This window comes from Pelmatolapia mariae, linkage group LG7, assembly GCF_036321145.2.
Source record: "Pelmatolapia mariae isolate MD_Pm_ZW linkage group LG7, Pm_UMD_F_2, whole genome shotgun sequence".
Classification (NCBI taxonomy): Eukaryota; Metazoa; Chordata; class Actinopteri; order Cichliformes; family Cichlidae; genus Pelmatolapia; species Pelmatolapia mariae.
The window spans coordinates 25,506,807-25,613,821 of NC_086233.1; the positions used below are offsets into that span (position 1 = coordinate 25,506,807).

The 107,015-nt window shown below is 42.1% G+C and overlaps 4 protein-coding genes across 7 annotated transcripts; all 4 read left to right on the plus strand.

The window, feature by feature from the left end:
• Window positions 1–22,710: 22,710 nt before the first annotated feature.
• LOC134632090 (sodium/glucose cotransporter 1-like) lies at window positions 22,711–38,231 on the plus strand. Its single transcript, XM_063480681.1, has 15 exons — window positions 22,711–22,857; window positions 23,621–23,692; window positions 25,861–25,965; window positions 26,139–26,198; window positions 26,299–26,403; window positions 26,498–26,603; window positions 27,077–27,157; window positions 27,250–27,458; window positions 32,329–32,464; window positions 32,599–32,706; window positions 32,790–32,940; window positions 33,016–33,184; window positions 34,010–34,225; window positions 37,808–37,913; window positions 38,023–38,231. Exons 1-15 carry the CDS (start codon window positions 22,711–22,713, stop codon window positions 38,229–38,231), a joined length of 1,980 nt encoding a protein of 659 aa, XP_063336751.1.
• Window positions 38,232–47,302: 9,071 nt separating this feature from the next.
• LOC134632091 (sodium/glucose cotransporter 1-like) lies at window positions 47,303–68,136 on the plus strand. 2 transcript variants are annotated; one of them, XM_063480683.1, is made up of 15 exons: window positions 47,303–47,449; window positions 48,138–48,209; window positions 50,144–50,248; window positions 50,435–50,494; window positions 50,587–50,691; window positions 50,785–50,890; window positions 51,359–51,439; window positions 51,532–51,740; window positions 63,376–63,511; window positions 63,629–63,736; window positions 63,819–63,969; window positions 64,054–64,222; window positions 65,292–65,507; window positions 67,713–67,818; window positions 67,928–68,136. In XM_063480683.1, exons 1-15 carry the CDS (start codon window positions 47,303–47,305, stop codon window positions 68,134–68,136), a joined length of 1,980 nt encoding a protein of 659 aa, XP_063336753.1. The 2 variants fall into 2 exon arrangements, with proteins under 2 accessions (XP_063336753.1, XP_063336754.1); XM_063480684.1 differs by having other exon boundaries at window positions 47,366–47,449; window positions 67,713–67,838; window positions 67,936–68,136.
• A 2,141-nt stretch (window positions 68,137–70,277) lies between these two features.
• Window positions 70,278–78,921, plus strand: LOC134632092 (sodium/glucose cotransporter 1-like). Of its 2 annotated transcripts, none has more exons than XM_063480685.1 (15): window positions 70,278–70,424; window positions 71,287–71,358; window positions 71,638–71,742; window positions 71,915–71,974; window positions 72,118–72,222; window positions 72,312–72,417; window positions 72,866–72,946; window positions 73,028–73,236; window positions 75,584–75,719; window positions 75,853–75,960; window positions 76,050–76,200; window positions 76,284–76,452; window positions 77,166–77,381; window positions 78,505–78,630; window positions 78,712–78,921. In XM_063480685.1, exons 1-15 carry the CDS (start codon window positions 70,278–70,280, stop codon window positions 78,919–78,921), a joined length of 2,001 nt encoding a protein of 666 aa, XP_063336755.1. The 2 variants fall into 2 exon arrangements, with proteins under 2 accessions (XP_063336755.1, XP_063336756.1); XM_063480686.1 differs by having other exon boundaries at window positions 78,505–78,610; window positions 78,710–78,921.
• Window positions 78,922–84,050: 5,129 nt separating this feature from the next.
• Window positions 84,051–92,603, plus strand: rnf208 (ring finger protein 208). Of its 2 annotated transcripts, none has more exons than XM_063478655.1 (2): window positions 84,051–84,851; window positions 90,437–92,603. In XM_063478655.1, exon 2 carries the CDS (start codon window positions 91,464–91,466, stop codon window positions 92,238–92,240), a length of 777 nt encoding a protein of 258 aa, XP_063334725.1. In that variant the 5' UTR covers window positions 84,051–84,851; window positions 90,437–91,463; the 3' UTR covers window positions 92,241–92,603. The 2 variants fall into 2 exon arrangements, with proteins under 2 accessions (XP_063334725.1, XP_065327622.1); XM_065471550.1 differs by having other exon boundaries at window positions 84,051–84,847.
• Window positions 92,604–107,015: the final 14,412 nt, after the last annotated feature.

Below are 107,015 nucleotides of genomic sequence, written 5' to 3' on the forward strand. Positions count from 1 at the left end.
TCTTAACTTTGGCAACATTTGATTTTTGTGTTTCATGCCATCGTTGACCACAAGTTTGGTGATTTTTATTCCATTTTCAAAGTGATGTGTCTCTGTTTACAATCCTTGTGTTGTGCTAAATCAGCTATTGCCTAATTGAGCCAGCAGTCTCTGATGTATATAATAAAGAAACCTATGGAGCAACAAAGTTTATTTGGTTTTTTTTTTGTACACCTATCTTGGCTTTAAAATACAAATATACCTGAGATACCCAATAACAGTCATTAGTTACTTCTTTTCCCTATTCGCGCTTTGCTCCTCTCAGATGGTTAATGCATATCACTCTTCAATTAGTTTCGTTTTTGCATGCTGCAGTCTGATGTTGGATCTCATGATGACAAAGAAATGTTTGCTTATCATAACAGGAAATTGTCATGCTCTGTGCTGACCACTGGGTTGTGCAGCGTTCCATCTGTACCATGTAATTTTTGCTGATAGTCTTTAAGTGTACCACATGCACCTGTTTCCTGTCATTCTGTATTTGTAGTGGTTGTACAAATGTACCTAACACAGTGCCCCTTCGACCATGGTACATGTCGGCTCGCCGGCTTGTGCCATTCAAATAGTGTGTTATAGAAGTCAGTGTTGCCGTTGTCACGTTGTATGTGAAAGGCCCTCATCTTGTTGAATTCAGTTGGGCAAATCCAAAAATAGCTGTGAAGATTAGACCAGGTCAGCTGATCATAGCCTGTATGCAAAGAAAAATATAACAAGTAATTATGTGACTACTTTAATTAAATATTTTCCTCACACTGCACCGGTACACCCGATCTTAGGTTGGGTTCCCCCAAATCCCACTTTAACTACTGACCCCTTTTTGCCTTAAAAAGATTTTTATCAGATCATAAATATGAGTAAAAATCATTGAGCAATGTATGTGTTTTAACAAAAATTAAACATTTTTAGTTTGACAAATTTCCTTAATATAGTCATTCTAAAATTGAGGCATGAACCCAATAAAATATGGAATAACAAGTTTGCTTGTTTGTTTGTTTTTTACAGGGAAAATAAACAAATTATAGTTTGGTGCTATTTTGCAGATATTTATTCCACTGAAATTCAGCTTGTTCCTTTGTTGTTGTTAATGATTGATTAAAAAAAAAAAACTGTGGTGTGTGGGGCGTGAACCTTTTCCAGTTTCTCAAGTTTGAGAAGCAATGCTCTAATGGGTTCTCCTTTGCTCGCTCCTCGTGGAGCTGGCAGTAAAAGAATACTATAACCTTGGACATAGATCTCACCATAATGATGACAGATAAAGTGCCAAGCAGAAATTTACTGGTTGGAAGGAGTACAGAAGCACTCGAACAAGTAAGTGTGGGACGTATGTTAGTGCAAGAAATCATGTGCAGGCTACACTGTGTGTCTTCAGGAGGTGGTAAGCAGAAGAGTCTAAAAAGAGTAAAGTATTTGCCGCAGCAACACTTTTAGGCACAACTAATACAAGCTTTTTGAGCCAATTCATATTAAAAAATTACCTTTTTTTCTTAAATGTTACAGTTTCTCATTTACAACATTTGATTGCAATAAAATACAGTTTCTGTTTTTATCTCCATTTTATTTTTTAAATTCAGTTGAAAACATCATCCTTGAATAAAGTAATCACTGGTTTAAGCTTCAACTTAAACTGTTTATATATTTGTTGGTTATTGTTCAGTTCCTTAGGAGTTAGTTCATTTGCGTTATAATTACAGAGGATTATAATTAGCACATTTAAAGTTTCTGAAGATGCCAACAACCACTGCTAATTTGCCTGTGTATATAAAAAGCATAGCTACATTAAATCCCCACTGGTTCTTTAAGGAAATGTGTGTCGTTCTGCTGAGTAAACATTTGCTTTCTATATGGCTGTATTTATTGCTTTAAAAACAATAAAACCTCTGCTGAACAAATGGCAAATACAATAATGACTTTATTGTGCTGATGTCATAAAAGATTTTGATGAATCATACAACAGTGCAATGCAGGAGGCCACACCTACATCGCTATCAATTACAACACCATTTGAAAAAGTTTCAAGCATCACAGGTGGGAACAGAGCCTTGAACACTAATCTATGGTTTGTCAATCTGGTGGCAGTTCCTCATCTGTACGAGCTTAGAGCCATCTGATTTAGAAAATTGTTACTGTAGAGACACTTTTTTTTTTTTTTTTTTTTTTTTTAACCTGTCCCGTTTGGTTCTTTTGCCATCAGAATTATTGTCTAAAGGCGAAGAAAGATGCCCAACGGATTTACTTTACCAAATGGACCATCCCAGCCTTGCCGTAATGGTCCATTTGATTCAACTTTTTATTGTTTATTTTATTTTCACTTGCTGAATACGGGACAGACTTGACTGGAGGAGAGAATGTGGAGAAAGAAAGAGGGAAAGAAAAAAACCTGAGAAGAGGGACGGGGAAAAAGGGCAAAAAACAAAAACCAACAGAATAAGCAGACAAAAAATACATATATCGATCACCTGGATCACCTGTTGAGAAAGAAAAAAGAAAGCAAGCAGAAGAAAACGAGAGTAATAAACAAGATCACAATGATATATGAGAATATGACAGTAAATACTAAATATTAAACATTATTGTGCAGCACGTGAGATCGACAGCGCACAGTGTGCTTTGAGGTAGGAGCCAAAAAGGGTGTAATTTGTGTGTGTGATCACCCGTGTGTACACCTGTGAGCATGAACGCGCTTGTTTTTAAAAGGTTCCTTCATGTAATGATCTGCTAGAGGGTGTGGGGGGCCACTGCCCCGACCTCCAGGGCATGAAGCAGGTATGGAGGAGATCAAGACTCCAGACATCCAGAGGCCCCCAGAACACAAGAGACCAAGGAAGACCAACAGAGGGGCAGCCGCGCCACTATCCCAGAAAGAGCTGAGGAGAGTCCCAGATGAGGGGTCACTCAGCAGCCGCGGAGCAGAAGCCAGGGGGGGTTGCAGTGACGTGCCCGTGAGCTCCGCCGGCAGCCAGCTGTGCCTGAGTGGCCGAGCCCCGGGCCGTGAGGCCGAGGGCACCCCATCCCCAAAGTGGCCCGAGCGAGCCCCAGGCTCCAGGCCCCAATAAGCAGCCGCCAAGGAGTGAGCCGGTGGGTACCTGGGCGCCCACCCCCGGAGACAGAGAACCACCAACGCACCGATGTCTGAGGCCGTCCGCCACCGGCAGGGGAAGTGGTGGGGGGAGATGGGCCTCCAAACCTTGGAGGGCCTGAGATGTCCTCAGAGAGGTGGCGTCTGATACCCAACCTGACATATAGACACAGACAAACAGGCACACACAGATACAAACATCTATTCCCACCCTCATGCTCTCATATACAATTGCTCAACACTCACCCAACGTGGAGACAGACATAGAGAGACGCTGTACACACAATCACACTCCCCAAGCGTACTCTAAGCCCCGAGTCTAGGTACCCTTGCCCCTGGAGGGGGAAACTGCACCCAGACTCAGGTGGTGTAACCCTTTTCCCTGCGGTGGGGAGAAGCAGACCGCCCCGACTCCGCAGCAGCAGGGAGGCCCCATACACCAGACCCCAGTCGGACGGCCAACTCCTCCTCCTAGCCCCCCTGCTCCAGCAGGCCGCAGAGAACGGGGGTGTAGGAAGACTCCAAACCTCCCTCCACCCGCTCATATGTACTGTTGATGTACGTGTGTTCTAAGGTGCATTTAAAACCCAGGAGGGCATGGAGCCACCTGCCAGAGCAGCAGGTAAGCATATAGCCCCTCCTGCTAGCCCTCAATGTCTACATGTATTTAAAATTGAGAGGTGGGCAACGACGCCAGGGGTGAGGTGTACACCCTGATGGTAGTTTGGAATCCGTGTAGCGTGCCCACCTCCAAGATCCTATATGTATGTGTAATGAGAGTGTGAGTAATGTGAATGTCTAAGTTGTGGGATAAAATTGAGGCAGAGGCAGCCAGAAGGGGACAGAGGGGGGGGATGTCTCCTCTGCACCCTGGTGACACACCCCTACCCCAAGGCCCTGCATGTGTGGGTGATTGTGGTGGAGCGGGAAGAGGGAGGCCGCTGGAGATGGGGAGGGAAGGAAGGGAGGGGCAAGTGACCCCTCCCTGGGGCCAGCTCCCCCGCTGACCCCAGTAGGCACCCCCATGCTGTGCAACCCGCCAGGGAAAGGGGGCCCAGGCCCATCCGGACCGGGGCCCAGTGCAGCAGCGCCCCCCGGCCCCACAGAGCCCGGGACAATTCACCCGACCCCACCACAGAGAAAACTGCACCCACCCCATCATCCACTCATCTTCCAGACTACACAAGACAATAGACGCCCAGGCTGAGATCTTCCTCCACCACTCCTGTATCTCCCCCTCCTGCAGAGAGAGTTCCTGAAGAGAGGAAAGCTCCTGCAAGATGTGACAACCTCCCCCACCAGTTGAAGAGCCCCCCAGGTGGCTCGATGCACCGGCGGCACCCCGCGCCAGGGCCGGGCCCCCATACACCCACCCGCCCACAACCTCGGCAACACACCAACCAGGACCTGTAGAGACACCTATTGCCTGCTGACAGTACTAGCTTCTTTATTTAGCTCACTATAGTTGTTTTAATGCAGATTTACAATATACATTCATCCATTTACTTTGCAATGGAGAATGAACATTTTTTTTAAAAAAGGAAAATAATATATATATATAAAAAAGTAAAAGCTGTGATTTATTGATGTACAGAATTCAATTTGAGGTATTTGGTGGTTAAGGCCCAGCACAGCAGAATGGAATCCCAGCGGTGATAAGGATCAGGGCATTACCCTCTAGACACTGGTGGTGGAGATGGAGATGAAGGCTTGAACTGGGTTGCACAAAGGTGACTGCAAGGAAGAATGACAGATGAGCAGTGAGATTTAAAGTATGGAGTGAAGGCTGATTGGCCTGAAGAAGGCAAGCAGAAAGCTGATTGGGCTAGACCTGTGGTGTCACAATCAGCTTGAGAGTGTGGGAAAGTGGAAATGATGTAAAGCTTAGATTAGCCAGAAGCATAAGCTTCATGTAAAACTGAGGTTATTGTAATCACCTCTAAACATTGACTTAATACTTATGTTGGTATGACATATACGTATGTATGTACAAATATGTAGGACTGCTTTCTTGCATTTGCCCAATATAAAATTAGAAAAATCCTATATTAGAGTGATGCTAAAAACTCTCCTCACCCCCAGCTGATCCAGGCAGATGGCTGCCCCTTCCTGAACCTGGTTTTGCCACCGGTTTCTTGCTGTTAAAAGAGGGTTTTTCTTACCACTGTCATCAAGTGCTTGCTTAGAGGGCTGGCCATTTGCCAACAAATGATTGTTGGTGTTTTCTCTGTATTATTGTAAGGTCTTTACTTTATAATATAAATCTCACATTTAATGGACTTGAATTACTTCTTGTATGTTTGTGTGTTTCAGGCTCTTATTGTGGTCGTAATTCTGGATCTTTGTGCCCATCTACATTAAAGCTGGGGTAAACAGAACACTAAGGCTGCACATTGACCTGAAAAGTCCTCAAATCTATTAATTTCCACTACCCAAATGACATAAATGACTACTGTGTCTGACAACACTTTGAGTAATGACAAAAATCTCATGCTTTGTGGATGTATTTAAATTGTCACCATGCCTGAATACTTCAGAAGAGGCTTGGAGGACAGTGCATTCGCATTTATCTCTCTGTTCTGTCCCTTGTCTTGTATATCTTCACCAGAATTTCAGTAAGTCCCTCCAAAAGTAGCAGAAAATATTTATAATATACATGTTTTTGATGGTCCTAAATGAAATCCTACACTTTTTTTCTCCCAATTCAGGCAGATATTTTCTCTGGTGCAACTTTTATCCAACAGGCCCTTGGGCCTTGGTATTTCACTTCTAGCAGTTACTGCATAGTTATACTATCAGAGGTTTGTCCACAGGAAAAATGTCCTTCTTTTTTCTATGGAACTCACAGATATTTTCCTAGAAAACTACAGTGTCATAGTACAATAACAAGTGTTATCGTACTTGAGAAGACTATGCCCAGTCATGGTACGATAATACTTGTTATCGTACCATGACTGGGCATAAAGTCTTCACAAGGCCATGTGTCTACACATGGAGATTTAGACACACACACACACACACACACACACACACACACACACACACACACACACACACACACACACACACACACACACACACAATCTCTGTCTTTCTTCACTGCTGGTTTAAATGTGCTGAGTTGTTGTAGTCAATTGACGTGGACTATGATAACCATTAATTGGCCTTATGTTGCTTTTTAGTAACAACACATCCACAATTGAAAAATTTTACAGAATGAGTAGTTACATAATTACAATATGTGTGTTTCCAATAAATAAATAATATATTTTATCCAAGGTGGACTGGCAGCAGTGATCTACACAGACACTTTACAGACCATTATCATGGTTATTGGATCATTCACTTTCATGGGCTTTGGTAATATTTTACTTACAATTTATTTGTTGGACAGTTTATTTGTTACTGCTCTACAGTTTTTGGTTTAAAGTCAAAATTACAAGACTAAACACACAGAAAAATGAAAAAACTCAACTGATGCAGAGTGGGAATGGATATCTGAAGATTTTCTTACAGAGCTGCAAAATTAACAAGGACTTCTTTGCCAAGTTTCATGAGGAACATTCAATAGCAGCTTTCTGACTTCACACAAAATTACAAAAAACAGTAAGCTATTTTCTGATGGGAAGTTTATCAAAGATTGCTGATGGGCTGTGATCTGCTAGTAGGCCCATAGAAAAAAAGAACGGGCAAGAGCACTGAATCATAGACAGTTTGTCGGACTTTGAAGCACGTGAAACTGAACATGGCGACATAGGCTACCACACAGCTGACAGGTGGCTAAGTCTGCGTAAAGTGCTAAAAAGAGTATGGGAGCAGAAACTCAAGCATTATGTGAGGAGAAAGGCAATGGTATTTCAGATCTCTCAGATGACAAATGCAAGGCAGATCTTCTGGGTTTTTTTTTTTTTTTATTAGTTTGTGCACTAACAAATGAACTAAATAGCAAACTACAAGACCGGAATCTAATATGTGAATTGCACACCCTGTGATGACGTTTATGAGAATGTTGCAATTTATTTCAAACCAGTTGGAGAGCAGCATTCGTACTCACATGTCAACAGTGAAAGAAATTGTACCATCGGTTGATCGCCTCAGCTGGTACTCATCCATGTTTGGAGCCTTGCATGTTAACTTTTTAAGGTGATTTGAAGACTTCAGATTAGTTAAGGGTGAAATGTACATGATGGAAGATGGCGCCAGTGTGTTCGGCAGGCCGTCTCCACTGCTCTCTGCTGCTTCTTACCTTTCTGCTAATATGCTATTCAGGTGGCTCTGTATTGCTAACCTATGACCGGCTTACTCTTCTAAGTCTCCGGCCACCCTATACTTACGGGTCATACTTCCATGGATCGGACCTGTGGTGGAATTTAGGAGATACCACTCTGCCGCGGACGGATCACCTCTCAGGAATGTACCGCCGATCTCCGCTTCCTTCGCACAGGAGACGCTACAGGAAAAGGGGTAAACGGAGTGGTGTCCGTGTCTGCATTAAGGCTTACCTAAAGGCACGGTATGTGGCTGGCTTCGACGTTGATGTGGATGCTCTCCGCCTTCCCCCGACTTTCTGGGAGCACAGCATCGATGGATTCGCCATGCTGAGTTGCAGGCCCGCCCTGCCGCCCCAGTGGTTTACTCGCCGGCTCGATGTTGGATTAAGCCTCCTAAAGGCGGTGTGTGCTATGGCAACCTATGCCGCCCGAGACGTGCTTCCAACTGCGACTCGACGTCTTCGACTCGGATGGCGCTATTAAATGTTAGGTCGCTGACGAATAAGACTTTTATTGTGAGCTACAGGACTGGATTTACTATTCATGACGGAAACTTGGATTCGTCCCGGTGAGTCTTTCCCTTTCTCAGAGCTCCTTCCTCTGAATTGTGCCTTTTTTAGCTCACCAAGACCTTCGGGCAGGGGTGGAGGACTGGCAGTGGTCTTTAGGAATAAATTCCGAGTACGGCACCTGCCTTCCCCTATGTTCCCTAGCTTTGAAGCTCAGCTACTGGAACTTGCTGGTCCCCCTTTGACTCTCTATGTTGTGATTTACTGTCCCCCGAAATATAATAAGACTTTCATTAACGACTTTGGTGACTTTTTAGCATCTCTTTACCTAAATTATGATCGTGTTCTTATCACTGGCGATTTTAACATTCACATTTGTTGTAAAGATGATGTGTTTGCCAAGGATTTTCTAGCCTTAGTTGACTCTTTTAATCTTATCCAGTGGGTTAATGCACCTACCCACCTTAAAGGACATACCCTTGATTTGATTTTTTCTTATGGACTGGACATTTGTATCAGGGACATCAGCAACATTGGAATCTCTGATTTCCCAGTCATCTTTGATGCTGAGTTATGCAAACTGGACCAGAACTTTGAGGGTCCTCGACATCTTGTGTGCATAATCAATCCTGGGACTGTGGCTGGATTTTCGGCTGCTTTCTCTAAATCTGTTCTCCCTGACTTTGATCGTTCTACACCCTCTTCAGTTGATGATTTTGCTAACTCCTTTCTCTCTACCTGCTCCTCTTTACTGGACGTTGTGGCCCCTATGAAAGTAAAACGGCCTAGAAGCTGCTCTTAGCCGTGGCTAAATGATTCTTTATGCCAGGGGTGTCCAAACTTTTTTCACTGAGGGCCACATACATAAAAATATAGGAGGGCTGGGCCACTTACTAGAAATTAGGTATATAACCTTAACTTTAGTGTATTAAAGTTAGAAAAATCACTTAAAAGTGGTCGAATATGTTATATTGTTGAATATAATTAAAGACAAACCTGCCTTCATCACAGCTTTCCATAAATGGATCTTTATTGATTTATTCAGAAAAAGCTTTGGTAGCTCATTCTCAGAACAGCAGCCTCAGATTTCTTCTTAGACAGAAGATTTACAGCACAGAGAAAAAAACAATAAAGGGGAAAATGGGACGGATAAATTTCAAGTTTGTTATTTAAGTTATTAGGCTTAGCAACACACCTATTAACGTTCGTTTGAAACCGTTATCAACATTAACAGACTGAACTGGACTTAATAACAGGAGTGCATATAATTTTAGTAAATTATTCTGGTGAGTATCAGCTGCGCTGGGTATGTAAATCAGGCCATCCAGCTGCGGTGCTGATCGTACGCCACTCGTGCCAAAAATCCGGACAAATGTCACTTGATCAAGGAGCAAATCTGCATGAGATGAGATCAGTTGACTTTGCATGTGCGTGCGCTGTGCACAGCGGTGTGTACTCTGTGTGTTAACAAGAAAAACGCATATAAGAAAGTGGTGCGCAAAAGCAGGGTAGTGACAGAATTGATGCGCATTATTGATATTTGAAGCATGTGTACCTGCACATTAAAACACGGGTACTGTGGAATATATTTTTTACTCACCTAAAGTGCTCGTGCTCTCGTCCACTCCCCGCAAAAAAATAGCAGCTGTGCGGTGTCTGTGGCATCGGTGCTCTCATCGCATGCGATGGAGTAAAAATCAAAAGCACAGCTTTATCAGACAGTTGCAGTTTAATGTTGGCTGGCAAGTCTTCAATGCGTCGCACAACTGTATTTCTGGACATGCTGACGTTGTTGAAGTCCTGCACTTTTTCCGGGTACATTATTTTGGTGACTTTAACGAGGCCGTGTTTTATGAGGTCTCCATCTGAAAAAGGCTTGCCATGTCTTGCGATGAGTTGGGCGACCTCATAGCTGGCTATTGGAGCCTTTTCCTGGACCTTTTGAGCACGAAAAAAATACTGTTGCTGACCCCGCAGGAGAGCTACCTTTTGCTTTAATTTCTGCTCTCGCTCAGCACCAGTGTAGGATGTATAGGCCTGATGTTTGGTTTCATAATGACGTCGTGCATTATACTCTTTCATAACTGCCACAGTTTCAGTGCAGATCAAACAGACACACTTCCCCTTGAATTCTTTGAAGAAATATTCACTCTCCCACCGTGTCTGAAATTTTCTGCATTCACTTTCTACCTTTCGCTTCTTTGGTTCTGCCATGTTTAGTAACTTGGGGTAACTTTCTTCTGTGATTGTCCTTTTTGGTGAAGCAACTGCCTTGATCAACAGTAGCTCCCCCTGGTGTTAAAACTAAGAAGTGCAATACACTCAAGCAGAAGTTGAAGTGCGGGCCATATTCTATTCTATTTATAAAATTACTTGCGGGCCAATTAAGAATGTACTGCGGGCCGCAGTTGGCCCGCGGGCCAGAGTTTGGACACCCCTGCTTTACGCGCTTTACAACGCGTTTGCCGCCAAGCTGAAAGACGGTGGAAAAAAGATAGGATCCAGGTGTCTTTTGATATCCTTCGCAGGACCCGCCTGGAATTTCAGAAATCTGCTAAGTTGGCTAAAGCGGCTATTCTGTCAGGTGTCATTGCGGATAATAGTCACAACCCACGTATTTTATTTAAGACTTTTAACTCATTGATCAATCCTTGTCCTGAAATGCCTAGATTGGCTTCCTTAGCCCTTTGTGAACAATTTTTAACTCATTTTACAGGCAGAATCTTATCTCTAAGGGTGTGTTCACACCGAACGCGATAGACGCGAGCAAAAACGCCCCAAACGCCCCTAATTTGACGCGTGCACATTCGCACCTCAACGCGTGTCCAAGAAAAATCCATCGCGCGTCAAAATATGCAATTTTGAGGCGCGTGAACCGGAAATGTGGGAGAAATGTGGGAGGAAGTTTTATTATGCCACGCTTTTTCTCCGTCTGCCCGCCACTTTCGTGCGCCTGTTTCCCTCGTGGTGCAGGTCTCCGAATGAGGGTCATAGTTATGAGTGTTCTTGTGCTGTTTTTTCTATTGGACGTGATGGTTATCAAAACCAAACATGATAAGTTTAGCAACCGCAGGAGACACGACACGGAGGAGATTTGTCAATCAGGCTGCAGAATGCAATGCGCATTGTTGAAAGCTGTACGGTGCAATAAAAAAAATCAGCGAAAAGGCGAGGCAGTGACGGATGAACAGCGGGACCACTGTATACTGTTTATTAATAAACAAAACATATTCCTATATGACAACACGCATAAATTAACTGCCTACATTAATTCATTGTAAACACACCTTCTGACTGACACTCCCCTGCTGTCTCTCCGGGCTGTCCCTGGTCCTCGGGGGGGAAGTTCTCCACGGTCCGCACCATATTGCCGCTAGTCTCCCGCGGGGTGAGGAAGGGGTCCAGAAACCCCATGACTGCGAAGAACTTCCATCTCTTCCCTGATCCTGCTGCAGACCCACTCCTCTTCTCCTTCTCTGTCCTCTTCTCCTTATTATGTGTCCCTGAGGCTCTTCCACTTTCTCCTGCAGATGTCCTCTGAAAAAACACATTATCTTGTTAGTGGAAAGGTATTTGTACATCAGTGGGAAAATAGCGGGACAGTACGCGTCAGTCAGAGCCACGTCACCAGGCTCCTGATTGGTTGTCGCGGCGCGATTTGACGCTGGAGTTCAGATTTTCCAACTCGAGCGGTTGGCGCGATACGCGCGTATGCACAAAATGCAACACAAAATCTGACACGCGTGGTTTTCTTCGCGTGTCATCGCGCTTTTCCATTGACTTTACATGTAAACCTGACGCTCTGGCCGCCTCTATCGCGTTCGGTGTGAACACACCGTAAGAGTCTCACACCCCCCTGTGATGAGTCAGGCCCCAGCATTACGATGCTCTACTAACCTCAATCAGTTTGATCCAGTTTCGCTCCCTACTCTTAAGGGTATAATTGATCACCTAAAAAACTCAAACGCTGCTCATGACATCCTTCCATCTCGCATTGTTAAAGATGGGTTTAACATTATCGGGCCCCGTATTTTATCATTAATTAACCTGTCACTGTTATCGGGTTGTGTTCCGGCTACTTTTAAACACGCTGTAGTGCAACCTATACTCAAAAAGAGCTCCCTTGATCAGAATGACCTCGCTAATTTTAGACCCATTTCCAAACTCCCGTTTCTGTCTAAAATCCTAGAGAAGATTGTTCATTCCCAACTTCAAACTTATTTGGATGCAAATAATATCGGGGAAAAATTTCAGTCGGGGAAAAACTGAAACTGCATTACTGAGAGTCTTTAATGATCTTCTCTCAATTGCTGACTCAGGGCACCCTGTGGTGTTAATTTTGCTTGATTTGTCCTCTGCTTTTGATTTGGTGGACCATAATGTCCTTTTAATGAGGCTTGAGCATCTGGTGGGCATCACAGGCAGTGCCCTTAGCTGGTTTAAATCCTATCTCTCAGAAAGGTCAGTTTCTGTCACCATGGGTACCTATGCCTCCTCCATTGCCCCTGTTACCTCTGGTGTCCCCCAGGGGTCTGTGCTGGGTCCCATGCTGTTCTCTTTATACTTGTTACCCTTGGGCCGAATCTTTGATAAATACAATATTTCTTTTCACTTTTATGCGGATGACATTCAAATCTAATTTGAACTAGCTGAGGATGTCACGTCATCGTTGCAACACTTCTCCGATTGTATGAATGAAGTTAAAATCTGGCTACTGAGCAATTCCCTCATTCTAAATGATAAGAAGACTGAAATTGTAATCTTTGATACTCCCTTCTCTCGGCTGAACTAATTGGTATTTTTGGGCCCTTTGCTGACTCCCTTTCTGACACTGTGAGGAACCTGGGTGTTGTCTTGGACAGTTCCTTCAAGTTGGACAAACATGTGTCCTCTGTAGTTAAATCGAGTTTCAATCAATTACGTCTAATCTCTAAGGCCAAGCCCTACATACCACGTAAGGACCTGGAGAAACTTATCCATGCCTTTGCTACATCAAGATTAGATTACTGTAATTCCCTTTATACTGGTCTCCATTCTGCCCTTGTTCACAAACTGCAGCTCGTTCAAAATGCAGCTGCACGTCTCTTAACGGGAACTGGCAGGTTTGAGTCTATTACTCCAGTTCTTTCCGACCTGCACTGGCTCCCTATTAAATTTCCTATTGATTTTAAAATCTTATTGCTCACTTTTAAAATCATAAATATCACCGCGCCCAGCTATCTTACGGATCTCCTCAGCCTTTATACCCCTGGGAGAGTGCTTAGATCAGCAGGCCAAATGCTCCTGGTGCGACCTAGATCTCGGCTCAAGACCAGAGGTGACCGCGCATTCGCCGCTGTCGCACCCAAACCTCTGGAATAACCTACCTCTAGCTATTCGGGCGTCTGATTCAATTCAATCTTTTAAATCTCGATTAAAAACTTATTTGTTTAGCCTTGCTTTCCCCGCCTCCTAGAGCCCGCATTTTTAGTGTACTGTAACTTATCTTTTTCGCTTTATTAATGTTTATAATGTTTTAACCTTCAGCCTTTCGGGTTGTGCCTACTATGCCTGGTGTATTATTGGTTAGTTATGTCACCCGCCTGTTAGTATTTTATTTGTATTTTGTGTTTTGTATTTGTATTTATTATTCCTCTTAACTCGTTCTGTGAAGCACTTTGGCATACCTGTGGTTTTTTAAATGTGCTATATAAATAAAATTGTATTGTATTGTATTGTATTGTGTCTCCCTCCACTTGCACTTTATATACTACATCCACTGATGTTCAGCTTGAACTCACTGACCTGCAGTCTGATTCACTGCTGGCAAAGCATTTCAAGTCAGTATGCTGACAAAGTGTAAAATATTTTATCCCACACATTCATGTTTTTACACACTGGAATGTTCATAGATTAAATAAAGGATGTGTGTTAGTTACACATACTGGTAAAAGCTTTTGTGACCATTTTTCCAAAAGTTGTATTTCATCAAATACAACATTGTATAATATTAATATGTTTGTTATGTATCTATTAATATATGCATTCATTAGCCATTTAGGAACTGTATCTAATTCCTGTTTGCCCTTTTTATTTTTTTTTATTTTCAGGTGGCCTTATAGGGCCTCATAATTGGGGGTGTATTGGCTTGAGCAGAATGATTACCGAGTTTATTTATGGGACAGATAGCTCTCCTGCCCCAAGTAATATATACAGTATCTCACAAAAGTGAGTACACCCCCAAATTTGTGTAAATATTTTGTTATATCACTTCATGTGACAACATTGAAGATATGAAACTTTGATACAATGTAAAGTGTCAGGGGCTGGGTCTGTCACCCAGTGTTTTCAGTTTGTTTTGAGTTCTTACGTTATTTTTGGAGATCATGTTGAGTTCATAGGATTATTATTTGTTTGCCTTGAGTTTAGTTTAGCATGGTTGTCTGTGTTTGTCTGTGTTAGTCGCATGTATGTGTTGTCTGCGTGTTTCATTTTGTCAAGCCAGTGTTGTCATGTCTATGTCTCTCCATTTTTCCTGTTTTATTTTGAAAGTCTTGTGTTTCTTTGTTCAGTGTGTTTAGTTTTACCCTTCTCCTGTGATGTCATTAGTTTCATTTGTGTCAGCTGTTTCCTTGTGTGTTTCCACTTCCCCTGATCACCTCCTGTGTGTATTTAAGTCCTCTCACTTCCTTTGTTTGGTGTCAGTTTGTCTGTTTTCCTACCCTCCACTTCAGGTTTTCATGATTCTGCTCAGGTTGTGTTCATGTTCTTCACATTTTCTCGCACATTTCTGGGCAGAATCATGTTCATGTCTGTTTTTCATTGTTACCTCAGTCTCGTCACAGTTTTCAGGGTTATTTAGTTTTCCCATTTTAGGTTTTTCAGTTTAGTTGTCGCTCCTGTTCCACCTTTGCTTGAGTTTGTGTTTATTTTTACCAGCCATAATAAACAGCTCGCTTTTGTTTAAAACTTCAGTTCCTCTCTCTAGTCTCTGCTTTTGGGTCAGTTTCACAAACTCACCGGCGTGCCCCGCTGTGGCAGTCTGTGTACAGCTTGTACAACAGTGTAAATTTGCTGTCCCCTCTAAATAACTCAACACACAGCTAGAGGTGGGAATCACCATACACCCCACGATACGATATTATCACAATACTTAAGTCACGATACGATATTATTGCGATTTTTTTTAATATATTGTTACGAACTTGTATTTTCATGTGTTTGTTCTGGGCAGGTAATATCTGTTTATGTTAATTCAGCTGTGCCAGGGCTCGGCTCCGATTGGTGCGTGGATACACCGGCCCGACGCGACTGGTTCCAGCTGGAGGACCCGCCCATTAAAAGGAGGCTGGAGCGCTACGGCTTGAGAGGGCCTCGCGTCTCTCCTCATTACCCAGCAGCGTAACTGTGGCAGCCGTTGGCTGCAGTGTGGCTTGAAAGTGTTGGAAGTGGAGTGGGTAGGGGTGAGCTGCCGTTTCTTTTGATCACCCGTTTTTTCTCCTGTTTTGAATTAGTTAAGGAGGTTAGACTCTGTCTTTATTTTTGACTTTGTTTTGGTAAGGTCAGGGGTGCGGGATTTGTGTAGATTTGTTCTGTTTATTATTTTGGCCTTGGCTCACCCTGAAGTGTTGACACTCCCGTTTTGTTGTTCCTCTTTTATTTATCACTTTGTAAATAAATCACTATAACGAACGGATTTGTTTCCTGTGGCTGCTTGGGTCTTGGGGGGGAAGCGAGTGCCTCGCTCATGTTATGGCCTGGCCCTAGACGGGTCGTAACAATATTTTTGCGATATTCTGAGTATTGCAATACGATATTTTGTGAGTTATCACATATTTTTTCTACTGCAGATTTTGTCCATAAAGGTAAACTTTACCAATATTCATTTTATCTAATAATAAAGTCTCACACTCAGTCTTTCTCTCATGTCAGTCAGTTTTATTGCTGACAAACTGAACGGTTTGTATAACAGTCTAGTCCAACTTAACTGAACGTAACTATCTGGTACAATTATAGCTTAAAACAAAATATAATTTTACATTAAATAAAAAAGTTTTAAATTTAAATAAAATAAAACATTTCTTAAATTAAAATAAGTAAACTTTCCTGTTTGTTGCTGCCCTAAAAAGTTAAACACATTTGGACAGTGAAGCAATGTCAGCATTCTTGCTCAGAAAAAGGAGCTGATCAACATGCTCTGAAGTCAGAGTGCTCTGTTTTGCTGTGACGATGTCTCCAGCGGTTGAGAAGACTCTTTCAGCCGAGACACTAGTACCTGGGATACAAAGGTATCTTTTTGCCAGCGTGGCCAGGAAAGTATAGACTTCCTCATGGGATTTCCACCAGCTTAGTGGGTCTTCTGTGAGTGCCAGTGGCGTGACCACTGGTATCTTTTCACCTCCTCCTCAGCTGTGGCAGATAATGATTTTGGTGGGGCTCCAACATCACTATAAGTCTGACCAAGCAAGTCTGTTAACCCACAAGACTTCCTCATCTTGGCTGGTATGAGAGAGGGTCTGGGATTTTGTTCAGTCTCGTCAGGTTTCTCATGATGTTCATGGGCTTCTGGCTCACAGATGGGCTGCTGCCTCTTTTCTTCCTGTAGAAAACCCACACACATACAGAGAGAGGGAGAAAATAAATATTTTATATCTTTTAGTATGCAGTAATATGTTAGCAAATTATAATTAATGTATTTAATTGTTAAATAGAATATTACCAATATGACAAAAATATCACCGATCTACTAATATTGTAAGTAAGTTATTTAAATTATAACACCAGAATGTTTGCTTACCTGAAGGGTTATAGCCTCAGCAACCACTCTGGCATAGGTTTCCTGTCTTTCCTCCAGTGATAGGAACGGCAGGGTTTTAAAGCGTGGGTCGAGAGCTGATGCTGTGTAGAGGGTGTTCCTCTCGACTGTACTGGCATATCTCTTCTTAAGATCTTGACTGATACTTTGCTTGATGTTTCTGACCAGCGCTGTGTCACCAATGTTGTCTTGGGTGTCATGCAACAGCTGTGCTAGCAGCGGTGCTACGAGAGAGAGTAGGATTCTTTTCCTCAGACATCACAGTAGTCGCGACTTGCATTGACTTCAAGGCCCGGACAATTTCTTCAGTGTTCCCAATATCCGTCTCATTTAGAGTAAAGATATCTGTGCTACTCTTTCTGACTTCGGGAGACAGCAGCGCTGCACAAATCGCAGGTTGTTGTTCAAGGAAACGCTGGAGCATGTCATAAGCACTGTTCCATCTCGTGCAGACGTCGGTCTTGAGCTTGTGAGTCGGGAGCTGTAACATTTTCTGTTTTTGCTCCAGAGCGTGGTTTGCCACTGTGCTTCTATTGAAAAAACCAGTTATGTGCCGCACTCTCCCCAAGACCCTGGCTACTGCAGGCAGGTTTAAGGCTCGTTGTGATGCCAGATTGAGCGTATGGGCGAAACACTTCACATGCAGGTATCCCGCTAGCTGAGTAGCAATTGTCATATTAGAAGCATTGTCGGTGACAACCACCAGATTTTTGTCGGCAATCCCCCATTCCTGTGCTGCATTTTGCAGGAGATTTGCAATGTTAGCTCCGGTGTGACTTTCATGTAATGTTCGAGTTTGGAGAACGTAAGACAGCAGTCGCCAGTCCGCTGTGAGATAATGAGCTGTTATAGTCACATATGAATCCACAGCCCGCGAGGTCCATGCGTCGCAAGTTAATGCAACCCTTTCTGCTGTGCTCAAACTTTCCTCAACTTTACGCTTCACATCTATGTAGAGACTGGGTACGGCTGTGTCTGCGAAAAAACGTCGTGATGGTATCACATACCTGGGTTCCAGCGTCTTGATTATGTAAGAAAAGCCCTCGTTTTCCACAATGTTGTAAGGACGCAGGTCTTTGCAGATGAAGTACGTGATAGATTGTGTTATTTTCTTAGCTCGCTCTGAATTGGGAGATAGCTTTGCTAAGCTAAGAGTGTCCAGCGTTGGTTGATTTTTCAGTTGAGCTGATTTAGAGCTAGCTTTGCCGTCCGCGTTTAATGCTATTTTTGGATGGTGCCGTGTAAGATGGGCCCTCATGTTCGTAGTATTTCCAGAGTACTTTATTTTCATACGACACACCTTGCAAATCCCGTGTGTCATATCCATCTCATTTGTTCCATCCCTGTTAAAAAATCCAAAGTACGTCCAGACGTTTGATTTAAACGCAGCTGGCGCTTTCCTGATCTCTTTCTCTCCCTCCATCTTTGTTTGATCAATTTTCCCATGTGCTGACCTAACCTCTGCTGACCTCACTAGAGAAAAAGCTCAACCGCACCATCTGGTGGACTGGAAGTTTTTGGAACAAAATATCGATGTCTGCTGTCCCTGTATCGATACATTATTAGCAAACAAAATATCGCGATACTATGCAGTATCGATTTTTTTCCCCACCCCTACACACAGCCATTACTGCCTAAACCGCTGTCAACAAAAGTGAGTACACCCGTAAGTGAAAATGTCCAAATTGTGCCCAGTTAGCCATTTTCCGTCCCTGGTGTCATGTGACAAGTTAGTTTTACAAGGTCTCAGGTGTAAATGGGGAACAGGTGTGTTGAATTTGGTGTTATTGCTCTCACACACTCTCATACTGGTCACTGGAAGTTTAACATGGCACATCATGGCAATGAATTCTCTGAGGATCTGAAAAAAAGAATTGTTACTCTACATAAAGATGGCCTAGGCTATAAGAAGATTGCCCACACCCTGAAACTGAGTTGCAGCATGATGGTCAAGACCATACAGCAGTTTAACAGGACAGGTTCCACTCAGAACAAACCTCGCCATGATCGACCAAAGAAGTTGAGTGCACGTGCTCAGTGTCATATCCAGAAGTTGTCTTTTAAAAATAGATGTATGAGTGCTGCCAGCATTGCTGCAGAGCCTGGAGGTGTGGAGGGTCAGCCTGTCAGTGCTCAGACCGTACGCCACACACTGCATCACATGGCTGTCCTCCAAGAAGGACACCTCTTCTTAAGATAATGCACAAGAAAGCCTGTAAACAGTTTGCTGAAGACAAGCAGACTAAGGACATGGATTACCTGTGGTCTGATGAGACCAAGACAAACTTATTTGGTTCAGATGGTGTCAAATAACCAGGTGAGGTGTACAAAGAGTGTGTCTTGCCTATAGTCAAGCATGGTGGTGGGATGTCATTGTTTCGGGCTGCATGAGTGCTGCTGGCACTGAGGAGCTACAGTTAATTGCAGGAACCATAAAGCAGAGCATGATCCCCTACCTTCAGAAACTGGGCCACAGGACAGTATTCCAACATGAAAACAACCCTACACACACTTCCAAAAAGACCAGTGCCTTGCTAAATAAACTGAGGGTAAAGGTACTTAACTGGTCAAGCATGTCTCCAGACTTAGACCCTTTTCAGCATCTGTGGGGCATCCACAAATGGAAGTTGGAGAAGCGCAAGGTCTCTAACATCCACCAGCTCCATGATGTCATCATGGAGGAGTGGAAGAGGATTGTAGTGGCAACCTGTGAAGCTCTGGTGAACTCCAAGCCCAACAGAGGTAAGGCAGTGTTGGAAATAATGATTGTCATATAAAATATTGACACTTTGGGCACAGTTTGAACATTTCCACTTAGAGGTGTACTCACTTTTGTTGCCAGCGATTTAGACATTAAGGGTTGTATGTTGAAGTGACAAATAAAGTATGCTGAAAAGCATGAAACCATGGTCGGGTCTGTCGTACAGTGATGAATTAGAATGGATGGTAACGTTTTCAGACAATTTAACTGAAATTTTTGCTGTATAAGAGTATGTGTTTAAATGCTTTATTATTGCTCGTGTGTGTGTGGATGTGCTCTCCAGAGCCTCCGGCCAATGTGGAAGGTGCAGTCTCTGCAGAGTGTGCACACTCTGAATAAACTGGCTTGGGTGCAGAACAGTCCAAAAGGGAGGCCTCAGTCTTTGCAGGTGCCAAGAAGGGGTACTAAGCCACAGTTTGTGACATTTGTATTTACAGACAGCTTAGAACCCGCTGTGAAACACATGGCTTGGACTGTTCATGAATAGTAAACACAGTATTGGCCAGGTCCAAAAACAGACAGACAAACTGTGCTCACCTTACAGTAAGCACAGTTTGAAGAACACATTGCTGAAAAGCTGGCTCATGAACAAGGTACATGGATCTTTCCAATAACAGGCCTGAAACTAAATACTGCAGCCAGCTTTAGGTTTAGAAACATTAAATTATAACTCCCATTAACAGAAATGAATGTTATTTTCAGTTGTCTCAGACCCCAGAGAATCTTTAATTATGGCAGATTTGGCCATGCTACATGCAGTCCTGTTCCCATTGTTAAACACCTCTAAACACATAGCTACAGTTCTTTCAGGCACAGGGGTTATAATCACTGGATTTAAGTCTTTAGAAACAGAGTCAGTAGAACAATAATAGTCTCTTTTACTAGGCAACTTGGAAACAAAACCCTCCTAATCCAGCTCTGCTGGATTGGCGGTACATGGAACTGATATGGAATCTATAGTCAGTACTATTTTAGTCTCAGCTCTCTCGGTTCTCAAGAGAGCTGGTGGCAAGAAGCCGCCATTACTCATCCCCGCTGTTTGATCCGGCAGCGTGGTGCAGAGGAAGCCGCTGGGTAGCTGACTCCTCATTCCCAGCTCACATTCTGGCCAGAAGCATGGCCGGGGAGGCATAGTGCAAACATGGCGAGGACAGGCAAACCTGCTGCTGCGGCAGGGTGATGACTGGAAACCTGGAAGGCAGTAACGGGGAGGAGCCTCAGGGTGCCGACCTTAATCGCTGGGATGCCAAAAATACAAAACTAAACTGAACTGGAATACAGGAACCTAAACTAAACGCACGGAGAAACACATAACCATGAGAAAGATCGCAACGCAGGACAAAGGGAGACGCAGACATAAATGAGCACGAGGGAAAACGAGCGAACAAACCATGGGAGGGAACACAACTGAACATGATCTAACTAATCAGACAGGTGGAAACACTGTCACAATAAAACAGGAAACACTGAGACGTAGACTGACACGAGCTTGACAACAGGACATGGAACAGACATGAAAACTTAAAACAGACTGGGGAGACGAGATGGAAAAAAAGGAGAGAAACACTGGAACAGGTAAGGGAGACAAAACAGAGACACCTCTAAGACTGCAAGGGCAACAGAGAGGTAGAGAAAACACAAGACAGAGAGAGGGATGAGAGAGCGAGAGAGAGCGAGAGAGAGAGCGAGAGAGGGCGAGAGAGGGCGAGAGAGAGCTGATGGGCTGGGGAAACATGGATAAACATGCCAGACAGGGGAGACATGGAATGAACACAAGGAGGGGGAACATGACAACAGAAAAGGAAAACAAGACACAAGAGGTCCGTTCTTCGTACCTCGCTAGAACTCTTGATTGAGGGATTTCAGGAGTTTCGGAGTTTAATTAAAATGCAAGGGAACACTGCAAAGGCTGCAAAAGCAAGGAGAGAGGGCTGGCAGAAAGTTGCTGACAAATTAAACTCGTAAGTAATTTATTATATTATATTACATTATATCCTCTTTCACATTAGAGCCACAACAGGACCCACTAGAACATGGGAACAAGTAAAAGTGAAATATAAGAATATTCTACAGAATGGTAATATTTATCACTTATATTGCTTTTAGTCTCTTGAAAAGAGACCCTGAAATAACCTGTTTGTTTGTAAATAATACCCTCACGGGAAAATGGATATCTCTCTATGAGCACACTGTCGCGCTGAGCTAAAGGATCCTGTCTATCCTGCAATATACGCAGAATTCTGAAAACTCTCCTTATCAATCTTGCACCTTCCGCAATGGGTTGCTCGCGTACAAACGGACAGGACATGGCTGCGACAGACTTCCCAAATCCACCTTCGCTTTTAAAGCCGTGGTCTCTCATCTTGATTACACGAAGTAATTTACTATTACTACTCTAACATATGAATTACATCTGAAATAATCAAATACATGAAATAGAATGATTAATAGTACATTTCCCTTTTTTTAGGAAATGACCTGTATGTATCTGTATGACATCAATAAAAGAATCAAATACTGCATTATCTTTAGTTACATTGATAATATTTATTTATGGAAAAACAGTGGAGAAATATCGCTGTTGCTTTCATATAACTGAAGCGGACATACCTGAGTGGCCGCGATCTAATCCTGTTTACCTAAAGTAAGCCTGCTCCCAAGCAGGTTTACGCTTACGGATCTGTTGCTATGACAGCAAGTCCCAGATGAGCTTCGGAGAACCGAACGATCCAAGATCACGCAAAATCGTCAACAATCAAATCCAGCTAACTTACTTAGCGAGGTACGAAGAACGGACCTCTGGACACACATAAACAAAAAACACACAGAAGACAAAGACACAAGGGCAACCTAAATAGACAAGAAACTAAAACATAGAATAAACTCAAGATTACTAAATAAACCTGAATAAAGACCAACCAACTAGAATACAAAATTGACACCAAAACACAAGAACTCAAAAACACTGGGTCAGATAGCCCAGGATCATAACAGTTACACATTTTAACACATTTTTCAGGTCAACATTGTTGAATCAGCAATGTTCATATGTGCATCCACCTTCAGCCAACTGGAGTATGTGTTAATGTCTTAGACAAACCCACTCTTTGTTTTCCCTTCTTTTACATCTACACTATCTACGCCTCCTGCTTTCATCTCCCTCTCACATGCACACCAAAGGTTATAAAGGTAATCGCTTTCTGTAAACGCTTCAAACAGAGCCGACTCAAACAACACTGCTGTTGTCTGTCTCAGCCAAAATGTCTCAAGATTATTCTTATTTTGGATTCTCTTATATAAACAGAAATGCAGAAAATGACGCAAAAAACACCACGGCTCTTAATAATGCTGCAGATATCTCTGTTATTGTGGTGTACTTCCTGGTCGTCTTGGCAGTTGGAGTTTGGGTAAGTTTTGCAATCACTTTTTAAAACCAATTTCTCTGCAATTCCTCAAACATTTTATAAACTGTTTACAGCTAAGAAGATTTAGGATAGTTTGTATGTTAATGTGTCCTAATGTGTCTTACAAGCCTGATTCTAAAAAAGTCAGGACACTGTGTAAAATGTAAATGAAAGCTAAATGTAGTGATTTGAAAATCTCATAAATTCATATTTTATTTCTAGTGGAAATTTCAAATTAACCTGAAAAAACATGTACCATTTTAAAAAAAATCCTAATTATGAATTGGATGGAGGAATTTTGTCCCATTTTTGTCTAATAATATAGGACTCTAGCTGCTCAACACTCCTGGGTGTTCCTCATATTTTTGCCTAAATGATTTGAGTTGGTGAAAGGTCTGGATTAAGGCCAGGGCAGATCAGTCTTTTCTACTACGAAGATATCCTGTTGTGATAGATGCAATGAGCATTGTCTTGCTGGATTATACAATGCTCTCACTGAAAAAGATGTCATCTGGATGGGAGCATATGTTGCTCTAGAATCTGCACATACAACACCTTGCAGCATTAAAGGTTCCTTTACAGATGTGCAAGCTGCAACGGCATAGGCAGTAAGACACCCTCATACCGTCGAGTGACTGAGTGCTGTTAACAAGCCATGTTTTTCTTCTCCTCTTTAGTCTGGATGTCTTTGTTTCCTTCAGTGTAGTCTGTTACTGTTTTGCACATATTTAAGAATTTTCTAAAACATGCCTTTGTCCTGTTACAGTCTATGGTCCACACTAACAGATCCACTGTAGGTGGCTTCTTCCTTGCAGGGAGGAGTATGGTATGGTGGCCGGTGAGTATCTTTATATTTAGAATTAGATGCTTTACAGTATTCTTCCTGCATTTAGAGCCATTAACAATTTTTTATTGCTGTGTTCAAATGGAAAACAATGTGATGTAAGCTATCATAAAAGAAGCATTTTATGGCACAGTGGTGGTTATCATGGTCACGTCATAGCAAGAGTGTCCCCCAGGTTCAAATCCTAGCTGTGCCATTCTGTGTGAGTTTGCATGTTCTCCCTCTGCCTCCAGGTATCCAGCTTCCACCTGTAGTCTAAAGACATGCATTTAAGGTTAGCTGATCATTCTACATGGACCATGGATGTGAGATAGATAATGTGCTGTATGAATGTGTGGTCAAAATATTGCTACACATAAAGCATGTTGAATGCACAGGGTTTTTCCCAGGTGCCTGGTTTCATCTTATAATCCTAAAAAATGCATGTTAGGTTAATTAGTGATTGTGTTCTTATAGCTGGAATTTCTTATTATGATTTTGTTTTGTATGATTTGGCACCCTCTTGTGGCCACAATTGGTACTTGGAAGCTTGTTATGCCCAGCTAGTAGTGATGGGAAGTTCCTTTTCAGACCTTTTCAGAGACCTGGCTCTTGTGGCACGTCTCTCAAAGAAGAGCTGCCTCTTTTGGCTCCCAAATGGCTCTTCATTTATTATCATCTGTAGCCTCACATTTTAGCCTTACTTGGCAAATATGAATGCTTTGTGTGTTGACAAACCCTTTTGCATTGAGCGTTTTTATGAGAAACCTTGTAATTGCCTAATTTTGTGTATTTGTTCACACAAAAACAAAACACTGCAAACAAATCCACAGAACAGAAACAGAGCCAAACTCAATAGCCAAACAGTTTGTCCTCAGTGCACGTTGACATTCAGAAAAATCAAATGCCTCAACTCGGATGGGCTGATGCGGTTTCTCCACTTAGTTAGTGTCTGCTTCTTCTTTAAACTGCAGCCAGATGCTGCTTTGTTTATGGGTGTCAGTCATATTCACCGCTGTATATCATCTCACTGACTGACTGAGGGGTAGTGATGTGTGGAGCGGTCCTGAACTATCAATACTTCCATTGCCAGCGTTTCTTGTTGCAGGATCAATTCCCATATGAAAATATCAATATCTAATTTGATTACACTTTTCTAATTTTTAATTTTTTACATTTTTAATTTAAATATGACATACAGACAAAAGTAAACTCGACAATTAGCGGGACATTTGGCAATACCCTTTGGATAGGAACTACAATCGCCTTCCGCCTCTCATTCAAGTGTATGCTAAGGCTCCACAAGAGTGTGAGCCAGTGAGATACCCAAGGCACAAAACAGACCACAAAACACACAATCGTGACTTTGTTCACAGATTATAACTGTGTTTATGTTCAGCATATAAATTATGCTGTGTGCAATGTGTGTGGGAAGACAGTTAAATACTGTAGCAATGCAAAAAACCTTGTTAAAAAAAAGTGGGGATCTGGCTCTCACTCGATGGCTAGTTCGATACAAGTGCCCAGTAGAGGTGAAACCTTTGCCCATGAAGCCTGTTTTGAAGCCTGAGGAAGAGTGCTGGTATCTTCCATTGTTTGGAGTATACCATCTGCAAAAGCCTGGACAAATAAGGGTTGTTTTTGACTCAAGCGCCAAACACGAGGGGATGTCATTGAATGATGTCCTTTTGGTCCAGACTTGAACAACACTTTGGTTGGTGTGCTACTGCGGTTTCTAAAAGAGCCCATAGCAATAACTGCAGATGTGAAACAGATGTTCTACTGCTTTACTGTAAGGGAAGATCATCGAAACTACTCACACTTTCTCTGGTACTGAGACAATGACCTTGCAAAAGATGTGACAGAGTTCTGCATGACAGTGCATGTGTTTGGCAATAGCCCCTCGCCAACTGTGGTGATGGATGGGCTACGAAAAGTCTAGTTTTGAACAGAGATTAAGACTAGTAAAGTCCCATATAAATATGATTTATGAGGTTATATGAGATTAACAAATCATCATCATTACTTCTGAGTAATCAAATGTGTAAATCATTTACAATTTATACAATATACTGAGATGTGGGCTAGCATGAAAAGCATAACCAAGTTGATTCTTGATGAATTCTTAAGTCTCCTAAATGTACAAATGTACCTACTGACAGATTTAACTGTGCTCTCCACAGATCGGAGCATCGCTGTTTGCCAGCAATATTGGCAGTGTCCATTTCGTAGGAATTGCTGGTACTGGCGCAGCTGCAGGAATAGCCATTGGTGGATTTGAATGGAATGTGAGTAACTGTTCTTGAGCCACTCATCCATTATCACTTGTTATATAGAAGAATTTCTCGCCTCTGATTCTGTATCAGTTCATGTCAGCTCATAGTTTATTGATTTTTATGAGCGCTCCATCGTGTAGAGGAAAGAAGGATGAAAGTATTTCTTGCATATTTGTGTGTTTCAGTCTCTTTTTGCGATTGTTATCCTGGGATGGATTTTTGTGCCCATCTACATTAGAGCTGGGGTAAACAAAAGCCCTCATATATTTATTTATTTATTTATTTACCCTTTCTAAATAAGCAATGATTAATGAGTAAAATCTCATGTTTTGTGGATGTATTTAGATCATCACCATGCCTGAGTACTTGAAGAAGAGGTTTGGAGGACAGCGCATTCGCATTTATCTCTCTCTTCTCTCCCTTGTCTTGTATGTCTTCACCAAAATTTCAGTAAGTCCCCGAAAGAAAAGCAGAAACTATTGCTGTTGTACCTGTTTTGTATGGTACTAAATGAAATCCTACATTTTTTTTTCTCCCCATTCAGGCAGATATTTTGTCTGGTGCAATTTTTATCCAGCAGGCACTTGGGTTGAATATCTACCTCGCTGTTATTGCACTTCTAGCGATTACGGCACTGTACACTGTCACAGGTTTGTACACGGGAGAAAAATCATTTCCTATTTTACTGAACTTACAAACAGACATTTTCCTCATAAACTACCCAAGAAGTAATATCTACAGTTATATTATGACTGGGGGTAAAGTCTTCTCAAGGCCGTACGTGGAGATGTAGACACACGCCACACACACACACACACACACACACACACACACACACACACACACACACACACACACACAATCGCTCTCTTTCTTCATTGCTGGTTTATCTTTGCTGAGTTGCTGTGGTTGATTGCCATGGACTATGATAAGCCTGAATTGGCCTTCTGTTGCTGTTTTGTAACAACACATCCACAATTACAAGTTTTAAAGAATGAGTAGTTACATAATGACATGATGAGTTTATTGAAGAGGACTTTTTTATGTATATTAGTGCTGATAAAATCTCAAGTGATTAAGTGAAGATTTTCACAGACTGATAACATCATATATTTTATCCCAGGTGGACTGGCAGCAGTGATCTACACGGACACTTTACAAACCTTTATCATGCTTATTGGATCATTCATTCTGATGGGCTTTGGTAATATGAAATATTTTACATAGAAATTATTTGTTGGAAAGTTACAAAAATAAATAATAATGTTGATCTAACTTGCACATGATTTTCCTCAGCTTTTAATGAAGTGAAAGGATATGAAAACTTTGAGAAACTCTACATGCAAGCTGTCCCCTCAATCACGGGTAACATCAGTGCAAACTGCTATGAGCCTCGGCCAGACTCCTTCCATCTCTTCAGGGATCCACTTACAGGAGACATCCCATGGCCTGGTCTCGTGTTTGGACTCACTATTCAGGCTATCTGGTACTTTTGTACTGATCAGGTGAGTTAAGCAAATGAGCATTGGGCAGCTCAACTGCAGTTTTTAGCAACCAGTCTGTAGTCAAAAACCAAGACACATTCAACTGATTACCTCGGTGTGTTCATATATTCATGCTAGACTGAATTTAAATAAGGAGAGAACAATTGGAAGAAATTCAGTTAAGTTATGTAACCTAGAGGTGGTGGAGAAAATGCAGATAGAGTCTTGGATCCAGCTATGAGTAAACAGGGTGAAGCAGAGATGAGGAGGACCTGGGTTGCATGAATAGGAATCGTAAAGGCAGAATGACAGACAAGCACTGAGATTTAAAAGTATGCAGAGAGGAGAGTAGCAAGGAGAGGGCAGGGAAAAATGATTGGACTAGAACAAGGATGTCAGGACTGAGTCTGATGTGGGAAGTGGATGTAAAGAATAGACCGAATGCCCGGGAAACCAGGTAGATGAATGATTATAGATCTTCCTTATTAATCTTACGTGTAAAGTCATTTCAATAACAAAAGATTATTTGAAAGAACTGAACATAATTTACAAAGATACAGAATTCAATTAAGTTATTTGGCAATTAGGCTATTGATCAATGGTCATGACAATTTGCATATTAATGATCAAGAAACTAACCTCACAGCCCATTGTTCATTCAGTGGGCTAGTTTCTGTCATTGTGCCAATGTACTGTGTATAAGGTTGGGCTCTAGTGTGGTGGCAAAACAAAAACCTAGAAACTTGGCTTGATACAAAGTACACTACAAGGCTGAGAATCCTGCGTGGCAGCCTGAAGAACATTACAGAACATTTCATAAGCAGTGACTGGTGGTGTGGTACTTGCGGAGCGCACTAGAGTGAGAGAGAGAGAAAAGGTGTTGGTGGGTGCATAGTTTGGGGCAGAGGTTATAGTGACTACTGAAATGGAGTGTCGGAGTGGCTTACTTGGGCAGAAAGACGCTGAGGCTCAGAGGGGGAGGCAGAGGTCCAAGTGGGTGGCAGAGGAATGACCTGAGTTTTCTAGGCCCCTGTGTGGGATGGTGATGGCAGGAGGGCAGGCAGGTAGTGCGGTTGGTGGTACTCCCTGGAGTGTGGTTGAGAATCCTGAGGGGTTTTGTGTCCAGAATCCATAAAGGTGAACCTTAGTGGTGGTGTCGTGGTGTAGTGGGCTGGTAGAGCTAGGAGAGAGGATACCAAGGTAAGCATACAAGGACAGTGAAGCTGGCGATTAATACCCTCCATTAATTGGAGGAGGCACGGAGCCACACAGATCACACCCAGCTAGGGAAGGGTACCGGTATCCGGTGCCATTATGGCACCGGTTCTGACATATACGGTAGTAACCAGACCGAAAAGCAGCGCACATTTCGGTGCTTTATTTCAGTGCTTTTTTTTTCTTGAGATGTCATACACTTTGGATTCTAGCCAATCATTTTACCTTTACAAGGATAGTAGGCGGGCCCAGGTACGTACGTTCTTTTAGAGCAGAGCTACAGATTAAAAATGCCCAAGGCGACGCAGTCAAAAGTCTGGCTGTACTTCACAGCAAAAGATGCAAACTCAGCAGCCTGCAACAAGTGCTTTAAGCCCCACACCCCGGTACCGCGAGCAAAAAGGAGGAGATCACGTTTAATCGGTTATAACACGGGTGAGAAATATAAGTCCAGACATGTGTGGTATCCACAGAAACCTCTGAATCTCAGCTAAAATGTCATATAGACCATTTCTACAACCACCAAACACAACGAAAACAAGCCATGATTAAACGAGCAGTTATGGAAATGCGCACAAGTCCGCTAAACAAACAAGGCGAACCAGAAATTCTCCAGACTTCATGTAACCGGCTAAAGAAAAGTTGGTTATCTTCCAGAGCTATTACCAATTCCAAACACCAAGTTTCACCACACTCTGACCAAAATTCACTGAATGAGCCGCAAAAGAAGACCACAAAAACACACAGCAGCGCAAATGTGCTAAGACAGAAATTGGCTTACCGTCCAGATTTCCTCGTTATTTTCGCTGGTAGCCATGTGATTATCAGCAGTTACCTAGCCGTATCAGAGTCGTTTTCAGTCAACAACCTCCATTTTAGACCCACCTATAGACACGTGACTGGACAGACGTCACATGCAGTAAATTTGGGCCCACGTGGGTTTTGGCCTTGGAACGTCTGATTGGTTGAAGTAACGTGAACGTGGCATCGTTACTGTGACTCTATTGGCTCAAACAATTAAAAAGAGGTGTCAATCATGCAAATTGAACAAAAGAAACCAAAGTTACAGCCCCTTAGAATTTAAAGGGCCAGAGGCCAATTAAGCGCTCCATGGCAGAAAAGGCCCATTACCATGTAAATGTATGGATAACTCTTCAAAAACATATTTTTAAAAAAAGCATTTTTAGGCATGTTAATAAAATTAATGTCTGCTCTTAAATACCTAAAAAAAATCAACTGGCAAGGTGTCCAATTGTGTGCCAGAATTGGACATTTTTGTACAACGTCTGGATATTCATGTATTGACAGCGCTGTAATTTTTCACAGTTTCACTTTAAAAACATAAATCTTTGCACAGATGATGTTTATATGTTGTTACGGTTCTTATCATTTTGCAGAAAAAAAAAGAGACTGCTAAAAATAAAAACATGAGAGGTTTTTGGACGAAGTTTGTGTTCTCCATTCTTTAAGCACCGGTTCGAGCACCGTTTAAGCACCGGCACCGTTTCAAAAGTACCGATTTGGCACCGGTATCGGATAAAACCTAAACGATACCCATCCCTACACCCAGCTGCTCGCACCCTCGAGCTCTTCCTCTCCAAGTCTTGAACAATTTTGTCTCATTGGTTACCTCCTAATTCCAGAGTAGGCATTTGCTTCATAAAGTTAGGACATCAACAGTTTCCATACCAGTCTTTTTATCACAATAAATCCACATCAAAGAGATTAAAATGGATCCTCCCTCCAGTGTCATTTGATTAATTTAAAAGCGACCGTCCAGGCTAAAACTATTTCCCTTTAAAATGTTAACTTCTCTCACTGGAGTCTCCAATTTCAACGGGCTTCCCTGCTGCAACTGTGTCCTACAGATGTCGAGTGGAAAGCCGGTCTTGCCTTTGCTATTAATGTTCATGAATGAATGAACCTAATAGAAAACTACAAGGCCATCATCCCAGTGAACATTTTGATAGGAGGAAATATGCAGTAGGTCTCAAGCCAACTAAAGACCAGCATTCTTACTCAGATGCCATCAGTGAAAGAAACCATAGCATCAAGCGATCACCTCCACTGGTGTCACGGGGTGCCGAGGCAGGCCGTGTGATGATTAGTAATGGACCCAAGATGCAGACTGCTTAAGTGGAGGGTGAGCTTTATTAACCAATAGTGGAAAACAACACAACAGAAAGGGGGGCGAGGAAAATAACAGATAACACGCTAAACTGGGAAAACTAAAACTAACACAAAACCAGAACACGAACGAGGGTACCTTGCAGGGAGAAAGACCAGGAGCACAGAGGAAAATACACAGAATGATGGAGGGAACGAACACAGACAAACCAGCAACGACAAGGACACCAGACACGACTAAAATACACTCAGAGAACACAGGAAGATTACACACAGGTGGGGGACACAGCTGGGAGAGATTAACCTGACGAGACAAGGGAGGCAAACTGAAAACACTCACATAAGACGCAGACCTCCACAATAAAACAGGAAACATACGCACAAAGACACAGACTAGGAACGCGGACTTAGCACAGGAACAGATGGGCAGAACAGAATAACACTAAACAGGGGGAAGAACAGAACCAACATCACACTAATGGAAAACACAAAACGCTGGGTCAAAAGGACCCAGGATCATGACAACTGGTACTCTTCCATGTTAGGAGCCTTTGAGTTTTAAAGGTGATCTGAGGACTTAAAATCAGTTGAGAGTGAAATGGATCTCTTTTCACTTGCTGTGTAGATAATGCATCCAGTGACGTTCAGCTTCAACCCATTGAACTGCATTCTGATTCATTCACAGATTTCATCTTATAAGCTGACCAGGTGCAAGTTCCCAGCAGAAACATGCTTACTGTATGATTCAGGGTGAAAGGTCTTGTACCTGGGGAGCAGGTGTGTAGCCCAGAGAGAAAGATAAGCCATTCTCCTAAACTGATGAGCCAGTGCGTTGGACTCTGCAATGTGTATGACAGACTGTCAGATGTGGTTTATAGGGTGTGGCTGGTCAAAAAGAAAAGGGTGGTTGTGCTCCATCGTGACTGTCATGCACTCAGGGCTCCAGCACTAACTCTAGACTCTCAACCCAACTTGAGAGACCACTGAGGAATCTTCTAATCTGACTCAACGACAGTGTCACCTCCCCCAACATCTGAAAGATTTTGACACAGACATGTGGGTTGTTGGAGACAGCTAACCACCTAGGTGAGGGCTGTGTGGAGTGTGGGAGTGTCTAAATCTAATTTCCCATCATGCCTCTGGAACACTGTGTTTCATATTGAATTTAAGAAATTTATGTTTACTGTTATGGTTATGTAGCTGTTATAGTTTGTTCCATGCTGCAGGTCTGTTTAGACTTATACGTGTTCTTTATGATGGAAAAGAGATGTATATGTTATAAGTTATGCACAGTGATAGTAACCTGCTGGAAGCACAGTGTTAGTATGCTTTTTAAATGCAGAATAAAAGAGCACAGCCTTTGGAGTTGTAGGGTTTACAGCAGTATTTGAAGATTCAGTGCCTCCTTGTGAGTTTCTTGCTTTCTGATTTCTCAGCTTGCTGCAATATTGTGCAATTACAATACTTCACATTGAATCTGGGTATATAAGTAAATGTATTTTGTTGCTTACCACCACTGAATTGTATTACCATTGTTTCCTAATTGTAGGTGATTGTGCAGCGCTGCCTCTCTGCCAAGAGTCTCTCTCACGTGAAAGGAGGTTGTATCCTATGTGGTTACCTGAAGATACTGCCCATGTTTATCATGGTTTTCCCCGGGATGATTAGCAGGATCCTGTACACAGGTGAGTGTGGTGTGTGGTTTTAAGAGTTTGTTGTATGTAACTTATGTAGCAAGCTGATTGGTATATTTAAAGTTCTTGCAAAAAATGTTTAGTGATAAACAGACATACTGTGGATTTTCTTGCCTTTAATCTAGATGTGGTAGGATGTGTGGATCCAGATGAATGTGAAAAACACTGTGGGACCAGGGTGGGCTGCAGCAACATTGCTTATCCGAAACTAGTCGTCGAACTCATGCCTAAAGGTTGGTGACCTTTGTTTTATTAACTTTAAATAATTGCAGATTTTTTTTATATTTCTACTTTTTAATCTGTTACTCTATTTCAGGCTTGCGAGGTCTTATGCTGTCTGTGATGCTGGCCTCTTTGATGAGCTCCCTTACCTCTGTCTTCAACAGTGCCAGTACTCTCTTCACCATGGACATCTACACTAAGATCCGTCGCTCTGCTAGTGAGAAGGAACTTATGATTGCTGGCAGGTAAAACACATTTTTGCCATTGATTGCAATGAGAGAAATGATTGCATTGCATGACTGAATGCATTTTTTGTACAGAGTGTTTATCTTGGCCCTGATTGGTGTGAGCATAGCATGGATTCCTATGGTGCAGGGATCCCAAAGTGGTCAACTCTTTGTCTACACTGAATCCATCACCAGTTACCTTGCCCCACCTGTTGCAGCTGTCTTCTTGCTTGCCATTTTTTGCAAACGTGTCAATGAGACTGTGAGTTGCCTCCTTGATTCAGTGTTTGCTTGATTTTTTCATGAAATAAAAAAGAAATCTGTTCTTCAGTGCGGTTTTGCGCAGTGAAAGAATCCTTCACATACCTCTGGGATTTAGTCAGGAAAATGTTATCAAGAGCAAAGCTTTTGTCATTTGTCGTTTGGAGAAAAACTATTTTTTGCTGAGTGTTAGGGACAAATGATTAAACCAATCTGTAAGTCTGTAGAGAAAAATAAGCCAAGTAGTTCATAGCTCGGCTTAGTAGATGGACTGGGAATAAAATAGAGCTGTCAGAGTGCTTCTTGGCAAAGGTAGTTATTTCCACCCACAACCACTGAAAAAGTTCAATTATTAATAAGTTGTTTAATCTGTCCAGACATCCCAGTAGGTCCTGGCCAAAAAAATAGTATTACACCAGAGCAAAAGTGGTAAATATTCCTTCATGAACTGTCCAACTACTTTTTGTAGACACAGTTTTTATATTTTGGATGTGTACATATTAAACAATCCTGTGTACACATCCAAAATATAAAAAAGCTTGTAAGCTAACACGAGTTACAAATGCTGGTATGTTAATATACTGTAAGAATCATGATTCCAGCTTCCTGTTCAAAATGTAGCGCTGATTCAATCTCACTTTTAGCAAGAAGTATTTATCCAAAACTATTTCTTCAAATACAATATTATATACATATATATGTTGCTATCTATTACTATATTACTATATTGTATTTATTTATTTTTTTACCATTTTTAAAACCTTTAAACGTTTTAAAAGTATTTCGATATAAAGTAATATTTGTCCTTTTTTCTTTCTTTCCACAGGGTGCATTTTATGGCCTCATAATTGGGCTGTGTATGGGCTTGAGCAGGATGATTACTGAGTTTATTTATGGGACAGGTAGCTGTGCTATCCCCAGTAACTGTCCCACTATCATATGTGGAGTTCATTACCTTTACTTTGGGCTCATTCTGTTTGTCATCTCTGGCATCGTCATGCTGGCAGTGTCTTTCATGACCAAACCTATTGACGACAAACATGTAAGTTTTTAATTTACCAAGTGTAAGCATTCACTAGAAGACACCAAACTAGCAATGCACCTATAAATTGTTGTATAGAGTATGAGATTTCATGGTCATTGATCACACATCAATGACATAGAGGTATTATGTCTGTAAAATGGTAAATGACCTGTATTTGTATAGCGCTTTACTTAGTCCCTAAGGACCCCAAAGCGCTTTACACTACATTCAGTCATTCACCCATTCACACACCCGTACACTGGCGCCACCGGTAGCCTAGCGCAGCCTTGAAACTTTCTTCTCTTTGTTGCTCCTGTCATGATGATGAGGAACACACTGCTATCCTATGTAGTCTGACAGACATCCACCATCACATGAACTCCATTATTCATTTGTTTGTTTTTTTGTCTTGGTATCCCAGAGCAGTAACTGCCAGTCGCCTTTGTGAATCTAGGTTCTGATTGGAAACAGATATTTGTGACATACTTGTAAGATAGCCAATGCTCAGTTTATGTGATTGACATTGACGATATTTACACAGAGGAGCACATTGATAATATTCATCAGCTAACACTAAAGATTTCAGATGAATCAAACCAGCCAGATGTGGTCAAGTGCTGATCCAGATCTTTGGTGACCTACCAAGCCCTGATGATGCTGCTGTTTGCTTGTCTGTTGCAACCACTCAAGCCGTGGCTCAGGAAGACATAGGCAATGGGTTGTTTCAGAAATACTTAGAAGAACTAGGTGCGAGCTAGTGGTGAAGCAGGTTTTTTGAGTGTTATTCAGAGTAAGGTCCAAAAAGCTCAACATAACCCCAACACAACGACACCCAACTAAGAATGGTGGCACATCCCCCCAACACTGTAACTATTGATCATGGCGAACCTACCTACAGTGCACCTTCCAGTGCTGTGGTGGACCTTGATAGTATTGATCTCACTCTACTAAACCCAACTCAGATCCAGAAGCTCTTGGTCAACACAAACCAAATCACGCACCTTTGCTGGCCACACTCCCTTTCCCACTGGTGACGTAGACTATGAAGCATGACAGACTCAAGTACAGGGTGGGCCATTTATATAGATACACCGTAATAAAATGGGAATGGTTGGTGATATTAAAGTCCTGTTTGTGGCACATTAGTATATGTGAGGGGGCAAACTCCTCAAGATGGGTGGTGACCATGGTGGCCATTTAGAAGTCGGCCATCTTGGATACAACTTTTGTTTTTTCAATAGGAAGAGGGCCATGTGACACATCAAACTTATTGGTAATGTCACAAGAAAAACAATGGTGTGCTTGGTTTCAACGTCACTTTATTCTTTCATGAGTTATTTACAAGTTTCTGACCACTTATAAAACGTGCTCAATGTGCTGCCCATTGTGTTGGATTGTCAATGCAACCCTCTTCTCCCACTCTTCACACACTGATAGCAACACCGCAGGAGAAATGCCAGCACAGGCATCCAGTATCCGTAGTTTCAGGTGCTGCACATCTCATATCTTCACACCATAGACAATTGCCTTCAGATGACCCCAAAGATAAAAGTCTAAGGGAGACCTTCGGGGCCATTCAACTGGCCCACGACGACCAATCCACTTTCCAGGAAACTGTTCATCTAGGAATGCTCGGACTTGGCACCCATAATGTGGTGGTGCACCATCTTGCTGGAAAATCTCAGGGAACGTGCCAGCTTCAGTGCATAAAGAGGGAAACACATCATCATGTAGCAATTTCAAATATCCAGTGGCCTTGAGGTTTCCATTGATGAAGAATGGACCCACTATCGTTGTACCCCATATACCACACCAAACCATCACTTTTGTTGTTCCAGCAGTCTTGGAGGGATCCATCCAATGTGGGTTAGTGTCAGACCAATAGCGATGGTTTTGTTTGTTAACTTCACCATTCACATAAAAGTTTGCCTCATCACTGAACAAAATCTTCTGCGTGAACTGAGGGTCCTGTTCCAATTTTTGTTTTGCCCATTCTGCAAATGACCCGATCTGGGTCATCCTCGTTGAGATGCTGCAGCAGCTGGAGTTTGTAAGGGTGCCATTTGTGAGTAGCTAATATCCGACGAAGGGATGTTCGACTAATGCCACTCTTCAGTGACATGCGGCGAGTGCTACGCTGTGGGCTCTTGCTGAATGAAGCCAGGACAGCCACTGATGTTTCTTCATTAGTGACAGTTTTCTTGCGTCCACATTTTGGCAAATCCAACACTGAACTAGTTTCACAAAACTTAGCAAGCAGTTTGCTAACTGTAGCATGGGAGATGGGTGGTCTCGTAGGGTGTCTTGCATTGAAATCTGCTGCAATGACCCGGTTATTGCGTTCACCAGATATCAACACAATTTCGATCCGCTCCTCACGTGTTAACCTCTTCGACATGTCAATGGCTGTGAACAAAGAGAAACTTGTAAATAACTCATGAAAGAATAAAGTTACGTTGAAACCAAGCACACCATTGTTTTTCTTGTGACATTACCAATAAGTTTGATGTGTCACATGGCCCTCTTCCTATTGAAAAAACAAAAGTTGTATCCAAGATGGCCGACTTCTAAATGGCCGCCATGGTCACCACCCATTTTGAGAAGTTTGCCCCCTCACATATACTAATGTGCCACAAACAGGACTTTAATATCACCAACCATTCCCATTTTATTACGGTGTATCATATAAATGGCCCACCCTGTAGATCTCCTTCTTAGTGATTCCCTTTATAAAGATGAACAAAAGATGAGTAAATACTTTGAAGTTTGCTCAGTCCAGTTGCAGAAGTTGTTAAGCTTCTTGGTGCGAACTCCCTACCCACTGCTTATATTAATCAGCTTCAATTAATATAAGCAATTTAGTGTTGTAGAGAAGTGTTGTTTGCAGCATTTCTCGGGTCCAATCAGAATAGTGAGGAAAAACTGTCAGCATTCTTGAAAATACCCCATCATTGCAAACAAGAAGGGGCTCAGAGCTGATCCCTGATTTATTCCCACCCCACCTTGCATCCATCTGTTACTTCTACCGCACGCCACACTGTAGTTTCACTGCTCTCTTACATACTAATCTTACATACTTCTCTGCCACTCATGACTTCTTCACGCAATACAACAGTTCCTCTCTTGACACCCTACCATATACTTTCTCCACATCTACAACACCTCCTGACCTCTCATGATCCTGTCTGACACTCTCTTCTCTTCTACAACAGTATACACATACTCTTAGTTTGAATCCATCTCCAGTGCTCTTGGCCTTGCTTCTATTCCATCTACTCTTTTGCACACAATACATCTACCTTCTTCATTATATCAGCCAGCTCTCTCCCTTTACCAGCCATGGTTGTTACCAGCCTACATTTAAAGTTGCCTCTACACTCCTGCTTTTTTCTTCTATCTTGCTGCCTCCTAACACACCTTCCCTTTGTCCTCATCCTCCAGCTTCCACCAGACTGATCTAGTGTGGAAATTTAACCTGCTTTAACCTTCATATCTGCTGAGTCTCCTTGTTAAACTGTGTTTAATCAGTTATTAAGAAATAAAATAAAATGATACATTTTCTGATAATATTTTTCACCACATTTTGTGCTGTTTGACTAGTTGTATCGACTGTGCTGGAGCCTGAGGAACTGTACAGAGGAGAGGGTCGATCTTGAGATGGATGATTGGACTGATAACCAAGATTCCAACAGTGTGGACTCAGACGGTAATGAGCTGACATACGCAGCAGAGTAAAATATAACACAGTAAATATGCATTCGTACATATAAACAAATACATGCAAACTTTCGTTTGTCTTGTTTCTTCTTTTGCAGATGATGAGCCTGGCTTCTTGAAGAAAGCGGTGATGTGCTTCTGCGGCCTGGAAACCAAAAAAGCCCCCAAGCTGACTAAAGAAGAAGAGGAAGAGCTGAAAAGGAAGCTGACAGACACCTCAGAGGTGCCTCTGTGGAGGAACGTAGTCAATGTCAACGCCGTCATCCTTCTGTGTGTGTGCGTGTTCTGTCATGCCTATTTTAGCTAAAAGTCAGCTGATTTCAACTGCTCTCCGACTCTCTAGTTTATACAAATTTAACAGACTGCTCAGTAGGCCTCAGCCCTAAAACCCTGTTTAAACCTTATATGTTTAGAGCACTGTGTTTTTCTTTATCGCTTCTTGGTATTTAAAAGTTTAAGTGAACCAGTAGACAGCACTGTAATAATACAGTGGTATGCAAAAGTTTGGGCACCCTTGATAATTTTCATGATTTTCCTTCATAAATCATTGGTTGTTTGGATCAGAAATTTCATTTAAATATATCATGTAGGAGATGAACACAATGATATTTGAGAAGTGAAATGAAGTTTATAGGATTTACAGAAAGTGTGCAATAGTTACTTAAACTAAATTAGGCAGGTGCATAAATTTGGGCACCCTTGTCGTTTTATTGATTTGAATGCCTTTAGCACTAATTTTTGGAACATAAAACTTGTTTGGTAAGCTCATTGACCCTTGACCTACATATACAGGTGAATCCAGTCATGAGAAAGGATTTTTAAGGTGGCCAATTGCAAGTTTTTCTCCTCTTTGCGTCTTCTCTCAAGAGTGGCTACATAGGAGCCTCAAAACAACTCTCAAATGACCTGAAAACAAAGATTGTTCAATATCATGGTTTAGGGGAAGTATACAAAAAGCTACCTCAGAGATTTCAGCTGTCAGTTTCCACTGTGAGGAACATAGTGAGGAAATGGAAGACCACAGGGACAATTCTAGTTAAGGCCGGAAGTGACATCTCAAAGAAAATCTTAGATAAGTAGAGGCAAAGGATGGTGAGAATAGTCAAAGCCAACCCATACACCAGCTCCAAAGACCTACAACATCAACTTGCTGCAGATGGTGTTACTGTGCATCGTTTAACTATTAAGCGCACTTTGCACAAGGAGATGCTGTATGTGAGAGTAATGCAGAAGAAGCCTTTTCTGTGCACATGCCACAAACAGTCGTTTGAGGTATGCTAAAGCACATTCGGATAAGAAAGTTTAATTTTGGAATAAGGTGCTGTGGACTGATGAAACTAAAATTTAGTTATTTGAGCATAACACGAGGCGGTATGCATGGAGGAAAAAGAACACAGCATTCCAAGAGAAACACTTGCTAGCCACAGTAAAATGTGGTGGCGGTTCCATCATGCTGTGGGGCTGTGTGGCCAGTGCAGGGACTGGGAATCTTGTTAAAGTTGAGGGTCGCATGGATTCCAGTCAGTATCAGCAGATTCTTGAGAACAATGTTCAAGAATCAGTCACAAAGTTGAAGTTGCGCCAGGGCTGCATGTTTCAACAAGACAACGACCCGAAACACTGCTCAAAATCTAAGACATCCAGGCAGAGGATCAAGTACAACGTTCTGGAATGGGCATCTCAGTCCCTAGACCTGAATATTATTGAAAATCTATGGTGTAACTTAAAGGGGGTTGTCCATGCTCGGAAACCATCAAACCGGACTGAACTGGAGATATTTTGTTGGAGGATCTACCAAATGTTGATGTAATTTTTCTGTTGGGGTGCCCAAATTTATGCACCTGCCTAATTTAGTTTAAGTAACTATTGCACACTTTCTGTAAATCCTATAAACTTCATTTCACTTCTCAAATATCATTGTGTTCATCTCCTACATGATCTATTTAAATGAAAATGCTGATCCAAACAACCAATGATTTATGAAGGAAAATCATGAAAATTATCAAGGGTGCCCAAACTTTTGCATACCACTGTATTATTACATATTAGACTTAAAACACGTTCTAAAATGTCTGAAGATCATTTGGGCCAAGTATGAATTTTCTTCTTTATCTTAATGGTAAATTTGAAATATTTTGTGAATGAAGCTGCAGGTTAGCCTTCACTTGTAAAGAACAATCCAGCACTGTGATCTGTGATCACCTTTGGGCTCTTGTTTGTGTATTCTGAACCATTATTACATTTAGCTTTCATTGCAGTGGTCACCAAGATATAAAAAAAAAAAAAACAAACACGTGTATAAAATCACTATTCACATCAGACAAAAACACTTCAAAGGTTTATCCTAAAATAACGTATCATAACGTTTATTCTACCTCCATCGTTTCTGTTGTAGAACTCGCTCATAGAGTAACACTCTGATGCCATATCTTTTTCTTATATTGTCTCTGGCCTTCAGGCAATATAAAAAAAAGACAATATAAAACCAATAAAACCTTAACTGAGCAAAAAGTAACTACATTAATAACTTTATTATGCCAACATAAAAAAAAATGGTTGCCGAGTTTGGTGAGTCATGAGATCAAATGTAGGGTATTGCTTTTTGGGAACCACACCTACAGGATATGTTTACTGGTCTCTTCACAACCAAACTTACTGCAAGCTAAGAGAAGAGAATGACAGCCGAACGACGTTAAGAAGGATCCATCAACCATCACCATTTTATTTTAATACAATCTGTTCTTCACCTGTCAGAGCTCAGTGACATCTGGCTCATAAAGCTGTTACTGTAGGGACACCTAGTGGCAGCTGATAGTACTTGCGTCTTTAGTCACCTCATAATATTGTTTGCTTGTGCTGCATCTATTTATTCCTGCTCTGTCCACTCTGATACTGTAATATTGTGAATTTACCAACTGCTGGAATAAGAAAGACTGTCTTATCCAAATTATATTAACATGCAAAGGTTCACAACATCAACTGTATCCATCCATTGACTTTAACATACATACATAAAAATCATACATATCACCCTCTGATGTGTTTCCTTTGTTGTTTTGGTGTTGCTGTTTGGTTTGGCTGAATATCACAGGTAACATTTTTAATTCTGACATTGACTTAACTCACTGCAATACAAATGCTACCTGTTAGTTTTTTGTATTTGGGCAACCCCAGTATCTTCACTTGAGGTTTATAATTAACAATATTATGTGCTAAATGGTTACATATACATCCATCTCAGCCAAAATGTCACAAGATTATTCGTATTATGGATTTTCTTACATAAAGAGAAATGCAGAAAACAACACCGTGGCCCTTAATAATGCAGCAGACATTTCCATTATTGTGGTCTACTTTCTGGTTGTCCTGGGGGTCGGAGTATTGGTAAGTTTTACAATCTTTCACCTGATCATTCTTTAAATCCCCTGTCTCTGTAGCTCCCTAACATTTTTATAGCTTTAAGTTGTTTTGATCTACGAAATTTGCTGTTAATAGTAATAATTAATTACACTGCCAAAGGAAAAAAAAAAAAAAGCATTTCTTTTTATGTTAATTTGAGAGGCAACTTGGGTGTAATTTTTTACTGATAATCATTTTGCACAATCGTAGATTCTTTCTCAGCAATCTGGCACACAATAGCTTTACACAGCAGACTGCAGACACACATCTCACATTTTAGATTCCCCATGTGAACAACAGTTTTATTTACAGTGGTGTTGTGATAATATTTACAGGTGCAAAAGCTAGGAATGAGGCTAGGGCGAATGACCACGAACTATGAAGTCTCAGACAAAGTGAATTCAATGCTATGAATGTGAACGGGAAAAATACTGAGCTAGATCTATGAGATTACTGTGAAATTTGAACATGAACTATGATAGCCGAAGCTCAGCAAGGGGAGCAGGGGTACGGGAGCCAATGGTGGAGAGGCACTGAAACAGAGGGAGAGCTGAGTCAGAGTTGGTTTGGGAAAATGACAGACAGATCCACAGTTGAAGCATGAAACAGCCTTACTTATTCTCAGGTGGAGTTTAACAGGCGGGGGAGGCGAGGAAATGAGGCCTGGGTGAGTGCAGAGGAGTAACGATCCGAGATTCCAAACAGAGACGCAGGGGAGAACTGGCAGATGGGACTGGAGAAAACAAACTGAGAGTTTTACCAGCTGTAGAGACATGAGGGGGACCAGCGTCCAGGTGAGTGAGGTTATTGCGAGGGTGACAGAGTTTTCCAAGGAGCCACTGAAGGCACAAGAGAGCAGAGGTAAGTACATGAACTATGAGAAACATGAGCATCATGGCGCCATACACTAATGTAGGTTAGCAGACTGGCAAAGGCTGTTTGTGAACGCTGGTCTTAAATACAGCCGGCTTGATTAGTCTCAGGTGGTGAGCCTGGAGTGATTAAGACTCCGCCCAGAGGAGGAGAGCAGTGGAGGAGTGGAAAATTACTGTGACTCACCCAGACCATGACAACCTTAGGCAGTATCATTACAAAAGTGTAGCATACATTTTCATTGATATGCAGATGACAACCAGCTTTACATCTATCCATGAAGCCAGATGACACACACTAATTAGCTAAACTGCAGGAATGTCTTATAGACATAAAGATCTAGAAGACTCTAAATTCAGTTCAATGAGATGATTTATTAAAGTACAGATTTCTGAGGTTTGACCTTGATGGCCCAGAACAGCAGAACAGAATCCCAGCAGTGATCGAGATTAGGGCAGGACCTAATTGTGGGAGGGAGATTTGACCTACAGTGAATGGATCACATGAACATTAGCAGTAATACATGGCACAGGGCAAGGCATAACATGTATAAGCACCATTTTAGTAAGAAACTGCGGAAAGGCTCTGTTTAGCAAGAGAATGAGTCTGAGACAAGGCTGGAGGGCCTCTTGGAGGGTGGAGGGTGGAGAGAAACTGAAATAACATGCGAGGTCAGATTAGAGCTAAGATAGGGAAGGGGGATGTTTGTTAGGCTTGGAGCTGATATATAATAGGAGAGAGACAGAGATTGTGAAGTTAAGCCTGAAAGTTGGCAAAGGAAACGGGAGAGCTAGGAGGGCAGAAAGGAGAGCCTGCATTAAGGCTTAAGGTCACTGGAGGCCATTCGGCAGCAGAAAGGTGAGGGAAGATAAGAAGAACAAGACTTGCGGGGACAGGAGAGAAGCCTGCATTAAGGCTCAGGGCCACTGATGGCCAACAGAGCAGTGGGTCTGTGAAAGGCTGAAAGTTGCAGATATAGAAAAGGACATGTCATTCAAAATATTGAGGACGTATGACAACCCTTCCAAGACCATATTTAATGGCAGAAGGTAGTGCAAGTTGCACTGGAAAGTGAGGAAGAATAATCTTTTTTTGTTTCTTCTTTTAAAGATGATGAGAAGGATCCAAACTTCTTGAAGAAAGCAGTGATGTGCTTCTGTGGCCTGGAAACCAAGAAAGCCCCCAAACTGACTAAAGAAGAGGAGGAAGAGCTGAAGAAGAAGCTGACAGACACCTCAGAGGTGGCTCTGTGGAGGAACATAGTCAATACCAACGCCATCACCCTCCTCTGTCAGCTAATTCAAAAGGCTCTCCACTCTTGCACTTATAAATCTCTGTACTCTGTATCATTACTACTGTATCAGTGTTGCAATTATTATATTTGAAAAGCACTGTCCTTTTTTTTTTTAACTCTTCTAGGTATTTGAAAGCTTAAGTGAAGTAAACCGTGCTGTAACATAATAACACATATTAGACCTCAAACAAGTTTAGGTAATATATAAATATTTACACATTTATATGTTATCTATATTAACGGTAACTTTACAACAGATCTTAAATGGAGCTGCAGGTTTGTCTTCACTCCAAAACAATTAGTGGAAATCTATGATTTTATTTTTCATGAATTATAATGGATGAGATGGATTTAACGTTTTCAGACATAATTTAATTGAAAGTTTTGTGTTTAAATGCTTCATTATTGCTCGTGTGTAAAAGGAATTGTTACATAACTTTAAATGGAGCTTTATATTTAGCCACTCTAAAAAAGGTCTCTCAATCTGTGCATGTTTAGATTTACTATTCACCACAAAGATGGTTCAAAAGTTTATCCCAAAATAAACTTTCATAAAGTTTCTTTTACAGTTAATGCAAAGTAATTGCAAACAAAGACCAAGGAAACAAACATTTTTAACACGATCTCTTCTTCATCTGTGTGAGCTTAGTGTCATGTGGCTCGTGAAGCTGTTACTTTAGAGACACCTGTTGCTTGCTGATAGTACTTGCTCCTTTTTACAGAGGTTCACTTCATAGATCATATCCCTAAGTTGACTTTGTGACGGAGATCAGTGCAAAACTACAAAGTAAGAGATATTTATTTTGTTCTGCATAAGTCTCCCTCTTTTTTAGGGCTTTATTTTTACTTACAAATTTATATTTATGTTCTTTTAATGGAAAAAGATGAACATCTGTCTTTGATGTTTTGAGAGAGATCGATAGATCTATCACTCAATTTATAAAATCATTTTTGGAATTGGATAAGCATTAGAAAACAAATAGATGGATGGTTACACATTTACACTTAAATAAGAAACTTTTTTTTGCTGCTACAGCTTTATGTTAGCCTACTGTTATCAGAGAATGATAAGATGAAGGATTTGTATGCTTTACTTGACTGTTTTATTGCACTTATCAGAAGGTAAAACACCTGTAGGTAAACAATGTTGTGAACAAAGACCCTTCCTGATTTTCTTATTGTAATATTTATCAGACTCTCATATTTCAGATCATTAAAAACATTTTTTTATATTCAAATACAAATAAACATAAAAATGTAATTTTTAATTCATTAACCACGTTTATTAAACATCCAAGTTCAATATCACAAGCCACAACCAAGCCTCATTACACCTGCTAGACCTTCTAAATCAAGGAATCACTGAAACAGAACCCGTCTGACAAAATGAAGCAGTCTAAAAGATCTCAAACATCACGCCATGACCTAAAGAAACTGAAAAACAGATCAGAAGCACAGTAACTGACATCTATCAGTCTGTCAATTGGCAGGCTGGACTCAAAGGCAGGACTCTGACAACAGGGTAAATTAAGCTATTTAGCAGATAAACTATTTACAGCAGGAATTAATCCACAGTCTATTCACCAGGTCTAGCTCTAACTATAAACTTTATCAAAAAGAAAAGTTTCAAGTCTAATTTTGAAAGTAGGGAGGGCGTCTGTCTCCTGAATCCAAACTGAGAGCTGATTACACAAAAACCTTTTGAGCTGTCCCACCATCTCTATCCACACTGGCTTCCAGCCAAGCTACCAGGTTGTTACTGTAGAGACACGGCAGACATTGCCGGCTTACAGCCAATCCTCCTGAGGTGGTCCATCACCGCCGAAGTTGACCCGTAGTCAAGTTCCATCTCTGACGCTGTCCAGGCCCCATAACTGTTTTACAGCCTTGCACCTCACCAGTGTTTGACTTTGCAGTGCTCTGTTTCTTGTTTTTGTTCACTTGAGCCTACGAGGTAGCTCTTCTGTGTTTGTAACCCTCTTCAACACAAGTTGTTTTGTTTCCCTGATGTATAATTTACAAGATTTGTAAATTGGCATTTAACAGTGTACACTAGGGATGGGAATCAAGAAAGAAACAGTTGCATTATGCTCCCAACACAACACAACTGGTTCTTTGCAAACATCTGCTGTTTTTTACAGGATGTGTAAAACACTGATGAGCAGTCAGGCTGCTGCCTCCATTTCTACCTATTCATGTTTCCACAGTAGAATCACCACCACACCACACACTACCAAGTGTGTGGGGTGAGACTGTAGCCTCAGGGTTATATATTTTTAAATGATAATTATGAGACAATGTGTTTCAGTTATTTTACAGAGTAACATGAAAGTAATGTAGCGAGTAGTGTAGTGAAGTACTCCTCATTTTTCCCAACACCGATCATAGCAAAGAGGGGAAATACCTCCAACAATGTGTTATCCCACATTATCTGAATGATATGGACATTCAAAATAAATAAGACATTAGTTCAATAAGCAGAGATCATATAGACCAACTGAACATGATTTATGGGGATAAAAAAAATTCAATTAATAAGCCATTTGATTCGGCAATTGGACTCCAATGACCCAACACAGCAGAACAGAATAACTGTTTATATTCATGGACTAGAGGAGCAAGCATTGAGTTTGGCAGTGTGAGAAAGAGGAAGTGATGTAAAGAATGCAACTGCAATTGAACACACGGGAATACAAACAAATGAGTGATAACAGATCTTTCCTAATTGAACTTAAGCTTAAGCTTCATTTATTGCAACGGTGACACTGAGCTTTTGAGAACGAAAAACTTTTTGTCAAATGTTTTTAAAGGTGGCCTGGATTATATCTATGCTTAAAAAATATAAGAGATTATTTAGCATATGCTCGCTTGAGATGCTGTGCAACAGAACTTTATGGCCACAACGTTCTCCCGTTTACAGCTGCACACTGACTATTTTTCGCAGCAGAAAAATGTCCAGCATGTAACAGCAGCACATTTATTGGTATCAGGTGATTTTTGCGTGCACGTGTAATGATCTCTAAGCAAACAGTCTTTCAACTATATTTAGACACTTGTCAGGAAGCTTTCTTAAAGCGAAATTAATGAGATTTATGAAGCTGAGCTCCAACTCTGTTCAGGTTTTCCTATCTGCACTTGTAAAATAATTTCACATGGGTTCAGATTTGTGTGTGAATTGGAACATGTATTTATGAGTGCTCAAGAGTTAAACACAAATCATTGTACAGATTTATAAATCTTAGTTTATGCTTGTGGATCATATCATAACTAACTGAAACTAATTTAAATCCATAATAAAACATTGTCCTTGATTTGCAAATTATGAGTGTGACAAGTTATCAGTGAATGTGTTTAATAGCAATGCTTATTTTACTGATGGGCATAGGTGCCAAAATCCAAACAGATTGGACTGGATCAATTGGACTGAATTAAATTTTAGCTATAGGTCATTGCAATGCAAATATTACCTGTAGGTTTTTGTTTTAACAAACCCTGGTGTATTTACTTGAGGTATTCCCTTGTAGGGTTAATAATTAACAATATTATTTGGTAAACAGTTACACATTTTAACACATTTTTCAGGTCAACATTGTTGAATCAGTAACATTCATATGTGCATCCACCTTCAGCCAACCGGAGTATGTGTTAATGTCCACTCTTTGTTTTCCCTTCTTTTACATCTACACTATCTACGCCTCCTGCTTTCATCTCCCTCTCACATGCACACCAAAGGTTATAAAGGTAATCGCTTTCTGTAAACGCTTCAAACAGAGCCGACTCAAACAACACTGCTGTTGTCTGTCTCAGCCAAAATGTCTCAAGATTATTCTTATTTTGGATTCTCTTATATAAACAGAAATGCAGAAAATGACGCAAAAAACACCACAGCTCTTAATAATGCTGCAGATATCTCTGTTATTGTGGTGTACTTCCTGGTCGTCTTGGCAGTTGGAGTTTGGGTAAGTTTTGCAATCACTTTTTAAAACTAATTTCTCTGCAATTCCTCAATAATTTTATAAACTGTTTCCAGCTAAGAAGATTTAGGATAGTTTGTATGTTAATGTGTCCTAATGTGTCTTACAAGCCTGATTCTCAAAAAGTCAGGACACTGTGTAAAATGTAAATGAAAGCTAAATGTAATGATTTGAAAATCTCATAAATTCATATTTTATTTCTAGTGGAAATTTCAAATTAACCTGAAAAAACATGTACCATTTTAAAAAAAAATCCTAATTATGAATTGGATGGAGGAATTTTGTCCCATTTTTGTCTAATAATATAAGACTCTAGCTGCTCAACACTCCTGGGTGTTCCTCATATTTTTGCCTAAATGATTTGAGTTGGTGAAAGGTCTGGATTAAGGCCAGGGCAGATCAGTCTTTTCTACTACGAAGATATCCTGTTGTGATAGATGCAATGAGCATTGTCTTGCTGGATTATACAATGCTCTCACTGAAAAAGATGTCATCTGGATGGGAGCATATGTTGCTCTAGAATCTGCACATACAACACCTTGCAGCATTAAAGGTTCCTTTACAGATGTGCAAGCTGCAACGGCATAGGCAGTAAGACACCCTCATACCGTCGAGTGACTGAGTGCTGTTAACAAGCCATGTTTTTCTAAAACGTGCCTTTGTCTTGTTACAGTCTATGGTCCACACTAACAGATCCACTGTAGGTGGCTTCTTCCTTGCAGGGAGGAGTATGGTATGGTGGCCGGTGAGTATCTTTATATTTAGAATTAGATGCTTTACAGTATTCTTCCTGCATTTAGAGCCATTAACAATTTTTTATTGCTGTGTTCAAATGGGTGGAATAAAATGTGATGTAAGCTATCATAAAAGAAGCATTTTATGGCACGGTGGTGGAATGGTTATCATGGTCACGTCACAGCGAGAACGTCCCCAGGTTCAAATCCTGACATGCAATTTAGGATAGCTGATCATTCTACATGAACCATGGATGTGAGATAGATAATGTGCTGTATGAATGTGTGGTTAAAATATGACTGCAAGTCTAAAGCATGTTGAATGCACGGGGTTCTTCCCAGGCACCTGGTTTCATCTCATAAACCTAAAAAATGCATGTTAGGTTCATTAGTGATTCTATACTGACCGTGGATGTGAGGTCAATAAATGTGATGTATGGGTTAGGTTACTAGTCTAGTTTTGAATGGAGATTAAGAACAGTAAAGTCCCATATAAATATGATTTATGGAGTTATTTGAGGTTAACAAACTATCTTAATTACTTCTGAGTAATCAAATGTTTAAATCATTTAATATTTACACAATATACTGAGAATATGGGCTAGCATAAAAAGTAGGGGTGGGAGTCGATTAAAAAAATTTATCTAATTAATTAGAGGCTTTGTAATTAATTAATCTTGATTAATCACATTTAATCGCACAAGAAGTGCAAATGTTTTTTAATTTTAAAGGGTTTTAGTGGACGACAGAATAAATATTAGACATTGACATGAATATTGTCAACTGAAGCTCTTTTAATTTATGGGAAAAAGGGATTTAAACTGTATTTAAATGCAAAACAGAAAAAATAATAATATCCTTGGCCAAAACTGGACACACTTAAAAGTAGAGTTATTTTAAGTACTTTAAGTACATTTTTCAAAAAGGTATTGTCTTTAAATAATAATAACAACAATTTCAACATAAAATGGAGTTTTAATTCTTAAAAAAAAATAAGGCAGAAACATAAGGATTATTTGACCAGCTTCACCTTTAAACTCTGAGTAACCTTAACCAACATTATTTTGTACATTAGGTTAAAACAGTGTGGTCATCGAACATTTTAGTGGAAAAAATAACAAACTCACTGGACTCACAATACCTCCATGCTTATTTACTGTCCACCTCTATCAGCCAGTTACTTAGAAAAAACTAGCCTGTTTACGTTTTCAGAGCTCAAAGCAGTTCTCTTTTTTGTTACAATGTAACCTGGAAGTGAGAACAGTCTCTCACATGGGACAGAAGTGGCAGGACTAATGAAATACTTGCAGGCCAGCACTGGGTTGATCCCTGCTCGACCTGACCACCAGTCTGTCTCGCTGATGGTGATTTTCTGCTCTGTACAAACTCAGGGCCCTGTTACACAGGGCTTCCTCATCTGAATCTGGAGCACAATTTCTAACGCCCTATCTTCTACCACTGATAGTGGTCTACAGTCCAGAGCAATCCATTTTGCGAGAGAATTTGTACGTTTGTCTGATGTTGACTTACTAATTTTGGTCCTGAAACCTGTCATTTCATCAATTTTGGGCTGCCGACACCTTTTGTTGGTACTCAAACTGCTAGCGCTAACAGCTCCCACGGTTTCTGTGCTCGCTGCAACATGTTTTGCATTTAGATGGTACCGTAAGGTTGAAGTGCTTCGGTGGTATGCAAAGTCCCTTTTGCGCTTTCTTCTGATTCTTCCATTTTTGTAACTGTGTGCATCAGTGTAATCAGTATACAAGGAAACCGTGCATTGGTAAAAGTTCCCCTTTGATTCCACTTTGAAATTAATTAATCGCAATTCACAAGTTAAATTCCCACCCCTAATAAAAAGCATAACCAAGTGGAGTCTTAAATGAATTCTTAAATCTACTTAATTTACAAATGTACCTACTGACAGATTTAACTGTGCTCTCCACAGATCGGAGCATCGCTGTTTGCCAGCAATATTGGCAGTGTCCATTTCGTAGGAATTGCTGGTACTGGCGCAGCTGCAGGAATAGCCATTGGTGGATTTGAATGGAATGTGAGTAACTGTTCCTGAGCCACTCATCCATTATCACTTGTTATATAGAAGAATTTCTCGCCTCTGATTCTGTATCAGTTCATGTCAGCTCATAGTTTATTGATTTTTATGAGCGCTCCATTGTGCAGAGGAAAAAAGGATGAAAGTAAACAGGGTTCCTGATTATTGCATATTTGTGTGTTTCAGGCTCTTTTTGCGATTGTTATCCTGGGATGGATTTTTGTGCCCATCTACATTAGAGCTGGGGTAAACAAAAGCCCTCATATATATATTTATTAACCCTTTCTAAATAAGCAATGATTAATGAGTAAAATCTCATGTTTTGTGGATGTATTTAGATCATCACCATGCCTGAGTACTTGAAGAAGAGGTTTGGAGGACAGCGCATTTGCATTTATCTCTCTCTTCTCTCCCTTGTCTTGTATGTCTTCACCAAAATTTCAGTAAGTTCCTGAAAGAAAAGCAGAGAATATTTCTATTGTGCCTGTTTTGGATGGTACTAAATGAAATCCTAATTTTTTTTTCTCCCCATTCAGGCAGATATTTTCTCGGGTGCAATTTTCATCCAGCAGGCCTTTGGGTTGAATATCTACCTCGCTGTTATTGCACTTCTAGCGATTACGGCACTGTACACTGTCACAGGTTTGTACACGGGAGAAAAATCATTTCCTATTTTACTGAACTTACAAACAGACATTCTCCTCATAAACTACCCAAGAAGTAATATCTACAGTTATATTATGACTGGGGGTAAAGTCTTCTCAAGGCCGTACGTGGATATGTAGACACACGCCCCACACACACACACACACACACACACACACACACACACACACACACACAATCGCTCTCTTTCTTCATTGCTGGTTTATCTTTGCTGAGTTGCTGTGGTTGATTGCCCATGGACTATGATAAGCCTGAATTGGCCTTCTGTTGCTGTTTTGTAACAACACATCCACAATTACAAGTTTTAAAGAATGAGTAGTTACATAATGACATGATGAGTTTATTGAAGAGGACTTTTTTTAAAATGTATATTAGTGCTGATAAAACCTCAAGTGATTAAGTGAAGATTTTCACAGACTGATAACATCATATATTTTATCCCAGGTGGACTGGCAGCAGTGATCTACACAGACACTTTACAAACCTTTATCATGCTTATTGGATCATTCATTCTGATGGGCTTTGGTAATATGAAATATTTTACATAAAAATTATTTGCTGGAAAGTTACAAAAATAAATAATAATGTTGATCTAACTTGCACATGATTTTCCTCAGCTTTTAATGAAGTGAAAGGATATGAAAACTTTGAGAAACTCTACATGCAAGCTGTCCCCTCAATCACGGGTAACATCAGTGCAAACTGCTATGAGCCTCGGCCAGACTCCTTCCATCTCTTCAGGGATCCACTTACAGCAGACCTCCCATGGCCTGGTCTCGTGTTTGGACTCACTATTCAGTGCATCTGGTACTTTTGCACTGATCAGGTGAGTTAAGCAAATAAGCACTGGGCAGCTCAACGGCAGTTTTTAGCAACCAGTCTGTAGTCAAAAACTGAGACACATTCAACTGATTACCTCGGTGTGTTTATATACTCATACTGTCAGGCTCTGGAGAGACTCGGAGGCAGACCGTCACTTGAGTTCACAATTTATTTCCACAATACAGACACCAGGTGCGAATATATACAGGTGAGGAGGAGGGGGCACAGGAAGAGGGTCTCCGGAGAACACAGGCACGGAAGGGAAAGGGGCTATGTACAAGATCCTTGCAGCGGCTCAGGTTGGCTTAGACTCCGGCTAGCTCACCCAGTGGTGGTCCCAGGCCGGCGAGAATCTGGCACAGAGAGAAGAACAGGTAAGTCGCAGCACAAAAGAAACTCGAGACGAAGGATTGATTTGCAGTGACACTGACGAGTGTTACTCAATAATCCAGCGAAGAAGCTTTCTCAGCCGCCGCCTTAAGTGAGCGTGGTGATGAGCTGATGAGTCGCAGGTGTTTGAGCCAGGGGCTGGAGTCGTCATGACTCCGCCCCGTAGAGCGCAGTGCACAGGAGGGGAGAGAGAGAGACGCAACATACTTGTAGCCATACAGGGACCGCCGAGGAGGCACAGGGTCATGACAGTACCCCCCCCTCAACGGGAGCCTCTCGGCGACCCACCAGGCTTACCCGGATGCCGCCGGTGAAACTCGCGGAGCAGACCAGGAGCCAGAACCGCCGACCGGGGCACCCAGGAACGTTCCTCTGGCCCGTAGCCCTCCCAGTCCACCAGGTACTGAACGCCCCTCCCCCGCCGCCGAGAGTCCATGACGCGGGTGATGTCAAACACTTCCTGCCCACCCACGAGCCGGGCGGGCGGAGGGGGCCTGGAAGGAGGGCACAATGGGCTGGAGAGCACGGGTTTGACCTGGGAGACATGAAAAACATTGTGGATACGCATGTTGCGAGGCAGCTTTAGACGAACTGACACAGGGTTGACTAGGGCCTCGATCTCGAATGGACCGATGAATGCTGGGGAAAGTTTCTTTGACTCAGCACGAATGGGAACAAAGCGCGAGGAGAGCCATACCTTCTGCCCAACCGTATAGGCCGGTGCAGGGATCCGGCGGCGGTCGGCGAGCACCTTGTTGCGTTCCGCCGTCCGTAGTAGAGCGGCTTGGGTGGACCGCCAGGCCCGGCGGCACCTGCGGAAATGATGTTGTACTGAAGGTACGGTATGCTCACCTTCCACGGCTGGGAACAGGGGTGGTTGGTAGCCTAGTGAAGCTTCGAACGGCGATAGTCCCGTGGCAGAAGAGGTCAGGCAGTTGTGGGCGTACTCGATCCAGGGCAGTTGCTCGCTCCAAGTGGTCTGGTTGTGAGAGACTACACAGCGGAGTGCTGCTTCGAGCTCTTGGTTGGTACGCTCAGTCTGTCCATTGCTCTGAGGGTGGAAGCCCGAAGAGAGACTGACCTTGGCGCCGATCTGTGTGCAGAAGTCCTTCCAAGCCCGAGAGGTGAATTGGGGCCCGCGGTCAGAGACGATGTCCATAGGGATGCCGTGAAGCCGGAAGACGTGGGTGGTGAGCAGCCGGGCGGTCTCCAGGGCCGTAGGAAGCTTCGGGAGGGCGATGAAATGAGCTGCCTTAGAAAAACGATCAACGACAGTTAGGATGGTGGTGTTACCTGATGACGGTGGAAGCCCCGTAATGAAGTCCAGGGCTATGTGGGACCAAGGCCGCCCTGGCGAGGGGAGCGGTTGGAGAAGCCCGGCGGGTGGTTGGCTGGAACGTTTGTTCCGGGCGCATGTGGCACATGCTCCAACGTACTCCCTGGCGTCCTTGTCCAAGGAGGGCCACCAGAAGAATCGCCGGAGGAAGGTGATGGTGCGGCGGGCTCCGGGATGACAAGTGAACCGGGCAGTGTGGCCCCAGTGCAGCACTTGGGCGCGGACGGCCGCAGGGACGAACAACCGACCAGGGGGCCCCGTGCCCGGGTCGGGATCAGTTTCCTGGGCCTCTCGCACGAGAGCTTCGATCTCCCACGTGACTGCTCCAATAACACAGGTAGCTGGTAGAATCGGTTCAGGATCAGGGTCCCCCTCCGTACTGGAGAACTGACGGGAGAGTGCATCGGGCTTCACGTTGCGGGACCCAGGCCTGTAGGTGATGGAAAAATTGAATCTTGTGAAGAAGAGGGCCCACCTGGCTTGCCGGGAGTTTAAGCGTTTGGCGGACCGGATGTACTCAAGGTTCTTGTGGTCGGTCCACACGATGAACGGGTGTTCTGCACCTTCGAGCCAGTGCCTCCACTCCTCCAGAGCCAGTTTGACCGCCAGCAACTCCCGATCACCGATGCCGTAGTTCTGTTCTGCAGGTGAGAGACGATGAGAGAAGAACGCACAGGGATGGAGTGTACCTTGGAATCGTTGTGACAGAACAGCTCCCACTCCAGTGTCTGAAGCATCTACCTCCACCACGAACGGTTGCCTGAGGTCGGGTTGACGGAGGATGGGGGCGGTAGCGAACCTCTCCTTTAGCAGGGAAAAGGCCTCCTGGGCCGAGGGATCCCACTGAAAAGGAACTTTGGGAGAGGTAAGTTTTGTGAGAGGTGAAGCGATCTTACTGTAGTCCTTTATGAAGCGTCGGTAGAAGTTGGCGAATCCTAGGAACCGTTGGAGTTGCTGGCGGTTCGGTGGTTGGGGCCAGTCCACCACAGCCCGGACCTTTTCAGGGTCAGGTTCGAGATCCCCACGAGAGATGATATAGCCAAGGAAGGCCACCGTGTCCACATGAAATTCACATTTCTCTGCCTTAACAAACAGTCGGTTCTCCAGGAGGCGCTGCAGGACCCTCCTCACGTGACTCTCGTGCTCAGCCTGAGACTTAGAAAAAATGAGAATATCATCAAGGTAAACAAAAGCACATCGATTAATAAAATCCCTCAAAACATCGTTAACTAGAGCCTGGAAGACCGCGGGCGCGTTGGTTAAGCCAAAGGGCATGACGAGATACTCGAAGTGTCCGATATGTGTGTTGAAGGCGGTCTTCCACTCATCTCCTTCACGGATTCTCACCAGGTGGTATGCGTTTCGCAGGTCTAGTTTGCTGAACACTGTGGCCCCCTGGAGCAGTTCGAACGCAGAGTTCAGGAGGGGAAGAGGGTATTTGTTTTTCACTGTGATCTTGTTGAGGCCGCGGTAATCAATACACGGCCGGAGTGTTTTGTCTTTCTTGTCAACAAAGAAGAAACCCGCCCCCACTGGAGAAGACGACGGGCGGATTATCCCAGCTGCCAGAGAGTCATTGATGTATCTTTCCATGGTTTCCCTTTCGGGCTGTGTGAGGCTGTAGAGACGGCCAGAGGGCAGGGGAGCCCCAGGGAGAAGATCGATGGCGCAGTCATAGGGCCGGTGTGGTGGAAGCGAGCCCGCCTGATCCTTACTAAAAACGGCTGCGAGGTCATGATAGACGGAAGGAACTGCAGATAACTCTGGCGCCTTTGAAGATCTCACGGGGATGGAAGAAGGGACAGACGGCGAGGCGGCCCGCAGGCAGGTCATGTGGCAGTCTGTACTCCACCCCATGATTTGCTCCTTCTTCCAGTCAATGTGGGGGTTGTGTAGTGAAAGCCAAGGATAACCTAGTATGAGCGGGGTCACAGGTGCTCTAAACACACAGAAGCAAATGTTCTCAACGTGGTTACCGGACAGAGTGAGTGTGACAGGTAAGGTGATGTGTGTGATGTCTGGCAGCCGGTGGCCGGACAGGGCGGACACGCGTAGAGGATGAGGCAGTGGCCGTGTGTCAATGCAGAACTTGGAGACCAGCGACGCATCAATGAAATTCTGTTCGGCACCGGAGTCAATTAACACAGAGAGGGAATGGGACATCGACCGGAGGGTGAGTTTCGCAGACAGCAAGAGACGGGGAAGAGGTTTGTTGCCGGACAGGTCGCCCACCAGTACCCCCTCCATTACTGGCGGGCGCCTCCTTTTGCCAGCGCCGGGCAGGCAGAGATGTAATGCCCCTTGCGGCCGCAATACAAACACTCACCCGCGGAGAACCGGCGTTGACGTTCCGCAGGAGTGAGTCGAGAGCGTCCCAGCTGCATGGGCACCTCCTCCTCGGTTCCGGAGGCTCTAGCCTCCCGTGCGTCGGGCTGGGGGTCCCGAGAAGCCAGCGGCTCGCGAAACGGCTGTCTTCGTGAGCTCTGGCGCGCCCGCAGGCGATCATCCACCTGAATACACAGGGACATTAAAGCGTTGAGAGAAGCAGGTAGCTCACGCAACATTATCTCATCCTTGAGTTCTTCGCGGATATTATTTAACAGAGTGGTCTTCAGAGCCTCAGGTCCCCACTTGGTCTGTGCCGCCAGGGTCCAGAAATCAACAGAAAAGTCAGCCATGCTTCGCTTACCTTGCTTCAGATTAATTAAACGATAGCCGGCAGCCTCCGTACTCGAGCCTTTGTCAAACACCGACTTGAAACGAGACAGGAAGTCATCGTAAGACATTCCGGGGCAAGCCTGCAGCTGGGCCTGGGCCCAGGCCAGGGCCCGATCTCGTAGTAGCTGGGTGATGTAAGCAATCTTAACTCCGTCAGTAACAAACACATGCGGTAATAGTTGGAACTGCATGGAACACTGCAACAGAAATCCCGCACATTTTCCCATCTCCCCAGAAAAGGCCTCAGGTGAAGGCAAAAGCTTATCCAGCGACACCGCGGAAGCTACTGGAGCTAACGCGCTAGCAGCCGGAGTAGCAGTGGCTGCAGTAGTGACGGCAGGAGCGTGTGTTACCTGGGGAGGGGCTGCAGGAAGCGGGTTGTCGGCCAGAGGAATCCGCTGGGCGAAAGCCTGAGTCAGCGACGCCACTTCTCCACTAAGCCTTACTAGCATTTGTTCGTGTCGGTGCAGAAGCTCCTCCAGGGACATGGGGGCTGTCGCGGCCGAGGCTGGGTCTGCCGAGTCCATAACGATGGCTGGATTATTCTGTCAGGCTCTGGAGAGACTCGGAGGCAGACCGTCACTTGAGTTCACAATTTATTTCCACAATACAGACACCAGGTGCGAATATATACAGGTGAGGAGGAGGGGGCACAGGAAGAGGGTCTCCGGAGAACACAGGCACGGAAGGGAAAGGGGCTATGTACAAGATCCTTGCAGTGGCTCAGGTTGGCTTAGACTCCGGCTAGCTCACCCAGTGGTGGTCCCAGGCCGGCGAGAATCTGGCACAGAGAGAAGAACAGGTAAGTCGCAGCACAAAAGAAACTCGAGACGAAGGCTTGATTTGCAGTGACACTGACGAGTGTTACTCAATAATCCAGCGAAGAAGCTTTCTCAGCCGCCGCCTTAAGTGAGCGTGGTGATGAGCTGATGAGTCGCAGGTGTTTGAGCCAGGGGCTGGAGTCGTCATGACTCCGCCCCGTAGAGCGCAGTGCACAGGAGGGGAGAGAGAGAGACGCAACATACTTGTAGCCATACAGGGACCGCCGAGGAGGCACAGGGTCATGACACATACTAAGTTCTACTATTTCTATATGAACAGATCAGTTGAAAGAAATTCATGTTCAAGGTGTTGAAAATGAGTTTTGGATCCAGCTATGCATAAACAGGGTGAAGCAGAGATGAGGAGGACCTGGGTTGCATGAATAGGAATCATAATGGCAGAATGACAGACAAGCACTGAGATTTAAAGTATGCAGAGAGGAGAGTAGCAAGGAGAGTATGGCGTTATTTTTGTGCCACTATTCTGAGCACACGTAAAAAAAAAAAAAAAACTTTGAGCGCACATAAAAAAATTTGCAGGTGCAAGTGTTGCATTTTGAGGAGAAATTTATTTTGAGCAAAGAAAAGCTAAATTTGAGTGAACAAAATTCATTGCTGCGTGCAAGAAATGTATTTCAGTGTTTGCTATTATCCACACACACACACACACACAATAGCAGCCCCTCTCGCTCAGTTTTTGCATTTGCGCTTGCTCGCAATGTGTTGCTTGCGCTCTCAACATTTCTGCCCGTGCGCGTTCAACTCTTTCTGTACACCGTTATATTTGTGCCACAAAACCAGCCAATCACAGACTTGGATGCAAAAAAATCTGATTGGCTGTTTTGGTCTCCAATCAGCTCGAAATGACGAAATGCAATATCCCAGAATGCATTTCGTCCAAAACTCAAATGAGGCAGTGGCGGAGGAACACGGAGTGGCGGAGTTTGAAATATTACTCTTTCTGGGTCACAAAATAAACTTTTAAGATATTTTCATGTGAGAATGGTGCTGTGTAAACTTCAAATATCTGCTCAATTTATCAGGACATCACATATTTGCAAAAGTGCTCTAATGTTTTCGGAGACGCCTGTTACCCACCAGCTGACCGCATAGCTGGACTGGCCATTGGGCATACCGGGAATTTGCCCGGTGGGCCGATGGTGATTTTTCATTTTTATGTTTGTTTGTTTTTTTAAAACGGTATAAACAATGAAAGGTGGTGGATTAGCCACTTGGTCATGATCAACTCTGGGCTGGACCAATTACAATACATCCGTATTGAGGTGAAAAGGAACGCGATTTGTCCTGTACTTCAGCTAGAATGACAAAAAGACACAAAGCTGGAGTTATTCTGTGTTTTTGCTGCACAACTGCCTGTTCTTCTCTCATTCTTTCCCCTCCCTCTCCTGTTGCTACTTCAATCATGAAACTGATCAATGATCAGCTGATCGGCCTTTCTGCCACAAGTCCCGTCTCTCCACTTTGCGCCAGAAAGAGGAAACCAGCGGATGTCGCGCTAAACAACAGCAGCATGTTCAAGCTTGATCAGCTGTTGTTAGAATGTATTTAATATTACTTTCTAACAACAGCTGATGTTTGCTGGAGCCACAGCTGTAAAGCTGCTGCTCATGATATCGGTTTGGATATGTGGTGAGAGGGAAACATGAAGGTGATACAAATCATACATATATACCAACAGCGTTTGTTTTAGTTCAAAGGCTTTATGGTTTTTCCTATAATACCTGGTGGTGTAGTCGGCCGATTTTTTGTCAGTTCAGCCTTATATATTATGGTAAATGGCCTGTATTTGTATAGCGCTTTACAAGTCCCTAAGGACCCCAAAGCACTTTACACATTCAGTCATCCACCCATTCACACACTGGTGATGGCAAGCTACATTGTAGCCACCCTGGGGCGCACTGACAGAGGCGAGGCTGCCGGACACTGGCGCCACCGGGCCCTCTGACCACCACCAGTAGGCAACGGGTGAAGTGTCTTGCCCAAGGACACAACGACCGAGACTGTCCGAGCCGGGGCTCAAACCGGCAACCTTCCGATTACAGGACGAACTGCCAGCTCTTGAGCCACGATCGCCCTGTTTAACCCGAGTAGTGATGTGTCGGTCGCGAACGAAACGGCTCTTAGAGCCGCATCTTTGAAGTGAACGACACGAGCCGACTCCTTATCGCGAGCCGTGGGGTTTTTGTTTTTTCTTTCTCTCACCCTCTCTCTCGCACTTTTTTTCCGCTTCACTCCGCATGCGAGCCTTGTGCTTTGCACTGGGAAGAGGGGGGAGGGGCGGTAGTTACACTCAGTAGCACAGGAACAGAGCGGGAGGGAGAGACAGAGAAAGAGAGCCAGGGACAACAACGTCACATTAGAAAGGTATAGTAATCATCCACAACTATTTTCAGTTGCAGATGATAAAGGATTCAGAAAGTGTATTCATGCAGGCCCATATGACAGAGAAAGTGCATCTTCTTTTTGTTTTCATATTTTAATTTATATTTAATTGTGTTGTGGTTTGCAGTGTTTTGTGTTGTTTCACTTTAAATTTGTTTAAAAGTAAAAAGCTGAAAATTTAAATAGTTAAAAGTTGAAATGTGAATAGTTGGTTTTTGTATTATATGATTTATTTATTACATTTTATGTGGAGTGAATAAATAAAAGTATATTTACGGTGGCTCCTAGAGACAAAGCACGTACAAACTTCAAAACACGTACGAACTCTGAAGCACGTACAAACTCCAAAACACGTAAAAACTCCAAAACACGTACAAACTCCGAAGCACGTACAAACCCTGAAGCACGTACAAACACCAAAACACGTAAAAACTCCAAAACACGTAAAAACTCAGAAGCACATAAATCCAGAAGAACGTAAAAACTCCAAAACACGTACAAAAGACAAAAGAAGTGCTCCAGGATGCTATGCGCAGTGTTGAGCTTTTGTTACTTAGTGGCTACACAAGCCAGCAAGCACCAACGACCGGATTTGGTGTGTGGTAGTAACAGGTAAATGAACATTTTTTTAAAAATTATTTGAATATATATGTGTGCTTGTGTATAAATACACAAACAACACGCATATGCTTTCAATTGTGTAATTTAAGTGATCTAGGTAGCTCTGTTTTGGAAGTTCAGTTAACACTAGAAATGTGTTTTGGAGTTTGTAGGCGTTTTGTCTCTAGGGGCCACTGTATATATTTATATATAAACATATATAAATAAAACCACTTTTTTTTTTTACATTAGTAATTCCTTTTGTGCATAATTTCATATTATTGTTAATAATAAATTAATTAAAGCAACAAAACAACCTGAAGAGCCGGTTAGGAGCCGAAAGAGCCGGCTCTTTTTAGTGAGTCGAGCTGAAAGAGCCGGATCTCTAAAAAGAGCCGGTAATCCCATCACTAAACCCGAGTGACCACCGGTCAGCTAGTGGGTAACAGGCATCTCTGAAAACATTAGAGCACTTTTGCAAATATGTGATGTCCTGATAAATCGAGCAGATATCTGAAGCTTACACAGCACCATTCTCGCATGAAAATATCTTAAAAGTTTATTTTGTGATCAGAAAGAGTAATATTTCAAACTCCGCCACTCTGTGTTGCTCCGCCACTGCCTCATTTGAGTTTTGGACGAAATGCATTCTGGGATATTGCATTTCGTCATTTCGAGCTGATTGGAGACCAAAACAGCCAATCAGATTTTTTTGCATCCAAGTCTGTGATTGGCTGGTTTTGTGGCACAAATATAACGGTGTACAGAAAGAGTTGGACGCGCACGGGCAGAAATGTTGAGAGCGCAAGCAACACATTGCGAGCAAGCGCAAATGCAAAAACCGAGCGAGAGGGGCTGCTATTGTGTGTGTGTGTGTGTGTGGATAATAGCAAACACTGAAATGCATTTCTTGCACGCAGCAATGAATTTTGTTCACTCAAATTTAGCTTTTCTTCGCTCAAAATAAATTTCTCCTCAAAATGCAACACTTGCACCTGCAAATTTTTTTACGTGCGCTCAGAATAGTGGCACAAAAATAATACCATAGGAGAGGGCAGGGAAAAATGGCTGGACAAGAGCAAGGATGTCAGGACTGAGTCTGATGTGGGAAGTGGATGTAAAGAATAGACCAAATAGAAAAGCAGGTAGATGAGTGATTATAGATCTTCCCTATTAATCTTATGTGTAAAGTTATCTCATTAACAAAAGATTATTTGAAAGAACCGATCCATGATTTATTAAGACACAGAATTCAATTAAGTTATTTGGCAATTAGACTCAGATGACCCATCATACCAGATTACAAATCCAGAGATGATTTAAATTAAAACAAGAGTTCACAAAAGAAAAACATAAGAGCCTGGGAAGATCAGTTTTGTATAATATAAAGCACATTAAAATTAGCAGCTACATGACCAAAGGAACAGAATATAGTCAACTGATGAAAAAGTCCAGATAGCAAACAGGAAAAAGGGAAGCAGGACAGAAAATGAGCCTGCGATAAAAGCTCAAGGGCCATCAGAGGCCAGCAGAGAGTGATATGAACCTGCAATAAGATTTGTGGGTTGACAGAGGTGAGTAGGGAAAAAAAGGCCTGTAATAAGGCTGGAAAGCTGTTGGAGGCCAGGCCAGAGCCTGCATTAAGGCTGCAATGTAACAGAGGTCAGGAAAGGAGGAGAGAGAGAATTTTGGCTCAAGGCCTGTCAGAGGCCAGAAGAGAGTGTGAGCCTGCGCTAAGACTTAAGGGCCATCAGAGGCCAGGACGGAAAGCAGAAAATCTCAAAAAGGCTGAGAGTTCAGGAAAGAAGAGAGAGCCTACAATATCGCTCAAGGGCCAATGGAGGCCAGGAGGAAGAGCACAGAACCTGCAAAAGGCTGAGAATTGACAATGGTCAGGAGATACAAGAGAGTCTGCAATAATGCTGGAAAACCATTTGAGGCAAGGAGAGCAGAGAGAGAGCCTACAAAAAGATTGTAGACTAATGAAGCCCAGAGAACAAAGTACTTATAAACAGTAATAGAAATTTGAATTAAGGTGGAAAAAGGCTAAAACTCGCTGTATGTCTTCTTACCAAGAATTTAACATTTGAGTGACTTTAACATGAGGAGCAGAAACCACAGATAAAGAAGACATGGATGAAGAGAGAAAACACATGGATACAGCATGATGCTGGAATTTAAGAAGAATAGGCTAATGCTGATCATAACAAGACAAGGTACAAAGCCTTGTGAAGCTGCTGAAGCACCACCTGCCTAGCCTAGAGGTAGCAACCTTACTCAGAGCGGAAAGAGTGGTGCGGCTGGTCAAATAGAATAGGGTGGTTTTGCTCCATGATGAGCACTCCTTGTCTTGCACTCAGGGCCCCATCATCAACCATAGACCCTCAACCCAACTTGAGAGACCACTGAGGAATCTTCAAAGCCAACTCAATGACAGTGTCATCTCCCCCAACAATTCAAAGATTTTGACATGGACATGTGAGGTTTGGAGACAGCTAACCACCTAGTTGGGGGATCTCATAAGCTGACGAGGTAGGCCCTCGTTGATGCAAGTTCCCAGCAGAAACATGCTTACTGTATGATTTAGGGTGAAAGGTCTTGTACCTGGGGAGCAGGTGTGGGCCTTCAACCCGGAGAGAAAGATAAGCCATTCTCCTAAACTGATGAGCCAGTGCGTTGGACTCTGCAATGTGCATGACAGACTGTCAGATGTGGTTTACAGGGTGTGGCTGGTCAAAAAGAAAAGGGTGGTTGTGCTCCATCGTGACTGTCATGCACTCAGGGCTCCAGCACTAACTCTAGACTCTCAACCCAACTTGAGAGACCACTGAGGAATCTTCTAATCTGACTCAACGACAGTGTCACTTCCCCCAACATCTCAAAGATTTTGACACAGACATGTGGGTTGTTGGAGACAGCTAACCACCTAGGTGAGGGCTGTGTGGAGTGTGGGAGTGTCTAAATCTAATTTCCCATCATGCCTCTGGAACACTGTGTTTCATATTGAATTTAAGAAATTTATGTTTACTGTTATGGTTATGTAGCTGTTATAGTTTGTTCCATGCTGCAGGTCTGTTTAGACTTATACGTGTTCTTTATGATGGAAAAGAGACGTATATGTTATAAGTTATGCACAGGGATAGTAACCTGCTGGAAGCACAGTGTTAGTATGCTTTTTAAATGCAGAAAAAAAGAGAACAGCCTTTGGAGTTGTAGGGTTTACAGCAGTATTTGAAGATTCAGTGCCTCCTTGTGAGTTTCTTGCTTTTTGATTTCTCAGCTTGCTGCAATATTGTGCAATTACAATACTTCACATTGAATCTGGGTATATGAGTAAATGTATTTTGTTGCTTACCACCACTGAATTGTAGGTGATTGTGCAGCGGTGCCTCTCTGCCAAGAGTCTCTCTCACGTGAAAGGAGGTTGTATCCTATGTGGTTACCTGAAGATACTGCCCATGTTCCTCATGGTTTTCCCCGGGATGATTAGCAGGATCCTGTACACAGGTGAGTGTGGTGTGTGGTTTTAAGAGTTTGTTGTATGTAACTTATGTAGCAAGCTTACTGGTATATTTAAAGTTGTGATAAACAGACATACTGTGGATTTTCTTGCCTTTAATCTAGATGTGGTAGCATGTGTGGATCCAGACGAATGTGAAAAACACTGTGGGACCAGGGTGGGCTGCAGCAACATTGCGTATCCGAAACTAGTCGTCGAACTCATGCCTAAAGGTTGGTGACCTTTGTTTTATTAACTTTAAATAATTGCAGATTTTTTTATATTTCTACTTTTTAATCTGTTACTCTATTTCAGGCTTGCGAGGTCTTATGCTGTCTGTGATGCTGGCCTCTTTGATGAGCTCCCTTACCTCTATCTTCAACAGTGCCAGTACTCTCTTCACCATGGACATCTACACTAGAATCCGTCGCTCTGCTAGTGAGAAGGAACTTATGATTGCTGGCAGGTAAAACACATTTTTGTTGTTGTGTCTGATACAATGATTGTCTAAAGTGTTGAATACTGATTGCATTTTTTCAACTATGTACAGAGTGTTTATCTTGGCCCTGATTGGTGTGAGCATAGCATGGATTCCAGTGGTGCAGGCAGCCCAAAGTGGTCAGCTTTTTGTCTACACTCAATCCATCACCAGTTACCTTGCCCCACCTGTTGCAGCTGTCTTCTTGCTTGCCATTTTTTGCAAACGTGTCAATGAGACTGTGAGTTGCCTCCTTGATTCAATGTTTGCTTGCCTTTTTCATGAAATAAAAAAGAAATCTGTTCTTCAGTGCGGTTTTGCGCAGTGAAAGAATCCTTCACATACCTCTGGGATTTAGTCAGGAAAATGTTATCAAGAGCAAAGCTTTTGTCATTTGACACTTTAAGAAAAACAGTTTACGTTTTTGCTGAGTGTTAGGGATAAATGATTAAACCAATCTGTAAGTCTGTAGAGAAAAATAAGCCAAGTAGTTCATAGCTCGGCTCAGTAGATGGACTGGGAATAAAATAGAGCTGTCAGAGTGCTTCTTGGCAAAGGTAGTTATTTCCACCCACAACCACTGAAAAAGTTCAATTATTAATAAGTTGTTTAATTATTACAAAATTTTCCACATCATGATTGAAATGTAAAACCAACAGATTAAAATGCAACATTGCTGTAAGCGCTAGGCCACCACAAACTATTCATCCCCGTGGTATCTTGGCAGACACTTACTACTTAAAACTCAGCAAGTCAGAAGGATTGTGAGCCCCTGCTTTCAAAGTCTGTATTCATAATTAAATTGCAAAATTTAATTGTCTTATAATTATCTCTGGTTTCCATATAAATAGTCACTTTCTATGTGTTGAGAATCAGCTTGCGTAACATCCCAGTAGGTCCTGGCCAAAAAATAGTATTACACTTGGGCAAAAGTGGTAAATATTCCTTCATGAACTGTCCAACTAAATTTTGTAGACACATTTTTTATATTTTGGATGTGTACATATTAAACACAGGATGCATGTTAGCTAACAAGAGTTACAAATGCCGGTATGTTAATATACTGTAAGAATCATGATTCCAGCTTCCTGTTTAATATGCATCCAAATGTAGCGCTGATTCAATCTCACTTTTAGCAAGGAGCATTTATCCAAAACTATTTCTTCAAATACAATATTATATACGTATATATGTTGCTATCTATTACTATATTACTATATTGTATTTATTTACCATTTTTAAAACCTTTAAACTTTTTAAAAGTATTTCAATATAAAGTAATATTTGTCCTTTTTTCTTTCTTTCCACAGGGTGCATTTTATGGCCTCATAATTGGGCTGTGTATTGGCTTGAGCAGGATGATTACTGAGTTTATTTATGGGACAGGTAGCTGTGCTATCCCCAGTAACTGTCCCACTATCATATGTGGAGTTCACTACCTTTACTTTGGGCTCATTCTGTTTGTCATCTCCGGCATCGTCATGCTGGCAGTGTCTCTCATGACCAAACCTATTGACGACAAACATGTAAGTTTTTAATTTAAGACACCAAAATACCAATGCACCCATATATTTTTCTCTGTTGCTCCATTCATGCTGATGACACCCTACCATATATTTTCTCCACATCTACAACACCTCCTGACCTCTCATGATCCTGTCTGACACTCTCTTCACTTCTACAACAGTATACACATACTCTTACAGGGCTCTACACTAGCTCTACGCCAGTTGCACCAGCACAAAAGTTAGGCACACCCAAATTTTTCAACCGCATTGCTTAACACCACAGTTTTAGATGTGCACTTTTTTTTTGGGGGGGGGGGGGGGGGGGGGGAATTGCTGTCCATACAGACAATATTGATTTGTAAATGATTAACTAACAATCTTGTCAACACAAAGTTCTTTATTTGGAGCACAGTTGTACAAGAAAGATAAGTTACTGAAAAAGTGGTTGTTCTTAAAGTGCATTGGCATTCTTTGGTAATATTGTAGACAAAATTAAACTTAATCATCACATCGGCCTCTTCTGACGACCTGTTTGTTGCTGCCTGCCACTGAAAGGCAGTGGGGAGAGGGGACTCTTGGGCAGTGCATTTATCACAGCATATAATGTGTTTTCTGGATATATGTATTTTTTCAGCGTTTAGATACTGATGGCTCCGTGTCAGAGCACTGGCTATGAATTTCAGACGGATCAGGCCTTAACTTAACAAAAAAGTTGTCAATCATTCTTTTCATCTTTTCTTATTACCCACAGCTACATCCACTTCTGTCGGGCCTAGGCTACTCACTAGAGCTGGGTATCATCACCGTTTTCTATAATCCATTCAATTCGATTCAACTTTGCCTCAGACAGTCAGAAATATTATAATTCTGATCATTTATCAGTACTGATACATGTGTGACTTCATCAGAATTGTGAGCATCACAGCAGATGCCTTTGTGTCAAAGTAACTGAGAATAAAACACAGAAAAACATGAAGGAGATTTTCCTGGCCTGGCTTTTTATAACAGAAAACTTAAAAGAAAACTTAAATTTAAAATTATTCTGCAATACTCTGCAATTTTACATAATTTTAAAAAGTTTAAATTTCTTCAGTATTGACCAGCAGAAATTAGGCTTTATGTCCGAGGTCATTTAAGTAAAGTAAAAATTAAAAAAAATAAAAGACAGCGGCCGACAGCGCTGTAAACAACGGTAGACTGGTGGGTAATAAGCGAATGAATAATACCGAAAACAGAGACTTGAGATGAGAAACTGTTCTTGAAGTACAGAGAGAGAGAGAGAGAGAGAGCTGTGCATGAAGTGTGATTATATCGTGGTGGAAGAAAAAAAAAACAGCAAAAGTAAGAGCGAATTAATGACGACATTTATCAAATGTGAATCGTAGTTTGGATCTTCTTTTGCTGCTGGTTCAGTGAATTTTGGTTGGAGAGAGACAAAACCTGCAGCTCTGTGTACCTGCTCTCATTTGCTGTTTGGTGGTTGTTGAAATTGTTTTGTGAGCTTTAACCTGAGATTCTGGCATTTCTGGCAAAATACGTTTATATTTAAAAGTCGATTCAGATTTAATAAATCGATATCGCTTTATTCAAGCAACTCACCTCTCTCTATCCGCCTGCACTTTCAAACGTACTCACGAAAGGCTACAGGAATATCTGGACCAATCAGAGAGGTCCCGCCCCTGACTATCCCTGATTGGTTTAGGCCACCACAGAGGCATAATGTGTGTCTGTTGTTGACCACACAGAGACTTTCAGAGTTGCGGAGTCTTTTTTTTCACTCGAACAGTTGGTCGCACCAGTGCGACCTAAGATTTTTTTTAGTCGCACCATTGAAATTGGTCCCACTCTAGAGTTTGAATCCATCTCCAGTGCTCTTGGCCTTGCTTCTATTCCATCTACTCTTTTGCACACAATACATCTACCTTCTTCATTATATCAGCCAGCTCTCTCCCTTTACCAGCCATGGTTGTTACCAGCCTACATTTAAAGTTGCCTCTACACTCCTGTTTTTTTCTTCTATCTTGCTGCCTCCTAACACACCTTCCCTCTGTCCTCATCCTCCAGCTTCCACCAGACTGACCTAGTATGGAAATTTAACCTGCTTTAACCTTCATATCTGCTGAGTCTCCTTGTTAAACTGTGTTTAATCAGTTATTAAGAAGTAAAATAAAATGATACATTTTCTGATAATATTTTTCACCACATTTTGTGCTGTTTGACTAGTTGTATCGACTGTGCTGGAGCCTGAGGAACTGTACAGAGGAGAGGGTCGATCTTGAGATGGATGATTGGACTGATAACCAAGATTCCAACAGTGTGGACTCAGACGGTAATGAGCTGACATACGCAGCAGAGTAAAATATAACACAGTAAATATGCATTCGTACATATAAACAAATACATGCAAACTTTCGTTTGTCTTGTTTCTTCTTTTGCAGATGATGAGCCTGGCTTCTTGAAGAAAGCGGTGATGTGCTTCTGCGGCCTGGAAACCAAAAAAGCCCCCAAGCTGACTAAAGAAGAAGAGGAAGAGCTGAAAAGGAAGCTGACAGACACCTCAGAGGTGCCTCTGTGGAGGAACGTAGTCAATGTCAACGCCGTCATCCTTCTGTGTGTGGCTGTGTTCTGTCATGCCTATTTTGGCTAAGAGTCAGCTGATTTCAACTGCTCTCCGACTCTCTAATTTATACAAATTTAACAGACTGCTCAGTAGGCCTCAGCCCTAAAACCCTGTTTAAACCTTATATGTTTAGAGCACTGTGTTTTTCTTTATCGCTTCTTGGTATTTAAAAGTTTAAGTGAACCAGTAGACAGTAATATATTAATACATATTAGACTTAAAAAATGTTGAAGAAGTGCATAAATATTTACACATTTGTATGCTATTTATCGTTCTAAAATGTCTGAAGATCATTTGGGCTAAGTATGAATTTTCTTCTTTATCTTAATAGTAAATTTGAAATATTTTGTGAATGAAGCTGCAGGTTAGCCTTCACTTGTAAAGAACAATCCAGCACTGTGATCTGTGATCACCTTTGGGCTCTTGTTTGTGTATTCTGAACCATTATTACATTTAGCTTTCATTGCAGTGGTCACCAGGACATAAAAAAAAAAACATGTGTATAAAATCACTATTCACATCAGACAAAAACACTTCAAAAGTTTATCCTCAAATAATGTATCATAACGTTTCTTCTACCTCCATCTTTTCCATTGTAGAACTCGCTCATAGAGTAACACTCTGATGCCATATCTTTTACTTATATCTTCTCTGGCCTTCAGGCAATATAAAAGAGACAATATAAAAGCAATAAAACCTTAACTGACCAAATAGTTACTACAATAATAACTTTATTATGCTGATGCCATAAAAAAGGTCGCTGAGTTTGGTGAATCATACGATCATGGAATGCAGGGTGTTGCTTTTTGGGAACCACACCTACACCACACCCGTGTCTTCACAACCAAATAATTACTACAAGCTAAGAGCAAGCTTTGAGCATTACAGGTGAGAACAGAGCCTTGAACACTTATCATGTGGTTTGTTTATGAGGTGTCATGCAAAGTAACTGGAAACAAAGCATAAGGAAAGAAACTTTAACACAATCTGTTCTTCACCTGTCAGAGCTCAGTGACATCTGGCTCATAAAGCTGTTACTGTAGGGACACCTAGTGGCAGCTGATAGTACTTGCGTCTTTAGTCACCTCATAATATTGTTTGCTTGTGCTGCATCTATTTATTCCTGCTCTGTCCACTCTGATACTGTAATATTGTGAATTTCCCAACTGCTGGAATAACAAAGACTGTCTTATCCAAATTATATTAACATGCAAAGGTTCACAACATCAACTGTATCCATCCATTGACTTTAACATACATTCATAAAAATCATACATATCACCCTCTGATGTGTTTCCTTTGTTGTTTTGGTGTTGCTGTTTAGTTTGGCTGAATATCACAGGTAACATTTTTAATTCTGACATTGGTTCTCATGTATTTTTCAGTCTGTTACAGACCTCCTCAAACAGCAGTGAGACTAATAAATAACCTAGAAAGGGGAAATAAAACATGTTTTATCAATATTATTTCCTGTGAGTATTAGTTGTCATAGACTTGCAGTAAGTGAGAAAAAATATTTCCTTGTTTCCTTGACATGAGTGAGACAAGTTATCAGTGGCAGTGTTTGACGGCTATTCTTGTTTTACTTATCAACAAAGCTGTCAAAATCAGTTTATCAGTGACACAGCAAATGGTTATAGTTTAACAGAGCTGTCATGTACACACTTGCAACAACCTAAACTGGATTATACTTTATTAAATTTGAGCTATAACCCACTGCGATACAAATACTACCTGTTAGTTTTTTGTGTTTGGGCAACCCCAGTATCTTCATTTGAGGTATTTCCTTGTAGGTTTATAATTAACAATATTATTTGCTAAACAGTTACATATTTTAACACATTCATTTTTAAACCAACATTTGTGAAACCGTACGATTTACATGCCAATCTGTACATGCATCCACTTTCAACTCGTATGTGTTTTAATGATTTAGATGATTAAATCACGATCAATGATTAAATCCACTCTTTATTACCCTCTTTTACATCTATGCCTCCTTCTTTGACACACTATCTCTCCAACACACACACACAGACACAACCAGACACACACACACACACACACACGCACACACACCAAAGGTTATAAAGGTAATCGCTTTGTGTAAATGCTTCAGACAAACAGGGGCAGCTCGAGCAACACTGCCGTTGTCCATCACAGCCAAAATGTCACAAGATTATTCATATTATGGATTTTCCTACATAAAGAGAAATGCAGAAAACAACACAGGCAACACGGTGGCCCTTAGAAATGCGGCAGATATCTCCGTTATTGTGGTCTACTTTCTGGTTGTCCTGGGGGTCGGAGTATTGGTAAGTTTTACAATCCTTCACCTGATCATTCTTTAAACCCCCTGTCTCTGCAGCTCCCTAACAGTTTTATAGCTTTAAGTTGTTTTGAGTTATGAAATTTTCTGTTAATAGTAATAATGAATTACATTGCCAAAGAAAAAAATAGCATTTCTTTTTATGTTAATTTGAGAGGCAACTTACTAAATAACAAAGGTGTCATTCTTTACTAATAATCATTTTGCACAATTGACACAATCATTTTTCTCAGCAACCTGGTACACAATAGCTTTCCACAGCAGATCGCAGACACATATTTCGCATTTCATAATGTTTATCTATCTTTTACTGTGATATCTTTACGTTGTGTGAAATCACCTACAATTTTAAACATAAGAATTATACCATACGAACAAAATTTCTGAGCCACGTAGCCATCACACCTACAGGAGTTGGCAGGCCATGGAAATACATCCTATGAAGCGCCCAGTTTACTCTGATGTTAGTGCCACAGGAGGGTTATGCATCAGGACTCAAACTGTAACCCAAGCTCTGTAACTTTACATGGTCTGCTATTTTGTTGCTGAGTTGTTGGTAAATGTAATATCTAGGAGGGAAGACACTTAAGGGACTAGTTGCAACAGTGGCATTCTATTACACTGCAGTCCTATTATTTTAAAATGACTCATTCTTCCACAAATATTTTTAAAGCACAGTGGCTAGGTGCTTGATTTCATACACCTGTGGCAATGGAACTGAAAACTTAAGCGGTGTGGCCTGATACTTTTGCCCATATACTGTATGTGATGCTTATGAACAGATTATCAGAGTAGTGTGTTGCTATTTTGCACAGATTTAATCATTTTCAAAAATTGTTCTATGACAGGCTATGGTCCGCACCAACCGATCCACTGTAGGTGGCTTCTTCCTTGCAGGGAGGAGTATGGTTTGGTGGCCGGTGAGTATCTTTCCTTGGAAGGCTCCTTTACTTTATAATCCATGTGAAGTAATTAGTTTTTATTGCTTTGTTCTAATAGATGGAATATAATGTGATTAAGGGTGTCATAACAGAAGAATTTTATGAATTGTCATATTTTTATTAGAGCAATCAAGTGTGTAAAACCATTTAGTACTTATTTAGTATGCTGAGTATATGACCTTTCAAAAAAAAACCCATAATGGATTCTGATTGAATTTTAAAAGGAGCTACTGACAGATTGAACTGTGCTCTCCACAGATTGGCGCATCGCTGTTTGCCAGCAATATTGGCAGTGGCCACTTTGTAGGAATCGCTGGTACTGGCGCAGCTGCAGGAATAGCCATTGGTGGATTTGAATGGAACGTGAGTAACTGTTCTTGAGCCAGTTATATCACTTCTCATGTATTTCTTGTCCCTGATACTCTATCAGTTATCTTTGTCAGGTCAACTGATAGATTTTTATGAGAGCTCCGCCCTCAAGAGGATGAAATGAAACAGGATATCTGATTATTTCTTCTATGTTTGTGTTTTTCAGGCTCTTGTTGTGGTTGTCATTCTGGGATGGCTCTTTGTGCCCATCTACATTAAAGCTGGGGTAAACAGAATACTAATGCTACACACTGGCCTGAAAGCTCCTTATATGTATTAATTCCCCTATCCAAATGGGCATTCATAACCACTGTGTTTATCTACAGTGCGAATAATGAGTAAAATCTCATCTCTTGTCGATGTATTTAGATCGTCACCATGCCTGAGTACTTGAAGAAGAGGTATGGAGGACAGCGCATTCGCATTTATCTCTCTGTTCTCTCCCTCTTCTTGTATGTCTTCACCAAAATCTCAGTGAGTCCCTCCAAGAGATGCAAAACACACTGTTCCATTTGTGGATGATCTTGAATAAAATCCTGCATTTTTTACCCTTCCCCATACAGGCAGACATGTTCTCGGGTGCAATTTTCATCCAGCAGGCGCTTGGGTTGAACATCTACCTCGCTGTTATTGCACTTCTAGCGATTACGGCACTGTACACTGTCACAGGTTTGTACACGGGAGAAATACACTTCCTTTTCTACGGAACTTATAGATTTACATTTTCCTCATAAACTACCCAAGAAGTGTTATCTACAAAAATTATATTATGACTGGGGGTAAAGTCTTCCCAAGCCCATATGTGGTGATGTAGACACACGTCACATACACACAATCTCTTCTTTCCTCATTGCTGGTTTATCTTTGCTGAGTTGCTGTGGTTAATTGCCCATGGACTATGATAAGCCTGAATTGGCCTTCTGTTGCTGTTTTGTAACAACACATCCACAATTACAAGTCTTACAGAATGAGTAGTTACATAATGATATGATGAGTTGATTTTTGTTCTTTCAAACAAGTGTAGTCTGTTAGTTGTGATAAAATGTCAAGATTTTTGGTGAAAATGTTTACAGATTGATAACATTGACATAACATTGATAATCCTATTTTATCTCAGGCGGACTGGCAGCAGTGATCTACACAGACACTTTACAGACCATCATCATGGTTATTGGATCATTCATTCTCATGGGCTTTGGTAATATGACACTTATCATATATCACATATCTGTTTGAAAGTTTAAAAAAAAAAGTCTAATTTCCATATGATTTTCCTTAGCTTTCCATGAGGTGGGAGGCTATGTAAACTTTGAGAAACTCTACATGCAAGCTATCCCCTCAGTCACGGGTAACATCAGTGCAAACTGCTATGAGCCCCGGCCAGACTCCTTCCATATCTTCAGAAATGCAGTTACAGGAGACCTCCCATGGCCTGGTCTTGTGTTTGGACTCACCATTCAGGCTACCTGGTACTGGTGTACTGATCAGGTGAGCAAAGAAATGAGCACTGAGTAGCTCAACTGCAGTTTTTAGCAACCAGTCTGTAGTGAAAAACCGAGACACGTTCAACTGATTGCCTCGGTGTGTTCACATATTCATACTAGACTCAATTTCTATACAGAGATAATTTGGAAGAAATTTATGTTCAAGGTGTTGAAAATGCAGATGGAGTCTTGGATCGAGCTGGGCACGTCAATAGTTTTTAGCAATCATTCACAACAAATGGGTGGTCGTAAACACTGACTCAGCCAACTGATTTACTCACATGCATGTTCATGCACATTCATGCCCGTTCATACAGAATTTTTTTAAAAACAATATTCAAAAAACAGTCTGCAGTGAGAGGATAACCATGCTTTTAGTTTAGACGCTGGATCTCAGCAAGAGCCTGACACCAATTCATGTGACATAGAGCACACACAAACAAAACATTATGGTATATCTATTTTCCGTTACAGAAGAAGATGATTTGCTTCTTTGGTTTACTCAGCAAACATTTTGAGTTCAACCACAAAGACTGAAAGTGGTTTGAAATCCATGACAACCACTTACCCACCCAGTCTATCATTCAGCCAAGTCCCCCTTATGCTCAGAATCAATTGGCCAGACTGTTGATTTAAGCTTGATTTATAGTACTGTATTACTACAGCCTGACGTTCAGCTTTCTAGAAATGTTCATACACGTTGAACCAATGCAGACATCAACAACTATGATAGGTCTGCATGGTAGTAATATGCCATGTAAATAGGGTATATCAATTAGCATAAGGATAATACATCTACTAAACCAAAGAGACTGCAATTGTATCTAGTTTGCTCACAATCCTAATACGAACACCATATGTTGTGTTTTTAATTTTCAGAGCTCTGACAATTCGTGCTTCAAGTTCAAGCAAAAGCCATGATCGTTCCAAATTTAGTCCGTTTTTTTTTTTCACACCAGCTCATAAGTACAAATGTAAAAATGTAGTGTCAGCCACTTGTATAGGCTTTGCGGTCAATTAATGCAGGGCTATGAACAGGTGTACACACAGAAGAGACTGGCAATGTGGCAACCAGAGACTGTAACAAATCAATGAAATTCAGTATTCTCAAGCAACAATGACTAAACTAACCATTGACAACGCAAGCAGGTCAGCTGAAGCCTTATCAGGGAGCTTTTAGGACAAGCTGATAATAATGCCACCTAGAAGTAATAAGCATCACTAACATCACTCTGAGACCATATTTTTCTGATTTTGGAGTTGTTGCACAAATGCAAGAACCACTACACTGCAGTACCTGCAGCGGACCCAAGTTAACTGTCTGTTGGGATCTCTGGATCTGTTTCCTGGTGTTTTGGACTTTTTGAATCAATACTGTATTGTGTTTTGAGAAAAGGGATCTTAATTTATGTCTGGATTTATAAGTGATTATACTACTGTTGTTTTATACATAAGAGTGTTAGCCAGACAACAGGACCCTGGAATATATGCAAGCAAACTGCTTCCAAACAGGAAGCAACATGCATCAATAGAGAGCCAATGACTTCAAGAGAAAAAGAACAATACACTGGTGACCCAAAGTGGTTGGATCTTAAATTAAACTTTTAGCATCTTTAAGGTGAGCGTTTTAAAGCAACCATGAGAGTCTGACATATTTTTTGGGGGGGGCCAAAATTAGCTATTGGCTGTTCCAACAGTTTCAGCATTTATAAGGCTGATGAATTAAATTTCAAAAAGTAAAGAACATTACAGTGCACTCTGTAACATCCCTGCTGGCAATACAAATTAAACAAGTAAATAGCAATACATAACAAATGCTAGAGAAATTGGTCTCTGAAAGGTGTATCCTGTGTGGATACAGATAAATTAAACAAGCCCATAAAAACCCATGTTTTCATGATAGTTGATGATTTCGAAATTATAAGCTTTTATTTAACACCATGCACACGAAGCCTGCTCCAATGTGACTGGACAAGAGAGCTCTAGAAAGCAGATAAAAGCTTCTAGTACCCAAAGTATTTTCCATGACCACATATTCTACATATTATTTTCTAAAAACGAGTCTTGTTGAAGCTTTTGCTCTTGAACGTTCATAGATGTTCCTCTACATCCATAAACTATACTTTATAATTTGGAAACATATCATGTGATTTGTGAAATCTTAGTTTGAATGTAAAAGACATTACTATTCTACAAGTATAATATTTCGCATCGAATCTCAATGAACTAGAAATAACAACTACTACCAAGTTTAAAAGTACAGTAAATGTGCGTATAATTGTGATACCTGAGTAAATGTATTTAGTTGCTTATGACCACTGAATTGTACTACCATTGTTTCCTAATTGTAGGTGATTGTGCAGCGCTGCCTCTCTGCCAAGAGTCTCTCTCACGTTAAAGCAGGTTGTATCCTATGTGGTTACCTGAAGCTGCTGCCCATGTTCCTCATGGTTTTCCCCGGGATGATTAGCAGGATCCTGTACACAGGTGAGTGTGGTTACATGTGTGTTACATGTAACTTATGTAGCAAGCTTATTGGTTAACATTATATTTGTAGTTCATGCACAAAATTATTCAGTCCTAACCTCACGCACTGTGGATTTTCTTGCCTTTAATCTAGATGTGGTAGGATGTGTGGATCCAGATGAATGTGAAAAATACTGTGGGACCAGGGTGGGCTGCAGCAACATCGCTTATCCGAAACTGGTCGTCGAACTCATGCCTAATGGTTGGTGACCTTTGTCTTATGAGCTGTTATTAATAACTACAGGCTTCTTTGCTTATCTTTCCTTTTCTTGATCTGTTACTCTATTTCAGGCTTGCGAGGTCTTATGCTGTCTGTGATGCTGGCCTCTTTGATGAGCTCCCTTACCTCTATCTTCAACAGTGCCAGTACTCTCTTCACCATGGACATCTACACTAAAATCCGTCGCTCTGCTAGTGAGAAGGAACTCATGATTGCTGGCAGGTAAAACAGATTTTCGTCGCTGTGTCTGATACAATCATCGTCTAAATTGTTGAATACTGACTGGATTTGTTTCAAATGTCTAGAGTTTTTATCTTGGTCCTGATTGGTGTGAGCATAGCATGGATTCCAGTGGTGCAGGCAGCCCAAAGTGGTCAGCTCTTCGACTACATCCAGTCCATCACCAGCTTCCTAACTCCACCTGTTGCAGCTGTCTTCTTGCTTGCCATCTTCTGCAAACGTGTCAATGAGACTGTGAGTTGCCTCCTTTGATTCAATGTTCATTTTTTTTTTCTTTTTGAAATCTGATTTTCAGTGTGGTTTTGTGCACTGGCATTATTTTTCCAATACCTCTGAGATTTATTGAAAAATGACATTTGTTTCCATTCTTGCTGTGGGTTAAATGAGATGATTGGTACAAGTCTCATGTCTGTACAGGAAATAAGCTGGAGCCAAGAGCTGGTTAGCTTATGTTAGCTTAGTATATGGACTGGAAATAAAGGAAAGCCTTTAGAGTGCTTTTTGTCAGAGCCGCTCTACACACAAGCCAGTTATCCTTGTGTATCATTTCTGAAATTTCCTGCTTAAAAACCTGAAAGTCAGAAAGCTTGTGAGGCCAAACTTTGATGCTCTGCATTCACAACTAAATTGCTGAGTTCTGAGGTCATCCAATTGTCACTTCTGGTGTGTGCAGACCTTAAGAATACCAGCATTTTGGGGAGAATCAGTTTTAGGTCAATAATTTTCTGCCTGGTCCTACTTTAGTCCAAAAGTGTTGCAAATGCTAGTAGGAGCATGTCATGGTGATAGCTTCCTAATTTTTGTGCAGCAAAGAGTGGTGTGGACGTGATCAAGTGTACAGCAAGAAGGATCTATCCAAAATTATTCCCTTAAATACAATATTGTGGTAATATCACTCACTTTGCTTGATTTAGACTGACCTTTGTCCTTTTTCTTTCTTTCCACAGGGGGCCTTTTTTGGACTGGTAATTGGACTGGTTATTGGCTTGACCAGGATGATTGCTGAGTTTGTTTATGGGACAGGTAGCTGTGCTGTCCCCAGTAACTGTCCCACTATCATATGTGGCGTTCACTACCTTTACTTTGGGATCCTCCTGTTTGTCATTTCCTGCGTCATCATTCTGACAGTGTCTCTCATGACCAAACCCATCGATGACAAACATGTAAGTAATAAATTATTATTATTATTATGTAAATTAGGGTAGAGCATTTACTCCAACATAACTATCATGTTTTGGATGATTGTCGCCAAAGCTCACCTGCCCACAGCACTTTAGGCAGCCATAGATCAGCCAATAAGCAGTCACTTGGTTTGTAGTTACACATTTTGGTTTTTCTTTCGAGTTCACTATTATTATAGTGAGAATAAATCTGTGAGAATAAAAATTAAACCCTCACTTTCTTACACACACACATACACACGTCATCGCTACTAAAAACACCAGTAAAATTCTAGGCATGTTACAACAAATGTTTTACAGAACATTTATGTTTACTCACTCAAAACGATTACAGAACTTTGCATTAACCCCTTAAAGGGAGCAGCTGAAAGAAGAAGACACAATATTAAATTGAGAACCCCAATGATCAGATGAGTGAGGACTTGGCAATGGTGTAGAGGAAGAACTCCCTTTTTAATAGCACAGCAGAACCAAGATCAGGGAGTGGCAGTCAGCAGCTCAGGGGTAAGAGGAAAGAAAAGGCATAAAAGAAGTACAAACTACAAGGAAGAGCAGACAAAAGTTAATGCCGTACAACAGCAACATAAGAACAACTGAGGAGTAAAAAGAGGAGTGCAGCTAATAACCACAGGCAACTAGCTATTTAAACGGCAGCATCTACACATGAAAAACTGCTTAAGTCCTTACTGGTGGCCTTCACATCTCCTCAAGCTGCCACGCCTAACTCGAGAGGACAAAGTATTGTTGTTGACATCATTTAGGCATTACGCAAAAATTGTATGTTTGGCTGATGGTAAGAAGATATGTGCAAATTCCCATTTTGTATCTTATTATATTAATATTTATTGACTATATTATTACTTCAATGCAAACAAACTAAACATGTGATCTATGCAGCATCTTTGATGTTTCTACAGCACAAAAACGTACTGCAGTCTGAATAGTAATTTCATAATAACAAAGTGAGTCATCACCAGTCTCTACAACCACATAGCCATCTAGTCAAGTCTTTGCATGAACCAACATTTAGTAAGCTATTAATAAGCACCCCAAAATAAAATGACAAATAATCTATTTCTGACCACATGCTTTGTCGTTTGACTAGCTGTACCGACTGTGCTGGAGCCTGAGAAACCGCACGGAGGAGAGGGTTGACCTTGAGATGGATGATTGGGCTGATAACCAAGATTCCAGCAGTGAGGACTCAGACGGTAAGGAGCTGACGTACCCAGCATACATACAGAGTAAATATGCATTCATGCACAGATACATGCAAAACCCTTTCATTTTTCTTGTTTCTTCTTTTGCAGAGGATGATGAGCCTGGCTTCTTTAAGAAGGCGGTGATGTGCTTCTGCGGCCTGGAAACCAAGAAAGCCCCCAAGCTGACTAAAGAAGAGGAGGAAGAGCTGAAGAAGAAGCTGACAGACACCTCAGAGGTGCCTCTGTGGAGGAACGTGGTCAATGCCAACGCCATCATCCTTCTGTGTGTGTGCGTGTTCTGTCATGGCTATTTTGGCTAAGAGTCAGCTGATTTCAACTGCTCGCCGACTCTCTAATTTATATAAATATAACACACCACTCAGTAGCCCTCAACACTCTAAAACACAATCATGCACTTGCAAACTATATTACAATGTTTAGCCTTTGATGTAAAATATATTTTTGTAAAGCACTGTGCTTTTCATTAACTCGTCCTGGTAGATCGCACTGTAATATATGAACACATATTGCACTTACTGTAAAACATGTTAAAGTTGTGTATATTCATATTTGCATGCTACCCATTGTCCCTATGAGCTTTCTTCCTCGTCTTAACAGAAACTTTTAAACAGCTGGAGCTGCAGGTTTGCATCCACCTGTAGAGACCACTCTCACGCAGTAAGCGTTATGTAAATGTGTGGTTTCATTTGCAACACATATTAACCACAACACGATAAAATGAGCTGCAGCACATGCTTGTAATCTATTTAATTAATGATTAATCTGCAAGTTCAAAGCCAATTTCCAACTAAAGGAATTGTAAAAACGTCATGAGTGTCTTTTGTACTTTCGAGTTTACACATGAGTGGGGCGAAGGGGAATAGAGCATGTCTGTTTTAAAATTCAGGATGCTGTCTTTTGTCAGTGAATAAGGGAGACAATATGCCATACACCAGCAAGCGATCTGTTATATAAAACCAACAAAGCACAGCATGGGAGACACTTTAAAATTCCACGAATTACAGTGTGTGCTACCTCATTCCACTTAAGCTCGGTTTCCTGATTATGTGTGCTCAAAGTCCATTAGTGCTGTCACTTCTTGAATCCACACACCTTACTCTGTGTTGTTTTAGGTGTTAATGAATAAAAGCATCTCAGGGATGAAGGGCTGAGAATCACTCAATAGTAATGGCTGACTAACTCTACCGCCCTCTAGTGATTTATTCTTGTTTCTGTTAAACAAAATGTAAAATATTTGTTTTCTGATTGTTGTCATTTGGCTAAATTTTTCTGCTCTAACTGAGGATGAATTTCATTCGTATTGCTCGGTAAACAAATGTTAAATTTCAAACAAACATGTAGTACTACTTTTGAATTTACCAGAAAGCTTGTGAGTCATTTCCATTAACTCTATCTTATCAGTAACTCTGTAGTTAATGTGCACTGATTGCAGACCACCAGCATATGAACGGTTGAATCATTTATGATTGTTTGGACCTTCAGGCTTTGTTCCCTTAACTTTTATATCTTTTACCTCCAGCTTACTCTTCACCAGGTGTATATTATTTTATAGCTCCCTGCAACTAATCTCTGGCAGATCCAAACAGTAACTAAACCTAAAAAAAACCCTAAAACAAACCAACAACCTGAGACAAAATATATGCTTATATTACTCCCCCTGGGGAGAAGAGGGGTTTTTTGTTTTGTTTTTTTCATTTTATTGCTAGTGTGCAAACACTGTCTGTAGATCAGCTTCATTGCCTGTCTGTGACGAGGAACTGGAAGTGTTTGACATTATTTCGAAGCTGCAAACAAAACATTGAGTGTATTGTGATATGCAGCATTGTATGACACTGTGCCTCTGTTTAAGGAAAAGAAGAAAAAGCTTAAATGAAATAAATTATCTTCAGTGTGTTCAGCCTAATGTCCATTTAAAATAAGGGGGAAAGGGCTTGTGATAACAAATGCTTAATAGCACTGTGAGCCCTTGAGGACTGAATGTGCAGCACAAGACTTACACAAGTTGTGTGATTAAGTAACTATGCAGCGAGTTTGATGAGACGTGAGCCTAAAGGTCCCTCACAGTGCCACCTTTATGCAATAAAAGGCACTGGTTATGACTCTCTATAAATCAGTACCTAACTGATACTGAGGACGACAAAATGTCTCCCAATAAGCTTCACAAAGCTACTAAATGATTATGTCTGGTTATGGAATCTTTACAGATTTATAACAGGAAGCTATATCTGTGACCAACACTCAAATGATACTGAGTGAAAACGGTACATATTTGTTGTTCTGTAAAGATCCCAATCAGCGTTTGACACAGGAGGAAGAACACAGGAGAACACAAAGGTGGCTTAGACACAGGCGCCATCTAGTGGTAGAAGATTGGGGTTGGGGTTTAACATGACATATGTGGTATTACACCTCCAGTTTAATTCTGTAATTGGTGTGGCACTGGCTGTATTCGCACCCAGCACTCATTTGACTGTAAACTGACACCAGTGGAAGTGCTTTCTAATGAGTTTGATGTGTGTGCTGGATGATATCCTACTTTCTAAATAAAACTACAAAATCATCAGGAGAAACAATCTTGATCTTTCATGCTTATATAAAATTATTTCAATTCTGAGTTACCAAACAAATCAGAGACATTGTACCAGGAACGACATCATTTCACGCCCACCTCTTCTTATGTATTTGAAAAACAAGTATTATTAAATTTAACTGTGAATTTCAATGGTCAAAACCTGCATGTAAAGAACCAACAATCAAGTCAGTTTAAAAATGCTTCAAAAGTTTTTCTTTCTCCTTTCTTCAAAAGTAGTTATTACTTCTTGTCACTTCAGTCCTTCAAACATCCAACTGAATCAGTTTCATCTCACACAATGAAATTAAAGAGGGAGGAGAATTTTAACATCAATACAAATACACATGATGGACAAATGATGGATCTATGCATTATATGTTCCTAAAGTTGTGTTTTTTTCATAGTGTAAAACATCCTGCAAAACATATAAAAGTTATACTGACTTTGTGTTATTAAAGGGTTACTTAAAAATACCAGGCAGTTTATTCCTGGCTACACTGGATGGTGTGCAGTGCTGTTTATAGCGATACACTATATTGGACAGATGTAGATGAGCTGTGGTGTTCATGGTCTGTGTGAGGCTACGTTAAGTTTAGCAGACATAATTTTATTAAGGTGATGATACTGATTAAATTCTTCCACTGAATATCATCTTCATACAAGCTTTATATAGGCAAGACTCAGTACAGAAACTGTACTTGCACCCACAATGCAAATTATTGTGACTTATTTCTAAATACTTCTGTTCCCCATGTTGCCCCCTACCTGCCAAATCCCACTTTAACTTGTGATTTTACTCATTTTTCTCTGTAGGTGCCAAGGCTAAGTCATTCCTTTACAATGCAGGTAACAGCAAATACAGCTAGATTTCTTTTATTCCCTTTGCTTTTCTCTGCTTTCTCTGGGATGAAATAAAGTTTATATTCCCTCCAATTAATATTGTTTTTAACCTGATATTAGTATGATACTCTTAAAAAAAGCTTTAAGTGTTTATATGGGCCACCTCTGATTATACATAACACCAGCAGGTACTTGGCAGCCACCTAGCAACAGCTAAAATTACCTGTTTTCTGCCTTTTTGCACCTGCGACACCTTATGAAAGCATCCTGTCATTTTAATTTCAAGACAGCAACACTTCATCTATAACCAGAAAAGCCGAATTACAGGCCCTGTGTTATTTAACCTCATCATGTTGCATAGCAACCACCTAGCCATGGTCTCAAATGACCTACTTTTTTGTATTTGTGCACCTATGCCTTATAATAATCATCATTTTCAGCTCATAAACAAACCAAACATTACTGTAGCATGGGCATGCACTAGTAAATAAAAATAACAGAGGTGCTAATTAATTGATAAGATATAATTACTTAGTAGCTATTAAAAAAAATTACCTCGCTCTCTCATTGGTGCTGGTAACAGCGTGTATTGCGCAATATTTTTTGACACGTGTGTAATGGGAAATCAAACATTTCATCAAGCAGCCAGCTTACCTTCAGCTTGAGATATTAATCAGCAGATAGTTTAACTTTAGCCTTGAACGCTCTCCAGACATCCTGTCTAGCCCTCAGCAGCAAGCCACAGATTTCACATGCACTCCCTCCAGCTCCGAATAAAGCCAGGTGATTCATGGCCTCTAAGGTAAGGTAAGGGAGTAGGCCTCCTTGTTTTTTTTTTTGTTTTTTTTCATTTTTTCCTACAGCATGCTGCCCTCAGGGAGACAATGCTACATGAAAAAGTCTGCTGAAAATATCTTCAAGTTAGTCACTGAACTGTTTCGGTTCACATTTTGGTCGGTTTTATGCAGCAGCACTGATTTACTGTAGTCAGCAGTTGAAGACTTATTTTATTCTGTTGCTACACCGAGTTAGGTTTGTCAATGAACATGTCAATCCGCAGTTGTACTGCAGTTTTTAGACTTTTAAAATCCAGCTATTAAATGTGACTGTCTTTGTGAATGGTGTAGTCCTGTATCTGTAGCAGGCGCCATGAATGTTGGAAATTCTGCATGATTTGAAACTTGAACAAAATATGCTAAGAGGGAGCTAATTGGTATGGAGAGTTGTCATTGTACCTCACATATATTATGCATTTGATTCCCACATTATGTAAGCAAACCCCTATTCCTTTAATAGAAAATTCGCATGCTGTCTTTTCCTACTTTGATCTGAGGATTATCTATTGGTCAGCATGAAAGCTTGAGCAGATAGAAACTTATTATGCAACATCCCTGCTTATGTGGGCCTAGGGCTTAGGATAGTGCATTTAAGTTTTTGAGTGAATTTACAGAAAAATCTGCAGTCTCAGATTTAGCTTTGAAAAAATCGAATTAAAAGTCTTAAAGAAGAATTAATACAAATAACATTTCCCTGCTCCACTTTGTGTTTATAGAGCCTGTAAACTGACGTGCAGTGACTGATTTGTTTTTCCAGAGTTTCCAGTCAGGTACGCAGTAAATCAGTGGGTCAGTTTGTCTTTTGTTTTCTCATCTCGTGTATCAGCTGTACTCTGTAGATTACAGATCTGTTTATACCAGCTTCCTGTGCCCAGTTGGTGCACTGAACCATTCATTTGAGTCTGTGCATGTAAAGTATGATTCATAGCTTCTGGTGCTTTCATATCTGAAAAGGCCGCGTGTGCGCCTGTGTGTAAATATGCGTTTGTGTGCTTAGATGGGGGTATGAGAGTGGGGGTGGGAGTGTGGTTCTGCTCCTCATTGGCTGATTTTTTTTCTCTCTGACAACCAGAAAACGTGATGCTGGCTGCAGAGGCACTGCAGTGTGTGCTGCAGCGAGAGAGTGAACAAGAGGAAAAGAGAGGCCTGTGTGTGTGTGTGTGTGTGTGTGTGTGTGTGTGTGTGTGTGTGTGTGTGTGTGTGTGTGTGTGTGTGTGTGTGTGTCTGAAAGAGAGAGAGAGAGAAGGGGGTAGGCAGGCAAAATAAGCCACATGCATAAGGAGGGAGCCAGAAGCACAGAGAGAGAGTGTATATGTGTGAAAACACTGCGCATGTGTGACTGTGAGGTGCACTGACGGGAGCAGACGGAGGAGGAGAAAGAGCAGCGATGAACGGCAGTGGAGCCAAGAGGAGAGAGAACAGCAGAGGAGACGGAAGGGAGGAGAAGTGAGGTTTACCTGAAAACCAGAAGAAAGGAGGGAAGAAGGAAAGAAAGGAAGGAAGGAAGAAAGGGAAGGAGACATATGAGAGTCACAGCACAGAAGTTCATATCAGTGCACAGAACGAGCTGTATCATCTGAAGGAGGAAGAGGAAAAAAGGGATGGAGAAAAGGATACCGGAGGGAGACGTTCAGCCGCAGCTCAGAGGAGAAGGAACAGGGTTAGTGGAGTGAAGGACGAAAGGTTCCAGAGAAACGAAACAAGGGATGTGGAGGTCGATGAATGCAGCCCAGAGACGTGATGTATCCACATAGCAGCAGCTTCCTCCATCTTACTTCCCCGTTGATGCCTCCCTTCGCTGCTGCTAGTCGCTGATGCTTCTAGAAGAAGACTGAGAGGAGAGAGAGCGTCCTCCCTCGGACAAAGAGACCACACGGTTTGGTTTTACCTTCACAGAACGAAAGATATCACAGCAAAAACAGAAAGACAGGAACGTGGCGGCGAGACAGGACTGAAACAAGACAACTGCGTAGACAGGCAGGTGAGGCTCGGTGTATGCTTCATGGTGAAGACGCTCAGGTTTTTGCTCTGTGTTGCTCCTCGGATTATCTGTGTGACCTGTACATTTAGGCTCTGAGAGGTGTGGCTCGTGTATGTTGTGTTCATAGCAACATACACACTTTTTGTTTTTTGTCTTAGTGCTTGAATGAAATAGACAGGCTTTGCTTTATTTGTTATTTATTTTTTTGCTTTGTTACATTAAGCTGGGATTTGTATGAGTGTTGCATCATGGCCATCCATTCTGCAGACACACACACCCACCTGGATGTATGAATGGAGACACACGTGTGTGTGTCTGCAGAATGGGACCTGCACCTGCCTGCGTATTTATCTGCACGGAGCACAAACAAACATTGTCTGGAAACTGTGAACAGAGCCTGAGCATGTGTGAGTTTGCGTGTTAACAGTATATTCAGGTTTTCCTGTCTCTGGTTTTGACATTTGACAGACCTCTGCGTGGATGGACAACGGGGGCAGGAGGAGGGAGGGTAGTGGTAGCAGCGATGGGGCAGGAACGGGCTGTTCTGTAGCTGTCAGCATCTCCGTATTGGCCATACATTGGCGCCGCAGTGAGAAAGCGGTACACCACCATGCTGTGATTGCATAACTGCTGCTCCCGAACGCACCCCTCCCACATGCAACCAGCACACTGAAGCGAGCCCATCTCACACAGTCCGAACATTTTGGCCAACGCACATTAGTCCCTCCGGAGCATCATCAGTGCCATCAGCCTTAAACATGTGCCGAGACAGCCTCTTTAAAGAGAAAAAAAAATCATTTGCCTCAATCGAGCCACTGATGTTGAAGAGCTCACCAACAGTGGCTCTTCTCCCCCCCATAAATCTTGTATGAGGTCTGTGTGAGGCATGAGACATTCAGGTTGTTGCTTTTATTTTACTGCCTGTGTGCGGCTCTGCCATGTTGCTGTGGGAGCTACACAGATGAGAACAAAGAGCACTTGGCTGTAATAAATTGTGAGGGAAAATGGCCGATGTCTGCCATGAATGACAGCGTGCTTAATTATTAAAAACAACACCTCGCCGCTCATGCTCTGAGCACTCTGTGCCCATCTAAAAACACAAACATCAGACTGCATTCAGCCAGTTAGTCAGCTGACTGTAAACATGACAGATGGATGGTTACAAACGTGCCTAAAAATCCAGCAAATAACATTGAGATGTATTTAAATGCTGTCATTTAAATTCTATTAGCTTGACAGCACTTTAATGGATTATCAATGAATGAGTGTCCAAAGCCAGGAAATTAGATATCTATATGTCGCATATATGGGGTTAAAAATAATAAGAAAAACAGGAATGTAAACAGGAGAAAAGCTCAGTTGTCTTTATAAATTAGCAACCACAATTTGATTCCAGTTGTAAAATAAACCACAGGAGTAACTCATCCTTTCGAATCAGCAACTCCATGATTTGCAGAGAAAAGCTGCAGCCAGCAAACATACAGTAAATCTGAGGATTTGCCCTCAGTGCCCGCTAAGGTCACCACACGTTATGCAATCAAAATAGAGCATAATATTTCACACGGGTCCGACTGGACAGTTTGTTTTTTTGTTTTTTTTATACCAGTCGGGGTACGAATGTGGATGCGAATTTCAACATAGCTGGCATACTTGACATACTACTGGTATGAGGTGTCGGGGCACGATGACCCAATCCTCTGCTCTCTCCATCCGGACAGATATATGGGAGACAGAAACGGTGACGGGCAGATTTTCACTGAGAAAATGAGACAGACAGACATGGAGACTCGCGCATCGTCTCTATGACTCATTCAGAACATGGTGCCCTTCTCCTGCACTCCGATGTGCACAGGTGGAATCTATCCACTGTGATCAGGAGGACCAGAGCAGAGCGCTACGTAAATGTGTGTTAATAAATCCACCACTAAGTATACGACACGTTTAAAAATCCTAATTTTAGCAGCAGTTATCAGCCGGTTATCTGGTTTGTTTGTATGTCCAGGAATGTAAAGGGTGGTGCCCTGTACGTGATGGGGAGTATGCTGGTGAGAATGTTCTGTGTGTGTGTGTGTGTGTGTGTGTGTGAGTGTGTGTGTGTGTGTGTGTGTGTGTGTGTGTGTGTGTGTGTGTGTGTGTGTGTGTGTGTGTGTGTCAGAAATGTGAATGCAGCTCTGTGTGTCTTCTAATGGTATGAGGAATGTGCTGCTGAGGCAGCCTCCTCTAACATCTCTGTGGTCAGCTCTCCTCTTCCTCCTCGTGCTTGTGATGATGAGGTCAAATGCCTGCCATGATTTCATTAGTGTAATAATTCCTGTGCAGGAAGATCCAGCTATGTACACACACAAACACACACAAACAGTGTCAAAGCTGTGTAGGGCAGTTTGCACTGTTAATATGGTGTCTTGGTAGAAGATGAGCTCCTTACATAACCGCAGAGGGCTCCGTTGGTTAGGAGGAGGCTGCGCCAAGGCTGGCCCATCAGCAAGCAATCCGCATCCATTATCAGCCCTTTTCGTAACACTGTCACCAAATTAGAGGGTAATTTTAGCTTCTTCTGCTCCCCCAGGCTCAAAGGATCCTCATGCAGTCTAGATACTTTATCAAATTGACCCTTGCCATTGTCAGACAGAGTTATTTTTACAAGCTCTGTCTAGACATGAAAGATCTTTTTTGATTAATAATCATTTGATCCAAATAGAAATTTCAGACTTTTAGATAATGATATTTTCTGTGTTATCTATATGAACATATGACAAAGTTTATTTGTGCTGCTGTGGTGCATTGTTGTTGTTGTTGTTGTTTTCATCTTTTTAAGGCTCTACTACAGATTTTGTGTTTTAAGCTACATTTGGTGAAAACGTAGATAAGACTATAAGATTAGAGAAAAAAAACTTGTCTAAGTAAAATGCAGTCTAAAATGGACAAAACGAGATTTAAAGTAGACCTATTAAATTATTTACTTTTGCTCATACAGTATATATGCTACATTAGTGTCTATTCATGTCAAACATAGCTGAAGTACAAATGATCCCCGTGAATGATGAGCTCAGGGCTCAGGCTGCTGTAAACTTTTGTTTCAGGTTGTTTTTCTGTTAGTGGCTCTGTATAATGTCAAAGAAAGGGCACATTCTAAATATGGTCATGTTAAGCACACTGCTTTCACTGTTAGCAAATCAGCTCCACCCACCTGCTGCTGGAGAGGGGCAGAGGGGCCACCAGTCAAAAGAAGGGCCTGAAGTGACAGTGGCATGAAAGTGGAGCCCAAATGGTTCATTGCAGCACCTTCTTTTTTGCTTTCTTTTGATAAATATATGTATATAATGCCTCCGCACAACAACACTCATTCCAAGGTGCTTTGTATTATAAGACGAAGACACTGCAGTATTAGAGAAAGAGTCCCACTAACTTGGTGACAGTAGGGAGGAAAGACCTCTTTTTAGCAGGAATGATATCTGATAGAAGCTAGCTCATGGAGGTACATCTGCTTTAACTGGGGTGGGTGGGTAAGAGCACAGAGAGAGACAGAGGATCAGTGAAAGAGTTCCATGAAGGCCTGGTATAATATAAAGAAGGATTATTTTAAACTTTGAATCATGTAAAGCTACTGTCACAACATCCAAACATTAAAACATGAAGCTGGAAATTAACAAAGCAGTGATCAGAGACATGATCGAAGAATAAAGTATAGAAAGCAAAAAAGTTGGTCTTTGCACCTGACCTTAAATATACTGAATCCATGAAATAAGTTTGATATCTAGTAGAAAAATTGTACAAATATTTTGTCTTTAACAAAAGTTTTATGCCAATTATTAAGCGAATTGTGAAATCGGTTAAACGTGTCCCACAGCATTAACATCGTATAAAAGCAGGCGCAAATAAAAGTCTGTAAACTGTATCATATACATTCTTGTTGTTTATCTCTTTGAGAATTCCCACGTAAATATTTTTTGAGAGAATCAAGGATTTTAAATGAAAATGAGATGGCACTTTGTCTTAACTGCCAACACCACCGAGCCTTGTGAAATATACAAATTTTATTAATGTCGATTGTGTGCGCAAGAGGATGAGAAAGGCTGTTTTTGGGAGGAGTGTTGTGGCATTGCAGTGTTGAATGATGGTGTAATTATGAATGATGTTTGCCCACACCTATGCCTCTGTGCAAGTATGACAAGAGATTAATAGAGAGCAGATAAATGGGAGAAACAAAGCCTAAAATGGCTCGCTGCAGAATAATGAGCTAAAGACTTCCGCCGTCTGCGTACATCTTCCTCATTCAGCGTGAATCTGCAGCAGGGGTTGGGGGCAGGAAACCACTGAGAAGTGAATAGATAAACAACCCAGAAATAGAAACCAGGACCTGTGCTGTGCTCCCTCTTCTCTCTCTCTCTCTCTGTCTTTTTTTCCTCCTCGCCATGTAGGTCACCTCCTCTGCTCAGTTTTTTTTTCCCTCTCTCTCTAATGAATCATCACCGCTGACAGCCACGCGGAGAATGAAAGATGTGTCATCCTCCCTCTTCTGCTTTTCGACAGCTTTTGTTTTGGTCAAGCTAAAAAAAAATTTCATCTGTGCATTTGTTCTTTCTCGCAAAAAGAACCCACACGCGGTATGACACAAGCTCCCCATTGCTTGATTGTAACCCGTTCCCACGCGTGTTGGAGTCGGACTGACGCAGCTCAGATGATGGCTGGGTGTTGACAGGAAGCAGGAGGAGTGACAAGAGTAGGCCTGAAACTTGTGGCACAATCACCTGCTCTAACCACACGGTGTAGCAAGCTGTGACTTAAAGTACATGTCAGTTACATTTACTGGGGGGGGGGGGGGGTTGCAGCCAGTTCCCAGCACCGTTTACTTTATGTAGAAGATATAGGTACACGGCTAGTGTTTTTGAAGACTGCGAGAAGAGTTTAGAGGTGATTGCTTTGCTTGGGGTGGCACAAATGTTCAGTTTATCTTTAAGCTTCTCATGTAAGCCTAAAATAAGAAGGCAAAAATTAAAAAATACATTTGATGAAATGCCCCTGGTCAAGATTATCGGCACTATGTTGAGGCACTTCATGACTCAGTGCTTCTTCAATCCTTGCTGCAGTGTTACCAGAACATTAGTGCAGTCTACTACACTGAATGATAGAGGCTCAAAAGAATAAAGAAAGGCATACACTGAGTGGTAACTTTGTTAGGCTCATTCCAGGCCCTGTGTTTGTGATTCTTTCGCCATTGCACATTAGATATCAGCACGATCTTCAGACCTGGCAGCGTGCTGATTGTGTTTAGTCACAGGAAGGCATGCTCCCTGTGCTGTGCCCCAGAGCGTCTGGAAACTTGATATTTATCTGTCTTTGTAGCGACTCACCTGAGCCAAATGTCAAGATGCAGAAGGAAGTAGGACCATTTTTTTTTACCCCTTAATGAACTGTTGTGATATCCTCTGTCATCAGAATGAAAAACAATCAGTATACAGATAGAGCGGAACAAATTCCGGTCGGTCACACGCACATATTTGGCACCATTTTAGAGAACGCAACCGTGGATTTTTCGAGAACCAATGCTAAAACTATTTTGTTTCTCTTTTTCTTTCTGATCACAGGTGGATGGACCAAAGGAATCCGGTTATTGGACTGAGGCACCAAACTGTTACCACTCTTTCTGCTTAGCTGGGACGACTATCTGAAAGTCCAAATAAACCACCCTTCACTCCCACCTCTGAGGAATTCAGGAGCCTTGGAGATTTAAGGAGTCATTGCAACAGCTTTTTTTTTTTTTTTTGGAGCATTTTATGGCACCTTCCAATAAAAGGCCTCCTCGCTACTTCTTATCACTGAGCCAGTTCAATTCAACTTTATTTATATAGCGCCAAATCACAACAACAGTTGCCTCAAGGCGCTTACTGCAAGGGTCACACAGGGTCAGCTGACCAACCTGGACCAAGAATTTATTCTTTCGTTCTCACACACTCAAGTTGATGTGTAACACATCCGCAGGCAAAAACAGGAAGCTAAGCAGTGGGGCTGAGCAAGAAACATATTTAAGCCTTAGCAGGGCACAGGATATCGTTTCAGACAATACCTCGTGGACCTTTCTGAACTGCCTGTAATCCAACCCTCCACTAAACCTGTACTGTATGTGTACATGTGAGAATCTGTGTGCATATGAGATTATTTATCGGTGTTTATCTCTGTGCTGAGCAGTTCTTGTGAGTGAATAGCCATCAGAGACAGCACAGAACCATCAGCATAAGTGAGTTAAAACAGCAACAAAAAAAAAAACTACCTTTAAGTAGTCAACACTGGTCCGATACTGTAAGCTGGACTGTTAAGTCATCTGTACATATTAGCTGTGACAGAATAAGAGCTACAGATTGTGGTGCTCTGGCAAAGCTCTCCTATCTGTCTCCACCTCATAAAGACTCAGGCTGACAACAGTGCCCACCAAGGGGAGGGTGTGGGGGATCTCTGAGGGAAACATGGAGGGAACCATCCGTCCCCATGTCCCTTCTAATGGCTGACTTCAAAGAAGGAGTCTAATCTTTTTTGCCCTCGCACAGAACCAGGCAGAGTTGTCTAGCGCTGATAAGAGCCATAGCTCCTCTCTTTCCCACCTCCAAAACCGTGCGAATGTCCTGCCTCAGGCGTCAGCCCGTGACCATCCCGATGGACACCGTCAAGATCATCCAGTCTGAGAAGTTTCCCAGAGAGTGTCCTGTGCCCGTCACCCAGCCACGCTATGCCCCGCCCCCCAGAGTGGCGTGGGACGGTGGAGGTGAGGGCGAGATCATCGTCAACCAGGCCTGCAGCGACCTAACTCTGGACATAGCAGGGTCTCCCAGGCCGATGGTGTCCCCCCCGGCCCCTGTGATGCGCAGGGAACAGAGCTTCCTGGCGCAGCGAAAAACCAGTGCCAATGAAATCTGCTACCACCAGTTCCACTACAAGATGGACGACGTCATAGTCAACCAGTACGTGCTACGTTCCTCCTCCACCTCCTCCTCCTCTTCTTCCTCCTCCTCCTCGGGACCCGTAATGCCCTGCGAGCCCCTGGATTGCCCTACCTGCGGCCACACATACAACTTCGCCGGGAAGCGGCCGCGCATCCTCTCCTGCCTGCACTCGGTGTGCGAGGAATGCCTGCAGATCCTCTACGAGTCATGTCCCAAGTACAAGTTCATCTCCTGCCCCACGTGTCGCCGCGAGACAGTGCTGTTCACTGACTATGGCCTGGCTGCTCTGGCCATCAACACCAGCATCCTGAGCCGCTTGCCCTCTGACCCCAATGGGCCCGTGCAGTGGGGCGGGGACGCCGACCGCAGCTGCTACCAGACTGTGCGTCAGTACTGCCAGTCAGCCTGCACCTGCCAGATTGCCAACCCCTTGTCTTCCTGTGGCATCATGTAGACAAGGACGGACACTGCAGGCATGACTTGACGCTGCTCTACCACCACCACCACCACTCCTCGTCTATAAGCTCTGCCTGTTCTGCCAATTCCCCCCTTCACTCACACGTACAGTAAATAAAGCCCTCCATAGATGTTATCTATATATATTTAATAGCACAGATGGATGCTGTGTGGGACTAATGGATGCCGGTGGTTCAATAAATAGTAAATAAATGTATTTTATGTATGGACTGGAATCCTGTTCACCCTCTCTCGTTTGGTTGGACGTGTTTGTCTTTGACATCTCTTTACATGGGAATGCCTGGGGAGGTCCATCTCCCCCAACCTAGGTGAATAAAGATTATCTAAATGAGAAAAAGTACCTCTGTGTGGCCTGCACTTGTTGGGTGGGAATCATAGTGTACTCACAATACTGACTTTTAAGTTAAAAAAAAAAAAAAGACCTACAGAATACTAAACCATTTTCTTACAGCATTCAGATGAAAACCCCAAAATTGGATTAAAAAATGTACAATTTTTGATAAGCAAGGAAATTTTAAAGGCAGTTTTAGCCCATGAAATCCTTAAATTGAATAGTTAAAGTTTCTAAGTAGGGAAAATCAATTTACTCCAAATCTGAAATAGCTGATTCATTAAGTTCAACAGTCCAACAGGAACTGATGAACAATACATTTGGCAGTTGGTTAAAATCTTCCACATACTGTAATGAGTTGGTTCAAGTCTGTTCTGAGTTTCAAAAACTTACTGGACGGTTTATTAGGTATACCATGTTAGTACTGGTTTGGACCACCCTTTATTCTTTGTGGTACAGATTCAACAAAGTGGTGTAAACATTTCTCTGAGATTTTGTTCCATTTAACATGATACCATCACATAGCTGCTAAAAATTTGTCAGCTGCGCATCCACGAGCTTCTTATCTCTAAAAGTGTTCTACTGGAATGAGATCAGGAGTCTGGAGGCCAATCCCTTGAGGTGGTCTGAGATTTGGGACATGGTTCATTATCCAGCTAAAGCAGCCATCAAAAGATAGGTACACTGTGGTCATAAGGGGATGGACAGCAATAATACTCAGGTGGGTTGTATTGTATTTCTGTAACAATACAGAAAAACACTATTACACCGACACCAAAAGCCTGAACCAGTCATACAAGTGAAGATGGATCCATGTTTTCATGTTGATTATACCAAATTCTGACCCTACCATCTGAATGTTGCAGAAGAAATCAAGAGTCATCAGACCAGGAAACATTTTTCCAGTGGTCTGTAGTAAATTTGCTTCAAGGTTCCGTATGTTGTATGTTCAGAGATGCTCTTCGGCACACCTTGGTATTAATATGTGATTGTTTATGTTGTCTTCCTATGAGGCCATTCTTGTTTGACTTGTAAAATCAACAGGCCATATCCTGTGGTCAGAGAACTGCTGACCACTGGATATTTTCTCTTTAGTCTCTGTAAACTCTGGAGATGTTTGTGCTGAAAAATCCTAATAGATCAGCACTTTCTGAAATACTCAGACCAGCCTATCTGGCACTAACAACAACACCATGCACGTAAGTCACTTAAATCACCTTTCTTCCCCATTCTTCTGCTGCTTGGTTTGAGCTTCAGCAGGCTCACCATGTCTGCCCATGTCAGGCAGCACCATGTCTACGTGCCTGAATGCAGTCCGTTGCTGCCATGTGATTAACTGATAAGAAATGAATAAGTTGAGCCTATGAAAAGGTGTACCTAAGTGGTCACTGAGTGTAACTCTTGAACTCCTGATGATTAAAAATTCTAAATGATAAGAAGGAAAAAAAGCAACATTGTTTAAACTGCACGGTCTAAGGTAGGTTTTCACATTAAGCAGAAACTCTGTGTTATGTAATCATGGTTCTTCTTATACACATGAACAACATGAACTTTGTGTTGCCAAATTACAAGAAGACAAAACTCTGGAACTTCTGTGAAGTATTTTCATCAGTCCTTTATTTGACATTTGCAGTATAGCCTGCTTTAATTGTTAAAAACAGTAACATAGGACATTTTTGTTGTGCTAATTGTAAATAATGAGAGAACCACTTAACCATTTACTTCCCAGTCAAATAAACAGTATTGAAATTGCCTTTATTTGTCAATATAAATTTTTAAAAAGCAAGTAAACTTTTTACATTTATATAACACAGCACACTGGTGCATAAAGGGATGAATAGGAAGTAGTTTTGAAAGCAGTTAAAGTGCTTGTAGTTTTGCAGAAAAGCCTTTTCTCCTCAGAATCTCTAACATCGAAACATCAAGCCAGACACTGTGGTCCATTTATACAGTTTTGTCTTTCCTTTTGAACAGCTGGCTCAGCCTTCGACGGGTCGAGTTTTTCTCAGATGGCTGCATCTGTTGGCTTTAAAAAATTCATTAGAAAGAGATGAAACGAGTCAACGTCAGAAAGTGGAGGTTGCGTTTGTGCTGCATTTCATGAAAAAAGAACAAAATGTTCAAGAGGAGCAGACGCATCGTCTGAAAATCAACACCAAAAATCTCACCAAAGCCTCCTTATCGATGATCCATTACCTGTGGACCACTGCATCAGTGTATAAATAACACAACTCACCTCCTTTTATATGAAGCATTAGACCCCTCTCTTCTCAAGGACAAGATTTTTTTCCTCCAGTTCATTTTAGGTTTTTTTGTCTCCTCCTCTGTGGATTCCTGAAGAGGAAAAGAAGATTAAGAGTACATTAATAAAATAACATATTTCTTATCACTTATAATTCATGATATACACATGTATTTTTTCTTATTTATTTCTGATGTTCTACCTGATTTTCTTGGTCTTTCTCAAGCTCCTCCAGCAGGTCATGTGTACTCATATGCTGCCCTCTCCAGCCTGCATTCACTTTTTCTGCAGCAGGAACACAAATAAGGTTTCATGATCACAGAAAGTACACATTCTATTCAACAAATGGACAGAAATACAACCACAAGAAGTAATCAGGCTTTTTTAAAAACAACAGTAGGATGATAACTCACTCAAATGCATCATGGCAAGAGTTGTATCTGAAGCTGATCTCTGCCGAAAATGTCCGTATTTCCGCTGCTTGGGTTCCCTGCTAACATGCTCTGCATTTACTGTATCTTCAAGGCTTTGACAAGTGGTTAAGTCCTTCTCTGCAGTTACAGAGTCAGTCTGACAGATGTCAGGAGTCTAAAAGAAAAAAAAGTGAGCTTTTTAATTCATATAGGTCTCCAGATTGCAGGATAATTTGTCATCACTAATTTGACAAACTCGTGTCAGTTTTATTACCTGTTGAAACTGTTACGAGTTCTTAACTGTGAGACATCATAGAGCCTTGAGGGGACTGTTGTTGTGATTTGGCGCTATATACATAAAATTGAATTGGACTGAACTGAATTACATACATACATTAAGAAATTAATGACGTTACCTGGCTCACTTGGAAGACTTTGTGTTCCACGAGGACGTCTGCCTCCATCTGTAGCGCTCGGTTTTCCATCTGCTGTCTTGCAATATCTTCTAGCTTCTGACACACCTGCTCCAGGTAGATGAACCCAGGACTCAGTTCTTTTATCTCATTGCAACCAAAGCCCTGCAAATGTCAAAGAGCAAATCAAATGTTAACTTAAAAATCCTGCTGTTTTGTTACAAATACACTTCACACATGCAAGGAAATTTTGTGCAGATATTACTTCTGGGAGTGGGAAACTCTTCCATGATTCCCCTTTTGTAAAATTTAGCACCACTATGAAACAGACCTGTTTAAAACATCTCAACACTTTATTAAAAAAAACCCAACAACAACTGGATTTTCTGTCCCGCAACCGCCTGCAAACTTGATTACCAGCTGTGAAGCCAACATTTGCACATGCCAGAAATTTGAGTCAGTACCTTTTATTAAAACAGGTGTCAAAAGATGAAACAGCCGCGGCAGTCATACTATCAACCTTTTCATTTTACATTATAATGCTTCCTCTTGGCCACGAGGCAGAGTGGCTAACTGCCAGCAGAACTGGCTCTGACAGTTCCTGTCAGAGTTAAACTGATTAACCTGCAGTCCTGCCGATTAACGAAAATCCCACTTTTTGTGCAAAATGTATGCGATTCTCTGCAAAGTTTTTACATAGCGCCTTCTTAGGGGCCTAATTTCACCATGCCTGTGGTGTTTGGAGCTAATTGAGTGTGTTAGCATGTTAAATGAAGCAATATATCATATTACTTTTTCAACTTATTAAGTTCAGATGAGTTGAGATGAAAACCTAACAATGGAAATCACAACCTGTTTAGTTAGAATATCCACATTCATCTGACTGACACATTCATACACATCTGATTGCATGTAATTACAAAAGTATATAGTTATGTAGATGTGACTACTTGGCATTAAGCAGCTTCCTTGTATTGCATTACCCAAAGCTATTTAAGCTTGGACAAATGAATACAAGAACAAACTCATGACACACACCCAGTGGCTAAAAACAAAGCATTGTGAACTAGATGCATTCAAATGGTTCAGGTAATCCAGTTGTTTCTTCACCTTTGTGCACTGTCAGCGTGAACTGGTTTTCACATTTTTTGAGAATTTAATCCATTCATCTCAATCTTGTACACCCAAAATAATTTTCCAAAACAAAGACATTTTTTCTGCCCTCTGATTAACGAAATATGTCTCACATTCTGAAAAAAAAGACCCACAGACTGCTCCCCACATGTCCTATACCCATTCTTCACATGCCTGCTAACTGGGCAGACTGGTTTATGAGCCCATGCGCCGCCGACGGTCTTGTGAAAGTTTGTTGAAAGAGATCTCGTCTGATTAATGACATGCAAGCCTTACTTTGAATATGAAAGCAGCTTTCTGTGTTGCAACCCTCCAGGAAAAAGTGGAGGGCCTGTTAAACCTCTTGTACAGTCTATCAACCGTTCCTCTAATGTCTGGCTTGTGCCGTGCAAGATGGTACATGTAACCGTGACTAAATTATGTCATCCCGAAACTGGCCCCAGAAAAGCACAAACAGAAACCAGACACAAGATTTAAGTGATAGAGTATTACTATGGAAAAAACACAAAATCTTAAGAGATTTAAAGCTTGGTTCATGATAGAATAGCATCTCACCTCTGATGTCCGCCTGTTACTAATCATAGACTGAGTCCGTCTGCACATTTCTGACATTGGCTGAATGGAAACAGGTGGACTGACTGTCCTTCTTCCGTCAAGTCTGTTTGATCTTTGACCTCTTACTAACTCCGATGTGTGCCGTTTGATCGGAAAAGACGCTTGAGGTCGCCGACTGAGCATTTCCTCTGGTGTCAGGGGCTTTGAGTTGCCCTTTGAATACATAGAATCAGTCCTTTGTAACGCTTGCTCTAATTTAAGGTGCAAGGCAGTAGAGTCTTTCTGAGTGCTGCTGGAACATAGAAGCAGGGATGAAGAAGGGCAGCAGGTGGGCTTGGGAGAGGAGAACACAGGAGACTGCGATGTTAATGCTGGAGTGAGATCTTCTCCTTCTATTTCTGTTGAGGCAAAGGAGGATGTGGCACGAAAACATGTGTCACAGCTGGCCGTCTCCACTCCAGAGTCCACTGATTCTGAGCGCCCGTTTGTTTCCATCTCTGAGGAAGGTGTTGGAGGGTCTTTAGCATTGCGCTGAAACCACTCTGAGTCGGGACTTGTGTCATCAGTTACCCAAGTCTCCATGAGGTTTCCAAAGCTCTTGTACAGATTCATGCTTGTTTCGTCCCTTGCACCTGTGCTGCCAGGCTGAAAGAGGAAAATAAGCGAGGCACCAGCTCAGACAACCCACGCAGTCATTTGCAGAGATGAACTAGAATTCACAACATGCCTTCTGATTCGCCTGTGCGCCTTCACCACGCCCATCCCGGTCACAGCTTGAAGCTGCATGTTGATACCTGCTCCTTCCTCGCTAATTACTTGGAAAAGAAGGTGACTCAGATGCAATGCAGCTGAAATGTTGCGTTTGTCCTCACACCTGTAACAACATCCAGAAAATGACATGAGCAAGCCACAGCATGGCCACACATCTTCAACCTGGGAATCGTGTGTAATTACAGGTGAAATAATAATAATAATAACATGCACTGAGCTTCTAAGAAAGTGAGGTAGAAACGAAGGAATGCTGATATTTAAGGTAAATCGTATAAGTGCTGCCATTTATGTTACTCCCACGAGATAAAAGTGGAAACATACTGACGTTCCTCAGTGGATACAAAGAGTCATGGTATGTGAGGGAAAAGCAAAAGAGCTTGACTGATAAACGCTGCTTCGTCACTTCACAAAACTCAGGTTTATCTAATCCCATAGGCATGTGCAGCACGGACGGTCATGTCTGCTGCATTCCCCAGGTAAGCGGTGACAGCACGGATCATCTGAGCAAATGCAAAGGCTCCTTCGCAATTCTGGAAACACTGAACAGACATAATGTTCTCACAGTGGTGTTTGTTGTCATCTTGATAAATATTTTCCTTACTCCAAAACTTCATCCCACTCTGTAAATAACTTTTAAGGATACTTATTCAGTCTTTTCAAAGGATTTTACATACACACACACACACACACACACACACATATATATATGTACGGGTTCGTACTATCCTGGTGGGGACCAAAATCTGACTTTTACTATCCTGGTGGGGACTTTCTGCACCGTGGGGACCAAAATCCAGGTCCCCTCGGGGTTGAAAGCAATTTTCACACTCAAAATGCGGTTTTACTGTCAGGGTTACAATTAGGTTATGGTTAGGTTTAGGGTAAGGGTTAGGGTTAGGCATTCATTTTTAATGGTTAGGGTTAGGGTAAGGGGCTAGGGAAAGCATTATGTCAATGGGATGTCCCCACGAGGATAGCAAACCAGACATGTGTGTGTGTGTGTGTGTGTGTGTGTGTGTGTGTGTGTGTGTGTTTTCAAAAATCTGTGTTTCTCACATTGTATTCTGTATTAGTACATTTTTAATCTAAATGCAGTACTGTGCAAAAGTATTGAGCCACCTCTCATTTCGTTTTATTTTGCCAGACTTTCTTATCCTTTTTTTTTTTTTAGCAATTGAGCAATAATTTTCCAGATTTTGGAAGGTCTTTCAAAGTTTTTCTTACTTATTTTTCACTCTGAGGAATACTTGGTTTGCTTGTCTGTTTGTTTGTTTTTTGTTTGCTTTAATTTGAGGACAAAAAAAGTAGAACTAGCTAACAACTTAGCAAAAAATCAATTTTTCACCAATTATTCTTCACATTGTGGTGGACCACTGGAGGGCTCCACTCACACCCAGTTCTCAGGAAGTGTTGTTGCTGTGTTTTGGAGGGGAAAGTATTCAGTTGTGTGGTGATGAGTAATAAACGAGGAGTGTTAATCAAGAGTTCTTGTGTCGTCTGTGTTTACCTCCACATTGGTGACCCCTGACTCGAACATGCTGCAGCCCGATGGTGGCACCAGCTCTGCCCTGGATGCATCAGCCGCCGCCAGCCCTCTGCCTCCTGCTGCAGCTGCGTTTGCTGTGGCGCTTGAGCTTCCGGACTTTTGGCTTTATGATCCCCCGTTGTGGTTTGTGCGCGTGGAGGCTCAGTTTGCCCTTCACAGCATCTCGAACCCGTCGTGCGTTGACTCTCCTCCAGGACCCACCCACCCAATGGAAATACGCCGCCCTTAAGGAGATGCTTCTTCTGCACTATGCCCTCTCCGACGCAGAGCGAGCTGAAAAGCTCCTCTCCCTCTCAGGCCTGGGTGGCAGTACAGCTCTCGAACTGATGGAGCACATGCTATCCTTGCTCGGACCGGATGACAGGGGATTCCTCTTCGCCCACATCTTCCTCCGACAGCTGCCAGCGGCCGTGAAAGCCGGCCTCACCAACTCTCTACTTCTGGGCGCGAGGAAGCAGATTGTATTCTCCTGGCTACCCGGACTTTCCACCTTACACTTCCCTGCCGACCTGCCCTGGAGTATCCCACACTTTTCCTCGTGGACAGGACCTCTGTCCCTCGGGCCATCGAGCCCCTGAATCGGACTAATTTAGTAACTTCAGGTAATGTTTTTCAGTGTTTGCTTTTGGAGTTCCCTTCACTGACTGTTCCTAATTTCTTGAACACGGCAACAAAGCACGGGGTTGAACATTATATCCCGATGGTCGGTCCCCCGGTGTTCGCGAGCATGCGCCTTCTCAACCCCGCGAAACTCTTCGTCGTTCGGGAACAGTTTGCGGCCATGGAGCACCTCGGCATTGTACAGCGCTCGAATAGAGCCTGGGCCTCTCCGCTACACATGGTGCCCAAATCAGACGATCTGTGGCGGCCGTGCGGGGATTTTCACCGTTCAAATAATGTCACGGAGAACGACCGTTACCCCATTCCCCACATCCAGGATTTTTCCGTCCACCTCGTTGGCACCTTGATTTTTTCTAAAATGGACTTGGTGCGGGGGTATCCGAAGGTTCCCATGTGCGCTGAAGACGTTCCCAAAACTGCTGTAATTACCCCTTTCGGCCTGTTTGAGCTTTTGCGCATGCCGTTCAGCCGGAAAGGCGCCGCCCAGACTTTTCAGTGGTTGATGGACTCTGTCTTGCGCGGGCTGCTGTTCGTCTTCGTGTACCATGACGATATATATTGGTGGCCAGCTGTTCTGAGAGTCAGCACGCGTCATGGTTTTCAGCGCTTGGCGGCACATGGCCTGATCGTCAATCCTTCCAAGTGCCAGTTCGGGTTGCCGGTTCTGGATTTCTTGGGGCACGGCATTTCTACAACTGCTTTCTCCCCAGAGCTGCGCACCTGCTGCAGCCATTCTATGCTGCCTTGAAGGCAAAACAGCTAAGGACCCGGTTGATTGGCTCCCTGAATGCATCCAGGCATTTTCTGAGGCCAAGGCTGCGCTGGCTAATGCCGCCCTGCAGTCAACGCCGCCCTGCTGGTCAACGCCGCCCTGCTGGTCAACGCCGCCCTGCTGGTCAACGCCGCCCTGCTGGTCAACGCTGCCCTGCTGGCCCACCCGTTTCCGTCGGTGGAGATTGCGTTGACCACCGACGCGTGAGATGTGGCGATGGGCGCGGTGTTAGAACAGCGGGTCTCCAGTGTCTGGCTACCGCTCGCCTTTTTCAATCGCACGCTCAGGGACAGTGAGCGCAAATATAATGTTTTTGACAGGGAGTTGCTGGCCCTGCACCTCGCGAAGCGGCATTTTCATTTTATTTTTGAGGGTCGTAGCTTTACCGCATACGTCGATCATAAACCCTTGACGTTTGCGATGTCCAAGGTTTCTGACCCATGGAGCGCGCGCCAGCAGCGCCAGTTGGCAGCCATTTCGGAGTTTACAACAAACATTCAGCACGTGGCTGGTAAGTCCGACAGCCAAACCCATGCGTGGCTGACTGTCTGTCCCGTGCGCTGGTTTCTCCCGTTTATGTCGGCATAGACTTTGACGCTATGGCCGCTGACCAGCGTGCCGACCCGGACGTCCTTGCTCTGCGGTCTGCGCAAATGGGCCTTGTACTGAAGGACAGACCCATGTGGAACGGCGGCCCTAGCCTGCTTTGCGTAAATCGGTGAAAGACTGGGCAGCAGCGTGCATCCCATGCCAACGCGCTAAGACCCATAGCCACACGCAGGCGCCCCTCGAATCCTTCCGTGTTCCAGGGAGGCGTTTTGATCATGTGCATGTGGATCTGGTTGGTCCTCTGCCGCAGTCACAAGGTTTCACACACCTTTTGACTGTAATGGACCGCACAACCCGCTGGCCCGAGGCAGTGCCTTTGGTGTCCACTACAGCAGCAGCGGTGGCCAGGGCATTTTTGTCAACGTGGGTTTTGCGTTTCGGTCCCCCCGCCGACATCACCTCAGACAGGGGCCCCCAGTTCGTTTCGGAGCTTTGGTCTGCCATGGCTGACGGCCTGGGGGGTTAAGGTCCACCAAACCACTGCGTACCATCCGCAGGCCAACGGGATGTGCAAGCGTTTCCACCGGTCACTTAAGGCCATGCTCCATGCTTCTCTTACAGATGGCAACTGGGTTGACCGCCTTCCGTGGGTTTTACTGGGGTTGTGCTGTGCGGTTAAAGAAGACCTCGGAGTTTCCCCGGCTGAACTTGTCCTCGGCCAGCCCTTCCGGGTCCCCGGGGAATTCTTGCCCGAGAGCCTGCCCCCGTGCTTTGATCCCTCTGTGCTGTTTCTTTGTCCCCCAAGAGACTCGTTTTCTGTTCCTGGCCCAGTGCACCATTGTGTGCCCGACACTTTTGTTCCGAGGTTGTTGCAGTTTGTTTTCGTCAGGCATGACGCTCATAGGCCTCCGCTGCGTCCACTGTATGAAGGCCTGTTTAGGGTTATTCAACCGGGCCGGAAGCATTTCCTTTTGGACTTTGGGGGTCAGCAGGAGGTTGTTTCCAATGACAGACTTAAACCGGCACATGTTCTTCTGGATGATCAGGTGGTGCCGGCCCAGGCCCCCCGCCGTGGCCACCCGCCTTCCATTGGACTGGACAACTCTGCTTCTTCCTCTGGAAGCGCCCCCCACCTGGCGGGGCCCGAGCTATCTTCAGCTTTTCCTGACCGCCCATGCCAGCCTGGTCCTCAGGCTCATTTCCCCTCAGCCAGTTCTCCATCTGTCCAAGTGATTAATCTAAAACTTTAAATTTTCAGTTCAAAGAGGTACAGGAGTTAGTATGTATAGCTATCTGTAAAACATGGTGGAGGCTCTGTCATGGTTTGGGTTGCACAAAAATGTATCAGATTTTGATCCTCTATGTATCACCTGAAAGTGTCAGATTAGCAGCAGTTTCATTTTTTGGGCCCATGATGCTGAACACACTGCCAATCCAGCAAAAGTGTGTGTATTCAGGTTGTGTCATGTGAAGGCTGTGTGCAGGCAGGAGTGGTGATATAGAGGACCCAACGTGCAGACACTCGGAGGCAAAACGTGAACTCAAAACAACTTTAATGCTGAACTCAAAAAGTAACAAAACTAAGAATCCAAAATAAACTTACACAGACAGACAGAACACACAGCAAGATGAGGGTAGATTGCGACACAGACCAAAGAAAACACAGGGCTTAAATAAACAGAGGGAGCAATCAGGGAATGAGAGACAGGAGGGAAACACAGCTGGGGCAAATCAGGGCTGACGAGACAAAGGAAGCAAAACCAGACGCATTAACATGAGACACGGACTTTCAAAGTAAAACAGGAACCACAGACTGAACTTACAGTCACAGACTCACAAGCAGGCACTGCAACAGAGGGAACAGAGACGTGGGACCAGGGCAGACACAGACACTGACTGGACACAGAATAGAGGGAGTATGGAAACTAAAACTTAAGAACTACATAATCACACAACAAGAAGAACTGGGGAAAATAGAAATGCAAAACAGAAACCAAAACCTTCACAATAATAAACTAAGATGAGAACACAAATAAAGGTACAAAACTGAAACCACTGGCTCAACGACCCAGGTACCCTAACAGGTTGTGTTGAAGAATAAAGTTTGCCATACCACATGTTGACTTTTAGGCTTATTTTAATTGTACAAACTCTCATTTTACCTTGCATATTGTATTTCCATGTATGTGTGCATGTTTCAGTAAATCACTGCAACTATTTCCCATTTTCCAAGGATAAAGTATCCTCTGGTAAGACACTGAATGTAACACTTTATAATACAGCCTGTGACTAAGCATGTAATTCTGCTGTAATAGGGTTGAATTTTGTGTTTTATTTGAAATTCAAAAGTAAATAATATTTACCTACAATTATTTAAAGGTAGGTACACTAGATTAAAGTAAATTAAGTACAGCGTAAGTCATTCTAAGTAATACTTATATTTACTTTTACTTATAATCGAAACCAAAACTGAACTTCTCAGATTAACAATAAACTGTTCCAAATTCCTGCTAAATGCCTAATATAAAGTGGGGGAAACTCAATAACAGAACATCCATCATGCACATTAACATAATGATTATTAAATACAGATGTAAAAAGGCAAGATTAATGCGCCCCATAACATGAACCGCACCCTGAGAAGTACACATTAACAATGTAAGACATGAGGAAATAATGTTTGTTTTTCTGCAAAAGAACCACAAAATTATGCAGTACTTACAGTTACTTACACAATACTGTGTGCTTCCTTTCCTGTAAAATACAAGAGGTTATGCAATACTTATAATATTTAGAATTACTCGTGCACTAAGTAAAATTACTTAGACATTACTTAAAATGTACTTACAGTATAATTCTTTTTTCCCATAGAACTCTGACTTGTTGCTCCCTTATTCTAGCTTGTTTTTAAGCATTTGTAGGCAAATATAATTAAATTCTAATCTGAAATAAAATACTTTGACATTTCTATTTAATTACAGCCTTGGTCATATTATAAAGTGTTACTGCTTAATATATAATTTATGATCCCTTTTGAGTAAGTCTCTTGAAAAATTCCTCTAAGGAGTTTTAGTTAATCGTATTTCGTTTCTTCCCAGAATAACATATCCACAGTTCATCTTCTTTCCATTCAAAACAATTTGTGAAACTTTCTCACACCCATCTTCATCATGTCACGTGTCCTTCCAGCTGACAGTCACTAGGGGTCGCCCTTGAGCGTTTTCCCAGAATTTTATTTTATTATTGTTTTTGGTGTGTGTATTTGTATAAAATATTACTTATATGAAGAAAGCTATCATTTGAAACTCTCTCTGAGATGAAATGCTGCTTACTCGACTACAAAGATTTTTTGGTGGGGGAATAAATGGTATGGGCTCAAAATGTGGTCATAAATATTTTGTACTTGTAAATCAGTTTTGTACTTGTAAATCAGGATTTGTATGTGTAAAAAGAATTTGTGTGTGTGTAAAAAAGATTTGTATGTGTAAAAAAGATTTGTGTGTGCGTAAAAAAGATTTGTATGTGTAAAAAAGATTTGTGTGTGGACTTAGCCAAAAAAAAACCTGCAAGTTACACGTACGAATTTTGACCCTATTTTTCTTCCTTTCATCTGATTGGTCAATGTCATATCAATCACAAATGTAATAATCCAATCAGAGAACAGATGGGTTTGGCTGTCGGAGGGGCGCTTTTTTGAACTGCAGGTCCTTGAAGGGTAATACAGTTTGAAGCTGGAGGATCTTTATATAAATATCTGATAGCAGCTAGGTCCCCTAACTTTCCGCAGCTGTTGAAAGGATAAAGTTGTGGTATGTCAGTGGTTAGAAATACCATCATTACTTTAGGATTAGTTTAGCACAAAGTCAGGGCTGACCCGGGACCATTGCTGTGAGTCACAGTGCGCAGCATAAAAGTCCTTTCACATCGGATGCAGGATGTGCTGCTAATGCTAATTGCTAACTAAAAGCAAAGGATCAAGAATTTGTTGCGCTGGCTGCTGGGCTCTGTGGGTTTTTGCAGCAGCTCTACCTGTACTAGATGCACCTGCTCCTTGTCCTTTCTCTCTGACTTTATGTCCTCTACAAGAGTTTCGGGGTGTTTTTTTGCTAGTTCTTCAAATGTTCAATTAAAACATGTATGCTAATTCATAACGAAGAAAGCTTTGTAATGAAGACTGTCATTTCCAAAACACTGCCCGCCCCCCCGCGGTCCGCAGCGCTGTTGAAAAGGCTGTGGAAGTCCCTGTATTAAGCACGTAGACCTGTGACACAAAAATCACCAAACTCAGACGACCACAGACTGTTTTCTTTCGTGGTGATGAAGGAAAACGCTGGGTTGGCATGTAAAAGGGCATTTATTCCCTTCAAAGACCTGCAGTTCAAAAAAGTGCCCCTCCGACAGCCAAACCCATCTGTTCTCTGATTGGATTATTACATTTGTGATTGACATGACATTGACCAATCAGACGAAAGGAAGAAAAATAGGGTCAAAATTCGTACGTGTAATTTGCAGGGGGTTTTTTGGCCACACACAAATCTTTTTTACGCACACACAAATCTTTTTTACACATACAAATCTTTTTTACACACACACAAATTCTTTTTACACATACAAATCTTTTTTACGCACACACAAATTCTTTTTACACATACAAATCCTGATTTGCAAGTACAAAACTGATTTACAAGTACAAAATATTTATGACCACATTTTGAGCCCATAGGGGCCGAGCGCTGCTTCCTGTGTGTGCTTCCACATGGAGAAATAGTGTCTTCATAGTTTTATTTTTGCAATACACCAGTTTAAACTTCCAACAGTGCAATTTGAGTTCTGGGCATCCTAGGCACTATACAGAAAGGCATAAAGTCAAACATGACGAGTAAAGACAAAAGGACCAAACCATAAACACAGAATGAAGACAAAAGGAGACACAAACTGAATCACTGACTACTGTTAAAAACAGACGAGGCAGTAAGCAGAACACAAAATATATATATATATATACACACACACACACACATGTATATATATATATATATATATATACATATATATATATATATATGCTCCCTAGTTAAGACCTAGAAATATGTTAAAAGTTTATTTTGTGACCCAGAACGGGTAATAAGAGTAATATTAAAACTAAGTAGCTGCTGCCATTGTTGGAAACTGGAATTGACTGGGCCGCGCTATGAATTCTGTTATATTGTGGGCCACGAAGGATACACCTGACCCATCCTTCAAATCTGGGGAAAAGGAGGGTGCATTTGTTGGCCGCATTTGGAGGAGTCTATGAATTTGGACCGCCTTTGTCGCGTCCCTGTGACATAATAGGCCTACAAATGTGACCTCAGGAGGATGCAGCCTATGAATTCGGACACCCCCCCTTCTGTCTCCAAAAGTGC

Bases quoted from the DNA above. Each gene is read 5' to 3' on its own strand.
- LOC134632090 (XM_063480681.1), top strand. From the start codon at position 22,711: ATGTCTCAAGATTATTCTTATTTTGGATTCTCTTATATAAACAGAAAT. The intron at 26,199-26,298 runs GTAAACAAAAGC...GGATGTATTTAG, and splicing joins CCATCTACATTAGAGCTGGG to ATCATCACCATGCCTGAGTA. The intron at 27,158-27,249 runs GTAATATGAAAT...GATTTTCCTCAG, and splicing joins ATTCATTCTGATGGGCTTTG to CTTTTAATGAAGTGAAAGGA.
- LOC134632092 (XM_063480685.1), top strand. From the start codon at position 70,278: ATGTCACAAGATTATTCATATTATGGATTTTCCTACATAAAGAGAAAT. The intron at 70,425-71,286 runs GTAAGTTTTACA...GTTCTATGACAG, and splicing joins TCCTGGGGGTCGGAGTATTG to GCTATGGTCCGCACCAACCG. The intron at 76,453-77,165 runs GTGAGTTGCCTC...TTCTTTCCACAG, and splicing joins GCAAACGTGTCAATGAGACT to GGGGCCTTTTTTGGACTGGT.
- rnf208 (XM_063478655.1), top strand. From the start codon at position 91,464: ATGTCCTGCCTCAGGCGTCAGCCCGTGACCATCCCGATGGACACCGTC.
- LOC134632091 (XM_063480683.1), top strand. From the start codon at position 47,303: ATGTCTCAAGATTATTCTTATTTTGGATTCTCTTATATAAACAGAAAT. The intron at 48,210-50,143 runs GTGAGTATCTTT...TGCTCTCCACAG, and splicing joins GGAGTATGGTATGGTGGCCG to ATCGGAGCATCGCTGTTTGC. The intron at 63,737-63,818 runs GTTGGTGACCTT...ACTCTATTTCAG, and splicing joins CGTCGAACTCATGCCTAAAG to GCTTGCGAGGTCTTATGCTG.